The following is a 119180-nucleotide window of genomic DNA, read 5'->3' as shown; positions in this document are numbered from 1 at the left end:
TAAGAGTTTTACCAACTAATTTAAGGAGTGATACTATATGCAATGAATTGCTTAAGTTTCATTTTAACCAAACTCTTGAGTTATTGTGACTTGAAAACACGATAGTACTTTAATTAGCTTGTTAGAAGAGCTTCCCCTAGGCTAATTAAATTAGAGCTTGATCCGACTCAAATATAAACTAGTTTATAAGTCTAATCGACTTTGGATTATATGGTGTATACTTGCACAAAGACAATAGGCAAACAGTTGAAACATATTACATACTTTATAGCTCCATAGTATAAGTCTATTAGACTAGTTTAAGTCTAATTCACCTTATTTTTGCTTATCTAATTTAATTTGACATGAACTTTTATGTTTTACACTCTATCACTCCCCTCACATGAAAGGCCCTTTGGGCTTAAAATGTGGATGCAGCACAGACTCTCCCATACCTGTTGCGAATTAATCCACTTTGAAGGAGGGGTGGATGAGCTGAGATTCGAATCCATGACCTCTATGTCACGTTGGCTCTAACACATAAAAATGGACCGACTCAACTAAAAGTTTAAGGTGATGGTTAAGGCCCAAAAATATGTTTTATACTCTATCAATAAATAATACGTAGTAATAAAAAAAATTGCCAGTATAATGATATATGTCTATAAACTTAGTTTTTCTTATTTAATCTGAACTCATATTTAATTTATTAACATAGGTAAGTAGGTGACCAAATGTTGGAGCTGTAAAGGTACACACGATTATGTGCACATTCTCAAATCCAGATAAGTTTGAACTCATTAAATAATAAACTTATTAGTAACAACTAAGTAATTAATTAAAAATACAAGTTGAGTACGTCACCTATGACTACCGTCCTAATTAAGTAGTACCGTCCTCAGTACCCCCAAAAAAATTGGGCTATAAATAAGCATGCTTTTGCTCACTTTTTTGTATCACTCACCAAATTGAAACTACTCTCCTCTAAACTCTCTATTAATTAGGCTCTTTGCTTAACTTAATTATTTTATTAAGCATCATTATATTGCAATGGCAATTTCTAAAGTTTTAATTGCTTCCTTCCTTCTTTCAACTCTCCTTATTCAACTTGTCCATGCTACACCTGCACCTGCAGTAAGTATATATTATTGTACCCTCAAAGTTACTACTCGGTAATTCCGTATAGTACAAGTATGATGATATGCATGTATTTGATTACTCCCGCATATTTCTCAAGATTACCATACACTCGGTTGTACAGTATATTTAATTTTATTTTTGAATCATTTGCTTATTCGAGAACTCTCATGTTACAGTATTGAACATGATTTTTAATTTTTTTTTTTTTTACATTTTTTTTTAAATTCGACGTATTGTTTCGTTTGCCAAGAAAAAAATCATTTCAATGAACAAATATAAGTACATTTTAAACCCTCCTAATTAGTTTCAAGTTGTTTACCATGCTTTTTACATGCATGTTATTTTTAGAGGTTATCAAGGCAACCTTATACTTTAAACTGATTTTTGTTTGATTAAAATTATCTTTAATTGTTACCCGCAGTTTCTTACCAAGTAGTTGATTTTTTTTACCAAGTGATTTGTATGAAAACATTTATTATTTGGATAAAATTAGTCAAAGTAATCAATATTTTGTTTTACAACAAATTAAAATAAATGAGTTACAATTGCATTATTTCTGTTATTCTTTGGCTGATTTTACCGTTTGTTTGACCATGCAGCCTACTGGTAGCGTCATAAGTCCAGCACCCGGTGGATTCATAGGTATGTTTTCCTTATTTATTATTTGGACGGTTCTCTTCATGATATTATGCATGTTTTCCTCTAAAAAGTAATCATATTAATTCTCTCAAAAAAAAAAAAGTACTCATATTAATTAATTAAGTTTACACTCAATTTTTTCAATCGAATTATACATTTGACTCATAACATTGTACCAATATGTAATTACGTACATTCTCTTTTAATACAATATAAAGTGATATATCTCCTTCGATACAAGTATTGATCGACTTAACACTTGTGTGATATTTCGACTTTTAGCTATCTGAGAAAAACATAATTAATGAAAACATGATTTCTTTTTTGTTTACAGATTGTGATGCAGCATGTTTAGTAAGGTGTAGCAAATCAAGCAGGCCAAATCTATGCCAAAGAGCGTGTGGAAGTTGCTGCAAAAGGTGCAACTGCGTGCCACCAGGCACTTACGGCAACTACGATAAATGTGAATGCTATGCAAGTTTGACCACTCGCGACGGCAAACGCAAGTGCCCTTAATTACTATCACCCCTCAAATTCATGTTTAATTTGTTTAAGCTAAGCTTATATTTACTCTTACTCAAAATAAGAGTAGCAATTAATATCTCTTTGTACTAAATTTTTATTTCATTTGTAACATTCGTTGAAATAATGAGATAAGTGCTGGTTCGTTCAAACGTACTTTTCTCCGTGTCTTAAATGTGCATACGTCTTTTTCATACATTCTCGCTAAAAGTAGTGTAGTGAAGATTATCATGTTTATGGAAAACTGTAGAATTGAAATTTGATCTTCCTATTTAGACAGTGATTGTCTCACAAAAAGAGTAAAAATAAGAAGAAATGATAGAGACGAAATGAGTAACTTGAACTAGCGATATAGGTATACGACAATTTGTAATTAATTGAGCTATAGACAATATATTGCTTAGAAAGGAGATATTATAAGAACGTGAATGTATCAAATATAGTACACATTGTAGTACTATATATTTTGACACTAGTTAAAAGGACACTAATTTTAAGCTTTCTTGTTGTTCAGTCATTAGTAGATAATTAAATAACATCTCCAAATTAATAGGTCAATGAGATTAACTTGATTCTCTTTTTCAAAAAGTTAAAAGACTAATTAAAAGGACACTAATTTTGTGTTATGACCATTTTTAGTGGGAATTGAAGTGATCAAGTGGACGAAGGACCCTATGCAAAATTTTTACTATGGCATAATTTAAACTTTGTAGTTTGTACACACATAGTATAATATTTATTTAGTTGTTTTCTCTCATATTGTCCCTTTATTGTAGGGCTGGCAATCGGATCAGGTCGGGTCGGGTTCGTGTTCGGGTCAGCTACCCCCTGACCTGAACCTGATCCATTTAATGTTTCGGGTTGAAAACCTCAACCTGAACCTGATTTTTTCGGGTTCGGGTCAACCCGAAAATGACCTGATTTGACCCAAAACTTTTTTTGGTCTTAAAAAAGGTTGATTTATTTGGGTTGGGTCAACCCAGTCAATCTGATTTTATTCATTCAAAAGGTTTTTTTTTTTTTTTTTTTTTTTTTTTTTTTTTTTTTTTTTTTTTGCAGTTCATTCAATTGCATTTTAAATTCTGAACCAAAACAGCGATTCAAACCCAAACAAAATTGTCTAACAAAACTACTTAATAGATTACAAACCAAGTAGTCTATTTAACAAATTACAAATTGAATTTCAAAAACTATAGTGATTTAAATAAAATCTTCAAATCTCTTTGTTATGCCCACCCTCCATAGTGAATGAATCTTCTCCTCTCTGAAAGAAAGATGGATTTGAGTGGCCGCAACTTGCTGCCATTAAAAATAACACAAACAATAATTAAGAACATAATTTCAGTATGTAAAACCGTATAAATACAACAACTATTAATATTAATTAGCATGATAAATTCGTATAATTACATAAACTAGCATAAATCCGTATAGATCCATAAATCAATTCGTATAATTACATAAACCAACATAAATTCGCATAAATTTGTATAAATCAATTCATACAATTACATAATCTAGCATAGTAGCATAAATTCGCAAAAATCCATAAGTCAATTCGTATAATTACATAAACGAACATAAATTCGCATAAATTAATTCATATAACTACATAAACTAGCATGAATTCGTATAGATCCATAAATCAATTCATATAATTACATAAACCAACATAAATTCGCATAAATCAATTTGTATATACTTGTAAAATAACAAAATCAATTCGTATAAACTCACAAATTAAGAACAATAAACAAGAAAAGTACCGTATGAGAGTGAGAAGATAAGAATTGTAGTCGAAATCAACAATTGTGAAGACTTGAAGAACTTTGATTGAACAATGGTGAAGCCGTGAAGAGATTTAGGGTTTTTGAGGAGAGAGAAGAGAGAGAAGTGGGAAAAAGTAGTGAAAACGGCTGAAGAAATGAGTGTAGGATGAGAGGGGTTTAGGGTTTTCATTTTACATTAAGAAGCCTCTAAGGAATTTGGGCTGGGCTTATTTACTTATTTAGAGTTTTAAGGCTTTTTACGTTTTCTTTTTTTTTCACTAAAAATACTTCGGGTTATCAGGTCGGGTTCGGGTTGACCTGACCTGATTTTGACCTGAAATTTATTTCGGGTTAAGTGGGTCGTTTTCGGGTTGAGATTTTCAACCTTAACCTGACCCATTTAATTTCGGGTTCGGGTTCGTGTCGACCCATTTAAGTTTTCGGGTCGAAAATCTCAACCCTAACCCGCTTTTTTCGGGTCGGGTTCGGGTCGGGTTTTCGGGTCGGGTCAGTTTTTGCCAGCCCTACTTTATTGTATTACTCCATCCTATTGTACCATTTTCTTTTTCCTGTGATGACAAAATTAAATATTTAAGGCAGATAATATTATGATACTCCATACATTGAGCCATAAATCTATCTATGACATGAACAAAAGTAATCCATATACCACATGTCTAGCTCAATATGTGCACATTTGCTGTTTACTGGTTCCCTATAAATAAAATATTTCTTTCGATAATTGTTGATTGCAACAAAGGGTACTATTTGTAAGATATAAAATATTCTTCTATTACAATTAATATTTAACAGAGAAAGTATAGTTAAAAAAAATGTTTAGTATAATTTTAAACTCCTCTCTAACTTAAACCAATATGTACATAGTAAGTCATCATGACATATACACGAATTTAGAGCTGTCAATTCGGGTATTCAAGTCGGGTTTGGGTCAGGTCAAATTAGGTCTCGGGTTAAATCAGAATCAGGTTATGCCAGGTCAATCCGTAGTAGGCTTGAGTTTACGAAATCACTGCAAGTTGTGAACTGGTAAAATGACCGTTTAAGGGCATATTGGATGGTTCCACGGACTCAATTGTACTCCCAGAGGATATTAGTGACCATGGTAAACATCTCGGCAATTTTTAGTTACGGGCGAAAAAAGGTCAAAAAATTACAAAATTGAAGGCTATAATCAATGCTTTTTGAGGAATTTTGAGGTTTCGGGACCCGGTGGCGAAAAGCCTTGAGACCCAAAGGGATATATCTCGGGGTCATATAATTCCGTTTGAAACCACATATGATCATAATATGTTGTCATAAACGTTCGTGGTAGGCTTTAGTTTGCGAAATCACTTCAAGTTGTGAACGGGTAAAATGACCGTTTAAGGGCATATTGGACGGTTCCACCGACTCAATTGGATTCCCAGAGGATATTAGGGACCATGGTAAACATCTCGGCAAATTTTATTTCCGGACAGATAATTGTGAAAAAATTACAAAATTGTAGGCTATAATAATATACGTTCTTTGAAGAAATTTTAAGGTTTCGAGGCCCGATAGTGAAAAGTGTTGAGACCCAAGAAGATAAATCTCGTGGTCAGATAATGCCGTTTGAAACCATATATGATCATTATATGTATGTTGTCATAAACGTACGTGGTAGGTGTTTCGGGGATTTTTTTGATAACCCGAAAGGGGGGTATGGATTCCCACGGGAGACAGATCCGGGATGCAACACTCGTACGGCCGAACACCTGCAAAATAACGGAACTCCGGTTTACCGGAGTTCCGCCTCCGACGATCAAGTTAGTGACCGGAAAACGGGATTTTAGAGAGAGAAAGTAGAGAGAAGTGAGAGCATATTTTGGGCATTGTGCCTTTTGGAATTGTGTGTGTGCCCCTTCCATCATGAAATGATGGGGTATTTATAGGGAAATGGGAGATCATGCTCCTAGGGTTTCATAACCTAGGAAGATTGGCTGCCCTATACGTGGTTGACACGTGTATTAGGGTTTCCTTCATGCTAGGCATGTTTCCTTAATGGGCTTTGAGCCCCTCTTTTTCCGATGTCTCTCTTAAGGCCACGTGTCATGCTCTTAATGGCATTTATTTAGCTGAGCATGATGCCACGTGTCGGCTTACTATTGGGCCATTTGTTAGCCTCTCATTTGTCTATAAATCGGGGTAAAAATACCCCGAAACATAGCCCCTCGAGAGGGGTGATTTCTCTTCCCAAGAGGGATTATACCTCTCGAAAATGAATTTATAACTTCTTTGAATTCGACATTTTGTCTAGTTCAATTAAAAAAGGTTTGATTAACTTGGAAAATTTTTATACCTTGGCCGGTATGATATTTTCTAAGTTAATCAATCATAATAATGATTGCCCTTGAACTAGACAAATGTCGATCATTATGCTTTTAAGCCCCACTTTGATTGTCTTGCGACTAATGGGTTACTTAAAGTACCTTTCTTACAAGGTTTGATTAGCTCTTAAGCTTTTTCAATTCCTCTTATTCATGAGGTTTGCCCTATTTGGTCTATCCTTTTTAAGGATTATTTTTGGACCTAGGTATAGACATTTTTTTCTTTAATGGCCAATTAGGCTTAGATGCCTCTTTTGTATTCATTCGGCATATAGTCTAGAGGCTTTTAATTAACTTAGACTAGGAAATGCCGAGAAACATTTAACACTTGCCGAGGGGCTTTGCCTCGTGTCTGTGCCGAATTAGATATAGCATTTGCCGAGATTCTTAGAGTCTCGTCGTTATGGAGGGATGGATTTTCCTTTATCTTTTCTAGGCGTCCTACGACTTTTTAGTTGTTTGGACTAACCTTTGAGAGGGCCAATTCTCAATAACTTCCAAGTCATATTAACGAGAAGTTTCGTCCCATGCCCTTGTCATTTATGACTCAATTGGGCTCGGACTTAGTTGGGGCGAAAGATGACCATCTGTTACTTCTTGCCCTTGCCTTCAGAATTCAATTTGGCGCATAGGCTTAGAATTCCTACATTTTAGAGTACCTTTGTACTTTGGGGGTTTAAGCTATACAATGTGTTTTGCCGAGCAAATCTTTGGAATTATACTCGGTGTTTTTCCATCGTATTGGAAATTATACTTGGCAATGTTGCCATGTGTATCTTCCATCTTGGATTTCTCCTTGCAGTGGAGCTTGGCATTTGTGCCATTTTGCTCTTTTATATGATAAGTCTTACTCAGACTTGGAAGGGTTCTGTGTGAACAGCTCAACCTCTTCTAAAGTTTTCTGTATTTGTTCGGATGAAGGAGCCATTCAAGGTACACTCGGACCATATAAAGATTTGTACATTGCCCTATTAAGGGAGGCTTATCCGAAGATATTCATACGTTTATTGGGCCGAGGCCTTATACTAAAGGACCTTTGTCCCTAATTTCATGAAGTGGCTACTCAATAAGGAATGTTTGGACTTTAGTCTTTCCTTATTGCCCCAATGGGGTGGCTTGTTTTTCAAAGATTTGAATAAAATGTGACGGCTTAGCATTTGGTATAGTGATTAGGCCGTTCAAAAACTAGAAGGAGCTGCCCTATCTTATTTTGATAGGCTTTCTTATTTTTTCAATGATGAACTTGATTATATTGTAACGATACCCGACCTTGAAGCTATCTTGTGAGCAATGAATGCTTACATAGAGGGTCGAACACTAAGTAGGCATCTTGAATTCATGGAGGGCCTACTCGGCCTAATTGCATTAGGCTTTAGAAATTTGTTGCCGCTTGCGGTCTTTAGTATTAAGTCGAGGCTTGATTGTCTTCGTCCACTTGGCTGCTCTCAAGTGCCGTTCATTTTTCTAAAGGAAGGTTGTTTGGTCATTAGTTGGTCGGCACTTTGAGTCTTCCAACTTGTCTTCCCAAAAGAGGATTATTTTTTGCTCAAGCTAAGCCTTTTGGCTCATGCATCGGCCAGCTCGATTAGTTGTTTTGCTATCATTTGCGTACTAGCCCCTATCCATTAGGACTTCACGCTTGGTTAGCCTCATGTCCGTTTGATTATTTTCGGACAGGCTTGGTGCTCAATTTCACTTTGTTGCTGGACGACTCTCTAGAGGCCCAACTTCAGATATTGTATGTCTTCATACGGCAAGCTACGTGATTTGGCTAGGACTTTAATGCCTTGCCCTTGATTGATGTTGCTAGATACTTGTCACCGATGCCATTCGGTTGGAGCATACTAAGTCTGGGTGACTCTTTTGATGCTCCTTGTACAAGCCTTGGGACTCTACATTTGGAAACTCGGCATGTGCGCTGCCTAGCCCCTACTCATTCTTCAACAATCGGCTGCCTGCAACTTGGTTGGGTGCTGGCCGCTTACCCCCTGCCCTTGTTAAAGGCTCTCTTGCTTATCATGGGTCGTTATTCGACCATCTTCAGAAATACCACTTGGACAAAGCCTAGCTTGAATACTTTGATTTTATATTCAACTCTTGAATGTCAAGCCAACTATCATAGTCGACACTTCACCAAGTTCAGATGTGAATGTTGCTTCTACCCCGGTATTGAACTGTTTGTGCTGATTAACTCCCTTTACAAAGTCCACCTAGAAATGAGAAGGAGGTTCCTTTGCTTAATAGTAGCTCGGTCTCCTAGCTTGGCAAGACAATGTCCGCCTAAAAATGAGAAGGTGCTTCCTTGCTCAATAGTAGCTCGGCCACCATCTAACTTCGTTTGGCACATTGGCCAATTCATTCCGTGTACGCCTCAAAGTGGTTAGGATGTCTCTTGCTAAATAGCAGCTCGGACACCCAGCCATGGCGGACTTAAGAACCTGTCCGCCTGAAATTGGATAGGAGGTCCCTTGCGTAATAGCAACTCGGACACCTATCCATAGCTGACTTTCAACATGTTTGCCTGAAATTGGAAAGAAGGTCCCTTGCTCAATAGCAACTCGGACACCTATCCATGGCTGACTTACAACATGTCCGCCTGAAATTGGTTAGGAGGTCCCTTGCTCAATAGCAACTCGGACACCTATCCATGGCTGACTTACAACATGTCCGCCTGAAATTGGTTAGGAGGTCCCTTGCTCAATAGCAACTCGGACACCTATCCATGGCTGACTTACAACATGTCCGCCTGAAATTGGTTAGGAGGTCCCTTGCTCAATAGCAACTCGGACACCTATCCATGGCTGACTTACAACATGTCCGCCTGAAATTGGTTAGGAGGTCCCTTGCTCAATAGCAACTCGGACACCTATCCATGGCTGACTTACAACATGTCCGCCTGAAATTGGTTAGGAGGTCCGTTGCTAAGTAGCAATTCGGACACTTATCCATGCCAGACCATCCGTTCACTCGGCCAGGAAGCTCGGACAGTAAACAATTTTTTTTTTTTTTTTTTTTTTTTGAAAATCAATCATAATAATGATCAATCAATATTAGTACAACTAGGCATACAAATGTTTGCTGATTTTCTTCTTATATATTTCACTTGGTCAATAAGCTCCATCAAGTTGATGGCCGCATGAAATTCAAAACATGGACCCTTCCTCAATAGCAACTCGACCAAGCGTGTGTTCTCCTAAAAGTCATTAGGTGGTTCCTTGCTCGAAGGATGGTTGGACGCCTTGAGTTGGCCGTATGAAATTAGGAACATGGGCTCTTGCTCTATAGCAGGTCGGACACCAACCTCGGCTTCCGTCCGACCATGTATGCTTTCAAGGGCAAGGTTTCCCATCTCACTCGGCCAGGAAGCTTGGACACATTGCTGGCCGTGTGAATTTGGGAACAAGGCCTCTTGCCCAACAGCAACTCGGCCATTTAGGCGTTGGGTCAGGCTAACTACTCGGCTAGAAATTCAGCACGCATGTGAAGCTTTGCGTGGGAGTCTGTAATTTATTTTCTGCCGATTGTTTGCTCAACCAATGCTCAGTCGAGCGTCCACCCTACTCTTTGCTTGAAGGTTAGTCGGACACAAAATGTTGGCCGACCATCTCTGCTTCCGAGGAAGAGCTCTTCATCTCACTCGGCCAAGAAGCTCGGCCACATTGCTGGATGTATGTAAGTAGGAACTTGGGCACTTACTCAATAGCAGGCCGGTCATCTAGACAATTACCACCCAGGTGTATGTCTCATTAAAGTTCCAACCAACTTTAATTATATTTAAATTATTATTATTGATATAATAATATATAATGCTCATGGCTAGAAGGGGACCGAGCTGCTCATGCTTCTTCAATAGTGATAAACCGTTAATGACGCCTAGCTTGAGCATTTATATTGATACCAGTTGTCATGATCGCTTGCTTGAATATGACCATGGAGATGCTTGGCCTCGTATATTTCACTCGGACATGCAGCATGGCCGCATTAAATCGCAAGGGGGGTTGCTTGCTCAAAGGCAAGTCGGACACTTAGCTGCTTTTTCTTTTCACGCGGACGGACAACTCGGCAAGGTAGCCATCCAGCCGCCCAGATTTAAGAACATGGGGGTTCATTGAAGGGCAACTCGGCCAGGTTGTTGGCCGTATGGAAGCAGGGACTTGGCGGTTTGCGTGATGGGCTACTCGTACACCCTGCCCCATGCTGGCCGACTATCTATACTAGGAGGGGTGTCGTTTTCCATTTAGCTCGGCATATACTCAACTCGGCCAAGCTTCTGTCCGCATAAAAGTAAAGAGATGGTGGTCCTTTGATATGCAACTCGGCCACCACTCAATTTTCTTATCTTTTTTTCTTGAAAAAAATGTTTTAAGGCCATTTTCGGGCCCTAAATGAACTCGGATGGCTAAAAAAGCCTGTCAGTCACAACGCAGCGGTGCGTTTGACTTATTGGCCCGTTTCCATTTCTGAAAAGGTATTTTATGAAGCGTTCTGACACTGTGAGCCCGACTAGTAGAAATCATTTCCCTTATTTTAGACGATTTCCTTCGTCGTCAAGTACTTGAAGGACGAGCTTCTATCTTAGCTGTCCGACTGAAATTCATTACATTATCCCTTACTCAAAGGCAAGTCGGACACCCAACTTGGCTCCCGTCCGACCACCTATTCTTGCGAGGACCATCTTCAAGCTTTTACTCGGCCTCTTGGGTAGCTCGGACAGGTTGCTTGGCCGCATCAATGTGCAAGGGAGGTTCCTTGCTAACAGGCAGGTCGGACACTTATCAAAGTGCTTGGCCGACCTGCTATGCATGGGAAGGCATGCTTTCCTTTTTCACTCGGACAGGGCATTCAGACAAGCAGTTGGCCGCGCGAAATAGGAGACATGGTGCTTCTTTATAAGGCAGGTCGGACACTCTTTGATTGCTTGCTGCTCGGACAAGCTTGCTGCTCGGCCAAACTTGCTGCTCGGCCAAGCTTGCTGCTCGGACAAGCTGATTGGTTGCAGTCGGCTGTTCATTAGCTTGGCTAGGTAACTCGGTCAGGCTGCTCATTTGTTTGGCCGAGTTCCTATGCTTGCAAGGGTGAGGTTACCTATTTCATTTGTCCAGCTCAATTCGGCCACTCCATGGATGCCTTCGGCCGCTTAAAACTTGGAACAGGGAGCTTTGCATGATGGCAACTCGGACACCCAGCTCTAGTTGGCCGACCATCATTGCTTGTGAGGGTGAGCTTACCCATTTCACGCGGACGGGTAGCTCGGACGGGCATCTCGGACACATGGTCGCTTGGAGCAATTGCTAGTGTACTCGTCCTCACCTCATACTTTCTTCTAAGTTAGTTAAGGCCGAGCACCTATGCTTTGAAGGGCATGGATTTCCTTTGACCTCGGCCAGCTTGCCCTATTGCTGCCAAGCTTGATTTGAGCTCGGCACTTGGACGGCCGCATGCTTGTGCTCATCATTTTGCCGTCGCCACATGAGGAACAAACAAGTTGGTCTAGCAGCTTGTCTGCAATGAGGCTTCAAGGATAATTCACTCGGCATCATCTTCCATTAAGTAGCTATGCTAAGTTGCCATATTATGAGCCACCAAGGTTTTGCAATTTTGCAGTACATATTGAAAAGCCGAGCCATGTATTACATCTTTACTCAAAAAACCGAGCAAAGTATATGTGTATATATAGCTGACCAATGAAATACAATTGAAAATGCATACGAGCTGATTGGACGGTTTTAAGTGAACAAAAATTTGTGAGCTGACTGCTGTACACATAGTCACATATTCATCCAAATGCTTAATCGCCAGCTGCATAATCATATCATGTACATTTATATGTATTTTCATTTTTCTTTTTTATCTATCTCTGACCGACCATCTATGCTTGGAAGGGCATGCTTTGCCTTTTTGCTCGGCCATCTATTAAGCTGCCTTTTTATTCAAAAATTGGCCATTCGGCTTATATATATATATATATATATATATATATATATATATATATATATATATATATATATATATATATATATATATATATATATATATATGCTATTATTATTATTATTTTTTTTATATTATTATTATTTGTGTGGTATTGAGTCGTCCTTTGACGCTATCTCTCGGACGTACTCATGAAATTTCAAGTATTTTCTCAACTTGCAAATTTCTAAGGGCTTGTACGTCTAGGAGTGTCCTTGCCTTATATAGGTAAAAAATCCCTTAGGCGATTTTTAGGATTTCCTAATGTTCATCCGTCCGTCCATTATAAGGCCGGATGGACTTATCGACCGTGTGGTCTTCATGGCCGAGTAATTTAGCTAGGGAATGCCCCTACAAGCTTTTAAATTTTGCTTGTACATGCTGCTTGGCTGCTCTGTACGGGTAGCTATACTTGTGCAAGCACACTTTCCAATTTTGCTCGTACAGGCTGTGTGGTATGCCCTGTACGAGTAGCTATGCTTGTGTAAGCAAGCTTTCCAATTTTGCTCGTACAAGCTGTGTGGCTGCCCTGTACGAGTAGATATGCTTGTGTCCACGAGCTTCTTGCTTTTCCTCGGACGCTTTTCCTCATCCATTTAACAAGTTGTTTGACTAGCTCGCGGGCACACATCAAATAATGTAGCTCGAAGAAAATTTGAATTAAAATTTTTTTATTTGATGATCAATCATAATAATGATCACGACTTTGGGTTTTAGTATTGCCCAAGTCTTATCTTCATACAAGAGTTCGTCTCATTTTCTTAAGAATGATCTAAAAGAATTACAACTTTGCCCTCACATTGGGTTACATTTGTAACGAAGAGTTCTATTTCTTGAAAAGGCGTTCGATTATGGCTAAGTGCCATTCCAGATGTGCCTCCCCACAGACGGCGCCAAATGTCTCGGGGATTTTTGTGATAACCCGAAAGGGGGGTATGGATTCCCACGGGAGACAGATCCGGGATGCAACACTCGTACGGCCGAACACCTGCAAAATAACGGAACTCCGGTTTACCGGAGTTCCGCCTCCGACGATCAATTTAGTGACCGGAAACCGGGATTTTAGAGAGAGAAAGTAGAGAGAAGTGAGAGCATATTTTGGGCATTGTGCCTTTTGGAATTGTGTGTGTGCCCCTTCCATCATGAAATGATGGGGTATTTATAGGGAAGTGGGAGATCATGCTCCTAGGGTTTCATAACCTAGGAAGATTGGCTGCCCTATACGTGGTTGACACGTGTATTAGGGTTTCCTTCATGCTAGGCATGTTTCCTTAATGGGCTTTGAGCCCCTCTTTTTCTGATGTCTCTCTTAAGGCCACGTGTCATGCTCTTAATGGCCTTTATTTAGCTGAGCATGATGCCACGTGTCGGCTTAATATTGGGCCATTTGTTAGCCTCTCATTTGTCTATAAATCGGGGTAAAAATACCCCGAAACAGTAGGCTTGAGTTTACAAAATCACTCTTCAAGTTGTGAATGGGTAAAATGACCGTTTAGGGACATATTGGGCGGTTCCACCGACCCAATTTGACTCCTGGAGGATATAAGGGACCATGGTATACATCTCGACAATTTTTATTTCATTCTGGGCTAAAAAGGGTCAAAAAATTATAAAATTGAAGGCTATAATCCATGCATTTTTAGGAAATTTCGAGGTTTTGGGGCCCGGTGGAACACAAACTTGAGACTCTAAGGGATAAATCTTAGGGTCATATAATTCCGTGTGAAAACACATATGATCAATATATGTTGTCATAAACGTCCGTGGTAAGCTTGAGCTTATGAAATCACTACAAATTGTGAACGGGTAAAATGACCGTTTAAAGGCATATAGGATGGTTCCACCAACCCAATTGGATTCCCGGAGGCTATTAGGGACCATGGTTAACATCTTGGTAATTTTTATTACCGGGCGAAAAAAGGTAAAAAAAATTACAAAATTGAACGCTATAAATGACGCTTTTTAAGGAAATTTTGAGGTTTAGGGGTCTGTGGCAAAAAGCCATGAGACCCTAAAGGATACATCTTGGGGGTCATATAATGCCGTTTGAAATCATATATGATCATTATATGTCATCATAAACGCCCGTAGTAGGCTTGAGTTTACAAATTAAATCGGTGCAAGTTACGAACGAGTAAAATAACCGTTTAAGGGCATATTGGATGGATCCACCGACCCAATTGGACTCTTAGAGGGTATTAGGGACCATTGTAAACATCTAAACAACATTTTTTTTCGGGCGAAAAAGGTCAAAAAATTATAATAATGAAGGCTATAATCCACGTTTTTTAGGAAAATTTGAGGTTTTGGGGTCCGGTGGCGAAAAGTGTTGAGACCCTAGGGAATATATTTCGGTGTCATATAATGCCGTTTGAAACCATATATGATCATTGTATGTTGTGATAAAAGTTTGTGGTAGCTAGACTTGAGTTTACAAAATCACTGCAAGCTGTGAACGGGTAAAATGACCGTTTATGGGCATATTGGATGGTTCCAACGACCCAATTTGACTCCCGGAGGATATTAGGGATCATGTTAAACATTTTGGCAATTTTTATTTCCGGGTGCAAAAAGGTAAAAAAATTACAAAATTGAAGGCTAATCCACGCTTTTAAAGGAATTTTGAGGTTTCGATGCCCGGTGGCGAAAAGCCTTGAGACCTTAAGGGATACATCTTGAGGTCATATAATTCCGTTTGAAACCACATATGATCATTATATGTTGTCATAAACGTCCGTGGTAGGCTTGAGTTTACGAAATCACTTCACGTTGTGAACGAGTAAAATGACCGTTTAAGGCCATATTGGATGGTTCCACCGACCCAATTGGACTCTTGGAGGATATTAGGGACCATGGTAAACATCTCGGCAATTTTTGTTTTCGGGCGAAAAAAGGTAAAAAAATTACAAAATTGAAGGCTATAATCCACGCTTTTTGAAGAAATTTCTAAGTTTTGGGGCACGGTGGCGAAAAGCCGTGAGACCCTAAGGGATATATCTCGGGGTCATATAATGCCGTTTGAAACCATACATGATCATTATATGTTGTTATAAACGTCCGTGGTAGGCTTGAGTTTACGAAATCACTACAAGTTGTGAACGAGTAAAATGACCGTTTAAGGGTATATTGGATGGTTCCACCCACCCAATTGTACTCCCGGAGAGTATTAGGGACCATGTTAAACATCTCGGCAATTTTTAGTTTTGGGCGAAAAAAGGTCAAAAAATTACAAAATTGAAAGCTATAATCCACGCTTTTTGAGGAATTTTGAGGTTTCGGAACCCGGTGGCGAAAAGCCTTGAAACCCTAAGGGACACATCTCGGGGTTATATAATTCCGTTTGAAACCACATTTGATCATTACATGTTGTCATAAACGTCCGTGGTATGCTTGACTTTACGAAATCACTTCAAGTTGTGAACAGGTAAAATGACCGTTTAAGGGCATATTTGATGGTTCCACCGACCCAATTGGACTCTTGGAGGTTATTAGGGACCACGGAAAACATCTCGGCAATTTTTTATTTCCGGGCGAAAAAAGGTCAAAAAAACTGCAAAATTGAAGGCTATCCACGCTTTTTGAAGAAATTTCTAAGTTTCGGAGCACGGTGGCGAAAAGCTGTGAGACCCTAAGGGATACATCTCGGGGTCATATAATGTCGTTTGAAACCATAAATTATCATTATATGTTGTCATAAACGTCCGTGGTAGGCTTGAGTTTAAGAAACCACTACAAGTTGTGAACGAGTAAAATGACCGTTTAAGGGCATATTGGATGATTCCACCCACCCAATTGTACTCCCGGAGGGTATTAGGGACCATGTTAAACATCTCGGAAATTTTTAGTTACGGGCAAAAAAAGGTCAAAAAAATTACAAAATTGAAGGCTATAATCCACGCTTTTTGAGAAATTTTGAGGTTTCGGGGCCCGGTGGCGAAAAGCCTTGAGACCCTAAGGGATAAATCTCGGGGTCATATAATTCCGTTTGAAATCACATATGATCATTATATGTTGTCATAAATGTCCGTGGTAGGTTTGAGTTTACGAAACCATTTCAAGTTGTGAACGCGTAAAATGACCGTTTAAGGGCATATTGGATGGTTCCACCGACCCAATTGGACTCTTGGAGGGTATTAGGGACTATGGTTTACATCTCGGCGATTTTTATTTCCTGGCGAAAAAAGGTCAAAAGATTACAAAATTGAAGGCTATAATCCACGTTTTTGAGGAAATTTCTAGGTTCATGTTCAGGTCAAAAAGTACTGGATCATATCGGTTGTCGGTTAACATATGGTCAGGCTCAGGTCGGGTTACATGTCACTAGCTAGTTTCACCCCATTGTCCGAATAGAGGTTGGGTTCAGATCGTTGCCGGTTCAGGTCGAATTCTCGGGTCAGGTTAGTTTTTGATAGCTCTACATGAAATGAACCTAGCTACTTATCTACTATAGTACTATGTAGGATTAGTGATTATATTGAGTGTCATATTCAAAAAAAAAATTGAATTATCATAACATACATCAATGAAGGTATCAAAAAATTGAATTGTTGGGGGCGCTACTTGGGGTTATACAATATTGTTTAGAACTATATATGACCAACAATCAGTCATAAGAGTATAATGCATGGTGGCCTTGCTGAGTTAATGAAAGGATCGTATATACTGTATAATTTAAAGGCAAAGTGGTAGACGATTCAACCACCCAATTGGATTACTAAGCCAGGTTGTCGTGGGATCCATGAACAACACCTAGCTAGATATATTTCATTTTCGGGTCTGTAAAAGTCTAAAATAGTCCAAAACTGATGCAATAATCTATGCTTTCAAGCCAATTTTTGAATATTTTCCAAAATCAAAGTATATGCGTGGGATGTTTCTTGGGGTTATATAAGTTAGTATGGAATAATAAAAGGCCTATCTATAGATCTAAAATCAGGAGAACAAGTTTTGATTCAACTACATGGCTATTTTGGAATTATGTTGCATTGGTAGTAAAGAGCGAGATGTAAGGGATAATTATTGTTTTATATGACCATTTTATCATTACCTTAATTAATCATGTGGTTAAGACATTAATAATCACTGTGAATAAATACAGGTTCAAATCTCATCGATCCTTTCCTTCAATCCTTTCTAAAGTGTAATAATACACTCGTATTAGTCGTATATAGGTCGGTACATTACTTAAGTGACACTATTACGGCAATAAAGAGAATACGTGCAAAAGGGTAGTACGTAGTGGTGCTACATATGATGATCTAGCAAAGATCATGGGCAGAATAATCTTTTTTCCAAGACACCTCTAAATTAGATTCAAAGCAAAGAGGAGACAAAAAAGTGATACATAAACATATGATAGGTAGTGAATATCTCTTTTGCCTTTTTTCTTGTTTTTTTTTTATCTCTGAACCCCATTTAACTTTGTCTACCAATTTGTACAAATTCAATTCTTAGCTGCCTGACATATAGCATGTGAGAAATGTGACAGAATCTTTGAAACAAAGTTAAAAATATAAAAATAATTAAAGGAACTTAAATTAGATCATAGTATAAATCTAATTATTGTTACATTTGCTTTATTTTATAAGAGTAAGTTGTAGACCACGCAAATACAGCATTGCATTTGCATATGCCCATTTCATTGTAGATTTCATGATTTTATCACCTGCAATGTTTTGTTTGTTTGTGTTCATTTCATCGATATGGGAAGTTAGCTCATACTCGTATGAAACTTACTTCCTCAAAAACGTTTTTGATGTTATTAAAACATATCGATAATTGAGCATTTATACAACCAGATCAATCAGATTATAATGTAGTGGTTACTCACTTTGTTCCTTAACGATTAAAAAGTAGGTGAAAATATTGGTGGGCTTTTATATTTTAGGGTAGTATTTATATTACTGTAGGTTTTTTTTAATGATGATTGGCATTAGTGATGCAAACAAAGGGAAGGGAGAGGTTTAATGAAAGGGTTTGACTTAATATAATTGGCTATATTCTTACCTGAGTACTATATTAAATCAAGTACCTATTTATACTTGTATGTCAGTTAACACGAGTAGCCTGACATACTCCTACAATTTTTAATTTTTCATCTAGATGATTCTAGTTACTTGCTTAGATTGTTTAGGTAATACACTAATATTACTATATGTTTCGAAATTTTTCTACTCCAAGATAATTCTATCAATAACTTTTGTATACATCCGGTGTACAGTAATTTACTGTACATCGGGGGTCACTTTTTTTTATCAAATTTAGGGTCACTTTTATAATTTTTTGGGTAACTTTTATCAATAATGTATAAAAACTATGTAACATTTATTTACGTTAGGGTAACATTTATCCATATTAGGGTAACTTTTGCTTATTTTAGGGGTAACTTTATAACGGATGTACAATATTTATTGTACATCCGATTTATTTAAAAGTTTATTTTGCTACACTATATTCTAGAATTACTTTAGATATTACATAAAAGTTTCTACATTAAGTTTTTAACATTAAGATCTTGTCTAATCCTTCACTCTTAAGTGAAGCAATTGTGAATGAGAAATCAAATTTTATAAACTTTTTAGACCGTGGATTGAGGGTCGCATTGTAGCAGGTCGAACCGTTCAAAAATAACCTAGTCAACTTGAATATATTTTTTACTCTATCATGTGCAATATTATTTTTTTGTTTTTGAGAGATTATTTATCAAATACATATATTAAAGTAATGAAAAATTCCAAATCTAAATTACATTGTACATTTGTACTACATCATAATAGAAATATGCCTGAACAATAATAATTGAGTATATCTGGTGGTCTTATGTATCGATGTATCCTCGTATTTCTCAAATAATCTAAGATTCATTACACATTTACACTCTGATCAAATTAATTTATGAAGTCAACTTGAAGAAAAGCAAAGGAAGGTGCTTAAATTTTACATTAATTGCTTGAATGGAATATTCTTTCTTACTTTCTAACTCACTTACTCCTGATTACTAAAGAACGTTGCGTATTATTAATAAAACATGCAAATATGGGTCATATTTAGGGACCATTTGCCTTCAACCACACTTTAGACAATATAAATTTACAAGAGTCCAATAGACCAATAGTGCATTGTTCATAGCATTGTGCATACATGAACGACAAAATTTTCAGACATTGAAGCCAGATTTTTCAACAAACCAAATCTTTAACAGCTAATTGATGTGCCCCATTTGCCATTGTTTAATTTTATGCTCCGTATATTAATTGGGTTTGCATGAATCATAATCGTGTTCAAATTCATTTCGGATTTAGGATTGATTTTAAAACTGAATTTAAGGTTCTTTTGGAAATTTTGTGTATATCTTTTCTCTATAATGTCGAATTAAAAATATATAAAATCCAATTTGAATTTTTGATGATTTTCTTATACTAGTACAAAATTTGAAAACCTTTGGCACTTACCTCATACAAATAATCATAATTATTTATTATTTTCTTGGATCTGCCACTGTAGTAACAGTATACTTAAACTTTCAAGGTTTTGATATAGATTAGTGAAGGGTACATAATACACTATCATATAATCAATATTGTTACAATATAGTCAACTTCAATCTGTCATGCAATTGAACATTAAACCAGTAAAGAAACTTAGCAGTTTCAGACTTTATGTAACATTAAAACAATAACCAAGCCAGCATTTGATGCACATTATTAAGTGTTACATAATATATCTTCACATAGTAAGATTCTTAGCAACAATACCCTCAAATGTAACACCAGGACCAAAAGCCAATATTAAGCCCCATTCTTCATCATTCTTAGGTTCATTCTTCAATTTTTTGCTTTCTTCCATCATATACTCCATCACATACACAATTGTATTGCTGCTAGCATTACCATAATCAGCCAGAGCCCTTCGGCTAGAAATTAATTTGTCCGGTGATAAATCGAGCCTTTTTTCGAGCCTGTTTAAGATAGCCGGTCCTCCAGGGTGCACTGCCCAAAATATGTTGTTGTAGTCCTTGTTAGACAATCCTATAGTGTCCATTAACTTACCACAAAAATCTTCGATATTATCTTCTATTATTTGAGGTAATGCTCTGTCTAGCTTGAAACTTATGCCCTCCTCTGTTAGCCTACCATCAATGATCTTCTCAGTATCAGGTAAGAAATGCTGGATGGCTGTGTGGAGCTCGAAAAGTGGTCTTTCGATGATAGGATCTGGGTCTGACCCAATTAGCATTGCCCCGGCTCCATCTCCGAATAATGCCACCCCAACTAGATCATATGGCCTAGTAGCACTTGGTGGCTTAAACCCTATAATTGTTGTCTCTGAAGTTGCAAGTAATACCCTGCTACCTATCAAAATGAAATTCGTAGTTTAAACCATGTCACATTTTTTAATAACACAAAATAATAGACGTTATAAGTTCAGACAATAAAAAGTGTCTTAACTCATGTTACATAAATAAGTCTACACATAGTTGAGTATGTAACATTAATACGGAATACCTTAACTTTAGGCACATATTGTATGACAAACTGTCAAGTAAAAAAGTTACCTGGGTTATTTTCTGCTATATCCTTGGCCACTCGGAGCCCCGCAACACCACCAGAGCAACCCGCAAAATAAAGCATAACCCGATTTGTTTCGGGCTTGAGCCCAAGCCCTTTAGCAAGGTAGATGTCTCCGCCGGGCAAACGGGCCTCACTCGAGGACACATATACCAAATGGGTTATGTCAGAAACGGGCCTGCCCCATTTTGCAATACAGGCTTGGGAGGCCTCAATTGCCATTTGGGTCACAGCCTCATTGCAAATATCAAGTCTTTGTGTTACTGTGGGCCGACCTTCAATTGCTAACTCTGGATACTTATCTAGGATCTCTTCTGACATTACAACATACCTTGTTTTCACTGTTGTTGTTTTGCCTACAATATACCAAGTGCAACCCTGTTAGAGAAATTTTGAAATTCGGCGATTTTTATAAAAAAAATAAAATGTATGACAGACGTAAGAAAGATTCATATTGGCATTTTTCAATGGTTGATTGACTTGATTCTAATAATTTAAGTTTCTGTTGGTGATTCGACTATTTCATTTATTAACATGGTAACGTCGAAAGAGATAGAGAGGGAGGGAGAGAGTTACAAAGGCGATTAAGCTTCTCTTTGAGTTCAGGATCATCACAATTGGTGTTCCTGAAGTATCCATCAACCAAAAACTCCTGCATTACAAGTTGGTGAGGAAAGCCTTTACCAAGTGCTAAAATGGTTGCTTTTCCAGGGGTGGCCTTCTTTGACATTGCATCAACTTTGATCTCTTGTATTCCCATGCTCGAATTAACAAATTACCACAAACTTATGTATGTTCGGCTTTTGATAGATAAGCTCTAGGAGATCTGAAAAACGATAAATAAGCTCTAGGAATATATATTTGATCTCTTTAAAGATCTTTGTGCATGTATATTTCGTAAGTTAGCATATATAGTAGGCTTCAGGATATTAAATAAAGTAAATAATTCTTGTAAAGCAATTATTGTGAGAGAGGTGTAGAAAGATTTTTAGGTTTGCATTCTTGTAATTATCATACCAAAAGTGGTTAAGCAGCATATTTTTGTGCTCTTTCTAATTAATCCTTTTTTGTCTTTGAAGGTATGATTTTGGTGAAGTGATTAGGTTCTGCAAAAATTTAGTTGAAGTTGGACAAAAAATTTTAAATAATTATTTGTGCAATGGAAGTTTAGCAACTTCATGCTATTAGCCCTATGACCAATATGTACGGATGTGTCCACAAGATATAAGTCATGGACAAAAAAAAAAAAAAAAAACAACAATTATGCCATACTCAAAGTACAACCAGTTAATGCTCAACTAAATTCGTCTTGAAAAATTAAATTTTCAAAATTTGTGATTTCAAATCTATAACAATTGTGTTTGACCTCAGCCTTGGTTCGGTGCCTCGTCCACTATATGTGGGCGGTGCCAGCCAGACCTTGAACTGATGGGAGGAACCCACTGCAATGCCCAGTGACGATTACTGATTACAACAAACTAACAAAGGCCATAGAGTGTGACGACTTTCAAGGATTGTTCAAGGTCATTTTTGATTTATCATATTGTAATGAGTAACCAACTAAACATCACTCGCAATAGTGGTAAGACAATGTACTTTGAATACTAGTCTGAATTGCAGGACCATCTAAAAGAGTATACTTTGCTTTATCTATTCTGTGGGTGCAAAGAATTTGTATAAAAACACCTTTGAAGACCAGCAAACCCCTTAACCCCAACACCAAAACTAGAAGTTAATGCACCTTTGAGTTGTGCTGTCTTAATAGGACAATTACCACGAGAGCTCATACAAACTTCGTGTCTCTGTCAAGGAATTGCAAAGAATGGCGACGAAGGAGACCTCAGAGTTCCAATAGGCACTTCCCACTGATAAAATCAATAGTTTTAGCAACAGTCTCATCAAGAGCAGCAGTGACAGCAGCCAAATTTTGCAAGAACTCCTCTGCAGTGGGCTTATCACCATCAACAATATCTGTCACTGCCTTCAGAAATATAGCTGGCACTTTTAGGAGCTCAGCCACATATGCAACAGCAGCACCCTGTAACCAACATCAAGAGTTCAGTAATACTGAAGAGAACGCCTTATAAATAGAAATTGCAATCCAGTTAGAAGGTATGAATTGGCTGCTTTTGATGCTCCAGTCATTGTCTTGTGATCCCTCTCTGCCATGTTCACGTCCCTCCCCACCCCATCATCAATCCTAAACCTTTTCAAAACTCTGATTGCATAATTTCATACTGTCTCTATTTGTAGGCAGTCAGTTACAAAGCTACTAGGGTGATAATGGATAATTATTATATAATCAACCACATCTGCAATTTGTAATCATGACAGCAGAAAAGATACTGATGGGGGATAATAGAAGTCTATGGAATCTGTCTTCTAATTCCTCTATATTATCTAATAATCAGGGGTATTTAAAAAAAAGTTCTTTCCATTTATAATAACACATCAATAATTTCAAGGATAGATTACCTCCATGTCCTTTACTGTGGCATCATTTGCGGTGATTGAAGCTTCATCTTGTGGGGACATGTCTAGCGAATCACCAGTTGACAATCTTCCAAGCTGAAACAGCAGGGAAGAGATATCCCATTAGAAGTTTTTCTGAATTCATCTCAAGTATTATAATTTCTACAATCCTAATGATCACAAACACAACAGTCAAATACATAACAAAGGGGAAGGGTATCATTTGCACATTATCCTTGTGCCTGGTGACTTTAGTCTTACAAATTATGCCTATGCATAATCCATAATGTTAGAAAGTTAATGATTGATGCAAGCCATACTTCCTCGTCGCAAATAAGTTTTAACAATAAAACATTGAAAATACATAATATGTAAAGGATTACATATTTATTACAAAGCCTCTTTGACATGAATATGAAATTTTAGGGAATTATTAACAGCACCTTGGGACAACTAAAAAATGGAAAAAATTTCAAACTTGGAGGACATTAGGGGAACTAAAGCCACCTTGTAGATATTCAACAAGTATGATGTGACATAACATTTGGTCCCTCTCCTATCTCGCATAGCAATGTGAAATTTACTGTTTTATTTATTAATTTATTATTTTTTTGTATTTTACACTAGTACACTACATCCTTGCCTACATGGATGGGATTCAAAGCATACCTATACTCTATTCTTAGCATGATACAGTGTCCAAGCAGGTAAACTCCAAATCCATTTGCTACAATACTTGGACAAGTCAAACCCAAAAGTAAATAGATAAATGCTACATATTGAAACAGAAATTGGAAGGTAAATGTTCCCATACACAGTACATTTGACCCCCTGCTTCCCAAAATGCAGCCCTTTGCAAAGATTTATAACAGAAAAAGTGAGCATGGAGCTATATGGTGATATCTAAGTGTCAAGAATCCTATAAAATATGACATAGAATGGCAAGTTGAAGAGCAAATTTTCTGCAAAACTATAAACTATTAGCCAGTAAGGAACGGAAGATTTCAATTGGATCTTAGATCCATTATTGTCTTATTGTCTTAGTTAAATCCTTCAGAACTAATAATATCAAGTATTACCTTCAAATTTAACTCCTTCAAGATGTTAGATGCTGAGAAGGCTTGTCGCAGACCAACCCCATATAGATCAAAAACCTGCATATGTATACAGAAATTTGGTTAAAAAATCAAGAAGTGATGTGAAACGCAACCAGGACATTTGAACTCGACAGGAAACTTTTGCAAATAATAAACTAAAGCACTTTCTGCTTTTATACTGGAACACATTGTTTAAAAAGCATATCTAGGGGCTGCTTGAACAGTTCCTTTTCATTTCAACTTGACCAAAAGATGACAGTGATAAATATATAGCCACAATATGCCTAATGCTTGTAAGAAGCAAATAGAGAAATAAGCAGAACAGAATAGATCAGTTGAGTGTCGTATGATAACAGATCCTGTAAACAGACCCCTCAGCGATCTCCAACCATTACGTCATGCATATACTGCAGACTGCAGGTAAGTTAACATCGCAAAGCACTAGAGGGAAGACTATATTGTTCATAGTGGTAGTTTCAAAAAAGTTACAGGATAATGAATTCAAAGAGGATAACAGATACTATGACTAAATGGTTTGTACATACATTTTGGTCTTCTAGATTTATGATAGTAGCTAGGAGACTAATAGGAATTATGACTTTATAATTGGTACTTTAAATATTGGTTTTGCTTGTTTTATGATGGCAGCTAGGAGGGTAGTCTCAATGTTTGGGCATGGTGTGTAACAGACAAATTCCCACTCAGCAATTAGTTCACAAAGAAGCTCAACCAAAACTACAACCTAGTTCATAAGTGAAAAGCCACAGCCTCGAACACTGGCTTCTTTATGTTCAAGGAAAAGTTTGTCAGTGCAGGCCAATTGCTAATAGAATGAAAGATGTCCTTCACAGCCAGTTACTGAAAATAGATCAAGTGCAAGAAACTGGACACTTACAGGTATAGGTATTCTTCTGTCATGAAATGCAACCTCCGATGCAAGGAAGACATCCCCAACGGCTGCTCCTTTTGCCTGAAAGAATAAGAGATAAGGGTGATCTTCAAGATTTAATGAATAATATATCAGTTGCTCCTTTTTTCACATAGTGAATTGTACAGAATAGAATTATTAATCAATAAAGTTATAACAGTCAAGAGAGGCAGTTTTAGAACACAGATATTTTCAAATTCGTTATTTGAGGAAAAACACTAATTTCTCAATAAACATACGAAGTAAATCCTAAGCATAAAATCCCACTCTAAAGAAGAGTTAGGCCTTCATATATATAAGTTTGGACAGCAATGTTGGGTATGTTTATAGCAGTTAGGAAGCAGTGAAATACTGATTTGTCAAGCAAATAACCATCTCACCCTCTTTGTCTCCGTTACATGTCCAAAACGGATCAACTTACAAACTAATCAACATCTAGATTCTAGATTGAATGAACTTTTGAAACAAGAAAATTTAAAAAACAATGCCAAGTACAATAATAACCTCATTTTACTTTTTTTTTAGAAAAAAAGACAGGATGTACAGAAGAGGCAATAGGCCACAAAATTAAAAAGCAAGGATGTATTCTCAAGAAAATCAAAATGTACCTTAAAACCACCAGCGGTTCCAGCATTTATGATAAGGTCTGGCTTCAATGCCTGAATAGTTGCATAGGTCACAAGCGATGCAGAGACTGTACCAACACTATCAACACCTAGAATGTACAAGTTTGTGAATAGCAAAAGGTCAGCATTCCCTACTCAGCAGGAACAACGTGCATAGCCATCAAACTACAGAAAAGAAATTTAAAAATAGTATGACAGAAATAGATTAATGGAGGAACATCTACATATGCTGATGAACACATAATGATAAGTGAAAAGTATCATAACCACATCCAAGTCAAGCCAGGTATGAATATTATCCATAAGATAACTACTAAAGGTGGGCAACACCTAAAGACCAAATGTTCAGAGTTAATTGTCTTTGATTCCCTCCTAATGACTTCGCTTGGTTATTCCAATAAAATGAGCAAGAAATAATCAAAAATATAACGAACCTAAAAGACAGATTTACAAATGTATTGAAACTAAAGTCTGAGACTACGGACTGCAAGAAGAAGAATATATAGATCTTACTTTTTGTGGTTTAGTCTCCCTAATATCAGTAAAGAAGTCTAGGAAAACTCTAGTGCTAATGATATGATTAACGTAGTACATAAAGCAATAAGAACAGTAATACAGAATAATGAGTCATCTAGTCTTCATTTGGTGCTTAGAAGTTAGATGAAATAAATAGTCTAATACGGAGTATCAAATGAATAACATATCAGCTATAACACAGATGCCAAATAAATCTCCATTTCCTTCAACCTTTCTACCACCGGAGTAATTATATGTACAACGCAAGATATATAATTCATATGAAATCATCAAAGCTCTTTAGTTACTCTACCAACGTCTTGAATTAGTGATCACAAACAAAAATACAGATAACATAATATAAAGCCCTGATAAAAAAAAAAATTGGGAAACATGAAAATTAAAAAATCTTCAATCAAGAAAGATAGCTCTCACCTAGTGCAGGATCTTTCCCAGGTTGCACGATGTTAATATGCAAATTCTTGTACATTCCATGATAGCGCACCCAAGGAACTCCTTTCGGAAACCTACAATTTAATTTTTTAAATTTTATGGAATTATCAGCAAAATGACCCAAAATTGGCAAACAGTACAACAAATTCAGAAGCAAATCAAATTAAAATTACGCAAAAACAACAATTAATTACGAACAATTAAGCAAATCAAAATCGTAATCGAAAACACAAATGAATTGAAGCGAGATAAATGAGGCGAAAAAACTAACAAAAAGAATCGTGTTCTTCTTAATTTTTTAATTTTTGTTTTGAAATTATCAGCAAAATGATCAAAAATTGGTAAACAAATGCAAACAATACAACAAATTCAGAAGCAAATAAAATTACAACACCGAAAAACGGCGATTAATTACGAATAATTAAGCAAATCGAAATCGAAAACACAAATGAATTGAAGAGAGATAAAAAGAGGCGAAAAACTAACAAAGAATCGTGTTCTTCTTTGAGTTGAAATCGATTAACCAGAGGTAGAGCTTCGGTGTGCATAGCTGAATTCCACCAAAATTCAACAGTCAGAATTTCAATCAATCGCAAGAATATGAACCTGAAAATGTAAATTGAAGAAGAAGAAGAAGAAGAGAGAGAAATTACCGATGAAGATAACAATGGTTGAAATAGGTTTATTCTGAGCTTCAGAATCTATGGCGGCGTCAATTGGCTGATCATCTTGTGGCGCCATTGACGTCTTTCGGAGGTTTTCTCTGATTGCCCAAAGAGGAAAGAGAGAGGAAAAAGTATGCGTCTACTCAAACTTTCTAGTACTGAAAAGAGGAAAGCGAACTATTTATTCCAAAAATAATGTGTGTCGTGTGTCGTGTGTCTAGCCTGTTAACTTGAATCGGGTTTTAAATTACGAGTCTAAAAGGTTAATTCGGTAGACAACTACTAATACTCCTTCTGTTTTTATCATTTTTGTATATTAAAAAGTTTAAGATATTTAGATATATGATTACATTTTCTTTAATTAATGTTGTCAAAAAAAAAAACTTGAATCGGGTTAACTTACGAGTCCAAAAGGTTGATCCGGTAGACAACTATTAATACTAATACTCCTTCTGTTTTTATCATCTTTGCATTTTAAAAAGTTTATGATAATTAAGTATATGATTACATGTTCTCTTATTAATGTTGTCAACAACTAATAAAACCAAATCATGACATAAGATCAAACCGAATGTCTTTAACCACATCCAAGTCAAGCCAGGTATGAATATTATCCATCACTAGGTCTATTTCTAAAATACAGAGTAAACAACAAAACATATTCTTTACCAACATTGAACATATGCATGCTTGCATCATAAAGATACATCGAACATAGGCTTGCGAGGTGCATCAAATGATCGATTTGACCATCAACCGGTCTATTTCTATAATACGGAGTAAACAACGGAAAAGGCTACACATACAGTGGTTGTATGTGGGCTACCCACATACAGTGGTTGTAACCATTGTTGGCAGCATTTAATTGGTTTGCATTTTGGGGCCATCTTTTTTCCTTTATTTTTTTACCCCCTTTTGACGTGGCATACATACAATGATATTATATGTAGTAGGCTGGTAGCCCACATACAACCATTGTATGTGTAGCATCACTCGTAAACAACAAAACACAATTTCTACCAACATTTAACATATGCATATGTGCATCATAAAGCTACGAGGCGCAAATGATGAGACCGAGGCTCACGAGGTGCAGCTAATGATACGAGCGTCAACCAGTCTATTTCTAAAATACGGAGCACACAACAACAAATAATCTCTAACATTATTTTACGTGCACCATTGTTTGTTAAACTACCCCCTTACATTGGAGAAGCAAATTGAAGGAACTCAGAATTAGATTGCAAACATTCCATCTCTTTTTCATCCAATGTCAAGGAGACTTCAATCCCTTGATTCCGATTCATAACAAACAATATTTTATTCTTAAGAATAGCATTATGCCCACTCCAAACTGACTTCCCCAAGAATCCGAAATCAGGATAATCCAAACCAACTTTACCCCAACTAGTACACCTATATATGTTCATATTACCATCATCCTTCCAATAATCTGCTAGCTTTTGCTTATTTTCACGTATTAATTCGCTCCCTTTTTCTCCTTTTAACTTGTTTAAGTATTCGGCATCCTTAGCCGAGGCTAAGGCTCTCGTAACTTCACTAACCAAGTTCGATAGCTCGGGCACTGGTATCTTAGCCTTGTCGCCCTCGTCCTGCCCTTTGAAATAAGCAAAGGCATGGATGACCATGTTTCCAAAGGTATTTGATGGCAGTTCTGGACGAATCCGAGGTCGTATGTTTACAGCGTGTGTCATGACCGATGGACCTGCTTATCATAAATTTCAAAGGTAAACTCATCAATATTTTTTCTTACTATGATAATGGGAATGAAGTAAGAAAACATATTTTCTTTTATTTTGTACTTATACGTAAAACAAATTTACTGGTAAGTTGAGTAAATAAGGACTATTTAAATTTTTCCTAACTTATTTAAATTAGGAAATTTTGACAATTACCACCTTCTGTTATGTCCATTTTAACAATTACCACCTTCTTTTTTTTTTTTTGAAAATTACCACCTTCTATTTTCAAAAACATCAAAAGTTACCACCATCTTGCCCCCTAACTACCACGTGACGTCATTTTGGGTCCATTCTTTCCCCTTTCCTCCCTATTTCCCTCACATTTCTCATTCCTATTTGGATTCACATCTCCCCTTTCACTTTTTTTCCCCCAAACCACCAATAAGTGTTCGTCAATTTTGATTTAGAGGAGTGAATTGAAGTGTTTTTGATTGTTTGGGGGAAAAGAAGTGAAAGGGGGGATGAGAATTGAGTTAGGAATGAGAAATGTGAGGGAAATAGAGAGAAAAGGGAAAGAATGAACCCAAAATGACATCACGTGATAGTTGAGGGGCAAGAAGGTGGTAACTTTTGATGTTTTTGAAAATAGAAAGTGGTAATTTTCAAAAAAAAAATACAAGGTGGTAATTGCTAAAATGGACATAACAGAAGGTGGTAATTGTCAAATTTTCCTTTAAATTATTATGTCAGTAATAAATAAAATGTTAGTAATAAGTCAAATGGAATAAGACTTTAGTTGTTACAGTATAAATTAATTCAAACTTACTAAAATATGACGTATTTTGGGAAGTGGCCGTGGCAGCCATGGCATGCTTCCATATGAACCCGGACACAGCTTCAAGGCGGGTAGGGTTGAGTAGGCTGTCCCTACTCCTTGCATTAGCTTGGAGAGTTGACACAGATTGTGGACTAAAGTGAAACACCTTAATAATGCAGCCTTTAGGCATCTTGTTTCCATCCAATTCCCAACATGGTTGAGGTGCCCTAGGTGGCAATAACGCTGCCCATGTACGGGGAGGAAACAGGGTGGCGGCCGTAGTGAAGTCGGGCTTATTGTCTACTTGATCTCCTCTTGCAAAGTCGGACCAACATTTCAAGAAACAACCACATGAGGTCGCATCATTGATCTTTTGCACTCCCTTTACCCCAATCATCACCCCGCCACAACTAAAGATTGTTACTTGTATTGCCATTAGAACTAATTCTACTGTCGTCAATGACCTGCATTATACTATCGATAATGTTATGCAAGGTACGTACGAGTAATTAATATCTATAATAATTGACATAACTAGACTTTTGACACTATTCGATCGATTCATTTTTCATTTGTTATCTTTGACTATAATATTAATGTATCATCATTACACATGCGTCATGTGAGTTAAATTTATTATTCTCCCAAGTCCACTTTATAACCACATTCGTTTTTTTTTTTTTTTCAACAGAAGGAATTTTTATGTTTTACAAATAATACACTATTATTGCAACTACTACTACCTCCTTTTCTTATTATGTACCACTTTTGTCATTTAGAGATGTTATACATTATGAGCAACAAAAAAAACCTTACTTCAATCCAAATAATACATTAACTACATGTTATGTTACTCATATTAACTTAAAACAGACTGCAAAAACATTGTGCTTGAGCTAAATGACAGAACTAATACTGTGCTAACCCCATCAATATATGAATGCAGGACACAACTCCAACAACTGAATGAGGTTGAGCTCTACTATGGTGAAAGAGGGAAGAACGGGCTTGCTGACATCTTGGCAAAGGAGGCAAGGAACAATTTAAATGAGCTGAACCAGCTTTTTGTATTACAAAATCCTCCTCAAACTTGTATTAATTATCTAGTATCAGACTATAACAATGTAGAAAATCAACTAGCTGATCAAGATGTAATTTTGGTCCCTACCAGGGGGAGACAATCTTTTGTAAACTCGATTAACTCCTTAACTATTAATTAAGTACCGCCTTTCCCTCAAAAAAAAAAAAAAATATTCTCTCTCCTCTCACAACCACATCCACAATATCTTCTCTCTCCTCTATCTCTCTCAAGCCACCCTTACCACCACTTTTTATCTCTTCTCTTGCAACCACCATTCGACCACAACCACCATCATAATTTCTCTCTACTCAACCACCACCACCACCACTGGATGGTCACTTCTCCCTCCCCCATAGTCATCACAGCTAGGCCTGTACAAATCCGAGAATCCGAAAATCCGATAACCCGATCCGCAACCGATCCGAATTTTTGGATATCCGATCTGAGTTTTCATTTCGGATCGGATATCCGATCCGAAAAAGCGGATATCGGATGCGGATTTGGATATTAATTTTCAGAATTTCGAATATCCGATATCCGAAAGATATCCGAAATATAAAGCCTAAAATAGTGAAATGTATATAAATTTTTTAAATTGTTCATATAAAACTAACCCTGTATTATTAACTTATTGTAATATTCTTTGTATATCTGATGATAATATTAATTGCAAAAGGACTACTATTTTTGTTAAAATATTTTGTACAACTTAGCGATAAAAAAACGGTAAAATTAGTGAAATTTAGAAAGTAATCATAACAATTTTACTTAATATTGGATAATGGATACCCGAAGCATCCAATCCGAAAATTTTGGATATCCGAGTATCGGATATCCGAATTTTTCAAATCGGATTTGGATATCAATTTTTGATATCCGAGTCTTCGGATATCCGAATCGAAATCACATTTCGGATCGGATATCCGATCCGTGAACAGGCCTAATCACAGCTGCGTCGCCCATCGTCTCTTTATTGTTCAAAAACACCATTAAAGCTTAAAGTTAACCATGAAAACTCTAAATCCAGAGATTTCATGGTAAAATAAACCTTTAATTGATGATGAGAAGGTAATAATTTTCAAATAACAAACGGAGGTAGTAAAAAGTAACGGAGATATAAACTTACTACGAAGTATATATTAGCCTATATGGCAATAAAAGCATTATGTAGTACAATCTTGTAGGTATAACCTATAATGTGTTAAGACTCTTAATATCACTACTACAAAATTGGCCAAAGAGACCCGTCCAAATAGGCCAAAGAGACTGCCTTAGAGGCGGTCTCTAGCTCAGCGGTCTCTTTGGCAAAGAGACCACTTTATTAAAGGTGGTCTCTAGAATTAAAAAATTGAGACCGCCTATCTAAGATAGGCAGTTTCATTTTTCAGAAAACTGAGACCGCCTATATGAGATAGGCAGTCTCATTTTCAAGAAAACTGAGACCGCCTATTAAAGCAAGACAGTCTCTTTTTCAGCAAAACTGAGACCGCTTATTAACCTAACGGGTCTCTTTGGCCTCATTTATAATAAAAAAAAAAAATTATTTTATTCATCAATATTCAATTGTATTTGAATTTTAATTTTAATTTTTACATTATGAAATGATACGTACAAAATAATTCTTAAAATTACATATACCTCAAATTACAAACATATTACTAATACGAATACGAAGTATTAAATATCAATGAAAATCCTATACAAGAAATCTAATAAAAAAGAAACTCTTTACAAGATAACTTCTAGCTTCTAAGTTCTTTATTTACAAATTTCTTCACTTCAAACTTGAAACTTGCAGATCTTTACCTACAACATCAAATACAAATACACAAAAAAAAATTAAAAAAAATAGAATGGTTAATTCTCCAGAAAAATTAAATGAAAACAAGTATAACAGAATAAAATTGACATGCATTTCTTAGTCTTCTGATCTCATACATTGGTACATTGGTAACATCTACAATAAAATAAAAATAAAAAAAAAAAAAAAAAAAAACCAAAGAAAACAAAATTCAAATTAAATCAGCAACACAAGCTTAAATTTCATTACCGCAACAATTAAACCTCTATATTCACAGCAAAATTACCACCAAAATTACACAATTCATCAACCAAAAGAGATAAAATTATTAACCGAAACTAATTCCATGCACAAAATCATCAAGAAATTAAACATAAAAAATTTGATAAAATGACAAAATTTAAGATCTGTAACTAACTTAAACCCTAAATCATCAAACAAACAAAAAAAATCAAATAATCAACAAAAATGCAAGAAAAAGAGGCAAAACCCAGGTTGTATCACTGCCGCCTCTTTGTAGAGATCCAACGGATGATAGTCGAAATTTCTTCTTATCGGCGCCGACTTTCTTCATATTGTCTCTCTCCTCTTATTATTCTTCACAATATAATTTAAATAAAAAGACGAAAAAATTGAGAAAAAGCTGGAAGATTTTATAGATCTTTAAAATAGCATGAAGATTCAAGAACACTCATCAACACGAAATTAAAACAAAATTAATAGATCATCCACTCAAAAAACACTAGAAATATTGTGAATGTGCTCTGAGTTTATAGGGGTTAGAGAGAGGGTGAGAAGAAAGACGGGATGAGAAAGAGGGCAAGGAGGAAGAAGGAAGGAGAGAGAAAGAGTAGGAAGGAGAAAGAAGGAGGCGTGAAATGAAATGGAGAGGGGTACGGTGATTCGGTGAAGCAATTAGTTAGGGTTTCATTTTATTATTTTGTAAATAAAGGAGACCTGTTAAGTGGCGTGACAGGTCTCCCCTACTTATTTTTTAATTTTTTTTTTCTTTTCTAAAAAGGAGAGACCAATTTTCTTAAAAAATGGGTCTCTACCTATTTTTAATTAAAAAGAAAATAAATTTAAAAATGCGCTAGAGACCCGTTGTCATAGATAATAGGTCTTTCAATTATTTTTACCAAAAACAAATGAAGTTTGAGACCTGTTATTTATGATAAGTGGTCTCTTGGATCAAAGAGACCGCTTATGTAGATAACAGGTCTTTTATATTGGGTCTCTTTGACCAATTTTGTAGTAGTGTATGTTGCTGACAAAGGTCATACAGTACTAACCTATTGGTATTTTGCACGGTAAGACCACCAGCAAGTGGGATGCTACTGCTGGGTACAAAACGCCAACCCTCGAAACGGATTGGATCAAGGAGAAAGGACGAGAGAGGGCAATCGCATCGAGCTTCAACGAATAGTATGCCTTCGTCGTTGCAATCGATGGAAGATTCGTCGGGAGAAAGCCTACCAGCGAGAGGGTAGAAAAGGGACAACGCTTTGGCAAGAGACTGTTTTAGCCTACCAAAAGTGATGGTGCTATGATCCTCATATTTCTCACTAGGAGGAGCATAACATGTTATGGAAATAGCGTACTTTAATGGGTTAAGTTGATCAAAGAGAGATAATTTATGGCGTTTGAGATGAGGTGGTGTAGGAGTTGCTGGCTTTATTGTTTCCCTTGATAATATTTCAACAGGGAACTCCATTTTCTACCTCTTTCTTTGTTTGGGGTATGAGCTTAATTGTGTACGATTGTATATAACGATGAATGCACCTGATTTTGTACAGTCCCTCATTCCGTCTCTAAATGTATGTTACTCCGTAATTGTATACTCTATAACATTTTACTCTATTAAGTTTTGGATAGGTAAAATAAATGAGAGCATGTCTCATTCTTTGTCCCTAAATTATATTCCTGCTTCTCTCTATTATGTGAGGAATAAATGCTAAAAGAAGGAATGTAATTTAGAGATAGAGTAAAAAATGACGAGATGGGGCGGCTGGAGTGGGGCTGGGTTGTGGGGATTAAATTGATAGTTGACTAGGAGGAACATGGGTCATTGCTATAGGACAAAGTTCTATATCCTAAAACTTCAGAGTTTGTCAGATTGCACACTTAGACAAGTGCCCATATCCGTGTTCAACACCCGTTCCCGTAACATATTGTCCCATTGCATTTTCATTAGTCATAATTTAAAACATTGACCATAATTTATGCAAACTTTTATTTAAAGAAACAAAGGGAGTATTTAAAACCTGGTTATATAACGATATAAGCATAGTTCAGGAAACAAAAGTGTAAAAAAGGCTATACCTCATTTATAATAATTGATAAGTTAAGAAATTTCAACTTTAAGTAATCTACGCCCATTAAATAATGCATTCTAAGATGAAGGCTTCTGAGCTAACAACTCACATGCCAAAACAGCATCCATAGATGTTGCCGACCTCCCAGAGCCAAGGACAGGAATGAGGTTTAAAATGGGTTCGTCATCACCAATCTTAAACTTCGGATTAATTTTCGCAAAGTCTTGAAATGCTTGACTGAATGTAAGTGATAACATCTCCATTTGCACCAAAGAACCAGTTTGAAAGTAAATCCTTAAGCACTGGAATAGAAAGAAGTATTAATCCAACAAAGAAACAGCCCCAACCCCCCCCCCCCCCCCCCCCCCCCCAAAAAAAAAAAAAAAAAAAAAAAACCCTATCACCAAAATTGTAAAGAGAGCTGAAAACAAGGGAAAAGAACATAGGGAATCAACTAACCATTGCATGATAACAAATGAAATATTATTAAGCCACAAGGCGCAAATGATAACAAATAATATGACCATTACTCGGTCTTTTCTAAGTACAGAATAATAACCACACAATCTATATCAACATTTAACATATGCATGCATGCATCATAAAGATACAATGCCCAAATGATGAGACCGAGGCTCACGAGGTGCAGTAAATGATATGACCGTCAACCGGTCTATTTCTAAAATAAGGGGTAAACAACAAGAAAAATTCTCTAACAACATTTGACGTGCACCATTGTGTTGTTTAATACTTTGATTGGTCTACCCTTTACATTGGAGAGGCAAATTGAAGGAACTCAGAATTAGATTGCAAAATTTCCATCTCTTTTTTATCCAATGTCAAGGCGACTTCAATTCCTTTATTCTGATTCATAACACATAATATTTGATTTTTAAGAATACCTTCATGCCCATTCCAAACTGCCTTCCCCAAGAATCCGAAATTTGGATAATCCAAACCAACATTACTCCAGCTAGTACACCTATATATGTTCATATTACCATCATCGTTCCAATAATTTGCTAGCTTTTGCTTGTTTTCACGTATTAACTCGCTCCCTTTTTCTCCTTTTAACTTGTTTAAGTAGTCAGCATCCTTAGCCGAGGCTAAGGCTCTGGAAACTTTTGTAACCAACTCTGATAATCCGGGCACTGATATCTTGGTCTCGTTGTTGATATTGTTGTTGTTGTCGTCGTCTTTGTCCTGCCCCTTGTAGTAAGCGAAGGCATGGATGACCAAGCTTCCGAAGGTTGTTGGTGGTAGTTCTGAACGCATGCGTGGTCGTACGTTTACAGCATGGGTCATAACCGACGGACCTGCTAATCACAAAGTTATAATTCAAAAGTCACTCTTCATTATTTAGTATGATATATAATAATAAGAAGATAGAGTATATATATAAACCAATTATGGGCTTTAACCATAAGCTTTATTAATCTAGCCCTCTAGCATGGCATCAGATCCCCCCCCCTCTAATATTCCCAAACGCTTTGCGGATCAAGCTGCATCCACATTTCAAGCTCAAAGGATCAATTCTCATATAAAGGAACATAATAGAATATATTTCGTATGAATTAATCTTGTGTTTGAATCATAATAAGCTTAAACTTTAATTGGTTGAGTTAGTCTAGCAATGCAACCAACACCAACATACAATCTTGTACTGAAATATTGAAATTAATTTAATGGGACGTTTTATGAATTGTATTTAAATTTTTTCTTACGCTTATCTTAACTTTTTGTGTCTGATGAAACAAGTCAAAATAAGCAGACCTGTTAGGAAAGATTAGGAGAATATATTTCATTGTTATCATTTAAGTTAGTTTCCTTAATTACAGCCTTAATTTACTCAAGATAATTCTTAGAATATCTTGTGATATTATCTTAGGAAACTATGTACTCTACTTATATGATTTGAGATCAATGAGAACACTCAAGCTTTGAGCCCTAATTACTTTGACATGGTATCAGTCGCTCAGGAATTTTAATTGATCAAAAAAAAAAAAAAAAAAAAAAAAAAAAAAAAAAAAAACACAAAATAGAGACACAAAAACAGAGAACCATGGCTGGTGATGATACACCACCGCCTCCACCACCGCGAATAGATATTACTTCCCCGTATTATCTAGGTCCGCATGACAGACCTGGTGACTTCATTACTCCGACCCGACTTCGTGGCGAAAACTATGATGAATGGGCTGGTGATATACAAACCGCATTGGAGGCTCGTCGAAAGTTTGTTTTCCTTGATGGAACCATTACTACTCCTTCTTCTCCGTGTACTCAAACGGATTGGAATACAATTCACGCCATGTTAATCTCATGGCTCATGAACACCATTGACCCGGAAGTGAAGACCACTCTTTCGAAATACAAAGATGCAAAACGTTTATGGGATACTCTAAAGATGCGTTTCGCTGTTGTTAACGGTCCGCGAATTCAGCAATTAAAATCCTCAATTGCTCGTTGTGAGCAATCCAAGACTAAGTCTGGGTTGATTTGCTCCCATTGCAAGAAAACAGGTCATCTTGTCTCTGGTTGTTTCGAATTAAAGGGGTTTCCGGAGTGGTGGCCTAACCCCTCCAAGCGTGGCAAGGCAGGTGCTAGGGGGCGTGGGCAGGCTCGAGCAAATGCTACCACTGCCGGGTCTGCAGCAACCAATGCCGAGGGTACTGGCAGTGCTTCCCACATGTTCACCGCGGATCAATGGAAGGCGATTGCCGGGTTTATTGGTAACACAAAAATTGCCGATGATCGTTTGAATGGTGAGTTTGATAATGCATTATGGATCGTGGATACCGGGGCTTCTAGACATGTTACTTGTTGTGACAAGTGGCTTTTTGATACTCAACCCATCTCTAATTGCCCGGTTGGTCTTCCGAATGGCAAAACCGTTTATGCCATAAAGGAAGGCTCGGTTCGATTATCTTCGAAAATCATTCTTACTAATGTGTTATTTGTTCCTGATTTACGTTGCAATTTAATTTCGGTATCACAATTAATTGATGATACAAATTATACTGTCCAATTTAACTCAAATATGTGTGCTATACAGGACCAGTCGAGGGAGCTGATTGGAACGAGTGTTAGGCGAGATGGACTATTCTACTTCGAAGGAAGGGCTTCCGTGCAACATGTGGCTACTTCTGAGTCGTCTGAATTGCTAGCACTGTGGCACAAGCGTTTGGGTCATCCTTCGGAAAAAGTTGTTAAGCTTCTCTCTCCCGTTCAAAATTGTAAGGGTCGTTTAAATAAAGCATGTGAAGTTTGTTTTCGTGCTAAACACCCTAGAGATAGTTTTCCCATTAGTGAGAATAAAACTACTAGAATTTTTGAAAAAATACATTGTGATTTGTGGGGTTCTTATAGACATGCATCGTCTTGTGGTGCTCGTTATTTCTTGACAATAGTGGATGATTTTTCACGTGCTGTTTGGATATATTTGCTTATTGATAAAACCGAGGTGTTTCGTATGTTTATGTCTTTTGTGGCAATGGTTGATAGACAGTTCTCTCAAACAATTAAAATTGTTCAAAGTGATAATGGCACAGAATTTAATTGTTTGCGTGAGTTTTTCAATGCAACTGGCATATTATTTCAAACCTCATGTGTCGGAACCCCGCAACAAAATGGTAGGGTAGAGAGGAAACATAAACACATTCTCAATGTAGGGAGGGCTTTGCGTTTTCAGGCTAATTTGCCGATTTATTTTTGGGGGGAGAGTGTTTTAGCTGCTGCCCATTTAATTAATCGTACTCCCTCTCCTCTTTTGCAAAATAAGACCCCCTACGAAATTTTATTTGGCACTCCTCCGTCTTACTCTACTATTCGTACCTTTGGGTGTCTTTGTTTTGCCCATAATCAGAAAACTAAGGGAGACAAATTTGCTAGTCGGAGTCGTAAGTGTGTGTTTGTGGGTTATCCCTTTGGGAAGAAAGGTTGGAATTTATTTGATCTTGAATCGAAAGATTTTTTTGTGTCGCGAGATGTTAAATTTTTCGAGGATGTTTTTCCTTTTCTTGATCCGACCTCATCCAATATTGTACCCGAAAATATTGTGCCCATGAATATTCCTGTGGATTTCGATTTTATTGATGTCACTTTGGATAATCAAGCTGATTGTAACTTGGGTAATGAGGTGCAAGTTGGAAATAATGCTACATTATTTAATGGGGAAGAATTAGTAGTGCTTTCACCACAAAGGGAAAAGGAGGCAGACTACTCCGCAAGCTCCCCGCGGCATACGAGTGCTCACCACGGGGAGGTTGCGGAGCCTGCTGCTCCTTCCACTCAGCGGCTCACGGATCAGCAGCCACGTGAGCTTGCTGCCTCTCCTCAACCACGGCAGCCCCTTGTCTCTTCTCCAGCAATTTCAGAGCACAACACAAGCAGCGCTACCCCTTTAAATCAACCCCAAACAGCAGCTCAAGAAGAACAATTGGGTCGGGGTATGCGTGAGAAATTTCCCAATGTTCGACACCGGGATTATGTGACTCACACGGTCCTCACTAATAGTCCATCATCTTCATCTCCTAACACTCCGTCTCCAAAGCATCCCTCAGGTACTCCTTATCCTATAGCACATTATATTAATTGTGACAGTTTTTCTCCATATTACCGAAATTTTATTGCAGCTATTACTTATGGCAAAGAGCCAAGGTCTTTTAAGGAGGCTATGAAGGATGCAGGTTGGAGAAAATCAATGCAAAATGAAATTCAGGCTCTTGAAAAAAATGGAACATGGACAATGGAAGATCTTCCACCTGGCAAGCGTCCTTTAGGGAGTCAATGGGTGTACAAGATCAAATATAATTCTGATGGGAGTATTGAACGTTTAAAATCCCGATTGGTTGTCTTTGGCAATCATCAAAAGGAGGGCATTGACTACACCGAAACATTTGCTCCTGTGGCTAAAATGGTCACTGTTCGTGCCTTTCTTGCTGTTGCAGCTTCTAAAAATTGGGAGCTTCATCAGATGGACGTCCACAATGCTTTCCTCCATGGTGATCTTGAAGAGGAAGTCTACATGAAACTTCCTCCGGGTTTTGAGTCATCGCACCCTAATAAGGTATGTCGCCTTAGAAAATCCCTATATGGCCTAAAACAGGCTCCTCGATGCTGGTTTGCTAAACTTACTTCTGCTTTGAAGGCATATGGTTTCTTCCAGTCATACTCAGATTATTCTTTGTTTACTTACACTAATTGTCGCACACAAATTAATGTGCTTGTGTATGTTGATGATCTAATTATTTCTGGGAATAATTCCGTTGCTCTAAGGGCATTCAAGGCATATCTCAGTGACTGTTTTCATATGAAGGATCTTGGCACTCTGAAATATTTTTTGGGCATAGAAGTCGCCCGTAGTTCTTCTGGTTTGTTTTTGTGTCAGAGAAAATATACCCTTGACATTATTTCAGAGGCAGGATTATTAGGTTCTAAGCCCGCCGATTTTCCTATGATACAAAACCACAAGCTCGGTCTAGCAAGTGGTCCCGTACTTTCTGATCCTGAATCTTATCGCAGACTTGTTGGCAGGTTGATCTACCTTGCAGTCACTAGGCCGGATTTAGCCTATTCGGTTCATATTTTATCTCAGTTCATGCAGGAACCAAGAAAAGAACACTGGGAAGCAGCTCTGCGAGTTGTTAGGTATCTAAAGGGTACTCCGGGTCAAGGGATTTTGTTACGTTCTGACAATGAACTAACTCTGCAGGGTTGGTGTGATTCTGACTGGGCTGCATGCCCCTTAACACGCAGATCTTTGACAGGATGGCTGGTGTTTCTAGGCCTCTCACCTATTTCTTGGAAGACCAAAAAGCAACCAACTGTGGCTACTAGTTCGGCAGATGCAGAGTATCGTTCCATGTATGCCATCACTTGTGAATTAAAGTGGTTGAAGGGTCTTCTTTCGAGCTTAGGTGTACATCATCCCAAGGCTATTAAATTGTTCTGCGATAGTCAGTCTGCATTGCATATTGCTAAAAACCCGGTGTTTCACGAACGAACAAAGCATATTGAAGTTGATTGTCACTTTGTTCGAGATGCTATCATAGATGGACTCATTGATCCCTCCTATGTTCCTACTCATGTTCAATTGGCCGATATCTTCACCAAAGCATTGGGCAAATCGCAATTTGAACATCTCCTTCCCAAGTTGGGCGTCTTCACTCCACCCGCTCCAACTTGAGGGGGGGTGTTAGGAAAGATTAGGAGAATATATTTCATTGTTATCATTTAAGTTAGTTTCCTTAATTACAGCCTTAATTTACTCAAGATAATTCTTAGAATATCTTGTGATATTATCTTAGGAAACTATGTACTCTACTTATATGATTTGAGATCAATGAGAACACTCAAGCTTTGAGCCCTAATTACTTTGACAAGACCGAATAGAATAAAACCTTAGCTTGATTGTTCTAAATTATTCAACTCACCGAAATATGACGTATTTTTAGAAGTGGCCGCGGCAGCCATGGCATGCTTCCATATGAACCCGGATACAGCTTCAAGACGGGTAGGGTTGAGTAGGCAGTCACTACTCCTTGCATTAGCCTGGAGAGTTGACAAAGAATGAGGACTAAAGTGAAACTCCTTAACAGCGCAACCTTTAGGCACCCTATTTCCATCCAATTTTGAACATGGTAGAGGTTCCCTAGGTGGCTCTAATGCGGCCCATGGACGGGGAGGAAACAAGGTGGCGGCCGTGGTGAAGTCGGGCTTATTATTTACTTGATCTCCTCCGCTTGCAAAGTCGGACCAACATTTCAAGAAACTACCACATGATGTCGCATCCATGATCTTGTGTATTCCCTTTACCCCAATCATTACCCCGCCGCAGTTGAAGATTGTTACTTGTATCGCCATTAGAACTAATTCTACTGCTGTCATTGACCTGCATTATAAAAGGTAATCAATATCGATATTACCTCGATCTATTTTTTTTATAATAATAGATGCAATGTATGCCATATAAAATTTTGAATTTCGAGTTTATTCTATTTGTAACAAGTTTGTGATCCAATGCTTCTAGCTAGCTTGCTGTTCAAATGAGCTTCACTTTCTCAATTACATTAGCTTTTAAAATTTTATTTTGTTAAGTTCAGTTCTAATCAGTTCAGTTCAGCTCCAATTAGTACATTATAAGTTAGGGTGTAGGGGTGTTTAATGAACGAGACGAGACCGATCGATCCTAGGTAGGCTCGGCTCGAGCTCAAATTCAACGAACCTGGAAAATTAAGCACGGCTTGAAGCCAGGCTCAATCAAGCATTGTCAAGCCCAAAATGGTGCTCATAGCCATTGTTTCAAGGACAATTATACGGCAATCAAATTTTGCATTTGTAAATCTTAAATTCTCTCTCTAGCTTATTCCTATCTTTTGATGTGGGATTTTTTCCTTATCATAAACGAAATCTCCAACACTTAGTGTGAACGCAAAAATATAATATAAATTTAAAGATTGATTTTAGATCCTAAATCCTAAATATTTAAAAAAATTTAAGCATGTTGCGCTGTTAACTTTCAACTTTCAAGCCGAGCCAAGATTTCGGGCCAAACTTGAGTCCAAGTCAAGCCCGCTCGAGCCAAGACTAACTATACCGAGTTTTGACCGAATCTCGGCTCGTTAGCACAACTAAGCTAATAAGGCCTAACCAAAAAAAACATGAAAAATTGAAACGAACCCACAAACTAACCTGGAATTAGTTTGCGGACATAGTTCAGCGGAAGGCGGAATGATGATGCTAGGTACGAAACGCCAAACAAAGTCAGCACGGTTTTGAGCGTGGAGGAAGGCTGAGAGACTGCAATCACAACGAGCTTCGACAAAGGGTATGCCTTCGTCGTTGCAGTTGATGGAAGACTCATCGAGAGCGAGCCTACCGGCAAGAGGGTAGTATAGAGTCAATGCTTTGGTTAGAGACTCTTTTAGCGCAACAAAAGTATCATTATTGGACATAATGGTGATATTATCTCCATTACGTATCTTATTAGGAGGAGCATAACATGTATTGGTTACCGCATAACATAATGGGCAAAGTTGGTCTAGTAGAGATAATTTGTGGTGTTTGAGATGAGCAGGAGTTGAAATTGCTGGTTTTATTGTTTCCCTTGATAATATTTCTACTTGCAACTCCATTATCTTTTGCTTTGTTACTTCTACCTTACCAATGACGAACTTATATTTATAGTACATAATAAATTCTACGAATGCATATATATTTTTATTTATGTTAACTTTTGAGGATATAAAAGTGAAACCATCTCTCTTCTTTCTTCAATGTGGGACGCTTGCAATAATGGATTTCACACCCCCCTCACTTGTGAGCCAAGTTGTGATACCATGTTAAATTTTGAGAAAATACGAAATGGACCTGGGCAACCCAATTAAGGAGGAAAGTTTATTCCACAAACAAGGTTAAGAACATCTCATACTAAAACCAATTGACAATAGTAGGAGTAATTCTCTATCTTATAAAGTAGAAGCATATCTTCTCTTTCTCTGATATGGAACACTCACAAGTGGGCTACAATGAGTTTAACATACATATACATTGGCTATTCAGGATGAAAATAGTCTAATTTTTTCGAATTGCTTATTTGATCCCTCATCTCCTTTCTTCTAGGGGTTTCTAAATTATTGGTCATTAGTCGTTTAGGACGAAAATAGTCTAATTTTCGAATTCCTTCTCTTCTCTCTTCTAGGGTTTTTTTTTTAAATTTTTTTTTTTTTGGTCATTTAAGATCAAGATAGTCTACTTTTAGAAATTAAACTATTTCTGACTCTTTTTCATGCGTTTTCTTTGATTTTACATTTAGGTTCCAATAAATATACACACGTAATGATGTTCTTCTAGTTTGTTGTCTCCCTATAGTGTAGTCGTAGGTTTTTGTTATATTTTGCAAATTTCAATTTCATTTATGAATACCGAATGACTTTCTATTACAGTGATGAATTGGTTTGATTCGAAAACAAAAAATAAAAAAAAAAATACAAGTATTAATAATTTTGATTTAGTTATGCAAGACACCTAATATCTTATTGTCTACTCGTTTAAATTTCAACTACAGTGAATAAATGTGTGTATGGTAAAATTATGGATATTGAATATAAAATTAAAACATCATTTAAGGGATGGAGGGAATATGAAGTATGATGAAAAATGAGTCCACGCAAATTTATACGTAGTAGGTAAAAACAACCTAAGTGTGTATCACAAGAGTTTAAAGAGTCCACATTCTTTTATTTATTTATTTATTTATTTTTTTAAGGAAAACGCATCGAGCAAATTTATTAATCAATGGACAACGTGTCTGAGAGTACATAGGGAATTAGGGAGCAACCTCATTTGGGTAGTAATTAACCCAAACTTGATCTACTCCAAAAGGCAAGAGTCTAGAGGTCGTGGGATCGATTCTATTACATGCAAAAAGTAAGAGTGAGGAATAGCTCAAGAGTTTAGAGCTCTCCTCCGGATTTCAAGAGGTCGTGGGATCGATTCTAATCATATTTAAATAAAAAAATAATAAAAAAATAAAAAATAAAAAAAACGTGTGACACGGGATCTGAATAAAAACAGAGCAAAATAAAGTCAGTGGTACAATGACTGGGTTGCACTTAAATTGGTCGTCCCAAACCCATGAATACTCAATTACTTACTAGATTACATCACAACAGTGGGCCTGAGAAAGACAAGGCGACAAGCCCACTTGAAGAACATTTGTTGGAAAACTGTGGACCTGGGGCATTACTGAATCAAGGCCACAGACACAAGCGGCGAATTTCACGTTTATTAATACTAGTTTGGTTGATCGCGCGCGATGCGCTCGTCGAACATTCATAAATATATTTTTGAATAACTTTTTCAAAATACATATTGTCAACGACTTATTCATCACGTATAAATATTGAACTAATTACATATTACATTTATCTCACCCTACCCATATTTTGGGCTTATTTTTCAAATCACACAAATGCATTAAGAATCAGCACTTAATTTTAGTGTTACATTGAACACTATAGGACTACCATGGACATAATTAATAATAGCGCCTTCATTCATTTGTACTTGATAATAATCGATTACAGCAGCAACTCCATTCTTGATAAAACATTGGATAAGCTTGTCATCACGTCTCGTGATCTTCAATTGAGCATCAAACCGAGTATCATAAGGTTGCACTACAACATTAGTTGATTTTGGAAACAAACCAAAGTGCGCTCTAGCAAAATCCAATGAAACATTCTGCATCAATTTAAATATTAATCAACATCATAATAAAAAAATATTAGCTTATAATAAGAATGCATTATCTAAAACAAATTATAAAGGAGGACCATACAATAATTCCTTCCGAAAAATATGCTTTAGAAAACACAAATTTAAAATACGACCCCTCCCAATCAGTTGTAATGTCGTTCAACCAAGCATGTGTTTCACCTTTTATTTCTCGAGACCCTCTCTCAAAAGGCTTACGCCCCCGCCTTTTAGAACTGCCACCATTTTTACTCACCATTTGACTTCAGTTAATTATGCACAGATCTAAAGCTACTCTTTGGTAATTTTTTTTTTTTTTTTTTTGACAAGAAGAGAAAGGATTTCATTAATGAAATATAGCCAAACGGCACTTACAAACAATTCCGAGGAAATCTAAAATTTCAATACAAATACAATTCACCTTAGAACTAGTTGCATCGCAGATTTGATCAACGATCGCCTTTATAAAAATCTTCATCTGAAGCAATACAATCTGTGAGTTAGCACTAATTCGGCTTGAGATCCACATATGAATAGTTGTTTGGGTGAAAAAACTCATATGGCCTTCTAGACACTTTTGGAGATTGTGAAACCCTAAATCTTCAAACTTTGACAGACGAACAAACAAATAAATTAAACCTAATAGTAGATCAAACTTCATCATAAAGATGTGATCTTTTATTGAAAGCAATTAGAAAGTTTTTTTGGGGCTTACCACCGGTAAAAATACCGATGGAAGCCCCCTACAAAAATTTACAATTGAGATCAGAAGAAAAGAGATGGAAGAGAAAGAGAGAGAAGGAGAAGATTGAAGGAAAACCTTCAAAAAAAGAAGAAAAATCTAGCAATGGAGGCTAGAAAAACCCTCCCAAGGGAAAAACCCTAGAGGGAACAAAAAAACCCTCCCAAGGAGAAAACCTAGAGGGAACTTACTCTTTGGTAATTATATACACAAAAATTTCAAATAGAAGTCAAAATTGATATTACTCTTACCTTATAAATTTCAGCTTCTTATTGACTTTAAATGTAAAATTAACATTGCCCATAATTCTTTGATTAACTAATTATAATTACAATGTCAATAAGGAAACACTAATTAAATGTCTTGGAATTAGTTGTTATATAAACATAAGAAAATTTGTTTAAAATCATAATATGTTTAAGATTGTCCTTTTTTCCACGTATGGATTGTAATTTTATAGCTTAATTATGTGAGTGGGTGAGCTAATAATGTAATCAATTGTCCAAGTCATTTTAAAATAACAGCCATTTATATAATTTCAAAATTACTAAACAATATTAATTGAAATTAAGGTTGATGCCTATAAAATTAAAGTCATTTATAGTCAATTGTCCCTTTTTAAAGTCATTTTAAAAATGCTACCTTCACCCTTGAATTTGGCTTTTAAGGGTTATGGATTAGAGCATCTTCAATAGTAAGCTAAAATTTTAAGCTAGTATATTACTTCCTCTGTTCTATTAATATTGCAACAACGATAAAATTACACATCCCAAAGCACATTTTATATGCTAAATATCTATCATTGTGTAAGTGTAAAAATTATAAAAAGTTAATATTGTGAAAGTATTTTATTTATAAGAAATCCAACAAAATCCCACGTGACTATATTTTGCATAACGTATAAATCATATTACATGGTCTAACAAGACTGATGAATAGTGTAAAAAGTCCATTGTTGCAATATTAATAGAACGGAGGAAGTATTTAGCTACAAAATGCTGTTGGGAAACCCTAAACCCTGGGGAATTACTAAATCAAGGCCTCAGACACAAGCGGCGTGTTTCGCGCTCATTACTATTAGAGCATCTTCAACAGTAAGCTAAATTTAGAGCTAGTATATTATTAAGCTACAAAATGCTCCAATGGTGATAAAAAGAACGTAATAGCTTGAAAAATAAATAATTAAATAAATAGTTTTAATTATACACATTTCATATTAAGTGGATGAAGTGTTCTTTGAAAAATCAAGCAACGCAGCTTGTCTGAGCAACGTTGCTTGATGAAGCTACATCAATATTGCCACTCTAATGGTAAGCATGTACAATTTAATTTAATTTGCAAGCAGATCGTTTTTGTAAACCATTGGAAACGCTATTATACTCCGTCATTCAAAGATTGTCCAAATCTAAGTTAATCGGACCCAGCTAAAATCTCAAAGATACCGACACAAAATAAGTCTGATCCTAAACTGTGCACTCAGACACTTCAAGAGAGGAGAAGCACTAAGTTAAAGGGATAAATTGATCCTATGTAGATAGCAGGACCGGCCCGGAAGGGTAGGCCTCGAGTGCGACCGCCTAGGGCCCATGCTAGAATGGGCCCAAAAATTCAAAAAAAAAAAATCAATTTGCATAGCTGTAGAATTTAAACTATCTAAAATGTAGTTTTTACTCGTTAAAAAATAAGCTACTTTTAAAAAAGATAATAAATGCATTTAGTTAGCAATTTAGATGTCAATTAGGTGGAGATAATTATGCAATATAACCTCTTCTTCTTCTTCTAATCTTCCGATTTATGAGTATCTGTTTCAAAATATTAATCTTTTCAATTACACCGTTTCATATTTATTCAATTACTGAAATATTATGCAAAGTTATTACTCCAGGTCTCCAGTATTGTGTATGGAGACTTATTATTCAAATAATTTAAGTTATTTTCATTGTCTTATATTTAAAGCTATTGCGTGTAAAAAAATTTGTTTACGTAAGGGGCCCTTTTCTTACATTATGCCTAGGGCCCATAATAAATTTCTAGGAACGGGGCTAGCAGATAGAGAGAAGGATCGAAGGAGAGCACACCTGTGACAATATTAGACAAATTTCCATGTCCTAAAACTTTAGAGTTTGCCAGATTGCACACTTAGACACGTGCCCGGTGCCCGTGTCCGTGTTCAACACCTGTTCCCGTAAAATATTGTCCAATTGCATTTTCATTAGTCATAATTTAAAACATTGACCATAAATTATGCAAACTTTATTTAAAGAAACAAAGAGAGTATTTGAAACCTGGTTATATAACGATATAAGCATAGTTCAGGAAACAAAAATGTAAAAAAGGCTATACCTCATTTATAATAATTGATAAGTTAGGAAATTTCAACTTCAAGTAATCTACGCCCATTAAATAATGCATTCTAAGATGAAGGCTTCTGAGCTAACAATTCACATGTCAAAACTGCATCCATAGATGCAGCCAACCTCCCAGAGCCAAGGACAGGAATGAGGTTAAAAATGGGTTCGTCATCACCAGTCTTAAACTTCGGATTAATTTTCGCAAATTCTTGAAATGCTTGGCTGAATGTAAGTGATAACATCTCCATTTGCACCAAAGAATCAGTTTGAAAGTAAATCCTCAAGCACTGGAATAGAAAGAAGAAGTATTAATCCAACAAAGAAACAGCCCCTCAAAAAAAAAAAATCCTATCACCAAAATAGTATAGAGAGCTGAAAACAAAAGAAAAGAACATAGGGAATCAACTAACCATTGCATGTTCCCAGGAAAACATGTTTTCGGTGAGGATTTTGTTGATAAGATAAATGCAGAACTTTGCGACCTTTTCTGTTTGTCCTTCAGAAAGGGAATGCTCGGAAACAAGGGAATCATTACAAATCTTTGCAATAATTTCACTTGTAATGCTTAGCATAACTGCACATATATTTCCCGGCATAATGCATTTTTGAAGGCAAGAATCATGCCACAGATCCTGCTGAAACCCCCAGTAACTTTGTGGAGTTGCATTACCGGCATCTGGTTGATCTGTGTCACTTGTTGAATCTGTATCATCCTCCACAATGAAAAGTGTTGGTTTTACCTCAACCAGTGCTCTACAATATTAAAAAATAGAGGTAAATATATCAGTACTCCAGAATTTGTGGAAACAAGTCCTGCTCAGTAGTGTTCAGCTATTTCATATGCTATCATGATAGACTCCTGTCTTTTCTAAGTTATTGAACATAATCAAATATGATATCCACGATGTAACATATGCATCCACAGAAACGAAAAGGAATAAGGTCCTAAAAACCAAGAACTATGTTTGCATATTAAGAGGCATAAGGTCCTAAAAACTAGCTTAGCACAGCTAAAATATTAACTATGTCAATAGAAACTAGAAAGGAATCTGTACTACATTGAAGGCGTAAACTTGAAATAATTAAAACTGACCAGTTTCCCAATGAAAATTGGTCTCAGGCATAACCCGGAATCTCTAAGGCTATGTCAGAGCAAAAGCAAGAAAACTGCACACTTTATAAAGGACAACACAACTCTGTAAAGACCAACTTAAGTAGCTAAATAAAAATCCTTTACTCCTAAATTAAGAAACATACAAAAATAGGTTCAGCGAGAGTACTGATTAAGCCTCCCACGTTCCCCAGTCCCAGGTCGTTCTCTATTCATTGACAACCACAGCCATATCTTTGACCAATGGCGTTTAAGAAAAATGCAAACAAACTTTAGAACATGAAGACCAGAGCTATATCTATATAAAGAGTCGACAGAGATGCAATAGTGAGCAAACACACTGCATATGCAAAAATCAGGTTGACTTTAAAGCAGATAAAGAAGAATATCAAACATCCAGTGAGAAAAAAAATTAGTAGAACAATATATCGATGACAGTGATGTTCGACATACTACGCATATAGGATACCAAATTTGAAACAACTCAAAAATGAAAGTAGGACCAGACAATGATATAGGGGAAGCACCTCTTCGGTAGTTGAGGGACAAGGACAAACAAAAGAATTGGTTTAAATACTTTAAATCCACTTCTTTTAGCTGAATGAAGTTTCTTTAACTGCTCAAGGTATCCTTCCCACTTGTCCTGCATTTCAGCCCTATTCAAGGATACAGTATGTATTGAACAGTAAACAATGAATGAAATTGCAGAGGAAGATATTGAAGAACGAAAGCTATCAGCAATCGCTTCGCTATTCAACAATGCTTGCTCCAGCTCTGAAATAATGCCACCGTCACAAAGGGTCATTGTCGGAGGGTCAAGACCAAGTTGCCCAGCCATATGAAGTATTCCATGATGCAAGGTTGCCTAAAAGATCAGAACAAAACACAGGTGTTCATCATGGGCAGAAAGCTCATTAAAGATATATCTAAGTATTTAGATAGAAAAGGAGGAGGGAAAAGGAAAGAGAAGGGGAAGAGGGAAAGGAAAGGGGGATAGGAAGGGGAAGCGAGGGGAAACTGAGTTTGAGTTGCTTCTTCAGATAAATGACAAGGTCTCAATTTCAAATGCTACGTAAACTACCCAGAACAAGTTATAACATTCCTCAAGGATTTGGGGGGGGGGGGTGTTGGGGGACAGGTTGGGCGTGTACCAAACTGAAAATGTTATTTCTTGAGTTGGGAGTCCTTGGAGTTGGGACCAATTCTATATAACCAGTGTTCAATTCTGACACTCTCTACAAAAGTTACACGAAGCACGTTCTGAATGGTAACTGTAAGCAATTAGCTATTTTGTTTATCTGCCAAAATATTAAAATCCCCAAAGACTAGTTAAATAAAGGGAAGTAGGAAGAATGAATTGAACAGTGAACCAAGCATCAGACATGTCTAATACAAATTACTGTGTCTAATTCTTTTTAATTTTCAAGTTTTCAGTTGTTACTTGTTAGGATATCTTGTGGCAAATCTTGTAATTTGTCAAAACAGGATGCACAATAGTTGTGGGAACGTAAAATATGAAGTTGGTTAATATTCCTAAATTCCTAAACCATAAATATCATGATTTTATAACAGCCACTGGTATACATAAGCAGTCAAAGCCATAATTCCCTAATCCAAAAACAAAAAGTCTTTATAGACAGATTGGAGCAAACCACAAGAGTAGTTCAATAAAAGAAACAATCCCAGATCAATTCAGCTCTAATTTAGGTCTATTTAGGTAATCTCAGTTATGAAATCAAACTCTCTTTAGAAATAACCTGAATACGGGAATACATATAATGATATAAACACTTTACCTGGCTGTAGGGCCCTATACAACTAGGTGCCCATCGTGAAATGCTTTGTACATGTAGAACATTTTTAGTTTTGTCCCGTGACACCAAAACTTCAACATACGCTTTCCCTAGCCCTGCTTGCAACAAAGGCAACTCTACTGTGCTGCGTGATGGAACACCTAATCGGCATTTTTCTTGGGTGATATAGCTCACATATGTTTCATTTGCCACAGCAAACTCATTCATATCAGCAATATACATATGAATATAGAGCACATCCTCCCAACTAAAACCACATTGCTTGAGTTGTGATTCAAGATGGGATAAAACAACTTTGAGATCAGTCTGCAAACCTAACATTGGAAACGCAATAGAGGTATAATTAAATTTCACAACAATGTCCTACACAATTTTTCATTTTTTTTGTAAAAAAGGGGACCATTTATCATATGCAAAGCATCATTTACCAGGCGAGGATCTGTGCAAATCTTGTAACCAGCAACAGATGGAGAAAGTATCCCCCCTGTCTATTTTTGACATTTGCAGATGATAAGAGGTATTTTCAATCACATCAGAAAGAGAGTCAGAAAACTGGCTTGGGTCTGCATGTAACAATGTGTTATCTCCCTGAATTTCATAGACACCATCCATATCCTCCAAAGATATCCCATTACTAAGATTGCTGTCACTTGAATCTGTAGACAATCCCTTTGGTTCTAAATGAAAAGCCAAGGGATGAAGGACCCCAACAGGGGCTATGGAATCTGGAGAGTGCAGTATAACTTGAAAATCATCTAGCACAATTCGAGCAAACTGTAAATTTCAAAAGAGAAAGCCCATAAGTTTTGCACACTTGATTTTTAATAAGTCAGGGATGTTAAAAAAACTAGATAGTGGCAATGAGAAAGGAATAGACAAAGGAATACTCCGGAAGCAATGTATAAGACACAAATGCAAACCAATTGCCAGTCTTCAGGCAATGAATATACTAGGTAGTAAGCACAGATGGCACTAATTCAAAGTAGGGACATAAATTCCTGTTTAAATGATGCTGAAGTGCGTACTGCCAAGTAGTAATTATCGTTATTGACAAAACGAATAGTGGAAAATACCATCTTACCTTAAATAGGGGACAATCAAGGGTCAACGTTTCATACTCCCCTCCTTCACCACATACATTAGATCCATACAAGCTACCAAAAAATACAGTGAAGTTGTGAATCATAGTTTAAATTAGTACAATCAAGAAAATATTATGAGAAAAGTTGTTAAGTTGTATATATACCCATTCAAATGATGAAGATGGGACTGCAACTCAGCTAGCTCCTTTCCCAAGTGCTTTGCAGGGTGCAATCCAATAGCTGCAACCTACAATTGTGAACAGAACGAACTAGAATTTACATGCACACCAAACTTTTCCTTGTATTTCCAAAATAAACAGAATAACAAGCTTTGTATTTGGAGTCTGTCACCAATTTTCTTGCCATAAGAATCAAACCTCTTTGGGTTACCTACAGGTAAAAACTAATGCATATGTATTTTTTAATTAGTAGTATCAATAACGATGTGCACTTGTATGCTAGAACTAACATCATCTTTGTATGAAGCATCGTCAATTAAATCAGTTATGGAACAAATCCGATAAAATACTAAAGAATGACATTTCTACTAAATACTCTCACAGAACTAAAATTTAAAACAGAACAAAAATCTTAACACTCTGAATCCAAAATATTCCAAATTTTTCCAGTATGTTACAAGATGACATTATTCCGAAAGACTTGAATATGCTAACCATACCTTCACTATGATAGCGACGATCCCACTTGATATCTATTGGACCACAAAGCAAAAATTAGTGGCAGAACAGAGCTGAGATTTATGAAAAAAAAAATTCAAAATGTATTGGCTATTACAAGTTACCATTTCTTGAAAGAGCAGTGACTGCTCTTGTTTCCACAGATAAGATAAAGATACAAGTCCTAATCGTGAACACACACTTTCAACTCGTAGCCTCTGATAGTCTGATGCTATTGCACCTGAAGAAACTGCTGCAATAGCGGGTATTTGCCTCTTCACTTCGTTTAATAAAAGAAACATATCTTCAACTTCATCACCAGGAGTCATTTTGTAACTAAGTTCATGGTGCCTGTCTAAGTCACAAGCTATAGCAATTTAGAGTTGCTTCCATCATCTATCAACCACTGCAGCAATGAATTTTTTTTATTTATCCTTTATATTTCTTGGTTGCACGTAAGACAGACAATGGTGCTTTAAAGAAGTTACAAGAATGATCTACATGATACACAAAGAGTCAAATAATGTTTGTTTCAAAAAAAAAAAAAAAACACCTTATAGGAGAGACAAGTTACTCCAAACTCACAGTACGTGCAAAATATTCATCTAAAACCTCAATATTGACTTTCAGCATTTCACAAGAAAAAGAAACACCAATATTCAATCACCAAGAAAAACAGCAACCCAGAATGGATCCACGACTGTCAGACACAATGCATTATAAGTGAAATTATAAGTAAAAAGTAACAAAAGATTTTTCTACTCACTCCGTATTTCTTAAGTTGTACATCCAGAGTTCAATTTATATAACTACAGATGTAAGTTGTACATCCAGAGTTCAATTTATATAACTACAGATGTAAATATACAGAGTAATAGAATAGCTATAACAAAGTCTTTATTCTTGATTCTAGAAGCCTCCGAGACAGTGAGACACCATTAACAGCATTTCAATCCAAAAAAATCAAAACAGTACAGTAGATACATGGAGCAGAATTGAGACTCACACACACCCGCACCCCTTTAGTTTACGTGTTTGTTGATTAATACCCCTTTTATAAACATGCAAAACTGCAGATACACATCCCTTTTACACTAGGATTGACACCCCTTTTGTTTGCATGTTTGTTGACTAGTACTCCTTTTATAAACATGCAGAACTGCAGATAACAGTATTATAGATTTTCACATGGAAAGAGGATCCTTAAGTGAATAACAAGGCCATATTCAAGATTCTCAAATAAAACAAAGTAAAACATTGCCTATTAGCAAGCAAAGAGAGTTCTTTAGCTAAGAGCACGAAGAAGAAAGATGATTGGGTTACCAAAGCAATCCTGTTTAAAGAGCTTGCCTGGTGGATCCTTGTAATCGCCTTCTGAATAGTGGTAATCCCATGCATTTTGCATAGCTGACAACAATTTGATGCCCCACCTACAACCATTTATCCAAGAATCAAAGAGCCATCAGGGAATTAGATAACAATCTTTTGTCAAATTCTGATTCTAAAAGACCCAACTAAGAGGGATAATTCTATGTTAGAAAATTAAAGAATCTTATGACTTTGGAAAAATCATACAAGTATATTCTTAGGTGATAATGGAACTCACAGCTGTGATTACGAAAGAAGGCGCTACCATAAAATTAATGCAAACCAGGTAATCCAGTACTATCCAGGAACAAAGAAAGACTGAGGATATAAAGCACAGAAAAGAGAGAGTGAAAGAAGAGTGCACAGAAGAAGAGAAAAAAAGTAGCTCAATTCCTTATTCTTTGTAGTGAAACTGATGAACACTTCTACTACACCGACCCAAACCCCCACCCTACCCCAAAACACACACCAAAAAATAAAAAAGGAGAGAGAGAGAGAGAGAGAGAGAGAGAGAGAGAGAGAGAAATTAAAATCCTAAACAATATACTGTATACCAAAAAACTAAAAAATATAGTTGAATGAACTCCAAAGCAATCCGCTGAATTAATAATAACTACAGCATGAGAAAAATTTACTCCATTTATCATACGATTACTAACTTCCTAGTTTAAAACCTTATTACATTTCTTCTTGACCATATACAAAGTAATATAACTGTATTGAGTATTGACCTCAACTTTTAGACCTTTCATATTCTAGGTTAAACCAGAAGAATAGCCAATACACACACACGAAGCCAGGTCTAATTAGCATATAGCAAGCCAAACCCAGCCAAAGAAGAGAATACAAATCCACTTATCTAGTGGCCTAATGTTGCAATACAAAAGATGAACCCCAAGTACAAAATGAAAGAAGAGACATACAGTTTGATACATATAGCTGTCCAATTCATCGACTGAATCATCCACGGGCATCAAATTAGCCAAGGCCACAATCTACATATAAATGACAAGAAATTTAGACCCGACACTCAAATTATCGGATAAATATAACTCATCAGTTATTCATACAACAGATATGAGGTATCTTAAGTAAAAGAAATTAATCTGCTAAAGCACCTCATGGCCATAATGGATGCATTGCATCATGGCATAGCAACTGTCTTTGCCGCCGCTCACCAAAGCCACCACCTTCATTTTGAGGTTTTTGCTTAATGCTATAGCAATCAATGTGTTTACACTATACAATAATGAATAATCACAATAATCAGCCATACAATATATAGTCAAGGTTGAACACATCAAATCTTTTCCCCCTAACAAATCATAAAAAAAAAGCATAGTTGTTCATAAAATTATAAATTAACCACCATAAAATGACACTACAGAAATTTCCACAAGATCAGGATATTATATAAATGTAGATGGTGACATAAACCAAATTAAAATCTGTTACATTCAATTATCAATCACGAGCAACATAACCTATTACACAAAGCAACCCTACTAAAATAATAATAATAATAATAATAATAATAATAAGAATAAGAATAATAATAGTTAAATAAGATAATCACAACATAACTCAACGGTTGCAAAATAATTGGAAATTAATAATGAATTACTGTAATAATCTATAGTTCTATACTTCAAAATAGAAATATTCTTTTGTTAAAAATTAAAAAAAAAAAAAAAAAAAAGTAGAAATATTCTTTATGAGACTAATAATAATCTGAATTTTCCCTCTTCACCTTCAAACTTAGAATCCCACATAATAGTCACATAAATTAAAGCCCCCAAATTATATGCAGCCACAAATTCGGATTCTTTTCTTTTTTTTAAAAAAAAGTGTGTTATTAATTCTAATTCACCCAAAAAAGAGCTATAATAAAATTGCTGAGCTTCTACATTAACTCGCATGAATTCAGATGGAAAGATAATATCTTTTTATTTATCATCTTCTCCATTTGAAGAACAAATGGAGCGAAAATGGTGCAAATTAAAGTAAGAGAGAAAAAGGGTATTTAAATTATGAATAGACAATAGAATATTAACCTTTAATTTCGCCAATTTTGAAGACGACGGTGGTTTTCCGGCCTTCGGCGGCGGAGAGATGGGAGTTCGCCGGAGAAGAAAGTGGAAGAGATTGAAGAGAGAGGAAAACACAGCAACTGTAATTGTCTAAGGGAGGCGCTGCGGAAGGGTATTTTTGTCATTTCAGACTAACGCTGAATTTCAAGTCTTATGTGATGAGTTCCAATTGGGTCTGTCAATTCGAGTCAACGGCTCATATTCGGGTTAGATTTTGGGTCGTTCGGCTTGATTGGTTTGGAACTTCGGATTGTTTGGGTCTTACAAAATATGATAAATGGGTCAAGGTTTGCGTCGGGTCAGGAGTGACAAGTCGTCTAGATTTTTCACCGGGTTAGGGATGACAAGTCTTGATTTTTCACAATTCTTTTCATCGTGCTTCTATTTTAAGGTCAGTACTCATTTTAAGGTCAGTACTCAGTAGCCTTATAGGAGTGATAGGATCTACAACTACAAGTATTGTTTTGCAGCTAGTATTAGACCAACAATGAAATTGGGCAGCCCAAATCATTGGTCCAATCACTTGGGCTAGGAATTGGGCCCATAAACAATTCTATTTTTTTTTTTTTTTTGTTTCTAAATCTAACATTGTTTTTAAAAGATATGTAGTTTTAAGAACTATTTAGTGGGTTTCAAAAAAAAAAAAAATAAAAAAAAAGGAACTATTTAAGGCCTGTTCTAATACGTTTATTTTCAGTTCATTTCAGCTCTAATAAGTTCAGTACAGTTCAGCTCATAATTTCCTTCTCTTATAAAATATTCATTTCAATTCAGCTCTAATAAGTTCAGTACAGTTCAGCTCCTAATTTCCTTCTCTTATAAAATATTCAGTTCAGTTCAGCTCTAATAAGTTCAGTTCAGTTCAGCTCTAATAAGCGTTCAACTGAGTTCAATCAATGAGAACAGGCCCTTAGTGTACTAAAGCATTTTTTTTTTTTTTTTTGATGTAAAGCCTATTATTACACCTACCAACATTAAAAAGTCTACATAAATACATGTTTGTTTTTCTTTCGTTTGTTTTTTTTTCTATTTAAAAATTCTACATAAATCATATCTTACATAGTACTGATCTAGTTAGAAATGAACCAAAATATTAAACTAAATAAATTATGAAGTAAGAACTAGGTATCCAAGAATCCAACTCAAAATACTGGACATTCAAATTAGATCTAAATTATATATCCAACTTGAACCACGCACTGTATGTAGCTTGCCATCACTTGCCACTTGGATGATACTAATTAAAGATCAATTTTTATTAAGGACTAGTCACTCGACTGCAAGTTCGCAATCACTACATATAGAGTCCAAAACCAGATATATATCTAATTCTAAATATTAGACATTCAAATCAAATCTAGATTATTATCCGACTTTAGCCCCCTAGCTTTTAAACACTTGCCACCTATTAGATCAATTTTGGTTAGGGCCTAGCTGGTCGACCGCAATCACTGCATGTAGAATCAAATACCTTATATTTGCATATTTCACTAGCTAGCTAGGTTTCGTTTTGATATGATACTTCAATTCGATCTATATTTGTCCTTTGTATATATTTTTTTTTACAATTATTTGCATGATGCACGAGTCATTCCTAGAACACACTAGTCTTTTTATTGTCATAAATATGAATAGTATCAAAGGATTTGCTAAGTAATTTCCATCACACAAAGAATTTTATCATTGTGGACGACATAGCTTGCCCTTCGTGCATGGAATTTGTACAATAAATAATTGGATAGAGGAAAGAGATTTATGAGAGGACATCTATTTATTGCATTATTTTTGTTTGCCAAAATATTGTTAGTATATAGCCTTAAGTCATGAACCCTAAGTTTTGTAGCAGGAAAATGTTCGATCTATATTACCCCACTTTTGAAAATGAATTACTACTTGACCAATTAAGTCTTCATTTTGATTTGTTTAAGACATGAAAAGATGTCAATTAATAGTATCCTATTTTGTTCATGCATGGACAACATTGAAAAAAATGAAAAAAAAAAAAAAACACCTACGTAGTTTAGCGTGTTGATTAATTAATTAATTAAATAGAAATATCATTCAATAAATATATACACTCTCAAGTCTCAAGTGGTGACATGCGTGGTTGGGCTAACTAACTTGTGACAGATGCTAACTCACTAGGGTCCTTCTTCTTATATAAAAAAAATAAAATAAAAAATAAAAATAAAAATAAAAAAGTTTCTACTTAAAATAATGCATATAGTTTAAATAATAACATAAACTAAACTCAACATGAAGATTACATAAGTTTTTTGTATAATTGTTACTCTATCTATTTCATGATATATGCATTTTTTTTCTAAACACTACTACTCACAAATTTGAGGTTACACATTGACGATTGATATTTCGAAAAAAAATTACGTATCGTTAATAGTTGCTTTTTTTTTTTTTTTTTTTTTTTTTGAGGCAATATCGTTAATTGTTGCTTTGTATATATAAGTATGTAATATCTTATCATGATATGGAAGTATCATATAAGTACAACACACCAAATATCTCAATTAAATGTATCATTAACCAGTGCCCAAGGGCAATGGCTAATAACAATAATTGAAATGTTCTTAGCTAGCTAGTCATAGTCTTGAAAATCCAATTGTGAACTCGAAGGACTCATATAACGTTTACGTAACTCATTATCCATATATCGACTTGAAAAGGGACAATAATAAAGGATACCCTATACAAGTGTATGCTATTCACACAATTTATAAGTGTATTTAACTAAAATTACATAACATGGCAAATAAGAACTGTTTAAAACTTATAAGTATTAAAAATACCTCATTGTTATAAATTCCAAGGTCCAAATAATTCAATTATACAACACAATTCTCAAAGTGTCTAAAATGCTAATTTGGGTTGGGTTGATATGTAAAAAATTTCGAACTAATATCACAATTTATCTTATCTACCAAAATAAAAAATAATGTTTAAGTGAACAATATTACTAATTACTACTTTTATTAGTGAAGAACTAATGTCTTAATTATGTAGACTTCCTTAAATAATGAAGGAGATAAACTTGTATTTTCTTATTATTTATACCATAAAAAGTTATTTTTATTAATTATAACTACTAGATTAAACATTTTTTTTTTCTTATAATTTATCTCTGTCATTTTCGCCTTAAATTTAGATGAAAAAAAAAAAAAAATCATACGAGAGAATAATATTAATATCTTTATATTAGTGAGTGGGGTATAGGAAGCCCTATATATACAAGTCCAAATGTAACAAATAGTTGTAGTAATAGACCATAGAACAAATCCTCTACATAAAAAATAGCATATCATCATAGAACAAAAGGCAGCTTCTACATATACTTGTACGTAGTTTTTTAATATATATTTGGTTGCTCCAATAATGGTTGATAGTATTGTTGTTGATAGAGATAATGAATTTCAAAATAATAGAATTCTTCCAGTTTCAGCTACCCCCCCTTCAAAGGCTTCAACTCCCTGGTAATTTACTATTCTTCATAATTTTTTTTTCCTTTTATGGATTGAAAAGGTACACGAAACTTGATGGTAACTTATGCAACTATTGATCATTTGATCCCTTTGAAATTTGAATTTGCGTCACTAATATTAATACAACATTTTTTAGGTATGAAAAAGAGGAAACTATAGAGGAGAAAAAAGTTGGGAGGACTGCGAAATTCCTTCACTGGATAGGCTACGAAGAAATCTTCTCATCACAGGTATTTTCACCATTCTAAAGGTCTAATGTGTGAATTGCTTTTGTAATGTAAATTAATTTTGTGTTCCTGCATAATGCGAAATCAAGTTTAAGAAGAAACTTCATTTGTGAAATCCTTTCAAAAAATTTATAATGTAATTTGGAATTCAATAGTATCAGACATGGCTTATAATTTTAAGGTTGAAAGTAACCCACACACGCTGATCACAAATTGAATACTTGTAATGATTGTCACATATAGTAAATGAAGCTTGAATCTAATTGTTTTTGGTACTTTGTTATATGCATTTTATTAATAATTTAATGCTAATAACTATAAAGTGTGACCAATTTCAGGTATGGAGAGCATCCGTGGCAGAACTCCTAAGCACAGCCATCTTAGTATTCATGTTAGATACCATTTTCATATCCTCTAAGATCAGTCATGAAACACCCAACATTGTATTTGCTTGTTTTGTTGCTCTCATTGTAGCATTCCTTCGCCTTGCTACACACCCCATTTCGGGTGGCCATAGCAACCCAACAATCACCATCTCCGCGGCCTTTATGGGCCTCATATCTTTATCGCGAGCCATGATCTATCTTATAGCCCAATGCATAGGGTCTATACTTGGTGCATGGGCACTTCAGGCAATGGTCAAAGGTTCAATAACAAATAGCTACTTGTTAGGGGGGTGTACACTCGCGGTGGCCACCCCCGGGCCAGAAGGCCTCACCACAATTGGGATCGAGACAGCACAAGGCCTATGGGCCGAGATTATCTACACTTTCATTTTCCTATTCTCGGTGTGGATGGCCTTTGACCAACAGCGGTCAAAGGCCTTGGGCCAACTTGTGATGTGCTCGATCACCGGTATCGTGGTTGGGCTAACCATGTATCTGTCCACCACAGTGACAACCAAGAAGGGCTACACTGGAGCAGTTATCAACCCAGCAAGATGTATTGGGCCTGCAGTTGTGAGAGGGGGCCATCTTTGGAATGATCATTGGGTTTTTTGGGTTGGACCTATAGTAGCTAGCATTGCATTTTATCTTTATAGTATGGTTCTTCCACTTGAGCATTTCAAAGCAAGGATAGCTAAAGAGTAAGCCTAATATTTGTATTGGCCTATTGGGAATATACTGTATCAAACATATGCAAGTTTAATATTATGATGTTGTTGATAAATAAATTATTTTATGAGTAAGCAAACAATTTTGTAAGTTTGTTTTTCAAACAAGATTTGTAATGTGATGATTTGAAAGTTATTAGATGCATTATCTTATAATATTAAGTTTTATCATTACATGTATCTGAGAACACATACTTTCAAATGATATATAGATCATTTAAGGATAAAAACAACGGATTCGACGATGGGATTGTCGCTACATCATTTGACATCACATGTTCCATATCCTGTACATCTTATAAGCTCTCCATATAACTACATGAATTGCTTTGCCTAATAGCTTAGCATTTCAAATTTTACATAATGAAGAAATTTCTTTGCATAAAAAGGCTTGTAAATTAACATATTACTATATCAACATGGATTGCTTTGCCTTACAGTTTTACACTGTCATGGTCTTTATGGACATTGGCATATACACTGTCATGGTCCTCAAGGACATTGGCGTGTAAGAGGCATAACAAATGAATTGATCAACATTTCTCAAGCAGATAACACTATGCAAAGTAACCGTTCCCAGTACCAGGGATACATTACTGTATTACAATAGCTACATGGAAATACAAAACATATATAGGAAGCCGAACAACACAAGATTTACTAACACCATGAACTGAAATTGCTTCCAATACATAAGTGATTCAAGACACGGATATAAGATTTCATTTATTTTTATATGCATTATCAGTGATATGAGAGATAAGATCATGAGGCCGTCTGCAAAAATGAAGTAGGATCGGCAAGGGGCTCATGAACAACCGAGTTAGTTGAAACTGATACAGGGTTGCCTTCTAATTGTAACATCAGACTCCCTAAGATCTCCAGCAAGATCTTCTTGAACTCCTCTTCTTTCACAAGCTTTCCGTCGTCAGCATCTACCATCTTAAACACTTCATTAGTAACCTTGTCCATCTGTTCATAGTATTTTGAATTATGTCAGCTGTGACTTATAGTAAAGTACCACATAAAAATAATGAAAGACAGAGAGACAGCTTCCTTAACAATTTTTTCTACGCTTAAAAATTAAGCCTTCAAAGATTACAGAGACATAACTAGCATAACCTAAGACACAGTACATTCAAAAGAGCTTAGATATACCTCAGCAATCGCACCATAGGGAGGCAAACCAGCAGACGGGGCCAATGAATCTAATGCCAAGCGAAGATACTCCTTCGACAATCTTCCATTCTTATCCCTAGGTATAGCTTCCAGCACAGCATTCAGTACCTGGTTATATCACCCACAAACAATAACATTAGTTTCTGAAGCCAAAATTTTCCTCAATGATTCTAAGATTTCCAACTATGCTACATGGACCTGGGAACAAATATTTGACAGGTTCGTGGTAGAGTGTCAGACTCAGCTATCAGAATATCAAGGATCCAACAAAGGTATGAGATCTGATATGTGTAGTAAGTGACAAGAGTACGAGTAATGCTGTAAGAATTGTTATCTAGCCATTTCAATAATTATGTCTGATATGTCATATGTGTGATAAGTCACAAGATGACGGATTTACCTTGTCTGTTTCATACTTATTAGCTAGAAGAGTCTTGATGGCACTTCCATCATAGGTGTTCTCAGTGTGTGCAACAATCACAGGTTGCTCTCTAAGACGCTCAACTATATTTTCGAGTACTTTCTTGAGTTCCTCCAGGAAAGTCTCCTGAGATGATATCAGTTGCTGATCATTACTACAGTCCTGAGTACACAATTCCAAAGCTGGTTCTACAATATTGCTCATAACCTACAAAATCACACATGACCCTAAGAGTATTGTCAATGATGCACTTGAAATAATTGATAAGAAGAGGAGTAAGGAAAAATAGTACATTACCCAAGAATCTGAAATAGGGGGCAACCCCTGATCAACACCAAGCTTTTGCAAGGCTTTGACAATGTGATCACACATAGTTGCATTTGGAGTAGCAGTCTCAGAAAAAATTAACACCATATCCGTCTCAAAAGCAGGACTACTTATATATTCATGAAGTTCTTCACCATCAATGCGGAGGATGACAATGGGGTCCCGTTTTAATCCAGCAGCCATGCCTATAAGGATGTCTGAGAGAACTTCTTTAAACTCGCTCTTGCTTACTTTCTCTTCTTTACCATGAGTGAATTCATTCAGAACCTATAATAGCCACCAGAAATGAATAAATTATTACTGCACCGTTATCTGTATCTAGTGCTATTTGTATGTTTTAGTTCCCCAAACACTCATTACAAGCCACCCTCTTTGCCATCAAACAAGTAAAGTCATGAATTACATGGGTAATAAGTTCCTCCATTTTAACATCTTTGAACTATCAGATAATTTGTACCTTAATATCACCTTTCACCATCCTTTAAAAATGTGAATCTCACAACTAATATGTTAGTCGTTGACCTTTTAACCCAAACAGCTCACAGACCTGCATTTTTTGAACTCTATATGATCTGCAGTTTCAATTGGCAGATAGAGACATTTCACAAACCGACCAAGCCATCCTATTGGTATACTCCATAACTTTAGGTGTACTTATCTTAATATATTTTCCTAAATTGTGGTCCTTGTCCATATTAATTGCCTAAACTATGAGGTTAATTAAGATCCTCATAAAAATTGTGATCTGAAAGGTTAGCCTGCCTCTTCAACCAGTTAAAATTGACTACCAACTCTCTTGGAGGTCCCCACTCCAAAGAGCACTTTCGGCCAAAGCAGGATAGTTTCAAATGCCTCATGCTCTATTTGCTTGAAGTCTTAATCATTACATAAGCACTTGCAAGTTGCCTAAAATAACTATGATAAACACAGGACCACTCTTCTCACTTCATAATAGAGGTGTCAACTCGGTTGTTTGGATCTAGTCATATTTGGGTGAGAGGTATACAATTCGGTCATGGTAAATTGAGAGACCGATCCTATTTAGGTCTCATGATATTAATATACTACGATAGATCAAACATTATAAGTTACAAATAATAGACTTGGGAAATTTCAGTAACTATTAGGGACAGAATCGAATTGAGTTTCTTGTACAGCTTATGATTTACCTTATTAGCTACAAAAGGTAGAGCCTAACCCCTTTCAACTTTTCCTTCCCCATTCCAACAATCCCAAATTCTGGGAAACTTAGTGCTGAAACGGTGATGTGGGTATGATTATAAAAATGCTCTTTTTCTTATCTGCATAAAAAAGCTTCCGGCGGCCAACTTTTTGGCTGGTCTGCAGGATATTATATTGACCTCATAAAAAAATAAATTAGGTCATTATAGGGATCATTTGGTAGGATGGTCTGCCACTATTCGCGGTTATCTAACTACTTAGTCTATAATTTTCTGCATAAACAAACATAAGATTCTTCAGAGCATCGAGTTTACTAGAGACTTCTTCTATTAAAAGAAAGGTCTAGCCGGCTAGAGAAATGTTCATGACATGTTGAGTAGGAGCCTACAATATTTCTAGAGGAAGCTTAGTAACTATGATTTGCGATCTTCTGCATTAAAATTTTTGAATTAATCAAGTAGCAGAATCTTGCTTCTTGAAGCACAAATTGGAAACTGACATACCAAGTAACAAGAAATATACTAGTACGAAATTAAGCTTCAAAGCTCAAACAAGGATCATCAATTTTCGATTTATTCAAAACCACAGAAAATTAGTATTTGTGGTAATTTCTTTCGCCAATATAGCAGTTACTTTCAGAAAGAGACTCCAAAAGATCAAAAGAAAAAGCAGGATATTAAGGCCGGTCACTTTTCTGTCTTTTTTGCCATTTAATATGTATTAAGCAACTATCAATCTACAAAGCTAAGGTTTAAACAATTATGCATACCTGTTTTAACAATTATGCAATGATGTCAAAAAAAAAAAAAAAAAAAAAAAACGTTTTTATACTTTTCTGCTCAATAAACTTCATCCCTTTCTATCAACAACTTAAGTCAACCAACCTCATCAATCACAATAATACTAACTCCCTTTCAGCCTAAGGTCTATAGCTCCTTGAGACTTTTTTCAAGAGCTTATACTTTTAATTTTTACTTTACTTATTAAAACATGAAACTTCATCCTAATGAGTAACCATAAAGTCAGAATCTATAATAAGTGCTATGAAATCAACTATGAGTGACATGTAGGACCAATTTGCAAACATTTACTAATGTCAAGGTTGTAACTTGGTAGAATGATCCAGCTAAAGCCATTCTTAAAATGATTTTCCTAATTTCAATATTCGGTACTTGGTAGAATGATCTAGCAGGAGCCAATCTTAAATACAGTTTTCCTTGATGAACTAAGTAACAACTATGCCTCCAGATATGTTAAACCAGCTAGGCAGCTACCGTAAAAGAAATATAACTTCCTAGTAGATACACATTGATAAAAGTCTTAGAAAGTTAGAAGTATACAAATCAATGACACAATCACACAGTAGTACAATATCTACATTCTACGACAACGTACTTCACAATATTCTTACAACCTCTCTAAAACAGGCAATGTGATGAAAACCATGATAAACACGGGCCGTAAACACTCTACAGGGTTCTGCCCACCGTGTAGACCCTCATCTGTTTCCTTTTTGGATTCATGAGAACATGCAAAATCGGTCATATCACTCATATGGCTTTCAAACCTTGTTAGCTAAAAAGGCACCGACAAATTGATTTTGTTGGACCATTTTCAATTCCAAATCTCTAGTACAATTTCTAGACAATTCATCCTTCAAATCACTTTTACCTTTGGGTCCACGATGATGCACAAAAATTGACATAGAGGTGTACAAATTCTTACAGACTATAGCATCTAATTATCTAAGAAAGAACTCTGAAACAGATATTTTTTCAACCAGTTTTCAGTATCTCATGAAGAAGTTAACTAATTAAACTACCTAAACTATTCAAATTTGGATCTTTTCACATACCACACAATAAAAACGAAAGCTTATGGCCCCTCTTTTTCAATTCTTCAAAACCACTTAGTTTTACTACTTTGTGGGACCAAAAAATTTGTCCACAATGAAGAACTTGTGAGCTTCAATTTTGCAGTAAACAATCTTAATTTTATCTAATTCACCAGTGTGACATAATATCCCACGTTTTTCACCATTCCACTCCCTAGTCCCTAGAAGCCAATTACATAACCCATACTCCCCTCCGTCCACAAATAACATATCAATAACTCAGAAGATTGTTTTTGAGGACATTCTATAAGGAATACACGAAGATTATTTGTGGGCGAAATGAGTATCACACATTCACACCTATTTGGGTCATTTCCTAATTGTTCACTTCTCTGGCACTTGTATTAAATTCTCCATATAACCTATATTGTATGAAAACGAATAAGAACCCAACACAGTTACAAATTAGATACTAGACGTACACCTAATAACGACAATTATAAAATCAAACTTACTCATACGATAATAACATAATTAACATACACATATACATGTGTTAGCCTGACCTTCAGACTACGTATTAGTTACACAACAAAAAGTCAAGCAAAATACGTAAAAAGTTACCGGATTAACAAAACATAACATAACAATATTTAAAGCCATGATCGATTTATATACTCCATTAATCGAAGTAACATATTAACATGTACTCGAAAGGTAGAAAAGACGAACTGACCTCGGAATAGATGTGATCAGAGTCAGAAGAAGAGCCTTTAGGAGGAAGACCAAGAGCAACACCAATATCAGCAACAGCAGGTTGAAGTTCTTTCACAGATAACTTACCATCATTATCAACATCAAGTTCTTTGAACTTGTGATCCACATATTTACTGAACACCTCCTTATTTTCAACCAACTCCATTATATCTGAACCGTCCATTACCTGTCCTCCTTCCAACACCTTTTTCTTTCCTTCCATTGGTTGATCAATTTTTATTCTTTTTTAAAAATTAATTCACACCCACAAATTTTTAAGGAAATCCCAGAAAAACCCAGAATTTAGTTTTTTAAATTTTGGTCAATTAATTGCCCAATTTGCAAACTTTTTTAATGAAGAGCTAACTTTAGAGTGTGTAACTTGTGATTTTTTTTTTTTGGCGAAACTCTCAGCTAATCCTCGTGTTCTTACTTACGACCTGCTTTTATAATACTATGAACGTGGGTGATTTGATTGTGAAACGCTCAACAGAGAGAAAGAGAAGTGTTTTGACACGAAAGTGCTTGAGGATGAGACACGTGGATGTGGAATTTCAAAAGGGGTAATTTAGACTACCACCAAATTTTATGGTGGAGATTCTATGTTTTGGGGTTGACAATGGAGTGATCTCATTGTTTTTATCTTTTGTTGGTCATTATCTTTGGATTTTGTTAAATGGATTGTTAGATTGGGTGTGGGTCGAATTGGGTCAATTTGTTTGGATTGTGATTGTTTTTAGTTGGTCGAGTTAGTATCTTTAGTTTTGTTAAATGAATTGTTTATATAGGGCGAGGGTCGAATCGAGTCAATTTAATTGGATTGTGATGGTTTTTAAGTGATCGAGCAATTGACTAAATTTTATCTAATATAAAATATTAAGCATAAGCTACATAAATTGTGAGGTGTGGACGATTGGGTGAATGTGATACATTTTGCCAAAACTCGAAACCTCGACTTAGAGATCCCATGGAGTAGTGAGGGTTTGGGCTAGAAGCTTGTGAGAGTGGTTTACAAAGAACTTAATACATTACGTAGTTAAGTAATCCTTCTACCCTTCTTACATTCCAATTATAAAGTACTCTTATATATGAATGACAATGAGATAATACTGCTCAAAGTCATTATGTAGGAAAGTCTTCCAAACAAATACAAATCAATGACCAATTCACAATGATTATGCTGTTGCAGTTGAATGACCTAATGAGATAGTTACATTATTTTTTATACTGAAACAACCTAATAGAAATATGATCTTTGAGATTACTTGGATGGATTGACAAGACTTGTCATAAAGATATAATGCTTTTGATAAAAGGTTTCCTAGGATGTAAATTGGATAAAGTTCTTTTTTTGTAGAAAATAACAAATGTAAGAAGTATACTAGATAAAATTGACAATAACAAGAAGGACACTCCACTTAACAAAAGAAAATGACAATCATACAAGAATCTGATTCACATTGCCAAAAGCCATAAGCACTGTGTAGAGTCTTCCAAGGATGAAATGGATAGCCACTCAACCTAATTTTTCTCTTTTTGTCCATATTTCTTTGTCACATTTAGTCGATTTAGACTTGTCCAATTTTTACGTATAAACTACTAATGACCGAAACTTGTTTCATATAGTTATCGTCTATATTATACGGAGTGTGTCTCAATATGTGATACTTATAATCAAATAAATAAGTGCATTCCAAATTAACTCTAATAAATCCTATAAAAAACAACCATATAATCCGACAGCTCAAAGGACTAGTTGTTAATATAATAGCACTGCTAATTTTGGTTGAGAAAGACATTATGGCACAATCCTACCCACCCTATTGAGGATCACAAGGACTACCTTTTGGCGCAATAACTCAATTACCTATCATGTTTGGTCCATGGTCTTCAAGAAAGCAATAACTCGTTTCTCTAATTCTCTTTCTAATCATACAGTTTCGTTAATAAACGTCATTCAGTGCCAATTATTTGATTTATTACGCTAACTTAATACGGAATAATATACGAAGTATATAAAATAAAGACCTTCAATCCTCGAGGTTTATCCTAATACACGAATTTTATTAAGCGCAAACTTAAATGTATTTCTTTATGAATTATTCTGTGAAATACAATACAGTACCTTAATTTTTACCTTTGTGCAAGACTGCAAGCACATCCAACCACAAAAACAGAGATACAGATTCCACGGCAATACTGCAAATATTTTTACAAAACCAGCTTCCTCATTAAGTGAAAATTATTTGGTACTTCATTAGATACAATAGTAGTAGTTCTAGCCAACCAGATTGAAATAAAAAATAATATAGCGTAATTTCATTGCCTGAATACTAAAATAACAATAAATAGATAGATAAAAGAGCCAGCTCTCATAGATACTCAAAATCGCTCAAGTTGCCGAAGGTTACCACTACGCTGACTGTAACAACCTCTATAGAAGTGATGAGAAACACAGTTGAGTTGCTGTCAGAGGGAAGAGAGAGAAGCAGACTGAGAGCCCATTAGAATTTGCGCTTGGCTGCACCAATATCTCGGAGTTCCCATGCAGGCTTACTTTCCTTCGCGATATCATCTTTGATCAAACCACGAATCTTCTGTACCAAAAGATACTGCAGCCAAAAAAAGGTCAAATCACAACATAAATGTTCTGTTTGAGGAACTCTTCAAAATTAGCAAACTAGAGAACTGAATTATGGCCTTATAGAGTAAGATTTGCCAAGAGACAATATTGTCTGTATACTCATTCTGATAACAAACCATCACATTGTTGAGACGCTGCTAAAATTATCAGAATGAATATAGACTACAAGTGAAAAGGGGAAAGAAACTATATTCGGGTATCAAGAAGATGGAAATAGGGCTAACAAAATGTACTTCTCTACACTACAAGGAACAAGCTGCACATTACTTTTGCCTTCCACAGCCAACAAATTTTATTTATTTATTTATTTTTAAATATTTTTTTATTTATTTTGAAAATTTTGCATGTTTTATTTGCGAGATAACTCGGTTAAATGTCAAAACACTACAATAACAGAGCCACATATATGTTAGCTAATCTTGTATATTTAGAAACTTACTTGAGCTGCTGCAATCAAGGGTATCCACCATTTGTGTTGTTCATTTGGGTTAGGTCCCTCAATCAACTTCTTGTCAACCAAAATACCCTTACTTCCATTTGAAACAACATCTATGATAGTTTTCACCAAATTTGGTATCCATGATATTCCGTTAGGAAGAACCTATAATGATAGCAGCAATTATCAGTGAACTTATGGTACTAGAAGAAGCTGATAACAAATTCTAAAAAAGGCAGCAGGAGTGAATAGATAAGCAACTGACCTTTTCACCACTTTCATTTTTATTGCATCGCCCACTGTTCTCAACCAAAATTACAGGCATGGAGAATGCCTAGGAGAAAAATAAACAAAAAGAACAAAATGTTTAGAATATGGTAAACACAACTAAACACGCCATATATGAAGGAAATAGGATTCCAGAGATAAATTGGTTTCTATTATGTGTTATAAGGATAAAAAATTGCTTGAAAATTAACTTTATACCTGTGGGCAATGGTCCTTGTATGAAGTAGAAACACAAGTAAAGGGTCTATTCATGTATATAAGCAAGATCATTCTAAAACAAGAGAACCAAAATAAATGCCAGACATTAACTAATAGCTTATACCAAGAACACAATCTTGCAATTCTTTGGCAAGATTGTGTTATTGACTATATGTTTAAACGAAGAATTACAAATACTACAATCATCATTGAATAATTTCTGATTTCTCCGAAACCCAAATGTTGTAGACAATTTCAGCAAAGAGCATGCCATGCAATTAAGCAGTAGTCAACTCAGTAATTAGGACCTTTGACAAATAAATCAAAAATTAGAAATGCATTTACTAGTCTTTCCAAGGAGTAATTATCACAAAATAGATGTTTTTTCCTGTATTTACAACAGCTTCCAAGAAAGCTAAGCACGGTACATGTGGTGGCAACTAAAACTCAGATGGACACGGTGGACAACCAATTAGTCATGTTATTTCCCGCAAGCACTTCTACCCTCCCAGAGTAAACAAAGGGGTAATGAAACAGGTATACAATACCATTAAACATCATAATAACATACGCTGATTAACATGAAATGCAAGAGACACGCAATGCAAACAGAAGTACAACAACAACAATAAAGCCTTAGTCCCTAAATGATATGGGGTTGGCTAACATGATACGTCCTAAGGCACCGTACGACAAAGTCAAAAATGAAAAGAGTATGGATAAAAAAGGCAAAAAGATGAAGATGCCATACAAGGTCCTGCTTCTTTATTCGCCCCCCAAGGCGGACAACTTTTAGAAGAGCCTCAGATCTTTTACTGAAGAAGTCTTCATAACTCAGGCCATCTGGGGGTGAAAGCTGAGCATGAGTGAGGACAATAGCAGCACGGTTCCAAATTTCTTTTCCAAAACTATCGGTAATAGCTTTGATAATTTGCCTGTCCAATGTATCCACTCTGTAGGCATCTAAGCGGTCCACATACAGCAATACATCGATGGTTTTATCCAAAAGAAAGCTGCTCAAACCGAATCAAAAGGAGAGTTAGAAATAAGACAAGGACAACAAGAGAAGGCAAAATAAGAAGAAGAACAATTAAATGATCACAATACATTGAGAAAGTCGGATTGCCAAAAAAATAATCTATCCAGCCCTGATACCAAAACAAATATGTTCAGGTGCTCACATACCACAAATGCTCAAGTCGGGAATGAAACAAATCCATAATCATTATACAGCTTAGCAAGATGATTGCAGCTGAAGTTTGCTGCCATTTATGACACTGTATGCTAAAAAAACTTAACAGACAGCTAGAAAAGCTCCAGAAATATATATTTAAAGGCATCTAAGTTATGCACAAGAACATTTTCCCACAAGGAAAAATGAGTACCAACCAGCAGATTCATAGCTGAGGAAGAAACAGAATCACTTTTCACAAAAAAAATTGGATCATAAGCACAACAGTAAAAATCGTTTTCCCAGTGCCCAATTAAGGATACGTAGAAACAGACTAGAAAGCTATATCAACAAATATAAAATAAAAAATTTTTTTAAAAAAAACACAATCCAATAGAGAGGAATACTTTATGGACTATAAGCATGCATCATCACTGACTATAGAGAATTACTATGAATCCAAATTAACAATATGACAAGTATCATTCAGCACAAACCTTTTAATCATATCAATAGCACGGTCATTCACATATCCACCTTCAACTAGACCTGGTGTGTCAACAATGTTCAATGTAAATCCTGCTCTTGAACGAGATATCATCACAGGCCTTGATGCTTCAGACTGACAATCAATCAACAAAGAGTTAAAAAATTCGCAAAGGAAAAGATAACAACCGCCTCATGCCACAAAAGAAAAGAGCAAAATATTGGTTGTGTGCTTGTGTCCCTTCCAAGTCAATGTTAATACAAAGTGATAAAAGTACTACATATTGTGTACCTTGTCAAAGGGAAAAAATGTAAATGTACAGTAAGGCCAATAACTTAACCAACTATGTAATCCATCAATCAACCTAAAGTCCAAGGTAACTCTATGCTCCGATTTTGGATCACCCACCGAGCATGTCTCCCATGAAATCTTTTCACCCTATATATGATTTAATCTTGACGCGTCAAACCTTCAGTACCAAATAGGATCAGATGGAACTCATAATTTTCAAGGAAACTGAGGAGGCTTGAACCATCGAACTAAAGCAAAAAAAAAACAGTCCAACTATGAATTTAATTTGACCACTATAAATTCCATTTGGTGGTTTCTACCTTCATAGGTTCCCTCAAAGGGCTGTGAACTTGAGTGCTAACAGAAAGAAAATAATTCGCATATTTTCCATTATATACCTTCAAACATTTTAAGTATTTGGGAAACCATGACTTAGACAATGAGTAATTATGCAAGTTTACTATATCATGAAATGAACAGGAATTACAGAAAAACAGTACACTAACAAAAAGCCATTTATAGCAACCAAGGCAATGAAACCATACCTGAAAAGCACTGACAGCAACTACTCGTTCACCAATGACTGAGTTTACAGTAGACGATTTCCCAACACCGCCTTTTCCCATAACAAGGATAGTTAGTGAATCCACATTCTACAATCAAACCATCACAACAAACATGTTTATCAGAATTCACTGAATAAACCCCCCCCCCCCCCAAAAAAAAACAATTTCACATGAACCAATACAGCTGTAATGCAAAAAAAGAGCCAAACCTCTTGCTTCAATGTTCCCAAATATTCGAGCAACTTAGTTTGAGTTGCAAGCGGAAACTGCTGAATTCCACTCCATTCACGAACTATTTGGCCAGCCATCCTAATCTTTCACCTGCTCAATTCACCCAAAAAAAAAAAAAAAGACCTAAAATTCGAAATTCCTTTCAAAAAACCAAATTCAATCCGAAAACAAAAAAAAATTCTACTAGTAGATGATAATGTAATCCATTGTCCACCCTAAAAATTAAAACTTCAAAACTACAGTCGAAAAAAACCCTAATTTGAAGAGGGGCCAAATCAATAATAGTGCCCACTTAAAATTCACTCAAACCCATCAAAAATTTTCAAAATTTAAACAATTAAATATCATATTAAGCAATTAATCATTAAAATTTACGTGGGTATTCAATAAAGCGTTTTAAAAAAACCCTAAGAAAACCCAGAAACAATGGAGTTTTAAGAAAGAGAAACTTACAGAGTATATTGGTGTTGAAGGGCGAAAGGAGAAAGAAGGCGTCAATAGAGAAAGAGGAAAGATAAGGGCTTTAGCTAAAACCCCAGCCTTATCAACTTCAATGCCCTGTTGTTTTGCTCTTTCTCTCGCTTTCTTTGCCTCTCTCGCGCTAGTATCCGTCTCTCTCCACCCCACCTGATTTCCTAATAAGAGGTCGGTGGACCCAAATTGTAGAGTAGAACAATAGACAACTACGACGCCAAAGTAGAGGTGACAAATGAGTTAAGTAGTGATTGGTGAGTAGTGTGGATCAACCGATTAGCTATTAACCGTTCTTTACAGTGGACGGTGAGAGGGTAAAACTTGAACCAGTGTTACATAACAAGTTAAAATACAACCAATAAGTAGTAAAGATTATTAAACGACGTCCGTTTTTTATCAGGTAATGCCTGCATTTTAGATTGAATGATTATCCTTACGTGTATTTTTATATTTTCACCTCTCTAACTCAATCTAACACTCCTTTTGACCCCCTCCCAACAAACCACCATCAGCTGATTGCAAAATCATTACCGGTGTTGAAATCGTGTTTTTATTAATATTTTGGGTAGAAACCAAACAACTGATCGACCTAGGAGGAAACAAAGTTCCAGTTTCAAAAATTCTAGGCTCACCATCTTTCTTAAGGGTAGGTTATTTGTTATATTGATCAGATGTAATTCTTAATACCAGTACTTTTTTTTAGCGAGATATTACCGAAATACCGGTATGTATAGCTAGATTTCACCGTATAAAAATGTTATTACGAGTACTTTGCAAAGTACTTGTATGCGTGGACCGAACTGAGTCCCACTAGTCGCATAGTCCCTATATGCATTTTTTGCATATAGGAGGGAAAAAGTGGAAAAGCGCTGAGGTTTGACATCCAGAATGGTACTTTTTATGGTTACAGTGGTACATTTTTTGTACTATTATACATGTATATTGTACCATTAGATCTTAGTACTACTATTATATCTCACAATGGTATAATATTTTGATGTACCATTTACATACTTATTTGTACTATTAGCATAATATTTATACCACTATAACTTTTAATGGTACTATTTACCTATCAAATGGTACTTTATACTCCAACTACAACTTCAACTTTATTACTACATTGCCATCCTATATGCAATGTTTGCATATAGGAACTATGCGCCAGACCTTCTCCGACCGAACTTATCAAACCGATTCCAAACTACACTCCTATTTACGAATCACAAATTCTATTTTCGTCTACCCTAAGAACTCCCACTTTCCTTATCTGCTCAATTAAACCAAAATCAGATAAAACCTATTTTGACCTTTTAAGGCCGCTTATGTAACAACCAAACCCAAACCCAGAAATCCCAGAAACCCCAGAAACACCCACTTCGAATTATGGGAGAAGTTAACAAGAAGAAGAAGAAAAGAGGGGGTGCTAAGAGAAGAATGACTGCTGAACAAACCTTAGCTTTAAAATCTGTTAATGAATGGGTGTTATTAGCGCAACAGTCTAATAAAGCTGTTGATGATGAAGAAAGAGAAAATGAGGATGAATTTCTACCAGAAATGATGCGAAGAGCTCAAGTTTGTGAGAAAGTTGTGTTTGATTTGCATTCTCATTCGATTTGTAGTGATGGGTATTTATCCCCTTCTGCTCTTGTTGAGAAAGCTCATCAAAATGGGGTCAGTTTTCTTCCCCAATTTTTGTTGCTTATTTTAGTTTTTTCAAGAAATTTACTTCATTTTATTGTTGGGTTTTTTAATTTTGTTCTTTACAATAGTTTAATGTTGATTTTGAACTGATTGAATTAGTTTTCTTGATGGGTTTGTTTGATGATGACATTAGAATTTTGTTGTGTTTTGGAAATTTGGAGCATAGTATTTAATATTTATTGCATTTGGTTGATATTAGGCATTTAACTTAACTGTTGAACCCAAGAGATAAAAAGAGGGATATCAATCATATCATATGATGATAATGAAACAGGAAGAGTACTTTGACAACTTGACTAACTATTAGATATCTAACCGTTTGATTGAATATATATTTTCCTTAATTCCTAGGTCCCTAATAATTGGTAGAAATTCCTAAATTTAGTAGATGTCGGGGCAATATTAAAAGATACATATCCAAAAATGCAGATATGCTTCTCTCCTGTCACTGAAGCCTTATTATCAGCTCGTGAAGTTTGATCTTTTCGTCTTTTTGATGTTTCTTTTGTGACTGTTTTGCTCTAGCCGAGGAATGTAGCTATTTAGTTTCACGTAGTTTTGTGTCTAAAATGGGATAGTTTACTCACTCAATTCAGGTGGTGTACATAATTGTAGAAGTTTATCTTACCTGCACCTGGTTAGTTCTTACAAAAACACTTGTTGAATTTTGGAAAATTAAGGATGTGAAATGATGCTTTCTTAAAGTGCCTATTCTCTCTAATGTTTTTGATTTTTTTAATTTTTCTTATTTTTTTATAATCAATATAAGTCGCACATTCCATAGTCGTGAGCAATAGCAATTACTCGTGAAGTCATGAGTGTTAGTTTTCTATGAAGTAGGAAGCTTGACTTCCATAAAGTTTAGAGTTATTTTGGAAGAATCACTGGTTTTGTTTTCTTGCCGGGATGGAATATGGGATTCTGAGCTATTTATTTATTTTTTGGCAAGTAGTTATATTCTATTGCATCGTTATGGCTCTGGCTTGGTGAACCTTTTATGTAGCCATTTCTAAAAGATGTGGTTAGATTGATTCACAAAATATCTTCAATACCTGTGAGTCATCAATAACGTTATAATAGAAGTCTAGAACTCTAAGATGTTGTTTTTCTGTTGAATGTTGATCAAGTCATCAGCATTGATTCATTTTTTGCATTCTGATTCTAAATTCTTTATGTTTCCCTTTCTGTCTATACAAGTAAGCTAGGTGCCTCCTCCTTGAAATTCAGTGGTTCAGCATAATTATAAAAGTCTTAAATTTTAAGCTTTGATAAGATTTGTGATTTATATTTCTGTAATGTCTTCAGAACAGGTGAAAGTTCTTGCTCTGACTGATCATGATACAATGTCTGGTATCCCTGAGGCCCTGGAAGCTGCTGGTAGATTTGGCATCAAGATTATTCCTGGTGTTGAGATCAGTACCGTTTTCTCTACAAGGCAAGTACGAGTATTTTATTTTTTTTAGCTAATGATAATGCTAGTTGGATAAAATTTTATCATTTTTTTTGGTTAAGCATTGATTTTGGTGTCATCCTTTATGCGTGTAGTGTAGTATACTATTACTGGAGTTACTGCTACTTACGTAATATATTGCTAATAAGAAGAAGAATGCATTTAAAAATATCTGTTTAGTAGATAACCCCATGATATAGCAACATTGACAATGGAAAATTGAATTGATGAACAGAGATAATTCTGAATCAGAAGAACCAGTTCACGTCCTTGCATATTATAGCAGCTGTGGACCAGCAAGATTTGAAGAGTTTGATCAATTTTTGACCAACATAAGGGATGGACGTTATGTTCGTGCAAAGAATATGCTCTCAAAATTGAATAAACTCAAAAAGCCCGTAAAGTGGGAACATGTCATTAGAATTGCAGGCAGTGGAGTTGCTCCTGGAAGACTGCATGTAGCTCGTGCTTTGTTGGAAGCTGGCCATGTTGAGGATCTCAAGCAAGCATTTGACAGATATCTTTATGATGGTGGACCTGCTTATTCTAAGTAATAATAGCTGAGCTCAATGGTGACTGTTCCTTAATCATGATTTTTTTGCCTGATGTACAAAACTTAGTGTCTGCCTGTCCTGGGTGCAGGGGAAGTGAGCCTGCTGCTGAAGAAGCTGTGCAAATGATTTGTAAAACTGGGGGAATAGCTGTTTTGGCACATCCATGGGCATTAAAAAATCCTGTTCCGGTGGTCCGCAGTTTAAAACAGGCTGGTCTGCATGGAATAGAAGTTTATAGAAGTGATGGTAGACTTGCAGGTAGGTGATCTTCAAGCAGTTCATGTACTACTGTTGCTTTTCATAGTTAACCGTGTATTTAGAAATTGGGTTCACCAGTTTTTAATAATGTGCAGGGGAGATTTAGAGGTAAAATTTACAGGAATTACAGCTGAATATGTACATTTGTTCTGTGTACATTTCTGTTTGTGCTAAGAGTCTTATTTAATTACCTGTCCTTATTTGAAAAAATTTAGATAAATTTCCCTGTTTTATTTAATTAGTACGTTTTTGAAAATCATGTAAAAGATGCTACTCCGCCACTAATGTTTTAATTGCCAACATTCAAAGCATTAAATCCTAAGTCAGTTCTTTCTCTTGCCCAATAACTTGATATTCCAATACAGTGAAATGGTTATTACCAACAAATCACAGTACCATGAAAAGAAAGAATCAATCTTAAACTTTACGTAGTACTTACCTAGGATTCAAGCTGATGTCTTTTCTTTACTGCAACAGTATACAGTGATCTTGCTGATGCTTATGGCCTCCTAAAGCTTGGAGGCTCAGATTATCATGGAAGAGGCGGACGTATGGAATCTTCTCTTGGAAGTGTTACCCTTCCTGTGTTGGCTGCCAATGACTTTCTGAAGATTGCTAGACCAATTTGGTGTGATGCCATAAGAAGTATTTTGGAGCAATATATTGAAGATCGGTCTGAGCTGAACCTAAAGCATATCACCAGGTTTGGAATAAAAAGGATTTCTACCAGTAATTCTGAGAAGGATATAATAAACAGTTATTTGCGCTCATGGTTGACCAAGGAAGAGATGCAGCATGCAGTTTTCCAGGCCACCATGTTAAAGCTATGAGATATTGCAGTAAATTGAGAGGAAAGCTCACATTATCTTTCAATTTGCCATATCACACCATGTCAAAGATTTAGTTTCAATTATACAGGGCGTGTCTAATTAGAAATTTATGCACATCGTAGTTCAATTTTTTTTCTACTGTTGTGAATTATATTATAAGGATTGGTGCATCTCAGAATGAGTCGTTGTACAATGAAAGAATATAACCTCTAGAGTTTTATTCAAATATAGAAGTGTTTTTTTTTTTTTCCTTCCACAACTGGTTACAATTGAATTTTGATTTTACTTGACGACTAGGAAGAAGGATACCGTGGCCTTGCATTTTAGGTTGTTAGTTGTTACAACAAAGTAAGCTCAATAATCCTTGCCACTAAGTGAACCAAATGTAACATTGTAAGAAAATTTTACCTACATTGCATTCTTATACAGTTAACCCTGATGGTGAACAAAGGAAACTTATACGAAGAAGTATAACATATTGCTTCGTCCAATGAACTTGACCGAACTGGTATGGATTAAAATCTGAGCTGTTCGTATAGCAATGTCTAACATCAAAGTGTCTAAATAATCTACACATAAATACTCTTGCCACTAAATTTCAGCTGTTCGTATAGGAGACACAATTGTGTTGATAGGAAGCTGTGGTGTGGACATGTACACCAACAATTACGGAGTACACAATTCAACAAAAATGAATGACTAATTGCTCAATAGCATAACAATAACTGTTCAACAATCAAGCAAGCCCATCGGCCAAAATTGACCACCATGCCATAAGCCACCGGGCACTGAGTCACACTCTAGGACAATCCTCTCCAATAATTTCACACTGTATTTCACCCAGGAAAATCGAGGATATAAGAGTACATAATCAACTGGGAGCTGGAAAACTTTCTGCTCTAGCAATAGCTCAACCTAATTTCTTCTATAGTTTCTTTTTCATAGCCTTACGACCATGATAAACAAAAGAATCTACTATCCCTGCAACTGTGAAAGTACCTGAAAAGGAGCAAAGATTTCAGTACTATTGATGTCTTAACAAGTTCAGCAAGTAATACCACAGCAGAAACATAGCTAAGATGAGAAATCTCAGATATGTCAAGGTCATTGGTTTCAGATGGTTAGTGGTCAATAACATATAGCAGAGGCAATAATGAATTGGGTTGTTGCGAGGGGAATACAGCAAAATCAACTAATAGGCAATGCAGGTGCAAAACACATATCTGGCAAACACCACAGATCCCAGAATCATCTCCTAACAGCTCAAAATCCAAGCTGTACAGGGTAATAATTAATTTTGCCTAGGAATAGTTTGTCCATTCCCACCGCCTTTTTCCCTCACAATCCTTCTTTTCAACTTCCTCAGAGGTTTTTTATAAAAAAGAAATGAAAATAGAACAAAAAATTAAGCTAGGACTCCAGGAGTCCATAAAATATGTACATCCGAAAAAGGTAGATTAGCAGCTTCAAAGTAAAGGGGGAACAGATTAGAGCAGTTAAAGAGATAGAGGAAGAAGAATTGTACCTCCAACTATTGCACAGACATTAGTCAAGAAGTGTAAAAAGGACATGTGCTTCTCCGTGAAATTTACCTGAAACATTAAAAATGAAATCAACCACCAATTTCATAGTGCTTGTGTTCTTATTTGTAGCAAGAAAGAATAATATTGTAAGGTCAGTAAAGTTAATATATTACATACATAGGGCAAAAGGGAGGTGAAAAAAAAAAAAAAAAAGCAGAAGACGAGAAATTGAAATAAGCTGTTAAAAAAATATAGTAAAGCGTATATATTCATATAGAACCAAAGATTCCATGATAGAAAACATAACCAACCTTGACTGGAGAAAGATCATAATAAAAGAAAACCCCAGGGATAGTCTGAAAGCGTCCTGGTTCTGAATTCTTAAAGTGCTCTGTCACAGAAAACTGTGCAAACCATTACTGAGATGAGATAAGCAAAACATTGTCACAGCAAAAGGCAAATAATTATGTGGACAGAGTACCTGATTGGACAGGATAGTACGTCGTCTTGCATCGGTGTATATTGTTGGGACAACCTGAAGTAGAGAATTTAATGATTATTCTCCAAATCATCAAGCAAAAGCAAGGATGATCTTAAGACTATATCACCCCCACATATTGTACGTGCTTTTTGTATATGTTTGGGGTAAAAAAGTAAGGATATTTAAATTTGAAAACAAGAGAAAACAGACAGACTCGCAATTATGGAGCAAACCTTAAGAAAATACTGGTAAGATCCACTTGTGGTCTCTTGTAACCATTGTACCCTAAAAGCAATACAATCAATTTTAGTCAATAGACATTGATAAAAAAAACAATGATTCAACCTTAGATAACAAGAATGTTTTATACAGAGTCTAAGGAGTAAAGGGGATCATGTTTCAAATTTACTCTGCTTTCCTTGAAAATTCCACTCAATGATTTACAAGTTATAAACTTCACAGCTATACTAAGTTTGCTGCCAATATAGACACAGGGGGTAGGGAGGTAGACAGGTAGTTGAGAATCATGAGCCACACCCTCCAATGATTTGAAGACTCTCCAACAAAGTACCAAAGAGGCCATCGAGCATGAGTTTGGCATTTTGTCAAATCAACAAGTGTTACAGATGGATTTATTTACACTCATGGACCCATGGACAGCATAACAATTTTTCCCTCAGGCTGCCAATCACGATTGGCCATATGAGGCTGATCTGAAAAAGATCCCTACCAAGTAACCTCTAAGAATCCGAGAAATCATTCATGATATAATGATCCAGGGTTACCCCCCTTATATTCTGTCTATGATAGGAAGCAACCAATTTTACTTTTTAAACACCTTTAACACAAATGCTGAAAGTCCAGAAGATCACAAGAAAATTCTTTCACACCTTGTCCTTTCTTTTTAAACATCAGAATATGAGTTCAGCTTCAGCAGCAAAAAATAAATAAATAAATAAATAAATAAATTAAAAAAAAAAAAATAACTAGGACAGGAAAACTATAGAGGTTACGAATCAATTTTTTAGACTTTTAGTGACTATTCTTTAATTGATTGATGTCATTCCCTCCATTCATAGTGTTTACCTAGTTGACCTATAACAGATTGAGAAAAGTGGATAAGAACCTATGAAAATAGCTTTCAGAGAATAGTGCATTAGATACCCAGAAAGAAAATTGTTAGCTAGAACATTCATCTAGGAAAAATTCAAAGAGGTTTGATATGTTATGAAGTTTAGGGAGTAATAGATAATGAATAAAACAATACTCGGCAAAGATACAGCCAAAAAAATAAAATAAAATAAGCATGGTCAAAAACTCAAAATCATTATGGGCTTTCCACTGCTCTTTAGGTCATATTTACGGAACATCAAATCAATTTTTTATTCAGCTCAAAGGTTACTAATGAAAGATAAAGAAAAATTACCCATCCAGAGGGTTAACAACGCCAGGAAAATAGTCTCCAAAAGCTAACTTGTTGATCTTATGGCTTATCTGTCATGAATCACAAATAACTACACTAAGTCTTAGAACATAAGAGAATAAGTATACAATATATACATGAAATATTAGAAGAGTATTGACAGTGTTAGAACTCACATTGTAGTTGTCCGTTTGGACAGCAAATAAATCACTAAGATGGAATTCTGACATATGGAAACTCTTTCCCGGAATAAAATGAAATGTCCCTGCCACTTTATTAACTTCCAGAAATCCATTAATATTGCATCCTTCACCTTTTTCCTCATCGATCTTTTGGAAGAATCCTTCCCTTTCACACTGCTCATATGAGAGGAAGAAGAAATAAGGGGAGGGAGTATCTTTAAGCAGAGTTAAAGCCAGCCACATATACACATCTGGACATGATAGGCACAATGCCACAATCAACAGGCAATGAAGAGAAACAGGAGTTTGGATTCTTTGAAATAAATACTAGGAACACAATAACAGATGCAGGAGTTTGGAATAAATACTAGGAATACAATAACAGACATTTTATGAAACATGTTACGTGTTGAATACACCAGGTCACCTTGCAATAAATTTCCAAGACTGAAAATTTATGTCGAGCCAAAATCTGGACCCCTTAGACCAACAGCACCATCTACTCTGGGTGATTGATATTAGCTATGTAATTGGCAGGGGGAAGCACAAACATTTACAATGAACAAATTTTAAAAGCATAAGTAATAATGTTACCAATATGCAATGTAAGTGCATTAAGAGTTTAAGACAGTTGCTAGAGCTCTATGGGTCTATTACACACATTCCAGCATCACTAGATTTGTCTGCAATAAAAATCACTGATCGTAAAAAATTTGACGAGATTTACTCCTTGCTAAATTCTTTAGAGCAGTTTTTTCATCCCAGCATCATATTACTACCAGTAACAGCTGAAATTTGTCCCACAAGTAAGGTTTGTAAACAGCTTTAACAGCACAAACCCAAGGAAAATTATTTAAAGTACCTCTGGCAGAACAAGTTTAAATTGCCTAGCTTCAAGGATCATCAAGATCCATGATTATAGTTCACATCTTAATGAAATATATGGTCCATCTGATTTCAAACAGGAAATTTTAACTATTCCAAAAAATAGAAACTAAAATTACCTGATCAATCAAATCCATATTTGTCAACGCCCAGCCTTTTTTTCTGTATGCCTCACGAACTTCTTCGCAAGAGTTGCAACAATGATCATCAGACTGCAGAAGAAATGGAAATTATGGATCGAAAAAGAAGTGAAGATATTCACTTTGTAAACATGTAAAAAAAAACAAATTCCTCTTCCCCCTCCCTTCTTTTTGGAAATTATGAAATTGATCACCCCTACAGATTTAGGTCACCTCTTGTAGAGAAAGTACTTTACATGAGCACTTGAACTCTTGAAGGTGCATCCCAATAAATTCTCCCTGATCTTCCCATTATATAAAAGGACCATAGGTCTAAAAAATTTAGTGATATACTTGCCATGCCAATACATACATTGTGCTTAAGCAGAAATCCCCAGAACATCATTTCTACCTATCTTAGTTAAGCAGTCAGCATTTCAGACACACATTTACACAGAACAAAATCATGAAAATTCTTGTTTGTTGTAGGGTAGAAACTAAGCTGAAATGAGTTTCAAACAGAACCTAAACATCAAGCACAAAAAAAGAAAGATATAGATACGCATAAAGATAGCGAACCAACGGCTATTCTAACAAAATTCAGGATATCAGGTAATAATTTGATGACCTTGCACCCTCCTTAACTCATGTTATTGATCTATCTGTCAAACAGATTACATAAGCAATAATAGACAGGGGTAGGGAAAATGTTTCCTTCGGGATACACAGCTAATAACAAGCAGTTCACCCTTAACAAGGAGACTAATTCATGATCATGATTATAATTTTTTAATTTTAAATTCATGCAGGTTCACAATGCAATATTCTGCCATATGAATGATATTGTGTGCACCAGAGTTAATAGACAAGGGAAAGTACCGTTTCTGCTCCATAACATGAACCACAGTATGTCTCATTGTGTTCAAGTCTGCCACCATGCTTCTGTAAAGGCTTCGCAATCTACATATAAAGTAAGAGTATCAATTAAAACTAGCACTATGAAATAAATGAATAATGCTATTCCATCTATCCTAACTATAAATTAGGTATTTGATTTAATTTATCAAGACTATTCTCTCTATCCCTTCTGAGACAAGGTTGGTGTTGGCCCCTTTAAATTGTATTTAGCATATATAAACACAACTACAAACTTTAATAATTTAAATACAAAATACTAATCTGTTCCACAAGTTGATGACAGCTACTCTAGGAGGGATGTTTTTATGCGGTGCTAACGATTTAATAACTATCTTTGTGTAGAATTGTGCATAATATAACACCTGAGTCCTGACAGGGGGACATTAATGAAGCTACTGTGAAATGCACTAAAATATTTCTTTACTTTTGAAGGAATATTTTTTTTAAAAAAAGGCCTCTTATCTAACCTTCGGCGCTCCAATGCCATCTCGCCTAGTATCAACCACGTTCCCATGAGCATCAACTCTTGTTTTGACAATGTCATGTCTCTGCAAGCAAGCCAAACAAAATATATGATCAGAAAACAATAAATGACGAAGGCTGGGGAAGCATGTCTCTTTAGTTACATACTATGTCAAAATGCCGCTCTCCACTGATATCTTCAGCGTCAACACTGAGAACCGTGCAAGGAACTTCTGGAAAAGTAATATCAAACTGCAATTAACAAGCAAAGAGCAAGCATCAAAAATTGACTCACGAATTCAGAAGATACAAAATATCCATGAGAATCTGTGTATACAATAAAAATAAAAAGTACAGAAAAGACCCAAAAAAAAGGATCTAACAGACTTGCACAATTACTTATTGAAGTTAATATGCAGGATTCCCGCAAAGACAGTAATATATTGTTGAAACGTAGGATTAAGGAAGCAGAAGTCAAATGTGTTGTTACAAGCAAAATATGAGATAAAATTCATTAAATGCAAGGGAGAGCATTCCAAGCAAAAGAATGTACTCACATTAATACGAAGTTTTCCCCCTCTAGATGTATCCACTACAAGTGTCGTCTCTGTAACAGTATGCAGATATGATTCTGCAGAAATATAGAGAAGTGTGCAATACAAGTGGTCAGTGATGCAAAAGATCACATGAATATTAAATTTGATGCCTTGGTAGAACAAGGTTCAAACTTCAAACTTAAATCTAGAATACTATAGATAGACACAAGCATCACAAACCACAAAATTTTTTATCAATGACAATTAGTCACACATTCACATTACATGATCACATATCCACGGCAACTGTTATTAGCATACACTAAGCAGATCTCAGCAAAGTTGCATCATATAAATATTGATGATATCGAGTACAATATAATGATCATCATTGTATCCATCATCATGATTTGGATACCAATATTAGGACACTATTATTATAAGATAAATAACCTCTGGACATTTCTCTGACCATTCCTAATTCATAAGCATACTACATAAAACTACCACCGATAAAATCCAAAATGCATCAAGAAATTATCCTTGGTCTGAACAACAACAATATTAACTTATTTCTTACATTCTGCCAATATACACCATTTCAATGAAGGGGCAGGTGGATCAGTTCATGATGTCTCATCTCTCAAACAAGTAAACAACTAAATGGATACCAACTAAGCCAATTAAAGACTTTGGCTCAGCTAAAGGCAACACAACCCAAAATGAAGCTTTTTTAGGTACAGCCAAATGGGGCGTACACTACACCGTAAAGAAAACAAGACACTCTATCAAAACCAGTGTGGCAAAAAGAGACTAGGGTTGAGACTTCACAATACGCAATTACTGATCCAGCACAGCGCATCTGGTTCGTATTTCAGCTCTCCGGCTTAGATACTTCTAAAACAAGATGCTCCTACACCAGCATTGACCATACCATAACCACAAACCAAGGGAGTCCAAATATTGCTACAATTAAAACCCTAAATCCAAAATCATTACTCAATGCCTCAAACGAGGTGATGCAAACCAGAAGGACACGCCACTACCCCAGAAAATACGGAACCGATTTACCCATCAAACCCTTGATTCGAAATTCATTAACATCGGAAATTCCACTTGAATTTTCGACAACAATCTAAAGCTAAAGATATTCTCGATAATGACTCACTTTGCTCCATTAGCCCACAAAATGCTCCTCTAATTAACTACTTTTTCTCTTGTACTCAAATGCACTAGCGCCCTAGTTACACAGATATTAGACTGCCTTAAATAACAACATATCTTCCCTCCTTTTTCTCTTTCCCTCTATTAGCAGTAATTAAGGCTACACATAACACATTAACAAGGGAATTTGCAAATACAAATAGACTAATTTACTTGTAAATCTTTCAATCAAATTCTAACATCCCAAATTCCCAACTAATTATGATCAATTTGTCAAATTTGTCACCTTTTTCACCTACCCTTTACCCATCAACAAAAAATTCTGTAACCACTGGTTACCAATTATGTTGTCAAATCAAAAATAAAAACTTTGACAGAATTTCTCAAAAAAAAAAAATCAACTTTCTTAAAAAATTAATTATAATAACTTACAAAACCAATAAAAAGAGACATACTGAGCTCAAACAAGAAGAGGAGGAACATGATGATGGCGGAAACAACGGTGACGACACCGCCGGAGAAAGTTCTCTTGTAGAAATCTTCATTGATTTTAGGGTATGCATCCAAATCTCGAAGTTTCTGGGATATGAAATTCTGCATTTTTAGAATTTACCCTCCTTAATTTTCTTCAATATTAAATTTTTTCCAGATATTTGGGAGAATTTTGTATTTTTTACAGACCCAATTAAAAAAAATTATATTTCCCACCAAAATCTCTGCAAATTACTTTGTTATTATGCATTGAGGGAAGAAGGGGAAGATGGGTGTTTGGGAGTGAAGGGAGGGAAAGAAAGCGTAGGTCGGAATCTAGGAAACGTATAAAATAAATGCAAAGATTATTTCATTTGTTTATTTCCTAATCTCCTTATTATTTTCATTAATACGAAATATTTACATATTCATTGAATCATTGTTTGTTGTGCACTTGTACTTGTTTGAGTTGTTTCTTGTTATAACCTTTTGGTCAAATATTTTCTTGTGTTTCTCACTTGGTCACACTTTAAATGTAGTTAACCGATTAATCGATTATTGATGAATGTTAGCTATTGAGATTAGTTCGTTAAAGTCGAGCAAGTCACGTCTACATCATTGTCTATTGTGACTCATTTTATACGCTTAAATTTATTTAGAATTGTCCCCATTTTTTAAAGAAAAAACTCTCGACAACAAAGAAGGAAGAAATCACCATGGACAGTGAAGGCCAAGGAGGACAAGCTCGAAGAATAGGCGAAACTCCTCGTCTAATCTCACCTTGGTGGAATTGAAATATTTAAAATCGAAAATTCTATAAAATCCCGCACTTTTTCAATTTTGTTCACATTTTGTTGATAATTATTTCTATTGTCGAGAATAGCTTGTATATTAGATATTATTACTGTTAGTATTTGTGTAAAACGATTAGTTGTAGTACAAAAAATTAGGTATCTAGTTTTGCAACTAGAGTTTCTTTTTTGAGGTATAATAGATGTCCGTTATTACGTAGTTGATGATGGTAGTAGTGTGTGTGGATGACTGGGTGATGGATAATGAGGTTGGTGGCAGTTGAAAGATGTTGGGAATTGTTGGGGTGATGTTGGACGATAGGGAAAATAAGGGTAAATTCAACCTTTTTATCATTAATCAAAAGTATAATTATGAAAGCTGTCATGAAGTCATAGTACTCATGGATGTAAATTACCTTAATTGTTAAAGGATTAGGGGATGATATCCTAAACTCGAGTTCAAAACTCTTCTACATCAATGTCCTTACCAGTTACCACTATAATCTCCTAATCCTAATAAAAAACACGAAGCTATATAGTTATTATTTGGCATAATTCAAATTCCGAACCTCTAGGATTAACCCTTTATTGGTTAGCGATAAATATAATTGTAGGAAATAAATAACCATCAAATTACTCCGTAATACCCCCTAACTTGACAAGTCACAACACAAGCGAGAGAAAGAAGGCGCAGCAATGAGCTTGGCACTGATCCAAAGCTACTCCTCCGCAGAAGAAGACGAACAACAAGAATCAAATCATCATTACCACAATTTCTCCGACGAAGATGATGATGACTCTGATTCCGACAAAAACGCCGCCGTTTCACGCGTTCCCTCCTCTTACCGCCCTGTCGCCGCCCCTAAATCTTCTCACGATTCAGCACTTCCCTCTGCTCTCGACGCTTTCTCCGAAGTAATTAATGCCACTCTTTCTTCAAAATCTTTCGATTTTCGTTGAATTACTGCATTTTTTGAGCTGGGTTTTTTGTCAATTTTGATTTTGAGTTGTAAATTTGATTACCCACTTCTTATTTTTTGTTGGGTTTTTGGAGATTTCAGGGCCACCTCAGTTTCTTAATAATTGCGTAGAAGATCAGAGTGCGAGAAGAGATGTTGTTGTTCATCGAGGTCGCAAGAAAAGCAGAGACAAGAAAGATCTGCCTACTGGTATATTCCTTTATTTTTGGAAAATTACCAATTTTATCGTTTTGGCAATTAATTAGACCTAAAATTCGAATGAATAATGGTACTTATATTCAGAATTCATATTCTATTGAAAAAATCATCTGTCAATTATTTCAAGTTCAATTTTTTTTTTTTTAAATAATCTTAAGTATTAGGGTGTACGGTTTTTGAACCAATGAAGACAAGTCTTTGGGAAAACTATGGTTTAGTTTTTGTTGTGAAAAAGGAGGAGCTATTTGCTATAGCCTATATATGCATGAGATATGGGAAACTAGGTTGGAGCTTTTAGAAGTGATGGTAGCACACACTTTTGGGTTTAGAGATACCCGGTGTTAACCCAGCTGTAGTTTATTCAAGTATACACTCATGTTTGAGTTTGAATTGATGAGAGATTGCGTTTCTCAAGGTGGAAAGATTGGAGCTTGAATGGAAGGTTAAAAGATCTCGACTTGACTTAGAAATTTATGGAGAGAGAGCTAGAATATGATTTTAAGCCCTAGAATACTTGAAAGACGATCAAATTGATTAGATGGATTGGGTTGTTTTGAGAATCCAAATCTCGGAGAGACATTGGTATTCGGTAGGAATAAGCGGGATTGGGGACCTTGAGGAAAATATCTCTTGGTTGGTGGGAGCAGGATGATATTTTGGATTTCATGTTAAGCTTGAGTTTGAGTTGGATAATTTTGGGTTATAATTTCAATTTGAAATTGATGTGGTATAAGGCTCACATTTTGAAGTTCCTTTTTTGAGTTTTCAATAAGGTGGGCAGGGTTTTGGAGGTGGTGGGTATTTTCGTTATTTATTTTCCCAATTAGGTACTCTATACAGGTAGACATGTTCATTTTGATTTAGCTTGAGCTTGGCTTGTCAGGAGATATGATGAACTCGTACTAAGCTTCAATCCACTTTGTGTTGAGTTTAGCTACATTGAGCTTGTGAACAGCTAGGTTGCTTTTTTTTTTTTTTTTTAGTTGCATTGGAGAAGTATTGGTATGGGCTTTCTTAGAAAAATAAAAGGTTGAAATTTGATAAAAGTAGGGATTCATGGAGAACATAGAGTTTTGTTGATCGGAAGCAGTAATGCACTCTATATATGCCCTTTATTTAAGATGAGTGATAAAATCTTTTATCAATGATCTGAACTTAACTTTATAAGGGAAGGGAAATAAGATAAATCTGATGGCCGGAGAATTTTTGTTGTGGGGACATGAGCATTGAGTTCAGACGGTCCATCATGGTGCTTTGAGGAGGCTAGTAGAGCAAGAGGAGAGTACTAGTGTCTATGGTGGTGGGCTATTTTCCATTTGTTTTCCCCCTTTGTATAAAGTGATATATTGTAGATTTGTAGGCATTATTTGGAACATCCATGAAAAGTGAAATCAAAGTAAATAGCTGAAAACCCTTTTGGATTTGTGTTGTAATGCATCTGGTAGCATTCTTAACACTTGCTGTGAAAAAAAAAAAAAGAAAAAAAAAATTAATTCTATTATGTGTAGTACAGCTTTGATATGGCAAGGGATAGCACTTCATGTTTTCTTGAAATGTTACTTGTCAGTCTCAAGAGTATAATGCTTCTGAATCATTTGTCAAAATGGCATTGATTGATGAGCATTGCAAAGTAGAATCCTAGAGCATTAATAGTATGGTGATGTGGAATATAAACCATTTACATTGAGGCCAAGTTTATGACTGCCTGTTGCTTGCCAACAAAGATGGTAGGACAATCTGGGAACAGAAATCTACAATCCGATTAGCTCAAGTATATGTGCTATGTGTAGAAGTCTAAAAATTCATACTTGACATGTTGACAAGGTGCAAGTGGACTTCTCTTTTGTTTTGCAGCCAATTTTTGCTGACATGTGATTTCTTTTGTGGATAATTAAAATCATATGATGTTATTGTTCTTGTAGGTGCTGTGGTGGAGGCCAAGGCCCATATAGTTGGCATTCGTGAACGAGTAAGGAGTGATATTGAGGGTAATGTTCCCTCTACTGGTTCAACGCAGCCTCAGAAAACACCCCCTGCTACTAAAACTGATGATGGCTCTCAACCAAGGTATTCTTATCTTACTCTAGCACAGTTAAATATGCACAAATAATTTAATTTCTGTAATAAGGTTTTTGAGGCAATTCTTTTTGTTAGTTCCATCATCAGCCAGCATTTTGTTATCATTTGATCTGGGAGGAAAAATTACATAATTTGTATCATTATATGTTACCAACCTTCCATGTGCTCAATTACTAATGTCAATAGAGTTGGTGTCTTTATACATTATACATCTTTTTTACCGTGAACTGCTTTGAATGATCATGTTGATCTGACCATAGTAATACTCCTATCATTTGTTAGCTTGGGGGAAAAGGAATGAGTTTTAGTTACTCTCTATATCCATTTGTTGAGTTGGTATATATTTTTTTTTTAATAATTAAGTCGGCGATATGAATCTTGTTTCAGGATGTGCTTGCAATGCGGTATACCCTTGACCTACTCTAGTGCCCTGGGGATGATTTGTCCTGTATGTCCTTTAGATGACTCCAAGAAGAAGGGATCAACCGTTAAAGATAAAGAGAAGAGCAAGCGAATGAAAGGCCAGTCTTCTCATGCTAGTTGGAAAAGTGAGACAGAGATGCATCTTAGGCAGCAGTTTGATTAGCAGATTTTAAGGAACAATTCTGCATGCTGGCAACAGACATCAGTGAAAGCTTAACACAACTGCCTTTTTTTTTAAATTTTTTTTTCCAGAAATTAGTGTTTTGACTATTGTATGATGTTAGTTAATTTCAGAGGTCTTTCTGGAAGGAATTGCAACTGTGTTTAAGCTTGTATCATGTGTATGATGATTGTGGTCACTTTCATTAGAATCCAAGATTCCAATTCTAATTCAACTCCCTTCCTCAAGACCCAAATTTAAATGTGGGAAAAATCTTTTATCTGCTATAAATTTAAGATAAAGTTCAATTGGTATTCCAAAGTTGGAGAACACCCAGACATACAGTATCAGTGCGAGGCGGGGTTGGTTGTAATATGGAATGCATTGCCTCGCCAATGGTAATTACAGTAAGTTGTTACATGCCTTGCAGCCTCAGAATTTGTGTGAACCCCATGATTGAACCAAAATGAGTGCAGCTCTATAAGCTTTAGTATTAATATCCCCTCGCTAATTTATTCTTTGTTCTTTCTTCCAAACCGAGATAGAAATCGTAATGTGACAAAGTTTTGTCATAACTTTTGTGATGATTTATATAAGCGATAGAAGAAGCAATAGCTGGTTCCTTCTGCTCAAGCAATTTCATAAAGTTGGCGATACATATAGTACTAATTATATATTTCAGGAAAGAATGCTGTTTTTCTTTTCTTGCATAGCTTCAGTAACCTCTCTTCCTCTTCTCTTAATCTTCACACTCTTTACTTCTTTAGTCAAGTTAATATATCCAAAATAAGCATGTCGAACTCAGTTATTTAGATGGCAAGTACTGCAACAAAATACAGCTACAAGAAGACATTCGCTAGCCAAATTTGAACATTTGCAAAACAAAATTCAAATTTGAACATGTTATCTCCCTAAAGTCAACGTACATGTGAAGCCAAAAATAAAATGTACACAATAAGTTGCTGGAATGCAGTGATTTAGAATCCATCTGTATTATGGAGGCTTCAGATCAGCATCTTCCCTCAAACAGATAGTCTGAAACTCAAGCCTTTTAAGCCAGAAGAAGTTGCCGATGTCCTCTCCCTGCATAACTGGGCAGGTCTAGCCAGCAAATATATATAAGAATACATACAAGGTAGATTAAAGTTTACACACCATCAGATTGCTCTAGCTTTCTATACATTATCATATACTAAACTTTCCATAATTTCGACATGAACACTCAACAATCACAGCATGACATACCCAGAAATGCCGGAAGATCTGCTCTTAACTACAAGGCAAATTAAACAATCTATGGCAGTATGATACTTGAAATTAGACAGGTTGAGAGCAAGTATAATTTATGATCAGTGAGAAAACCGCCAGTAAAAGATTAAAACAAAAAAGATTTTAAAAAAAAAAATATCACCTAACTGACAAGCGAAATTAAAACTCTTCCTAAAGTAACTCTAGTATAATACAAACTGGTAAACTGGTATTGTAACTTGCAAGTACATGCATGAATAAAGAAGAAAATAGTTACAAGTGTCGGCATAACTGACCATGAAGAACTACAGGACAGTATGCCAAACTTTCAGGACTGAAGCCACTTGGGTCTCAGGGACCTCATAGAGCAATTCGTTTGCATATCAGCTTTCAAAATCAGTGTTCAGCAGCTTCACCATTAGCTGAAGTAGTTTCTTCTCGAAAAGCAGGTTTCTCAGCTATCAATGGACCATGACTATGTGCCTGACCCTGAAATTCCAATGAGAAATCAGTCTCAGTTTCAATAGTATCTCTTTTCAATTGTAATACTAGGGCTCCAAAGGGCAAGTCTTTGAGACATTTCCAATTGCCAAACTAAAATTTTGGGGGACAGAAAACATGTTAACATGTCAATTGTCAAAATTTGAGCCAACTTGACATTTGATCTGAAACATGGATTGGGAACATGATTTGAAGATGTGGATATTGAAGTTGATTGAACTAGAATAATCTAACTAGTAGGAAAATTCCGACCTACTCTGGGTTGAATTTTTGGGTTAAATACTTTTGCACGTAATTGAGTGGATTAAAGTATTGTTAAAAGGAAGTTATGTATCATAATGACTCAAAATACACATATGATGAGTTAGAAATTGCAAAATAAGAATGCCGAATATTTAAAAATCTGAGTCACTAGGAATTTCTAACCTGAAGCCGGCATGAATCACCATGTTTGACATGTACACTAAATTATACGTCTAAATATATGGTTCATAATGTTACACTAAAACAAGCTTATTATAAAAATCAGATGAGAGAACAAGAGCTTACTCTATAGTCTATATGTTTACATAAAAAATTAAAAAAAAAATTAAAAAAATTAAAAATAAAAAAAATTAAAAAACTTTACTTTAAAATTCTCTTTTCAAAAATGAAATAGCATAAACTAAGCATTCAGTGAGAACTGGAATTCAACTACAGCTGTCCAAAAAAAGCAATAAATAAAAAAAATAAAGAGAGAGAGAGAGAGAGAGAGAAGAAACACCAAAAGCGTACCATATTGTGAGCCTTCACAGGCAGAGCATCCAAAGGAGCTGTTGCAGACGGGTCTGATGGCCTATGGAACAACAAGTGCGCTATTGATCGATCAATGGGATTCGTATCAGTTTCTATATCCATGAATCCTGTGCATCTGTGTGAAAACCACCATACAGATAAGAATAATTACCGGCATATACACACACACACATTTACAGCATCATCTAATCATTATAATATCAGAAAATTTGACAGTTTCCTTGGACATTCCAAATAAGTATTAATTACTTTCTAACAGATAACAGAAGAATGGAGAGACTTTAAGGGCTGGAAAATTCGTACTTATTTGTTCCATCAGATAGAAAAGCTCCAGTTGTATCATTATCATCTTTGTCACCACCAATAGGGTTGACACACTTATGCCTCCTTTCAGCACTCCTGGCCAGCCGATAGAGACTGTCTCTTATGCACATTTTTGTCCTTACGTCTAACTGGAAAACATTTCAAGGTTAATCAGATTCAGATTAAGCAGAACAGCGAAGAAAACAAAAATACAAATAAGAAAAATGCACATTTCAGCTCATATTATGATATTTTCAGCTGATCTTATGATTACTCGACACTAGTCTTGCATACAAAACTTCCAAGGTCAAATGTATAGAAATTTTTGTTAATAAACAGAGGGATTAGCTTCCAGATCCACTAAAAACAAGAATGAGGACTATGAGGTTAACATCTCATTATCCCAACTCGCTCCCCCCCCCCCCGAAACAGGTACAATTTATCAGACACTCTAATTCGTTAACTGAAAACAATGCTACAACTTTGTTAGATGATATTCAGAAGTTCAAGTAATATCAAGTTTATACCTTCTCCATGACATTTTGCAGTTGTTGAAAACTACTAGCATCAATTGAGACTTCATCCAAGACTGAGCTCATAGAAGAACTTTCCTGTATGTTAGATGAGTCCAACTCTGTCGCAATGCCAGCTTCATCATCGACTTCACTCTGACCTTCAGCTTCATTTTCAAGGTCACATAGCTTCTGTACACAAATTTGATCACGATCCGCTTTTTGAACCATTAAGTCACCTTTTTCAGGATGTCTAGATAATTTGCTTTGAAACAGCCTGTCTTTTTTCTTGTTCCTGGGAATTGAAGGATTATTCTGGAGAGCAACATCATGAGCGCTCACCACTGATTGCATCTGGTTGGATGCATATGAAGACTTTTTTAGGGGTACTGATGGAAGGCCACCATCTTCAGACTTAATTATAGATGACGCCGTGCTTTGTAAACCTTGATTAGTAGAACGACTGTCATTGGGATTTACCAAAGGAATTGGTATCTGTGCAGAAGTGCAATGAGAAGCTTCCTTCTGTTGACTATTTTCGGAAGAGAGATTACATTGGAAGTTTAATGAATGGTTTGATTCTGCTGCCTGATTTAGGCTGTCAAATTGAATGAAAGAGACTATATTATCTGAAGGGCGCTCTTTTCTTTTCCCTTCTGATGGTTTTCGATGCTTTGGCTGGCTGATATCAGATTGGATCTGTCACATATTGAAACCAAATGTAAAAAGCAATCCCTAATCACTATAGACAATGGATATGGACATTGCTGATATTGTGACCCTGCAAATATCACACACAAGTACAAAGCTACAAATCACAAAGGCCACACATTTCATGTTAAATATGAAAGACCTTTGAGATCGTAAAACCAGCGAACACGGTGACCATGTCTAGCAAACACAAGGCACAACAACACAACCAAGACAGGTATGACACAAATGAACATACGGGGTGGATATTACAGCAGCATATGCTATTGTCATGATGTGAATGTAAAATTTTGAGATAATGTTCACAAGTAAATCTTTCACGTAAGAAAAGCACAATTTCACAGCCGCAAATTTTCATGAACAGAAATTGATCTTTGTTAATCAGGTTGAAGTATCATTCCAAATCAAGGCCATGATCTGAAAAGTATAATGTCTCAGAATATATGATCCAGAGATTACTCCTGGTTAATATTGTAAACTCTGTTAGTCACTGTTGTCTACACAGAAATCGTTCCTTCAGAAGGGTCAAAAAATAACCACCCCCCCCCCCCCACCCAAAAAAAAAAAAAAAAAAAAAAAAAAAAAACAAACAAACAAACTTGTTATCTGACAGTAAGAGGGTCTAACCCAGAACCAAGAAAGAAGCTAAATTCCACAGGAAGTTGATAATTCAGCACAGCACCCTTTACCTCCCAAAACAACAACATATCCTTAACAAACCAAGAAAGGCCTCAACTAGAATAAGAAATTAAAATATTATATTAACCATTAACTCTAATTGAACAGTGAGCTACTAGTTTATTTTAAATTGCTATGCTTCTTCCTTTATGATAAACTAAGACATGTTCATAGTTCTTGGTAATTATAAGTGCAGAAAGATATTCGTTGAAATGCTTATAACACTGATAGCACATAAGCTAGCCATAGGAAAAAATATAAATACTTCAACTTGGAAATAAATGGTCAATATGAGATCCAGTTAAATTTAACAGCATAATGTATACTTGGTAAGCAAAATATATATTGTTCTCCATCCAGCTAGTGCAAAGGCAGCCACCTATATAAATTCCTAACCTGTGATTCACTGTCAATGCTAGAAATAGCACTGGATCCATTAGCGTTAGAGGAATTCATGACAGTTGAAGGGCCATTTGCAGTCAACTTCTCTGATACTCTCTTACAGTCAACTAATGTATGCTTCTCATCATTGTTGTTTATCCCTAACACTTCACGCTGTTCAGTCACACCATCTAGTCCGCTTGAACTGCAGTCTGAAAAGTTAAAGCTTGGCTTAATTGCATCATCAGATCCTTCCATTGCATGTGAAGTTGGAAACCAACCCAGCTCAACATTATTGTCAATATCTAGACCAAAAGTTGAATCACAATTTCTGCACATAGAAGTCCATATTATGAGGAAGTTAATAAACTTTTTTTGGTCTGCAAGAAAATGGCAACAGGTAATGGGGAAATCAAAGACAGTATCCAACTACCTGAACATCCGGTCAACATCCTCAAAATTTTCTATCTCAGACCATTGATAGTACAATAGATCGTTGCTCTCTTTGTCATCAAGATTATTACCAAAAAAGTCAAGACCACTTTCTGTATGAGTTGCATTGTTCAGCTGATATTGGTACAAATTGTTGTCCAAAGAAGCTGCTTGCTCTTCAAGTACAGGATCCCTCGCACATATTCCATCACCTGTAGGATCCATATTACTACTTGACAAACAGTGTTCAAAAGTCCTCTCTTCATCAGACGGGGAACATGAAATTTTTCCATCACATTCCCCATCAAGTGAAGCAGATAAACCTCCACTGGATGAATGGGTCCGTGGACTGTTATCCATCATTTTTTCCTTTTCCTCTTTCAAAGAACAAAAGTGTGTTCCCTCCTTTCTATGAATAACATTGCCTGAAGTACTTCTGTTGTCAGCATTATTTACAGCACATCTTAGCTGAAGACGTTGACTCTTACTACTGTCACTCTCAAGTGAAAATCCACTCCTTTTGCCTCCAGGTTGAGGCACTATATGATCGTCGTTGTCACCTAATTCCCAGACAATATCTTCTAGCTGCAACAATAGAAGACGATCAATCTATTTGTTGTCTAATCAATAAATATTCAGTTTTCATAAAGTTTTCATTCTACATTTTTAGATCGAGTTTGTAAGCAAAGCAAGGATAATTCAATCAAAGACCAACCACCAGTACAATAAAAACTCGTACGGCATCCTATGGTGGATAGAGAAGATAACAATCAAGAGAACAAAACCACATCATACATCAAATAGCACATTTGAAGAAATGATCGAATGGCCCCAAGGGCAACTCTAGTCTTCAATCCTTCTGTTTTAACTTCAGCCAGGTTATCTATAGCTTCAACGGAATAAAACAGGTTTTAAAAAGCTAAACATCAATGCAAGTTATAACAATACATCAAGAATCCAGTAACAGGGACCTAGGGAGAACTCCAAAATTCTTCGAAACCTATTTGTCCATTACCACATTTTCCACCCCACATCCGAAACAACCACTGTATGATACGAAGTATCCACCATTTCATGTCGTAACGAATTATCAGAAGTCTGCACCTATCTCTAACAGACTAGCTACAGTTACAGTACAGCTGAATTCTCAGAAATTTTACACACTCCTACAATTCTACCTATTGTCAATCATAGCGAATGCGCGTAAATTGGTGGGACCTATCATCTATGATTCTATGAAAGAACTCCAAGCTAATAAAATCAAACATCATTTCAAATTCTTATTTAACTGCAGGGGAATTACCATCAACAACCACTAACTTACATCACTTTCACACCAACAAGAAACTTGTGCCTTAGACAATATCATAGACTTAATTTAGATCGAAAACCCGAAATTCGCCATTCAACAATAAAAATTGGTCTGATACATCAAATGATACATGAACAAACAAGAATTATAAATGGAAAAATGATTAAATACCTCGTAAATTCGTGAATCTGACATCACTTTATAAACCCTTTATCCAGTTTGTAAAACATAGATAGCCCAAATCGACATGTTAAAGTTACACACCTTTTTCTGCAGATTAACACAAACAAAAGTATATATAAATCGATCAAATTCATCAATTAATCAAGAAAAACAATTTCTAATCAATATCAAACAAACCAAAAACCTCATTTCTTAGTTTACTGCTACATTTCAATCAAATTCCAAGTAATAACAGCTAAAAAATCATTTAATAAATTTCAATTATAAAAAAAAAATTGCTTTTTCGATGAACAAATCAACCCATTTTAACTCCATATCAAAAATAATTTAAATCAACAAATAAAACTTAAATCTGAACTAACTTGACTAATTCCACCCCAACAAAAATCCTCAAAAATGCTAAAAATCAACCAAAAAACCACACAATAATTACACAAATAAAATAAAATAATATTTTAAAAAATTCCACCAAACTCACCTTTAATTAACAAACCTGATAGCAATAAAAACAACAAAATTAAATCAAAATCATCCAACAAAAACCCTAATCAGATCTTCCAGGAAGTTCTAGAGACTACAGAAGAAGCAAGAGGAGAGAGAAAATGAAGAGTAATAGAGAGAGAAAATAGAGCAATCTCGAATTGTTTCTACTCTTCTAATTAATTTTATTTTTATTTTTTTAAGAAAAAAAAAAGAATAATTGAATAATTTTATTATTAGGGTAATTTAGGAAATGGATTAATATAAGAGCGACACGTGGCAAGCGTAATCAAAAGAACGATGGGGGATTAAAGTTAGTAAATTACGGGAGGATCAGAATTGGTGGCGGAGAGGTGGGCAAGGAGATACGATCAGTTTCAGCCATTTGATTGGTCCACGTGTTGGTTTATTAGGAGAAGTTGGCACGTGTAAGTTTGGTGTTTGTGGCACGTGACAGGCTGGTTGACGTAGGTTGTTAGTTGATTTATTTTTATGAGGGTTTTTATAATCCACAAGTGGGTGAGAGTGGGTCCCGATTTAGTATTGTTTTTGGCGCCGACCTATTTGTATTTTTAATGTTAGTTATAAAAAATTGGCAAAAATATGTAATCGATTAATAGTCTAATGTTTTGCCTCATGGGGTGTGACCAAAACCATGAGCTAACTTTATCTTTAGGTTTTTTGGACTAGTAATAATTTTTTGTGTGTAATTTCGACATTTCGTATGTATACGGACGTACAACTTATAAGGGTTAATATTGTATGGATGAGATTCACTTACACAATCTCAATTTTTGAATATTACTGGTCATTAGTCAATTATGTAGGCTCTAAAGTTTAAACGGCCGAAAATTTATTTATCATTTACCGATTAATATTGCTTTTAATGCTTTTAATCAAGTGTTATTTATGCTCTTATATACCTGAAAACTCATGTATCTTGTTTCATTTAAATTTTTATTAAACTATAGAAGGGATATTTTATTGATCGCTTTAATTGGCCTGACGTTCTTCATCGTATGCATAATATATGGTATAAATGGTGATTAGTATGCATGAAACTTCATATAATGCAACTAAAAAAGAGTAATGAATAAGATACATATGTGCCTTAGCATTAAATTAAAGGATGTAAATTATGCTTTGACAATGCATGAAATTATATAACATGTATGTACTCCTTAATAAATAAATTATTTTCTAATTAAGGGTGTGTTAATTTTCTATCTATTGAAAGTCAATTCTTGATGATTGATACCTAAGTACGTACCTAACATGCACATACACTGATACACACACATGAATATGCATGCTTTTAAGAGCTCTAGCTACAAGATACGTTACTAATGGCTTATATATACGAAAGCGTTTGTTAGTAAATTAGCATATATATGACCCTATATGGTAATTCGCTTTCAGTTATTTTGACCAGATGTCAGATGCTTACTATTTACATTAACTGTGTTTGACTAACTAATTGTAATTAATTATTTGTATAAAAACGGTTGCTGAACAAATGTTAGTTATTACGAAATTACAATTAGTATTAAGTCTATTAACCAATTCATTATTCAATTGCGAGGATCCTGCAATTGCGATTTTGATTCTGTTAGTAACTAATCATGTGACGTGTAATCACCTGGGAACTTAGGGAGAATACACGTATTTTTTTGGAGGAAGAATATACGTATTTTGGTGGCTTAGAAAGTGTTTGATTTTTTTGTTATTCCTTTATTCCTTAATGATGTGTTTGGTGTACCGCATATGCCCTCAGTTTTATAGTACTACTTGAAAACTGGTTTTCAGCAATTGGGATATTATAATAAGTACCCCTTCAAAAGAGTACTAGCCACTCATTTGGTCATGCATGTGTTTAGTTATTACAACTTACAAGTATTTATTAGTAGTATAAGTTTACATATGTTCATACTTGCACTACCTATTTGTTTGGTCGATTCTTATGTTATAGATTCTTGTTCAATTGTTATTTTTTGGTTCATAGGTTCTTGTTCAATTCTCCGTACCGATATTTATTCCAATGCAATTTCTTTTTTTTTTTTTTGCGATAGTATGAAATCTTTGTGTATGGATCGGAGATGACAAATCTGCCGAGGGTTGTTGATGTTAGATTGTTAATTAGTATGAATTTTAAATAATGTATCTTTTGTTCACACATTCTCAAAATCCACACCTTTAGGAAATAATTATAGAGAAGGTAGAGGAATGACTTATCAAAATAATTATAACACATAGAATAGGGAAGAGTTAGGTTTTATGTGAAAATAACGATTAATAAGTTCGTTACCTTCGTTTATATTATCGAATATCTTTCTCAAAAAGTGCGTAAGGAGACTATATTAAAAAAACGAAAAAAAAAGTACTAAGAAACTGGTCTTGTTTTCATATGCATACGAACAATATACTACATACGGAATACACTTTTAGTTTTGGTTGATAAGGAGAATGGCCCTACCGGGCTAGAACAACTCACAAGTCCATCCATCTATAGCTCGGGTTAGGCTTTAGGAGTGTGGCCATGTAGGGAAGGGGAATCCACGCCCCAAAAAGTCTCTAATGGGGTTTGATCCCGCCGGTTACAAAATTTCCACTAGACCAAATCATAGTCCGTAGTTGGTACAGTGTACTACCTTCATGTACTAAGTGTTATATTACATTATTACCCCATATGGAGTAAAGTCTAGTTTTACTCCGTATGTCTTATGATGCAAGTTGGGTATGGGCCCTACGACTAATATGCGGCAATAAAACTGGTGTTTGATAAACGATCAGGGTGGATATGAATAGTGGATAAGGTAATCAGCAGCAACTAACCAACTTGAGAACTTGTTAAAAAGAATGTGTTGACTACACCATTCTTCCTTTATTAAAGCCGTGTTAAGAGTAACTAATTGGATACAATGTCAAATTTAGTAATATAATTGACTTTTAGTTGTACATTGATACACATAAATTAGGATAGTCTTCTATCAAGACTACCTAACTTATTGGAATCAATATAAAAAGAAAATTTGCTATTATACATGAGAGTCATACTTTGCAATTATAATAACAGTTTGTCTTGTGTGTGGCTGGTCATACCGTGTGACCACTTATAAAAGAATCAAGTAACCCCTGTAATACTGATCGAATAACCCCTAGAACACTGACCGCATAACACCATAATAACACTGACGAAGTAATCCCTTTAACACTGATCAAGTAACCCCTATGACACTAATGAAATAACCCTTGTAGATTTGTAATGGTTGGCCACACTGTGTGACCAGACACATATAAAAATTTGTGTTATACTAATTGAAACCATTTATTACTTTTGACATATCATGAACTTCAAAAGTAAGATCGATATAAGTAAAATTAGGGTGTATGGCCGTATGGGTCTAATTTTGAGTAATTGAAACCCAGGTCTTTAGTCTCTATCATCTTTGATAACAATACAAGTATTTAAGTATAATCTTCAATGCAAGGACAATAATTATTCAAAATAATTATTTGATTGAGAAAAATGGAATTTTCTTTTGATATTGCTTAAATTTGTATGTTATGACATAATTAATTATTGCAGCCAACTTTGTAGCATAATTTAGAGAAGTTGGTGTTTGTTATTATTCAATACAAGTGGAGCTCCCACAAGCTTTAGATGATGAAGCTTTATCTTAGCAATGGCGGCAATGAATACGAGTGTTCATAAGAAATTTAGAATGACATGTATTGTCATTAGCATCTTACTTTGTTGTATTCCATAAATGTCACACTCAATACAGCAAAGGCATGACTAGCGATCTTTTCGAGTGTTGGTCTTCAAAGTTGTTTTCGCTAAGAGTAGTGACTTTCACCATAGTTCAATTTCGAATTTTATTTTTGATCGGATTTATCGAACTTTAAATGATGTTGTATATATGAATACAAAGTAAAAGTATTTGTGTTTTAACCAAATATGAGGATTAAAGTTAAATGTAACCTATAATCTATTGTTATGTTGACTATAAAAAAGAAATACACTTTTCTTGGACAAGATGTAGGAAAAAGATTATTTGATGAAGAAATACATTATCAAATGCGATTTGATTAATTATAGAACATTGAAATCTAGGGAAAATTTGTGACGATGAAGGACTCCTTCCCTCTCCACAATGTCGATTTTACACTTACGTGAAAATTTACACCAACTCACATTCTTCTCCTTACGTGCTCGTATGGGGGAGAATGTGAGAGGGTGTATAATTGCCCCCTCCCTCTACCCCAAAGGTTACATGAAAGGTTCATCACAAGATGAAAACCAAAAGAGCAAAAAGAAAAACCAAAAGGACTATTAAATATACATCTGAGGAAAAAAAAAAAAAACATCAAACAATACACATCTTGCAATGTTTTCCCAAACCATCAACCCCATTTTCAGAGTGTAATGAAACAGAACAAACCAGAACTTGTTAATCTTCAACCTGTTGATCTATCTTCATTCATTTTTTTTTTGCTTCCTCATCTTCCATCTGCTGAAGTGAAGGAATCGGCAAACCCAAAAGGTCGGGCAACCATACTAGTTTGTGTATTCTCAATGAACGATGATGATGAAGATTCTGCCTGACTCGTACCTTCAGATGCCTTCCATCTCTTTAAGGCCTGTGGTAAAGACATGTCAAGATCTATACCATAACAATCATCAAAGTTGGCCTCTGATGGTTTCCAAAGCTCCACTAAAGAAGACAAGACATTGACTATATGACCCATGTCTGGCCTTTGATATGGCTCCCTCGCGCAACAGTGGCCTGCAAGCTCAGCGACAGTACTGATACTGGCAAGGGTCTCCTCATCGATATCGATGGTGGGGTCTATGGCTTTGCGGAATGTATCCTTGTTAATGTGCATACGCTTGAACCATGTCACAAGGTGCATGCTTTCCTCAGGCTGTGTCTCATCTAAGGCTTTCCTTCCAGTGAGTAACTCCATTAGGACTACCCCAAAGCTAAAGACATCGACTTTAGTGGTAACTCGCCCAGTTACTGTTAAAAATTTAGAACAATGATAAGAGTGGTTATTCCAATGCAAGTTTGAAGTATTAAGTTCAATAGCACGCAAACATATCAAAAATAACAGTCATATACATGACTTATTGGTCCCTAACTGAGCTTTACTAGCCTCAAATTAGACAAGGACTCAAAGCTGTCTCTTACATCATGCATCTTATACCAATAACAAGGAAGATCACAGTGTTGCAAGATATGAAAGATATTAGCAGGCTAGCAGCAACGACACATAGATGCTCACTGGAAGAATACAGTAAAATAGCTTTGCATTTGGAGCTATAAATTTATGATCAGTGCAGTCAGGTCAAAGTTCAGTTGGTCAACAAATGAGAAGAACATACACTATAGAACACAGTATGAAACAAATGCAAGTGAAAATTTCGAAGGAAGGTACCTGCATACTCTGGTGCCAAGTATCCAAATGTTCCAGCAATCCTAGTTTCAACTGATGCCTTCCCTTCTGGAGCCAAACGTACAAGACCGAAATCAGCAACTTTTGCTCTCATATCATCCCCAAGAAGAATATTAGAAGGTTTTAGATCGCGGTGTATAAAGCTTTGATGGGCCAAAGTATGAAGATATTCAACACCTCTAGCCACATCCAAGGCAATGCTCAACCTTCTAGTCCACTCAAGAGGCTTTAACCCTTCCTCAGCCCAATGAAATACATGCCTACTCAATGTTCCTTGAGGCATGTACTCATATACCAGAAGCTTCTCATTACCATCTAAACAGTACCCAATAAGTGAGACCAAATGCCTATGGCGGACTTTAGACAAAACTGCAATTTCAGACTTGAACTCACTCAGTCCTTTTCCTGCAATCACCCCAGAATCCATTCTCTTCACGGCAATCTTTGTCCCATCATGCAATTCCCCTTTATATACTGTCCCAAATCCTCCTTGTCCCAAAATGTTATCCTCACTGAAATTATTGGTCACATTTTTAAGAACTTGGATGGAAATAACCATGTTTCCATTATCACCCATTTGGATGCTACCTGTATCACTGGATGGAATTGTGTGGCTTTCACTAACTGTTCCTACACTCACACTTGATCCAGCAACTGTAATTTTAACACTGTCATTCTCAGACGCAGAGTGACGAGGATGTACCACCATTGCATTCGGACTTTGCACCCTACTAAACTTGTTTTGCTTCTTTTTGTAGACACAAAATCCCAAGACACCACATAGAAGCAAAAAGAGAACAGCTCCAACAACAGATAGAGCTACAATCACACCTGTAGAAAGTTTAGATTTTTTCCCAGAACCACCATCCTGTCCTTCAGCTGTGCCTGAGGGAGATGTTCCTCGACCACGTGTAACCTCACTCTCATCCTTCCCAATGTCGGGATTACCCTGAGTATGCAAAATCAGATTCTTTTTGAAGGATGGAACTTTGCCATAAATCTGATTGTTTGACACATCTAATTCAGTAAGAGCTGGCAGTGTAGTAAGCTCTTGTGGGATGGTACCAGTGAGATTATTATTCGCAAGAATAAGCCTTTGTAGCGATTTAAGTGATGCGAATTCAGGAGAAATAGTTCCATTAAGATCCATTTTCTCCAAATTAACAGTAGTAATGTTACCATTGCTACAAGTGATACCAAACCAATTACCACAAGGGTTATTCCCCTTCCAGTACTGAGCAAGTCTTGCAGGATAATCCATAGATTTCACAACAGAAAGCAAAGTATTTACTAGAGGACTGCAATCACCAGGCTTTGGCAAGCAAAAACTGTTCGTATCCTCAGTCGAATCCACAGCAACCGAATCCTTAAACACTGGCATTGGCCCTTGAAGCATGTTATTGGTCAAGTTCACAACAGCTAGAGACTCTAAACTCATCAAAGACGGCGGAACAACTCCAGTAAACTTATTATCCCTAAGGCTCAACACCTGAAGATCCTTCAATCCTGAAAAATCAGGCAATGGACCAGAAAATGCATTCTGATGCAACCAAACTTCCTTCAAAGCAGTCATGTTCTGAATCACATCAATCCTCCCACTAAGCCTACCAACACTTTTTTGCCCATTAACCCACAATGACTGAATTTGAAACCCATCAAAGCTCCTAGGCAATCCTCCTTCCAAACTATTAAAGCTCAAATGCAAATGCACCAAACCCGGAAACGAATCCGGCCCGAAAAAATCAGGTATTACCCCAATAACATTAGCAGAATTAGCAGAAAAATTCTGAAGTGTTGAAGCATCTTTCAAGGATTCAGGAATTTCCCAACCCTCAAAAGGGTTATTATCAAGATCAACAGACTGAAGTACAGACAACCCAGTAAACAAATCACTAGGAATTGAAGTAAAATTATTATTACTAATCATTAAAACTTGCAATGAACTTAATCCACTTAAACTAGGAAAAGGGCCTGAAAATTTATTCCATTGAACTTCTAACCTTTCAAGAGAAGTTAAAGAAGAAAGACTAGCAGGGAGAGTACCTTCCAAGTTCTGGTGCCCAATTTGAATCCGGGTCACCTTTTTTTCCTGGCTACAACCCACATGGGTCCATTTACAGGGATCTGGGTCGGACCATCCAAGTGATTCGGGTGGGTTATTCAAGTTCTTCCTCAAAGCTAACATTACTGAAGCATCATCTGAACTTGCTTCAGAAAAAACTGCAATATTACACAAAATTGAACAAAACCCAAGTGATAAAATGGGTAAAAATAAATACCCAACATTGTTTTTCTTTTTCATCTTCTTCTACCTAAAGTTGCCAACTTTCTTAATTTTTTCTTTCCTCCAAAAAAACCCAGAAAAATTCAGGAAAGAACAAAGGTTTATGAAAATGTATAGCAGGCTTTTTAAGTGAGGAAAAAGCAGATGAATGAATATGGGCTGTCAAAGAACTGGAAAAGCTCAAATTGTAAGGAGCAGAAAAATGTGTATAATTTCTTTTTATTTTTTAATTTAATTTTATTTTTTTTTGGTATTTTTTTTAAGGGTTAGTTTGGATGTAAATGAATTAAGATTATGGAAAGTTGTGCTGATCTCAGGACTCACTCCAGAAACAGGTAAGGCAGCACATGGTCTAGTAGGAGCCTTTGGTCATGAAATTATTGTATACCTTTGTTTTGGCCTACATATAACCAATCAAATCTGGATAAGAAAATTATAAATATCAGCTTCCCTCCAAACTTCAAGTATCGACACAAAGGTAGGTATGGATACAATGAAAGAAATTGTAGGACATATGTGTGTCTTGTAATTTTGGGGTGTTTGGTATATGAGATAAGCTATAGGAATAACGGATACGAATAGGAAGGAAAGGATGAGAAATATACTATGTTTGTTTTAAAGTTTGAGAATAATAAGGAAGATAACGTTATAATGATAAAATCTTTTCTTCGGTGTATAAGGAGAAGGGATAACACGGAAGGAAAAGACATTACTACCTTAGCTTTAATGGAAGAAGAGGAAAGAACTTAAGAGCGTGTTAATGACAATATTTTAATAACATTGTTGTTGTCCCGATCTTAATTTCAACTCATATTAAACATGAAAGTGTCGCATAATTTTATATATTTTTTGAAACATTTATGTACCTTGTAAGTATAAAGAAATGAAATATGGTTATCAGATTAAGTTTAAATCAAACAATTTTTAGAATTTGATTTAATTTTTGAAGAACATCCGAGAATAGAATAATGTCTTCATTTCACCAAAGATGGTAAATTCACAAATGTAGAAAATTACCTTGTTTCAATGATTGTATCCCAAAGCCTAAAACCTCCATACAGTGATTTATTTAATTACTCGTGCGATTTCATTAAAAATAAAGGTTTTAAGTGGCTATGATGTTAGAGAATTTTGTATAGAGAGATTTGCTTGAAAAATATTTTTGTGGTGTTGGGAAATGGAAAAAAGATATCCTAATTAATCAGCCAACCACCATATTCGGTTACTAAACATTGTTTGAGTTACATGCGGTGTATTTACAACTTAAGATGACTAATTCAAGGTAAATGTTTATACAATTGTATGTGTTGTGCTGTTGTGCACAATATTACAAAAATAAATAAATATATTATCAAGTTATGAGGTTTTTTTTATTTTTATTTTATTATTTTTATTTTGAAAAGGTAAGAAATAAATAACATTAGAAGACCGAAAAATACTCCTATTGCAAAGTTTTAGGATATATGGTGCACTACAGCACTAGTATACAAAGAGTATTAAGTACGGAATATCAGGGTATGGTGTAGTGAAAAAATTTGTAAAATTTAACGCTAATAGAAATATTTGAGATGGGGTTGTCAAATGTTGAAAATATTGTTTGTCTTTCTATGTCACTAGCTTGTGATAATGAGTTAGAGATGTTGAATAAACCTTCCATTATCACAACATTAAGACTTCATCATATTGTAACTTGCACACAATCGCAGTATAGCTGTTATACATACATATAACAATCACATCATCCACACGGTACAAGTTAACAAACATTAGATTTTCATTCTCTGAAAACTAACTATTGTTACAACTTTCAATACATCCACCAATTAGAAAATAATAAAATTTTATTTATAATTTTTTTCAAACACAATTAAATCATATTCACTCCTCCATCTGTTATAAAGAGTGAATGACAATTTTTTTTTTCTTTTTCTGAACATTCTAAAATAGTATACTTAACCATCAAAGCCGAGCAAAGCAGAGATGTACAGTAGGCGAACTTTGGACAGCTGCGGAGCCTTTAAAGATAAGTCATCAACATGTTAGATTGAAAACAGCCGCCATATAAAGAGTACACTTATCTTGCACCTCACTAAAACTTCATTTATTCTAATCTAAACTAGTGTAAAGTAAAGCAGGCTGTCTAATTTCTCTCTGATTATTTACAATTATGTTGACAGTGCTACTGTAGTGATTAATGACATGTCTTCCAGATAATTTTCAGGTGCATTTATACCTAGTAACGGTGCAAGATCTTCATAGTATATAGTTGAAAGCTTATCCGTAAAAATAGTATGCATAATTTGCATGTGCTTTCCTATGATTGAGCTGTCTATGATTCCATGCTTTTCTTTGTCATTATGACTTTATTTTGGGTAAGAAACGGAAAGCCACTTAATTGATTTGAAGCTGCTTGTCATGTTATGAGTTCCAATTATAATTTGCATCAGTGTAATCACTGTAATGTGATTGAGCAGTTTAAAGCCGAAAAGGGTATTTAAAAACAACAGAGGGATCAATTGTCCCCGTGTTTTTGGCAAATTTTTAGATACAACAGACTTACAATAACTTGTTACTATGACATCGTTTATAAAAAGTCACTCCTTAAAAAAGGGGTTCACGGTCAACTGGTAAAAAGGATACAAGTACAAAATATACATACAATAAGTTAGACCGCTATTTACAAAAATAGATGAAAGGAAGAAAGAAATCAATAGTAATATACTTCACCAAAAACAAATAGAAAATGAGGTGCATCTATTTTTTTTCTTTTTTTTTTTTTTTTATTTATTTTAATGAAACTAGTAATCATTACATCAATCAAAATTGTAGCTGCCCGACAAGTTAAAATGGCTATTAATGTGCAATCATTACATGAATCATTGCACATAAATTTTCCTAGTCTACATCAGACCATATTCTGGCAGATTATGTGCTGACAGAAGTTATATGGAAAGATGGAGAGAGCTCAAGAGATAATGCTTGTTGAAAATATAAGGGAGGGGAAGGGAGTAGCAAGACACAAGTCTTTAGGGTCATTTCGCATTAAAAAAAATCTTGTTGAAAGGCCTCTCATCGATAGCTAACCCCTTCGCCTGTCTTTACCTCACCAATGCGATACATCGGAGTTGCTCCATTTGCATCGCCAAGAATTTTGAGGGCTGCATCTGGACTTACCACAAGCACCATTCCAATACCCATATTGAAAGTCCGCATCATCTCACTGTCATCTATCCTCCCCACCTACCAGTGCATGAGTAAGTAAAATTAGAGAATGCAAAATACTTCATTTTCTGCATAGTAAAATCAGAGTTTGTCAACCAAGTCAGCGAAACAACCTAAGACAGTTTCTTTTTACCTCTTGGAGCCATTTAAACACGGGAAGAACAGGCCAAGAATCTTTATCAATGACAGCGCCAAGACCCTTGGGAAAAACTCTAGGTATGTTATCGGTGAACCCGCCACCAGTTATGTGTGCTATCCCCTTTACTCCTCCCTTGGCAATCACATCAAGCACCTTCACACCAAAAACATATGAGTAAAGATAAGTGACAGTTTGTCAGTTTGGGGCCATCACCTGCTTTGTGCCCCCAAATAATGTAGTAACATGTTTAACAGGAGGAGAATATATCACCTGCTTAACATATATGACAGTTGGGGCCATCAAGGCTTCACCCAAAGTAGTAGCTTCACCAGGAAGCTTGTCTGACAAAGAGCAGCCACTTTGTGCCAATACCCTATAATACGCGCATATATGTCAACATGCTAATTAAGTGTTTACATCTTAAACGCAATTGTATCTCAAGTCTGGCCCACCGTTGTGTCAATCACATGATACTAGAGCCATAAAATAAGTGCTAACCTTCTAACAAGAGAAAAACCATTGGAATGAACTCCGCTGGATGGAAGACCGATGAGTACATCTCCAGCCTCAATATTTTTCCCATTAATAACTGATTCTTTCTTCACAATGCCCACAGCAAATCCACTAAGATCGTACTCACCATCTGCATAAAAGCCAGGCATCTCTGCAGTCTTAAACACAAAATTTGCTACGTCAACCAAATGTTAATTATGCTACTCCAATCTATTAAACAACAATGAAAAATCTCAGGTTCATGACATGAAGCATAAAAGAAGATTACACGAATTGAAAATATATGTAGCGGAATCCTAAATTCTGATCTACCAAATATGAAACTAGCTTCAAAATTAAGCTCTACTATAATGACTAACCCAATCCTGCACAGCTCAAGCTTTGATTTAAAAACAACTTTCCTTTAACAATTAACTCACAACTCAACCACCCAATTTCAAAGGAAAATTACGAATATCATATATCAAAGCATGTCAATCAAGCACATTAACAATCATTAACTAAAAACATACTTCAGGGGAAAAAAAAAAAAAAAGAAAGAATCATGGCTAAAGAGCTTCTAAATTACCTCTCCACCCAAAAGAGCACAATCAGATTGTTGGCAACCATCAACAATTCCTTTAATAACCTGAAATAAGACATTATTTATGTTATGTTCTATTAATTTGCAGGAACTAACATTTGGAACTATTGTTTCTACAGATAAGAAAATACACACAAAGAGAAGGAAAAAAAAAAATGTGTTGGTAAAGTACCCTCTCAGCAAGGTCAACATCAAGACGACTTGTGGCGAAATAATCTAGGAAAAACAAGGGTTTTGCTCCAGAAGTAACAATGTCATTAACACTCATGGCAACCTGAAGATATAATGAGTAAGAAGCCAATTGTAGACAGCAAAATGCATGACCAAAGATCAAAATCAAATGTTACCAAATCAATTCCAATAGTTTCATGTATTCCAGTTTCAAATGCAAGCTTTAATTTGGTACCAACACCATCTGTACCAGCAACAAGATATGAGTCCCCTGCGCAAGTATCAAAGTGTTAAAGAGGATTAACACAGCTTAAAAAACCAATTAAAAAACAAAAATACACATCTTTAATTTATGTTTATTTTTTAAAAATAAAATGTCTTATTTCAAAGGCAACATATTTTTCTATCTTGATACACATTATTATTATGCATAATCCTTAAAAGTTCCCAGCCTAGGCAATAGAGGGGGTGGATATACGCAAGCAAGTATGGAACCTCATTGCTACAAAAACAAAGAGGTTGTTTCAAATTAACTCTTAGTTCATATGCAATGACCCTCTACTAGTTAGTGTAAACAAGAAGACTGGGCATATAAATTCAGCTGTTACAATCCGAAATTCAAAGAGGTTCCTTAACTCTGTTGTAACAAGTCTTCTGTTAGAATAGTGGCAGGGCAAAATCAATATAGCAGCCAAAATAAACTTGACATTCCAAGCAAACTATGACTGATTTAACCAAACTGAAAGTCAAACTGCTCTTTACACTTTGTTTTCATCATATACAGAGAGACACAATTGTGTAACAAAAGTAGTTGTAGATAAGATTGAACAGTAAACTGTTAAGACTTCAACACCAACCAAATCAAAATTCCTGATAAACAACATGGTCTTCTACTCTCCTTTTATAAGAGCCTATCAATTACAGACAAGGCCAAATCACTCCGACATCCGACATTCAATAACACACTCAGAATAATGCACAATTAAGAATCGTCTTTAAACTCAGACATCAACAGAATTACACAGGTGAAGTGGCTAAGCATGTACTCCGCACTACGTCAGGATACCTTGGATGTCCGAACAGTAGATAAATGCCACTATTGGTCATAATCCAATGAAGTACTAAAGTTATAGGTGGCTGGGTTTACTTTTCAGAAATTCAGTTATTTCAGAAAATTGCTAAACAAAAAAACATTGCATGTTGAAAAAAATATGCAAGCGAAACAATTCATGCTTCCTTGTTAGCAAGTAATCAACAAATACTCAAATTTAAAGCCTGTGCACCCCTTAATCAACACTAGCCATCTTCCCTGCCCCGACCCCCCTCCTCCCCCAACCCAGCCACGATGAAACTAATATAGTGACCATCATATCAAAACCTATTGCCTGGGGGATTGAAACTTACATTAATTAAGCTCTGTGTGCAACATGAAGCATGCAAGTACACAAATTTCCAGAATATGAAAACAATCAAATTGAAGACATGAATTTGCTTCCGATTATTCACAAAACCCAATTTAAATGACAGACACCAAACATACAGCTTCCTCCAATATGTTAAATGCATCAAGATGAAAAGGTAACACCCTAAAGTTAAGTAAAAGATTCAGAATTTCCACCAATTACAACACTGTTATTCCATTCAATAAAAAAAATTCCTAGTGCAAAGGTTCAACAAACATTACAGTTATCCCACATACTTTGCAGCTATCTTAATAATATACTACCTCAACCCGAATTAAATTGTCATTTACAAATCCAAATTACACAATCAGCGTGACAATTAATTCCCAACAAAGTGAACAATAAAAAAGGTACTAGCGTACTACTAATTCCAAGCAATTAGCAAGAATACATACACTCGAAATTCGAAACAATACAAAGAACAAGGTAAACATATACATACCTAGAGGATATAATCCTCCAAAGCCACCAATCCCAGGAGCCATCTTAGCAATTCTCTTAACAAGCTCAGACCCAGCATCAATATCAACCCCAGCATCCTTGTAAGTTAACCCACCAGCCTCATTTTCGCCACTTGAAACCGAAAAGTCCCGGCAATTTTTCTCAATAACCCTCTTCGATTCCACCCCTTTGAGAGCTAAAGATGATGAAGATAACTTATTGGGGGTAAAACATGAGGTGGGTTTTGCTTTGTAGCAAAAGTTTGGGGCTTTAGTATTGGAAACCCCAGAAATTTTTCTGGTTGAACTATAAATAATTGAACTTTGAAGCGACTCAACATTAACACCTAAGTTGGCGGCCATGGTTGTCTGTTTGAATTCTTAACCTTCAACTATGAAAATTAAACGAATTTAATCAATTAAAAAGATAAACAAGATCAAAATTTGAATTGAAATTAAGTTAAAGAAAGACGAAAGATATACCTTGTGCTTAAAATTGAAGCAACCAAGTTTTGCAAGTGAAATGCTTTTCTTTCTTTCTACGGAGGATGGTGGACTGAAGAGTGAAGAGGGAGTGACTGAGAGAACTAGTTTAAACAGTGCTCCTATGTTTGCAGAAATTAGGTTATGACCCTTATGGGGTTTTTCCGTTTTTGTTAATTTTCTTAAATTTTTTTTTTTTTTAAAAAAAAAGCTCCAGAATAATTGACACATAACACTCTAGTTTGTCCATTAACAAATTTATAGACGGAAATTTTAACTTTTATGACCAAAAAAAAATCAAAAAATTGTTTTAACCACTAAAACTTTATTTCACCACCAAAAAAATTTCTAAAAATTGTTTTCTACCACAAAACGTCAAGAAAACCGTTAAATCTAACGGTTTAAAAAAATTTCTTTGAATTTCGTACGCAAAAGATGTTTGTTATAGATTTAGGGTGGCACTTTGGCACTACAAATCCACCTTGAGGTCAGAATTGACTAAAAATTATCGGAAATGCCTCGTTTTGCGTGTTCACGCAAATCGGGGCTTTTTAAACACGCAAAACGAGATATTTTCGATATTTTTTGTCAATTCTTACCTCAAATAGGACTCATGGAATCAAAATGCCCCCAGAACCCCTAAAGAGAATGTGTTTGACACAAAAGTCGAAAAATTTTTAAAATTCCGTTAGGTTTTTGACGACATGTGGTAAAAAACAACTTTAAATTTTTTATTTGGTAGTAAAATAATATTTTAGAAGTTTTGGTGGTAAAAAACATTTTTTTGATTTTTTTTTGTGGTAAAAGTCAAAAAAAATCCTTCTTAATATTATACGTGTAAATATCATTGCACAACTAGAATATATGAGTATAACGTAATAAACATCATAGATTCAGCAAACATATCGTGTCGATCCAAATGCACCTATAATGGCTACAATTATTATCTTCAACATCAATTATGAGAGATTGTTGTTTTCCTTAATTATGACCCTTGATGCACAACTTAGGTTGATTCCCGTTACATATTATACAAATATGGGTTTGATTCATTGTTTGTGCTAGATTAGATATTAAGTTAACAGTCAAAACTCGAGCACCACCAACAATCAATACAACTGTGCTACTAGCACTGATGATTAAATATATTTTAACTTTGGCAAACAATTTTGTGCAATAATTAACAAGAAAATTCAAGTTGATCACCGTAGATTAACTTAAAATGTATATCGAGTGAAAATGTGTAATTTTGTGGCTTAACTCATACTAATCACTTGCATAGCCGATAATGATGTTACTCCCTCCGTGTTTTAATAAATGTTACCGTTTGACTTTTTTCACTATTCTCATAATGACTTGGACTTGATTGTTTAACTAATATATAAAAACCAAATTTTATTGTATAAGACATTATTGGATTCGTTATAATGTATACTATATTATAAAAATTTCCTATGATTTTACTAACGTATAATTAGATAAACTAATGGTCAAAGTTGTGTCTCAACAAGCGTGTTTGATCAAACTGTAATATTTATTAAAACACGGAGGAAATAATAATTTTACCCAATTTGTTACGGTGAAAAACGGATTACTCCTCATAAGTCTACCCTTAATTTGCATATTTCTATTTTGTTTGGGTTTGCTCATAATTAGCAGTTAGCTTTTAAGAGAAACAAAGTCAAAGGGGAGATTGACTAGACTGTTAGGTAACATATCATCTGAGTTTTCTTCTCCAAGAGAAAGACAAACAAAGCAAAGGGAAGAGCAGAAGAGAAATGGAGGAGAGAGAAAAAGGGAGAGGAAACGAGAGATGGGATTCAGCGATCGCAAATCTCAAGGAAACTTCTGGAAATCTCGAGTCTCTTCAGAAGCTTCTTCTGAAAAAAGCGGTGTTTGTTGATGAAGATACCTTCAATAAAGCTTCGCTTGCTTCCCAACAGTCTCGCACCATCAAGGTCTTTTCCTCTCTTCTACATTGTTTTAAGATTTTGTTATTAATTTCTGGGATTGAATTATGATTTTGTATTGTCAGTCATATGTTTTTTTGCATTATTATTCCTTCAATTTTGGTGGGTTTGAACTGGAATTTGATGAATTTTGGAGAAGAATTTGGAAATGGGGTTTTAAGAATCGTATATTATTCCAATTTGATGAATTGGGGTTGGTGTATTTTTGGTTATATAGATCAATAGAAATGTTGAGGATTTTTGGGATATTTAGAAGATTAAAATGTAGGTAATTAGGCTAATTTGATTTGCTTGGTATTGTTTTTGGCTAGTTTGACCAATTTGATAAGTTGGGTTGGTTTTATTTTTGGCTAATTTTAAATTTAAAATTGATAATTGTTTCAATATTTGTGCTGCTTGAACTTGATTTAAGTGCAGTTGTCTGCTTGGTAGAGCAGTTTAGTGTACATGATTTGGTAATTAATGACATGTTCGATCTAGACATCTAGTGTTAGGAAACGTGATATTGTACGAGCAAGTTTCGTTTTTTTTTTTTTTTTTTATGACTGATGTTGCGTACATGATATATCAAGTTTACTTGATGGAGGTTGAGCTTTGTGGCAATGGCAAGATTCCAATGAAACATAGAGGGTTGTCTATTACTTCGTATAAAGCTATTAAGTAAAAATGTAGGCGTGTAGACAAGATGAGGTCGCTGAGAAGGTGATTGCATTGTGCTGTATTTTTGAAATACATTACTCAGTATTGCACATTTGTTAATTGAGGTTTAATGGCTTATGATTATTTCCAAAGAGGAGCTATACATTGTTGACGATTTTGGTTGCTGCGTCCAGGTTCTTGAGCAAAGAGTGGAGACTTTAGAGCGAGAACTTGATGCTGCTATTACAGCTGCAGCTCATGCTCGTTCAGAGAAAAGACAAGCCGAGGCTTCTCAAAAGGCAGCTGAGTTACGCACACAGGAAATCACAAAAGAGCTTGAGAACACATCAAGTATGAAAATGTCTTCAATTTTCTGTGTTTTATACTTAAAGTTATGGTTAAGTGAAATCTGTGGATGTCCATTATTAATCACAACCGAGAACTCAAAAGAGATTTTTAGGTTGTGATCATTTGCTACTGCATTTCAATAGTTTTATATTTAATAAGGCATATTTTAACTGTATGTGACAAACAAGGAAGAGGGGGTACATGTCAGGAAGGGCTATCTTGTTTAACTCTCCCTGCCTAACCAAGCTTCAAGACTTTCGAGTTGTTGTTAGTGTTGGACAGATCTCTTCTCATCTGGCTACATTCCATAGGAATAGCACTGTTGGATCTCTTCTCTTATAGACGTCTATCACTCTCCTATTATGATAGACACTCCTCCATTTTATGTCTCTTAGCCTCTTAGGTGTCTTAGGTGCTTTATATTCATTTTCTTCGTTGCTCCCTTCCAATTACACTGTTGTCCTCTGACTGGACTTAATGTAATATGGTAGAAATGTAATATGTGGTTTTTCCAAGAACCAAATTATAAGCTATAATTTGACAAAAGTTGCTCCTGATACAGTGGGTTACTTTGCCTTGCATCTCTGAAGCAAATGTGATGGAATAGTGCCATTGTCATTCTTGGCTATTTGGCTACATGTCAGAAGTTGTATTTCCTACCCTTCTTAGTTTTGTCATCCATGTCCACTCTTAGTAGGGCCTGTTGATCTGATTTGTTTGTAGATCTTTGCCCGTAACTGGTTGAGATGAGCTAAATGTTCAATATTTTACGTTTTTGTTAGTTTCTAATGTGGTTCTATTCTGTTAATTTCTTCACATTTTCATGGGTGGTTCTCCCAGTTGTGTTTTTGCTGAAAGCTAACAAAAGTTGATGTTGTTTGTGGAGATCCAAAGTTTGATGTCTGCTTTATACTTTATCATGTATTCATGTAATACATTTGTGTAGACTGGTATGCTCTTAGGTTTTTATTTTTCGTTCTGACAAGCTTATTTTTTAAATGCAGAGGTATTTGAACTACATATGCAAGAGCTGCGTGCGAAACAGGAGGAGATCACCAAGAGGGACAATGATATTAAACTTTTGGAAGCTATAATTCAGACTCTCGGAGGGAAGAGTCCAATTCAACGATCCACTCGCAGTTCTTCCTAGAGTAATCTTTTTCTTTTTGTTGATAGGTTACCGACTCATTGTAATTTCCCCTTTAAAAATATATATAAACACCATTTGGCTGTTAATCTGATTTTCACCTTCTCCTTTTGATGTAACCTGTAAGTATGTAGCCCTATTCCACTTGTACAAACAAATGTTTTAAATGAAATGCCATGTTCAAGTATACTCCCAAAAAAAAGTGTATCTTTTTTCTTGTTGTTATAAGTATATCATACAAAAACCAAGCAAGGCTTGGTCTAGTGATAAGATTTGGATATTAGAACCTCGGTTGTGAGATAAATTATTACACTAGAAGGGTGCTTTGGGCTGAAGATTTCCTACCTTCACCCTAACTTAGAGCGGTTTTGCCCATTATGGGAATCGATCCCACAACCTCACGGTTATGAAATGCAATCCTTTACCACTAGACCAAGTACTACTTGGTAGTGATAAATTTACTGAAAAGTACAAAGTACTGGTTTTCACCAAAAAAAATTTCACCAAAAACAAAGTACTGGTGCATCATAGTTAAAAGTTTATTGGAAGGTAAAGCATGACTGCATGAGAATGATGAGATAGTTTTTTTTTTTTTTTTTTTTTAATTCTTGATATTTTTATTTTGTTAACGGAGTATAAAAAACTGTCCAATCAGTATTGAATAGTCAATGCACGACAATCATATGCTTGAAAATAGAGAATTTCCCTTACTCCCCTTTACGAGTGTTTAGCATGTGGGAATGGAAATTTGGGGAATATAAAGTAGAAGTGAGAATTTATCAAATATTCCCAATCTCTTGTTTACATATAATTTAATTGGGAATAAAATTAGGATTAAATGCCAAATTAACTATTTTATCCTTGTTGTTTCAATCTCAAAATTTGATATATTTGTATATTACTAAATTAAGGACAAATATATCTTTTTACTTAGTTAGAGGATTCCCACCATT

At 35.5% G+C, this 119180-nt stretch overlaps 15 protein-coding genes across 23 annotated transcripts; 4 read left to right on the top strand and 11 right to left on the bottom strand.

The window, feature by feature from the left end:
- Positions 1-20034: 20034 nt before the first annotated feature.
- On the bottom strand, positions 20035-21712 carry LOC145620677 (type III polyketide synthase B-like). Its single transcript, XM_081675382.1, has 3 exons — positions 21529-21712; positions 20940-21308; positions 20035-20736 (listed from the first exon to the last, which is right to left on the bottom strand). The coding sequence occupies exons 1-3, from the start codon at positions 21710-21712 to the stop codon at positions 20111-20113; spliced, it is 1179 nt and encodes a 392-aa protein (XP_081531508.1). The 3' UTR covers positions 20035-20110.
- A 752-nt stretch (positions 21713-22464) lies between these two features.
- Positions 22465-27872, bottom strand: LOC145620337 (5'-methylthioadenosine nucleosidase-like). 2 transcript variants are annotated; one of them, XM_081674994.1, is made up of 8 exons: positions 27698-27872; positions 27531-27594; positions 27027-27118; positions 26058-26164; positions 25417-25491; positions 24504-24578; positions 23428-23520; positions 22465-22990 (listed from the first exon to the last, which is right to left on the bottom strand). In XM_081674994.1, exons 1-8 carry the CDS (start codon positions 27783-27785, stop codon positions 22793-22795), a joined length of 792 nt encoding a protein of 263 aa, XP_081531120.1. In that variant the 5' UTR covers positions 27786-27872; the 3' UTR covers positions 22465-22792. The 2 variants fall into 2 exon arrangements, with proteins under 2 accessions (XP_081531120.1, XP_081531121.1); XM_081674995.1 differs by lacking the exons at positions 27531-27594; positions 27698-27872 and adding an exon at positions 27318-27330.
- A 1039-nt stretch (positions 27873-28911) lies between these two features.
- On the bottom strand, positions 28912-30665 carry LOC145620113 (akuammiline synthase 2-like). Its single transcript, XM_081674760.1, has 2 exons — positions 30239-30665; positions 28912-29435 (listed from the first exon to the last, which is right to left on the bottom strand). The coding sequence occupies exons 1-2, from the start codon at positions 30663-30665 to the stop codon at positions 28912-28914; spliced, it is 951 nt and encodes a 316-aa protein (XP_081530886.1).
- LOC145619515 (diphthine--ammonia ligase-like) lies at positions 29291-57046 on the bottom strand. 5 transcript variants are annotated; one of them, XR_014108139.1, is made up of 15 exons: positions 56883-57046; positions 55947-56067; positions 55752-55823; positions 54811-54890; positions 53586-53811; positions 53463-53495; positions 52948-53030; positions 52783-52855; positions 52130-52475; positions 51684-52015; positions 50415-50752; positions 49187-49529; positions 35536-35728; positions 30239-30693; positions 29291-29435 (listed from the first exon to the last, which is right to left on the bottom strand). XR_014108139.1 is itself a non-coding variant. In XM_081674220.1 (13 exons), the coding sequence occupies exons 2-13, from the start codon at positions 56022-56024 to the stop codon at positions 48839-48841; spliced, it is 2229 nt and encodes a 742-aa protein (XP_081530346.1). In that variant the 5' UTR covers positions 56025-56067; positions 56883-57044; the 3' UTR covers positions 48752-48838. The 5 variants fall into 5 exon arrangements, 4 of the variants coding, with proteins under 4 accessions (XP_081530346.1, XP_081530347.1, XP_081530348.1 ...); XM_081674220.1 differs by lacking the exons at positions 29291-29435; positions 30239-30693; positions 35536-35728 and adding an exon at positions 48752-49063 and having other exon boundaries at positions 56883-57044; XM_081674221.1 differs by lacking the exons at positions 29291-29435; positions 30239-30693; positions 35536-35728 and adding an exon at positions 48752-49063 and having other exon boundaries at positions 55947-56018; positions 56883-57044.
- On the bottom strand, positions 35936-43560 carry LOC145621513 (akuammiline synthase 2-like). The gene is made up of 3 exons (XM_081676245.1): positions 43119-43560; positions 41861-42318; positions 35936-36742 (listed from the first exon to the last, which is right to left on the bottom strand). Exons 1-3 carry the CDS (start codon positions 43379-43381, stop codon positions 36195-36197), a joined length of 1269 nt encoding a protein of 422 aa, XP_081532371.1. The 5' UTR covers positions 43382-43560; the 3' UTR covers positions 35936-36194.
- A 3161-nt stretch (positions 57047-60207) lies between the features above and the next one.
- On the top strand, positions 60208-61931 carry LOC145619394 (uncharacterized). Of its 2 annotated transcripts, none has more exons than XM_081674077.1 (3): positions 60208-60406; positions 60552-60645; positions 60966-61931. In XM_081674077.1, the coding sequence occupies exons 1-3, from the start codon at positions 60309-60311 to the stop codon at positions 61731-61733; spliced, it is 960 nt and encodes a 319-aa protein (XP_081530203.1). In that variant the 5' UTR covers positions 60208-60308; the 3' UTR covers positions 61734-61931. The 2 variants fall into 2 exon arrangements, with proteins under 2 accessions (XP_081530203.1, XP_081530204.1); XM_081674078.1 differs by having other exon boundaries at positions 60981-61919.
- Positions 61932-62316: 385 nt separating this feature from the next.
- On the bottom strand, positions 62317-67906 carry LOC145619393 (uncharacterized). The gene is made up of 5 exons (XM_081674076.1): positions 67436-67906; positions 63654-63950; positions 63336-63563; positions 62915-63043; positions 62317-62728 (listed from the first exon to the last, which is right to left on the bottom strand). The coding sequence occupies exons 1-5, from the start codon at positions 67676-67678 to the stop codon at positions 62522-62524; spliced, it is 1104 nt and encodes a 367-aa protein (XP_081530202.1). The 5' UTR covers positions 67679-67906; the 3' UTR covers positions 62317-62521.
- A 1735-nt stretch (positions 67907-69641) lies between these two features.
- LOC145619417 (translocase of chloroplast 34-like) lies at positions 69642-74427 on the bottom strand. Its single transcript, XM_081674101.1, has 8 exons — positions 74221-74427; positions 73746-73857; positions 73516-73623; positions 72690-72814; positions 71773-72034; positions 70801-70869; positions 70539-70700; positions 69642-70067 (listed from the first exon to the last, which is right to left on the bottom strand). The coding sequence occupies exons 2-8, from the start codon at positions 73842-73844 to the stop codon at positions 69960-69962; spliced, it is 933 nt and encodes a 310-aa protein (XP_081530227.1). The 5' UTR covers positions 73845-73857; positions 74221-74427; the 3' UTR covers positions 69642-69959.
- Positions 74428-75473: 1046 nt separating this feature from the next.
- On the top strand, positions 75474-79287 carry LOC145619392 (uncharacterized). The gene is made up of 5 exons (XM_081674075.1): positions 75474-75915; positions 77256-77380; positions 77631-77945; positions 78038-78207; positions 78685-79287. The coding sequence occupies exons 1-5, from the start codon at positions 75628-75630 to the stop codon at positions 79035-79037; spliced, it is 1251 nt and encodes a 416-aa protein (XP_081530201.1). The 5' UTR covers positions 75474-75627; the 3' UTR covers positions 79038-79287.
- A 261-nt stretch (positions 79288-79548) lies between these two features.
- LOC145619562 (uncharacterized) lies at positions 79549-87543 on the bottom strand. The gene is made up of 13 exons (XM_081674279.1): positions 87186-87543; positions 85588-85661; positions 85199-85282; positions 85036-85116; positions 84530-84610; positions 83651-83743; positions 82641-82820; positions 82468-82535; positions 81275-81326; positions 81042-81095; positions 80872-80964; positions 80563-80629; positions 79549-80036 (listed from the first exon to the last, which is right to left on the bottom strand). The coding sequence occupies exons 1-13, from the start codon at positions 87328-87330 to the stop codon at positions 79963-79965; spliced, it is 1146 nt and encodes a 381-aa protein (XP_081530405.1). The 5' UTR covers positions 87331-87543; the 3' UTR covers positions 79549-79962.
- A 1109-nt stretch (positions 87544-88652) lies between these two features.
- LOC145621213 (uncharacterized) lies at positions 88653-92095 on the top strand. The gene is made up of 4 exons (XM_081675954.1): positions 88653-88907; positions 89047-89161; positions 91093-91237; positions 91637-92095. The coding sequence occupies exons 1-4, from the start codon at positions 88689-88691 to the stop codon at positions 91833-91835; spliced, it is 678 nt and encodes a 225-aa protein (XP_081532080.1). The 5' UTR covers positions 88653-88688; the 3' UTR covers positions 91836-92095.
- Positions 92096-92610: 515 nt separating this feature from the next.
- Positions 92611-99564, bottom strand: LOC145620289 (protein LNK1-like). 3 transcript variants are annotated; one of them, XR_014108195.1, is made up of 9 exons: positions 99367-99564; positions 98877-98975; positions 97395-97978; positions 96977-97292; positions 95207-95890; positions 94680-94828; positions 94356-94491; positions 93377-93569; positions 92611-92933 (listed from the first exon to the last, which is right to left on the bottom strand). XR_014108195.1 is itself a non-coding variant. In XM_081674934.1 (8 exons), the coding sequence occupies exons 2-8, from the start codon at positions 98898-98900 to the stop codon at positions 93477-93479; spliced, it is 1986 nt and encodes a 661-aa protein (XP_081531060.1). In that variant the 5' UTR covers positions 98901-98975; positions 99367-99564; the 3' UTR covers positions 93159-93476. The 3 variants fall into 3 exon arrangements, 1 of the variants encoding a protein (XP_081531060.1); XR_014108196.1 differs by having other exon boundaries at positions 92611-92923; XM_081674934.1 differs by lacking the exon at positions 92611-92933 and having other exon boundaries at positions 93159-93569.
- Positions 99565-103424: 3860 nt separating this feature from the next.
- Positions 103425-107653, bottom strand: LOC145619530 (receptor protein kinase TMK1-like). Its single transcript, XM_081674241.1, has 2 exons — positions 104808-107653; positions 103425-104389 (listed from the first exon to the last, which is right to left on the bottom strand). The coding sequence occupies exons 1-2, from the start codon at positions 107125-107127 to the stop codon at positions 103869-103871; spliced, it is 2841 nt and encodes a 946-aa protein (XP_081530367.1). The 5' UTR covers positions 107128-107653; the 3' UTR covers positions 103425-103868.
- A 2211-nt stretch (positions 107654-109864) lies between these two features.
- Positions 109865-114276, bottom strand: LOC145619483 (phosphoribosylformylglycinamidine cyclo-ligase, chloroplastic-like). Its single transcript, XM_081674182.1, has 9 exons — positions 114124-114276; positions 113643-114032; positions 111914-112008; positions 111739-111840; positions 111552-111611; positions 110969-111141; positions 110741-110843; positions 110465-110623; positions 109865-110349 (listed from the first exon to the last, which is right to left on the bottom strand). Exons 2-9 carry the CDS (start codon positions 114001-114003, stop codon positions 110179-110181), a joined length of 1224 nt encoding a protein of 407 aa, XP_081530308.1. The 5' UTR covers positions 114004-114032; positions 114124-114276; the 3' UTR covers positions 109865-110178.
- Positions 114277-115799: 1523 nt separating this feature from the next.
- Positions 115800-118321, top strand: LOC145621341 (uncharacterized). The gene is made up of 3 exons (XM_081676076.1): positions 115800-116081; positions 116927-117083; positions 118085-118321. The coding sequence occupies exons 1-3, from the start codon at positions 115902-115904 to the stop codon at positions 118228-118230; spliced, it is 483 nt and encodes a 160-aa protein (XP_081532202.1). The 5' UTR covers positions 115800-115901; the 3' UTR covers positions 118231-118321.
- The last annotated feature ends 859 nt before the right edge of the window (positions 118322-119180 follow it).

The sequence above is a fragment of the Chenopodium album genome, chromosome 27 (assembly GCF_948465745.1).
Source record: "Chenopodium album chromosome 27, dcCheAlbu1.1, whole genome shotgun sequence".
Lineage (NCBI taxonomy): Eukaryota > Viridiplantae > Streptophyta > Magnoliopsida > Caryophyllales > Amaranthaceae > Chenopodium > Chenopodium album.
This window is presented reverse-complemented; position numbering and strand designations above follow the sequence as displayed.

Bases quoted from the DNA above. Each gene is read 5' to 3' on its own strand.
- LOC145620113 (XM_081674760.1), bottom strand. From the start codon at position 30,665: ATGGCAATACAAGTAACAATCTTTAGTTGTGGCGGGGTGATGATTGGG. The intron at 29,436-30,238 runs GTAAGTTTGAAT...TATGATAAGCAG, and splicing joins CCAAAATACGTCATATTTTA to GTCCATCGGTCATGACACAC.
- LOC145619417 (XM_081674101.1), bottom strand. From the start codon at position 73,844: ATGGCTGGCCAAATAGTTCGTGAATGGAGTGGAATTCAGCAGTTTCCG. The intron at 73,624-73,745 runs GTTTGGCTCTTT...GTTTGATTGTAG, and splicing joins TGGGAACATTGAAGCAAGAG to AATGTGGATTCACTAACTAT. The intron at 72,035-72,689 runs GTTTGTGCTGAA...CGGTTTGAGCAG, and splicing joins GCTATTGATATGATTAAAAG to CTTTCTTTTGGATAAAACCA.
- LOC145620677 (XM_081675382.1), bottom strand. From the start codon at position 21,712: ATGGGAATACAAGAGATCAAAGTTGATGCAATGTCAAAGAAGGCCACC. The intron at 21,309-21,528 runs GTAACTCTCTCC...GGTATATTGTAG, and splicing joins AGAGAAGCTTAATCGCCTTT to GCAAAACAACAACAGTGAAA. The intron at 20,737-20,939 runs GTAACTTTTTTA...TCATTTTGATAG, and splicing joins TATAGCAGAAAATAACCCAG to GTAGCAGGGTATTACTTGCA.
- LOC145619393 (XM_081674076.1), bottom strand. From the start codon at position 67,678: ATGGAAGGAAAGAAAAAGGTGTTGGAAGGAGGACAGGTAATGGACGGT. The intron at 63,951-67,435 runs GTCAGTTCGTCT...TGGCTATTATAG, and splicing joins CTGATCACATCTATTCCGAG to GTTCTGAATGAATTCACTCA. The intron at 62,729-62,914 runs GTATATCTAAGC...TACTATGAACAG, and splicing joins CCTATGGTGCGATTGCTGAG to ATGGACAAGGTTACTAATGA.
- LOC145621341 (XM_081676076.1), top strand. From the start codon at position 115,902: ATGGAGGAGAGAGAAAAAGGGAGAGGAAACGAGAGATGGGATTCAGCG. The intron at 116,082-116,926 runs GTCTTTTCCTCT...TGCTGCGTCCAG, and splicing joins AACAGTCTCGCACCATCAAG to GTTCTTGAGCAAAGAGTGGA. The intron at 117,084-118,084 runs GTATGAAAATGT...TTTTAAATGCAG, and splicing joins AGAGCTTGAGAACACATCAA to AGGTATTTGAACTACATATG.
- LOC145619530 (XM_081674241.1), bottom strand. From the start codon at position 107,127: ATGAAAAAGAAAAACAATGTTGGGTATTTATTTTTACCCATTTTATCA. The intron at 104,390-104,807 runs GTACCTTCCTTC...AATTTTTAACAG, and splicing joins CTTGGCACCAGAGTATGCAG to TAACTGGGCGAGTTACCACT.
- LOC145620289 (XM_081674934.1), bottom strand. From the start codon at position 98,900: ATGTCAGATTCACGAATTTACGAG. The intron at 95,891-96,976 runs GTTAGGAATTTA...AATATGTGACAG, and splicing joins GCATTGACAGTGAATCACAG to ATCCAATCTGATATCAGCCA. The intron at 94,829-95,206 runs GTATAAACTTGA...AATGTTTTCCAG, and splicing joins TGCAAAATGTCATGGAGAAG to TTAGACGTAAGGACAAAAAT.
- LOC145619394 (XM_081674077.1), top strand. From the start codon at position 60,309: ATGGTTGATAGTATTGTTGTTGATAGAGATAATGAATTTCAAAATAAT. The intron at 60,407-60,551 runs GTAATTTACTAT...AACATTTTTTAG, and splicing joins TCAAAGGCTTCAACTCCCTG to GTATGAAAAAGAGGAAACTA. The intron at 60,646-60,965 runs GTATTTTCACCA...ATAACTATAAAG, and splicing joins AAGAAATCTTCTCATCACAG to TGTGACCAATTTCAGGTATG.
- LOC145619392 (XM_081674075.1), top strand. From the start codon at position 75,628: ATGGGAGAAGTTAACAAGAAGAAGAAGAAAAGAGGGGGTGCTAAGAGA. The intron at 75,916-77,255 runs GTCAGTTTTCTT...TCTTCAGAACAG, and splicing joins AGAAAGCTCATCAAAATGGG to GTGAAAGTTCTTGCTCTGAC. The intron at 78,208-78,684 runs GTAGGTGATCTT...TTACTGCAACAG, and splicing joins AAGTGATGGTAGACTTGCAG to TATACAGTGATCTTGCTGAT.
- LOC145619483 (XM_081674182.1), bottom strand. From the start codon at position 114,003: ATGGCCGCCAACTTAGGTGTTAATGTTGAGTCGCTTCAAAGTTCAATT. The intron at 111,142-111,551 runs GTAATTTAGAAG...TTTGTGTTTAAG, and splicing joins GTGCTCTTTTGGGTGGAGAG to ACTGCAGAGATGCCTGGCTT. The intron at 110,624-110,740 runs GTGATATATTCT...TTTGGTGTGAAG, and splicing joins CTGTCATATATGTTAAGCAG to GTGCTTGATGTGATTGCCAA.
- LOC145619515 (XM_081674220.1), bottom strand. From the start codon at position 56,024: ATGAAGGTGGTGGCTTTGGTGAGCGGCGGCAAAGACAGTTGCTATGCC. The intron at 52,856-52,947 runs GTATATATACAA...ATTTTTTGGTAG, and splicing joins CATCTTCATCATTTGAATGG to CTTGTATGGATCTAATGTAT. The intron at 49,530-50,414 runs GTGCTTCCCCTA...TTAATATTGTAG, and splicing joins GTCCCTCAACTACCGAAGAG to AGCACTGGTTGAGGTAAAAC.
- LOC145621513 (XM_081676245.1), bottom strand. From the start codon at position 43,381: ATGTCCAATAATGATACTTTTGTTGCGCTAAAAGAGTCTCTAACCAAA. The intron at 42,319-43,118 runs GTTAGTTTGTGG...TTTATAATGCAG, and splicing joins TGTCCGCAAACTAATTCCAG to GTCAATGACAGCAGTAGAAT. The intron at 36,743-41,860 runs GTGAGTTGAATA...TGTGATTAGCAG, and splicing joins TAAAAATACGTCATATTTCG to GTCCGTCGGTTATGACCCAT.
- LOC145620337 (XM_081674994.1), bottom strand. From the start codon at position 27,785: ATGGCGCCACAAGATGATCAGCCAATTGACGCCGCCATAGATTCTGAA. The intron at 27,595-27,697 runs GTAATTTCTCTC...GGTGGAATTCAG, and splicing joins AACCATTGTTATCTTCATCG to CTATGCACACCGAAGCTCTA. The intron at 27,119-27,530 runs GTTAGTTTTTCG...ATTAAATTGTAG, and splicing joins AAAGAAGAACACGATTCTTT to GTTTCCGAAAGGAGTTCCTT.
- LOC145621213 (XM_081675954.1), top strand. From the start codon at position 88,689: ATGAGCTTGGCACTGATCCAAAGCTACTCCTCCGCAGAAGAAGACGAA. The intron at 88,908-89,046 runs GTAATTAATGCC...GGGTTTTTGGAG, and splicing joins CTCTCGACGCTTTCTCCGAA to ATTTCAGGGCCACCTCAGTT. The intron at 89,162-91,092 runs GTATATTCCTTT...TTGTTCTTGTAG, and splicing joins CAAGAAAGATCTGCCTACTG to GTGCTGTGGTGGAGGCCAAG.
- LOC145619562 (XM_081674279.1), bottom strand. From the start codon at position 87,330: ATGCAGAATTTCATATCCCAGAAACTTCGAGATTTGGATGCATACCCT. The intron at 82,821-83,650 runs GTAATTTTAGTT...TCATATGAGCAG, and splicing joins ATATGGATTTGATTGATCAG to TGTGAAAGGGAAGGATTCTT. The intron at 80,630-80,871 runs GTTGGTTATGTT...TTAATGTTTCAG, and splicing joins ATGATCTTTCTCCAGTCAAG to GTAAATTTCACGGAGAAGCA.